Below are 143,257 nucleotides of genomic sequence, written 5' to 3'. Positions count from 1 at the left end.
GGGGGGGGTGCCATCATGCAGAGACCTTGCCCCCTCCCCATGCAACTGCACAAGCCCCTCCCCAGCTCAGGCTGGACCCAAACTCACCGGGTGCAGGGTCCCTCCTCTCCCAGCCTTTCCCCAGGGAGGGTACACACAGAGACTCCTTAATGGGGGGCAGTTTGCCTCTTGCCCACTTGTCTGCACCCAGGGTGGCAGGTGGTGCTGAGGGGAGATGAGGGCTGTGCATCAGGCTGGGTGGGACTGAGCACCACTGTAAAGATGGGGATCCCAGAGCCCGTGTGGGCTCCACCCTGCAAGGGAGCAGCAGTGTCATTGCCAGGGGGAAGACTACCAGGACAGCGGCATGGGCAGGGACTGCAGGGCCAGGACCTAGCCCAGAGTGAGGAGCTTTTGGGGGCTGGTCCCCTTCCCCAGGGAACTTCCTGCTGAAGAGCAGGGGTGACAGCTGGGTGGGGCATGGAGCTGGGGCTGTCCACATTGGACCTGGGACAGCATGGACTTGGCCTGCCAGAGAAGCCCTGCAGGGAGGGGAGGCCACGCAGTCCTGAAGCCTCTCATACTGCCCAGCCTTCATTCCTTCCATGGCGGGGCACGTGCCCACGTCTCACCCAGGGTGCTGGAGCACAGGCACACTGGGGACAGTTTCTCCCACTGCAGCAAACAAACACAGCCCGGAGCTGAGGGAGGGAAAGAGGAGACTGACTGCTGAGAGCAGGGATGAGGCATTGGGCCAAGTGCGGGGCCCTTGCACAACATGAGCCCCTGCTGGCAACCTGCCACAATTCCTAAAAGTCCCCGTGACAGGCCGTGCGGTGTCTCCAGGTCTGCCCCCAAGGCTGAATGAGAAAGGGCACTCACGTCTCCAGCCGGCGCACACTCCAGACACTCCAATAACTATCTTCTAACTAATAATCTAACAACCTAAATAACTAACTAACAAACAAACAATCTAATGAACTAACCAATGACCAAATTATCTAATGAAATAACAAATTAATGAACTAACTAATGAATTAATGAACAAACTAGCGAACTAAACTAACATACTAATGAATTAATTAACTAACTAAAAACTAAGCAACTAAATCTGGGGAACAGGAAAGACTAAAAACAGGAGCAACTACAAAGGGCAACTGGCTGTGGGGAAGGTCATGAGAGCACTGGGAGGATCCCGCGCCTGACACAGAGACTTTGGATTGTGATGTCACTGTGATGTCAATGTGGCCACAGCAACCAGGGGTCTCCCTCCCACCCAGGCAAGGAGCTGAGTGCTGGGGCTGTGGGTGCCTTTGGCCTGGCCTGGCCTGGGGGTCTTCCCAGCTTGGGACAACCTTAGACCCTGAACTCTGGGCATATTCTCTTTTATTCGCCATGTGGACCAAGCACAGTGACAGCCCTGGTCCAGGAGGCCCTTGTTAAACAGAGGCCCCTGCTGCCTGATCCTCAGCCCCTCTCTGATCTGATCACTGCCCTGTGTGGTCAGGACACATCCGGGCAGTGACTGGGGCGGGGAACACAATGCTCAGCTCGGCCTCAGCCCCTTTCTGTGCAGGGAGGAATGGCAGGTTCCTGGGAACAACAGGCTGGAGCAAGGGTCAGCATGGACCTGTCTCCTCCCCTGCCCGGCACTGCTGGGCCTGGTGCAGCATGTAGACAATACTTTCTGCTGCACATAGCAGTGACACATATAGATCCACACATACATGCACACACACACTCAGCCCCCCCACTCCCCGCAGTGACACTCGCGTTCACGCGCACCGAGCAGACACACACAGGTGCACACGCAAATACACACGTGCCCCTCCTCATCTGCAAGTCCAGAGTTACAAAGGCCTCCTAAAAGGCTCCATTTCCTCAGACTCCTACAGGAGCTCCCCACATGATCCCCAGTGGGGGTTTCCTTTTCCCCCTGCTCAAATACAACTCAGCTCCCCAGCACAGTGCAGTCACTAGGGGTAGACTTTCCTGATGATGCTCTTGCCCCTGCACCCACCCCTGCCCCCAGGAAGGGGATGGGATGAATACGTGCAGGTCAGGGTGGTACAAGGAATGTACCTGTAAGAGGCCAGCTGTGGGATGACCCAGTTTCTCCCCCTGATGCCCTGTGGAAGTAGTTTGTGGTGGTGGGTGGTGGTAGTTCTCCCTGCAAGCTGTGAGCATGTGAGGTGATGAATCCTGTTCCTAATAAAGATAAAGCTGTTTACCACCCCACCGGTCTCTGCTGAATAGTGACTCGAGGACAGAACCCCAGGGGTACAGTGGTCCAAGTGCCCCATCCCTGAACCCAATGGCATAAAGTTAATACTATATGGCAGGGGTTGGCAACATTTTTGGGCAGAGTGCCAAAAACAAAAACTTCAACTTGTAAGGTGTTGGTGTGCCAGGGGTGGATGACAGGGGATCCACGAGGGGCCCAATCCTTGCTGTTGCCATATAGCCCTGGCCCCTTCCCTGCATCCAACCAGAGGCATATATGCCAAGCAAAATGTCTTCGACTGCCACACTCTGGCACCCATGCTGGAGGGTTACCTACTCCTGCTGTATGGTGTCAGAAGTGACCTGTCTCTTGGTGGAGTCACCAGCAGCCTGATTAAGGGGGTTACAGTTTTCATTCAAAGAGAAAAAAATGGAGCATTTCAAACCTCCACCAGCATTATCCTTTACTGGAAATCTTGGGGAGAATTGGAGGAGATAGGAACCGAAGCTTCGATTACACCTTGCAGTCACAAAGACTGAGGAAGAGGCAGAGGATTATAAAATTGCAGTCATGCTTTACTGCATTGGGAATAAAGCCCTAGAGTTTTACACCAACATGCAAGGGGTGTTTGCAGACCTTAGTAAAAAAAAACCTTGCAGAGATGCTTGCAGCATTCAAGAACTACTGTGAACCCAGAAAAAAACCCTGTATTTGAAAGGTATCAGTTCTGGCAACTTAGATACAATGAGCCTGCAAGCATAGATGATTTTGTTACAGAGCTCAGAAGCATAGAGAATAACTATTCTCCAACCATTTGGGTTGGTCTAATAAAAGATATCAAATTCACCCAAGGAACCTTGTCTGCCTATGTCCTTAGACCAACATGGCTACAACCCAAACCCCTGAAGCAGAGCACAGCATTGTGAATGTGGACTTGCTGAGGATGTGATGTGGAGGGACAAAACTGTCTTCAGCGTAACTGACTGCAAACTCCAAGAAAGGCTTCTGGAAAATCCCTTCCTCACCCTAGCACAGGCTGTGGATACCTGCAGAGCAAAGGTTCTGACAAGTACTCAGGGCTCAGGCCCCAGTTATGTCTGCAGAAGCAAGCTTGCATACACTGGAGCAAAAGCAACACTGCCAGATGTTCTCTAATGGGTTGTGGAATAGAGAAAGATCCCACACTAGTTACTGATTTGTTTGATGCACTGGGCGGGGGGAGTATCCCGTTAATTGCCCGATTCCACAATGATTACAAACTTAATTCATACAACACAATTTTATTTTAAAATTCCTTACTATGCATATAACATTGCTTTGCCTGAAGAAACACCATAAACATCAAGAACACGATAACTATGTGATGTGTACTAGGAACAATACGCCAAATGCACTTCCCTCCCAAACAATGCTATAAGAATTGGTATTACAAGAACAATTACAACTAACTGTGAAATTTGAACTAAAAAAGATATTACTATTATTATTCATGTTATACTTACAATCCTAGGATTCCGAGAAGCCAAATACCCAGATATACTTTCATTCTTTAGCTGCAGTTTAATGGCCTGGTCTCAGTAGGGATAGGAATGAGTCCTCTTCCTTCGGTCCCACTCGGTTGCTCTGCAGCTTCAGCATGAACTGAGGGATTGTATTCACAGAGAGGGTGGTTCAGGTGATCAGTCTCATCCGGCCTACACTTGCGATTCTTCCTTCGGTGTTCTGCAAGTGAGGTTACCTCCAAACTGGGACCATAGATTGCAGTTTATATATTGGGTGAGTTGCCATCATGGGCCCCTCCTTCCCAAACTCGTCACTACTCCCAAATTTGGGCTCGGCTCTTATGTCATGGACATGTTGCACAAACGGCTAGTTTCGTGCCCCTGGAGGCTTTTCCAATATACCTCAAGGAGAGAGTCATACACACTCAGGCTGGATCCATCTCGAGTTTGTTTGCAAACAGATCGACAAGGGAGTTCAATGCTCAAAGCCGTGTCGACCCCTAGCCACGCCCGAAGATACATTTTTATACCTCTCATGAACAAGATCCCATTGTGGCAATCTGTGATTTGCTACAGTTTTCTGCAAAGTTTATGTGCAAAGCAGGCAGTAACTAATCTGTGTTCCCACAGGAATCAGCCTTATCGTGAACCAAGCATTGTTCGGACTGTTCTCTCCCCCTAACAGGACCCCCCCCCTCCTGGCCCCGCAGTGGTGGGGGAGAGAGGAGAAGAAACAATTTGCAGTTCTCAGCTGTGAAGCCTTTTGTGTAGTGAGATTACAGTTCTCAGCTGTGAAGCCTTTTGTGTAGTGAGATTACAGATCTCAGCTGTGAGGTCCTTTGTGTAGTGAGATCATGAGACATTTTCACTACAATTCCCCCCTCAAGATGCTTTCTAACTCTAATCTTAATAGGTTTCAGCCAGTGCTAATTTTTGATAATGCACAAGCATTTCTTGGTTGAAGACTGGATGAATTGTCCGTTTTATGAGGGCTATGAGACAGGGTAAAATACAGGGGAGCAAGCAAAGCATTGACATTAGCAGGCACAAGACGAGAAAAACTCCTTTTAACCATCCAAAATTGGGGAGCCAGGATGTAAACCAATCAAAATTCCACCCATTCCATGTTTGGACGGGGACATGTGCAACCTTTTCCATTTCATCTGCTAAGGCTTTGATTATCTCACCATTATCATCGATATTGACACAACAGTTTGACAAGTTCAGCTTTTTACATACCCCTCCTTCACTTGCAAGTAAATAATCAAGAGCTAAGTGATTTTGCAGTCATACTGAGCCTTACTGAGGGTTGCAAGCTCGTTTTGAGAACAAGTACAACAGGTGGACATAACCTTTGGGTTCGATATACCTAAAAGGGACAAGAGCCCCAACAAATAGACTAGGGCCCACATCTTTGCAAGCGTAACTTCAAACCTCCAGCAGGTTCACTTTTCCATTTGTTGGCTTTTTGTTCCCGGGTGTTATCAGCTTCCGGAGTGACCACACCCTGGGAGTTGGTGTCCTCCTGATGAAAAGGTTTCACCCTCGAGCAATGGGTCCACTTATCGCTGTTTGATAAGCGAACAGCTGTGTGTGTAGTCAGCAGCACCTGGTAGGGTCCCTCCCACCTTTCCGCAAGAGGATCCTTTCTCCACTTCTGTACCAGGACCTGGTCACCCGGTTTAAAATTGTGGATCGGTGCATCAAGCGGGAGACTCTGGAAAGGTGCAGCGAACCTGTGTAAGGAAGACAAAACAGACTGCAAGGCGATAACATGTTCCCAAATTTCAGATTTTCCCAAATCTACAGTAATCTGTTCCCTCCACCCTGCTGGCAAGACTCTGGGAGGCATACCAAACATTAATTCAAAAGGTGACAATTTAATCCCTCTACGTGGTGTGCTACGAATACGAGTTAAAGCCAGTGGGAGTGCCTGCAGCCATTTCAAATGAGTCTCAATACAGATTTTTGTTAACATCGCTTTCAGCGTTCTATTCATGCACTCCACCTGACCTGAACTCTGGGGTCTCCGTGGAGCATGGAGTTTCCACGTGATATCTAAAGCTTTGGACACTTCCTGTACTATCTTCCCCACAAAATGACTTCCTTGATCTGACTCAATAGACTCGGGCAACAGAAATCAGGGTATTATCTCGTGGAGTAGTACTCGTGTCACCGTGGATGCGGTAGCCATTCTTGTGGGGTACACTTCCACCCATCCAGTCAGTTGATCGACCAATACCAGCAGATAACAGTAACAACCAGACTTAGGAAGTTCAGCAAAGTCAATCTGCCAGGCTTGTCCAGGATAATGCGCCCACGGTCTTTCTCCCATGAGGGCGCTGGTGGTCTTGCGGATTTTGGGTTCACTTTTTGGCAGGTCGGGCACTGAGAGGCCACTCTCTGGGAGTCAAAATAGAGTCCTGGAGCCACTATCTGACGAACTAACAGATCTCCCATGGCAGTGCCCCCTATATGGGTGGAATAGTGTAACTGGTGAAGTACATCTCCTAAGATGCCTCGGGGTACTAATACCTTTCCTCCAGGTACGACCCACCATCCCTGAGGATTTTTGATGGCTTTGAGCTCTGCGGCTAGCTGATTTAATTTTGGGCCATATTGGATTTTACAGTCTTCTAAGCAAAAGGGCACCCCGTGGGCCAAACCCTGAAACACTATTTCTCCTCCCGTCTGTTCTGCCTCTTTGGCTGCCACGTCGGCCCTTGCGTTTCCCCTTTTCTGGCGCTCGTCTGCAGCCTTGCCGTGGGCTTTTACATGTACCACGGCCACTTCTTTTGGGAGCCGGAGGGCTTCCAATAGCATTACAATTTGTGGCCCATTTGCAATCTTTTGTCCAGAGGCCGTGATAAACCCACGTTCTTTCCACAACAATCCATGAGCATGTACAGTGGCAAAAGCATATCGCGAATCTGTAAAGATGTTCACTCTTTTATCTTTACCTAATTCCAACGTGCGTGTCACGGCAGTGAGCTCCGCTGCTTGTGCTGACCAATTTGCAGGGAGCTTTTCTTTCCACATAGTCTCAGTTAATGTTACCACAGCACACCCCATATGTCGCACGCCATGTATTACACTACTTGAACCGTCTACGAAGAATTCCTCCTCCGGGTTCTCAAGTGGGTCATCTGCCAAGTCAGGACGAATCAGTACTGTCTGAGTCAATACCTCTAGACAATCATGGCACGGGGGTCCTGGTTCTGGCATCAGGGTGGCTGGGTTCAAAGCAGTGGTGTGCTTGAAGGTAAGGCCTGGATTAGATAGGAGAAAGATTTCATATCTGGATTGTCTGGAGGGGTTTAAAATTTTTCCTCCCTCTCTTCCAAGGATTTGGGGAACTCCATGTGGGGTATGTATTTCCATATCAGCTCCCATAACAATCTTTTAAGCCTCCTCCACAAGAGTAGCTGTGGCAGCGACAGCCCTCAAACATGCAGGCCACCCCTTCGCCACCGGGTCTAGGACCTTGGAGTAGTACCCCACAGGCTTCCAAGTTGGGCCCGCTGGTTGAGTTAAGACCCCTGAGTTCACCCCCTTATTCTCATGCACATACAGTCTATAGGGCTTGCACCTATTTGGAATCATCAACGCTGGGGGTTGCAAGAGGGCAGCTTTTAACAACTCAAATGCATGTTGATTTTCCTTAGTCCATTTCCAATTTGTGAGACCCTCCTTTGTAATGGATTCATATATGGGTTTGGCTTTTCCCCCATAATCGGGAATCCACAGTCTACAAAACCCGGTTAGTCCCAGGAAAGCTCGCAGCTCTTTGGGGTTTCTGGGAGTGGGCATATCCTGTATTGCTTGAATTCGATCTCTACTCAGAGCCCGAACCCCCTCCTCAATCTCATAACCCAAAAAGGTGACCTTTGGCTGGCAAATTTGAGCCTTTTCCCGTGACACCTTATACCCTTTCTTTCCCAGGGTATTTAGCAAGGATTCTGTCGCTCTCTTTCCCATCTGCACATCGGGACTTGCTATTAATAAATCATCAACATACTGCAACAACGCCACCTCAGGGTGTCTCCCTTTCCAATGCTCCAGGTCTTTTTGCAATGCTGATTCAAAGATATGGGGGGATGAGACAAATCCCTGGGGTAACACTGTCCATAACAATTGAGTCTTATGATACATATCTGCGTCCTCCCATTCAAAGGCAAACAATTTCTGACTGTCTTCGTGTAGCGGAATAGAGAAGAAAGCATCTTTCAGATCTAATACTGAGAATACCTTGGCATCTGCTGGAACTAGGGTCAGAATGGTGTGGGGATTTGGAACCATAGGATGATCCACTAAAATCTTTTTGTTTACAGCTCTCAGGTCTTGCACCAACCTAAAGGAGGTGCCATCTGTCTTGGGCACCCCCAGAATTGGGGTGTTAAAGGGAGATGATCCCTCTATTAACCATCCATACTGCTTGAATTTTTCAATCAGCGGCTTCAAACCCGTGCGGGTGGCTTTCTTCAGAGAATACTGTCTCACACAAACAGGACCCTCTCCTTCCTTCAGAGGAATCTTGACTGGAATAATGCATTTTGCCCGGGCAGGAGTCCCATCCGCCCACACACATGGATCAACATTCTCTAAAATCTCAATTCCTTTGGCTTCTGGCACAGTTTCAGCTCCTCGGAGGGCCATTTGGTAATTCAAGCCCTGTTTTACCAGCAGCTGCACAACAATTTGATCCTCACGGAAGAAAATTTCAGCTTGTAGTTTTGTTAGTAAGTCCCGTCCCAGGAGAGCTACGGGACAAGCGGGGGAAACTACAAAAGCATGTTCCAACGTGTTATTTCCAATTTTTGTGAGGAGAGGCTTACACACAGGTAATTTAATTCGCCTTCCTTCAATGCCTTCTACAGTTACATGCTTTCTGCTTTCTGCTTTCTTTAGCCAAAGGGGGCTTTACAGGGATCATAGAAAAGGTGGCTCCAGTATCCACTAGAGCCTCATAGTTTCTGCTACCGACCCTTATTCTCACCAGGATCTTTCCGGGCACTAGCTCGCAGGGTGGTGGTTTCAGATCCCGGTCTCCTTCAGCTTGAATCTTCCCCCAAGGAGTCCGCCCGCATCTGGCAGCCCCCCCCCCCCCCCCCCCCCCCCGCTGACTTTCCTTCTGTTTGTCCTTCAGCTTAGGGCAATCCCTCTTCCAGTGTTCCTTCTCTCGACAATCTTAGGTCGGCCTTTTCCTTTCTTCTGCCCCCCCTCAGGTTTCTCCTTTCATCCCCCACCGGTATTTGTGCTTTTGCCTAAGGCAGCTGCCAGCATTGCTATCTGTTTTTGTCCACGTTTTTCCTCTCTCCTCTCTGCCACCTGATCACTATTCCCATAAACTTTATACGCAATCTCTACGAGTTCTAAAAGCGGTTTACCCGCTGCCCCCTCAGTCTTTTGCAGCTTTTTTTCTTATAACTGGGACCGCCTGCCCAATAAACATCAGATTCACCATGCGCTGATTTTCTATGGCTTCAGGGCTTAAATCACTAAACCTCTTAAAGGCATCAAACAAGCGCTCCAGGAAAACCGAGGGAGATTCATCCTTTCCCTGATGGACTTCATACAATTTGGAAAGATTGGTCACCCGTGGCACTGCCTTACCCAGGGCTTCCACTATAATTCCTAAATAAGTGTGGTTACGCTGTCTTCCAACCGCTGAATTATCCCAATCGGGACTCTCAATTGGGCATATGTCCCGCATATTTCCTCCCTCTCCCGCTGACAAACGCTCCTCAGCTATCCGGTCTGCCGTTCCCTGTACTAAACGCCTCTCTTCAGAGGTTAGAAGGGTGTGTAACATCATTTGAATATCAGCCCAGGTGGGGCGATGAGTCTGTCCAACCGACCGGAACAAATTTTGCATTTTCTCTGGATCCTCTCTGAATGAGGGATTCTAATTTTTCCACTTGAATAAATCTGAGGTGTTAAAGGGGACGTAAACAAAGGCAGTGTCCCCTCCACCCGTCATTATCTCCCGCAGTGGACACTGGTAGTTTGGATTCTGATTTCGAGTTGATCTTGGTTCTTGAAGGGGGGGCTGGTCAGACTGGAGAGCACTCCAATGGGTCTGGGGAGGATCGGGGGCAGTCGGGGATAAAGAGTCAGGTTCTGTCACATTCTTTCCCTCATACGGGGGAGGTGTTTTAGAGCGGCTTGTGCCGGCTGTTTTTTCCTGATCCATTTGGCCTGTGCCTGTCTTAGAGTAGCTAGTGCTGGCTATCTCTTCCTGATCCGTTTGGTCTATGCCCGGCTGCGTCCTAGCCTCTGCTCTGCGCCTTAGGTCCGGTGGTGGTCTAGCCTCATCCCTGCGCCTTAACCCTTGAGTCAGATCTACTTCACTACCAGAATCAGAGAGGACTCGGGGCTTTCTCCCAGCGTCTTTTGCCAATAACATCTTACACATTTTTCCTTTACACTTCTGTACCCATGGGGGACTGGGATTCATCACAGCACTCACCCAGCAATCTACATACGGATACTGATCCCAATGACCATCCTTTGTTATCACACTTAACACTTCATTAGCCAATTTCACATCAAAAGAACCGACATCCGGCCACCCCACTCCAAATGATGGCCACTCCTCCTGACAGAAAGTAATTAATCTATCTTTTGACATTTTTACCCCATAATCCCCTTTGAACTTACTGAAGTTTCTTAGCATGCATCCTAATGGGGTTGCAGAGTTTTCTTCTCGGGAGCTACCCGAACCCATTGCGTCAACCAATACACAAAATCACTCAAATACCTGTCCACTGGGTCACGAGGTTCCAGCTGAGCCCCCTTGCGTTCGACACTACCTTGTCAGGCAGAATCGGGGCGGCTAGACTCAGCCTTAGTCTCAGACCTGGTCAGCGGCTCATGTTGCTATACCTGTCCACTGGGTCACGAGGTTCCAGCTGAGCCCCCTTGCGTTCGATACTACCTTGTCAGGCAGAATCGGGGCGGCTAGACTCAGCCTTAGTCCCAGACCTGGTCAGCGGCTCATGTTTCTAAATGAACAAAGTCCCCGGGGCTAATGTTCAGACTTATATACTGAATGTTCCAAAATTCCAAATTCCCTGAGAGACCACTCAACAAAGTCCCCAAAAGACTTCTCAAATGACACAAGGCAAATGAATACTTACTCCATCAACACCCTGGCGCCGTCTCTTCGGATCCACTTAGCCTGGTTGACTCACTTAAGGGAGAGCCTTTAACTTCCCGGGTGTCCTGACTCATGGTTCCAGTGCCCGTGACAGACTCCAAAAGCGGTCTGGTGCACACTTCACAGACACCTTTTCCAGTCTTGTCATCCGACCCCGAGGTAGTCCAAGGACAACTCCTGCCTGGCTCGCCAAATTGTTGCACAAACGGCTAGTTTCATGCCCCTGGAGGCTTTTCCAATATACCTCAAGGAGAGAGTCATACACACTCAGGCTGGATCCATCTCGAGTTTATTTGTTTGCAAACAGATCGACAAGGGAGTTCAGTGCTCAAAGCCGTGTCAACCCCTAGCCACGCCCGAAGATACATTTTTATACCTCTCATGAACAAGATCCCATTGTGGCAATCTGTGATTTGCTACAGTTTTCTGCAAAGTTTATGTGCAAAGCAGGCAGTAACTAATCTGTGTTCCCACAGGAATCAGCCTTATCGTGAACCAAGCATTGTTCAGACTGTTCTCTCCCCCTAACAGGACCCCCCCCTCCTGGCCCCGCAGTGGTGGGGGAGAGAGGAGAAGAAACAATTTGCAGTTCTCAGCTGTGAAGCCTTTTGTGTAGTAAGATTACAGTTCTCAGCTGTGAAGCCTTTTGTGTAGTGAGAATACAGTTCTCAGCTGCGAGGTCCTTTGTGTAGTGAGATCGTGAGACATTTTCACTACAGACATTTTCTTGGCGGGAAAGTTTTGACCACCAAGTGGAATTTTCTCCTGCGGTGAACTTTTAGTGCCCTCTGTTTCTGAGACTTTCCATACCACTGTGGTGAACCTTTGGTGTCCTCAGTTTCTGACTAGTTGTCTAAAATCCTTTAGGCTTCAATTTCTCGGACTTCTAGTTAAGTTTTGATTCTGGCCTAAATTGACAAATGGGCATTTACTACATATATAAACTTATCATTATGGTGACACCAGAGCACTTTGCAAAAACAAAGCAAGCCATCAGTGAAGTTCGCTCCACAAGTGGGCAATCCAGCTAAGAAAGGCAGAGCTTGCAGAAAGTGTGGAAGCACACACAAGCCTCGCTCCTGCCCAGCTTTTGCAGAAACTTGTTACAGATGCTCAGGAGTGAAACACTTTGCAAAAATGTGCAAATCAAAGGAAGAGGCTCCAAAGCCTGCAAAAGGAGTCAGCACCCAATATGTCAGCACAATATCTGCAAGTTAGCATTCATACCCTTGCATTGGGACCTTTGATACCCAGAAGGCCTGGTATAGCACAGTCATGATTGTTGGCTTGCCAGTTGCTTTTAAGTTAGATACTGGAGCAAGAGCAAACACTATCCCAGCAGATGTAGCGTAGGCTTTGCAAGGCAAAGTACAGAAGACTCCAGGTCATGTTTGGTTGCATTTGGAGGTGCATGCATCAAACCACAAGGTGCAATCCTTGCACGATGCAAATCTGGTGCTAATGAATCTGATTGAACTTTTTATATAACAGACAATAGTGACCCACCAATACTTGGTAGGGTGGAATGTACCACCTTAAACCTTATCAGATGAGTCCATGGAATGGATATGACAGCACCTGCTATTGGCTTAGAAACAGTATTTAAAGGCCTGTTTTGGGAGGAATTGGCTTATAGGTATAGATATATGCATTATAAGGGGTCAAGATGGACAGCAGGGGTTAAATGGATTTCTAAAGAGCTTGGGAGGTACACACACAGCTTCTCGTGGCCCTGGAAGTAGAGGGGCTGTCTGGCACAACAAGGCCAATGGATGGACACAGCCTGAGAATGAAGGGGGGCATGCCATAACACAAGATCACAGCCTTCAAGGTAGACGCTTTGTCTAACACAACAAGGACACATAGTCTAGGAAACTGCCTGGGAACGAAAGGGAGTATGTACCATACTGTCCCATAACACAAGATAAGTGACACCAGCAACAAGGCCCCAGAGCAGAAGGGGGCCTGATTCCCAGTTTTGGGGGAACAGACCAGATTAGGAGAAGGCTACACAGACATGTGACCAGAGAGACAACCAACCAGAGATAGCCACGGATGAAGAGTCATCAAGGGGGAAGGATAATACAAAAGCAGAGACTTGAGATTAACAAAGGGTCCACAATCCCAGAACCCCTGCACTGATCTCCTTGACATCTGGCAGACTTTGTGGCCTCAGCAGGGGCTACCATCCCTGCAGCTTTCATCCTGCTGCACCGTAACACACACGGGGTCACCCATGTCACAAGTTTTGCTTGTCCTCAGCTTGAGGTACAGTTTCCCCCAAACCCCTGCACCTATCTCCTTGAAACTTGGCAGGCTTTGTGGCCTCAGCAGGGGATAGCACACCTTCAGTTTTGACCCCCTGTGGCTTAACACATGACATGAGTTATGCTTTTAAGAATTTGGGGTGCAGTTTCCCTGAACCCCCTTGCATCTATCTCCTTGAAACTTGGCAGGCTTTGTGGCCTCAGCAGGGACTAGCATGCCTGAAGTTTTGACCTCACTGTGGCTTAACACGTACATGTGACACAAGTTTTGCTTTCAAGACTTTGGAGTGCAGTTTCTACAAACTCCCCGCATCTATCTCCTTTAAACTCGGCAGGCTTCATGCCCTCAGAAAAGGCTACAAGTCTTGCAAGTTCCATCCAAATCAGGCCAGCAATGACAACGTTATAGGCTGTTTCCACCTTCCCCATTATAGCCTATGGGCGAAACATCGAAACAGTGTCGAAACGGCAAAACTGTTTCAACGGAACAGAACGGGCCAGCTGTTTCGACTCGAAACAAAATTTGAAACGGAACACTGTTCTGTCGAAATGTCGAAATGCAAGTCGAAACAGAACAGTGCCGTTTCGCAAAGCCCTAATAGACAGCCTGTGTGATGTACTTCACTTGAGTTAGGTTGTAGACTGGCATTTCTGCCCCTGAATCTGGTCCTCATGGGCAGTGCCCAGCTGGCAGACCTGCAGCCTAGTCTCTGACAGCCACAGCCTGAACACTGCAGAGGTGACACTAGTGTGGGCTTGCTGCTTATGTCTCAGCCCAGACTCAGGGACCATCTCGAAGTAAGCCTTCCTGCAGGGGCTGCCTGTAAGAGGATCTGGTCTTGGAGCCAGTCTGCCTGTGGCTAAGAGGACTAGACATGACATGCCCTCTGTCTGCCCAGTCCAGGTGAGTTTCCGTTACAGCAGCCACGTGCAGGGAATAGACCAGGAGCCCTTTGAGACACCTGCCTGCCCATTCCTCCTCTCCTTAGCTTGGTCCAGTTCCCCTCATGCACAGTAGAGGAAGGATGTGGGGTGCACAAGGGCAGGGAGAACAAGGGGTTGTGGGATTGTCACTGGAAGACTTCCTGTATCTTCAGCCTGCAGCACCTGGTGAGCTCTGAGCATGTGAGGGTGCAAGTGGGGTAGGCAGAGGGGGTTTCTATGTAGCTGTTCAGTGGGTTAGGGCAGGGGGCAGCTTGGGATGTAGGTCCAAGAAGCACATAGTCCTACCCTGAGAGGAGATCCCACCTCCAAGCAGGTTAGGGAGAAGGTGGCGTGTGCAGATGTGTGCACGTGGGGAGGGAGATGTTTAAAATCTTGTCAATAATACATTTAACAATACAGACAAGCAACAAGATTAAGCTGTCACTCCCCCAAGATACAGACACAACTCACAGTACTTGAAACCCCAAAGCTCTGGCTGCTATTAGAGCCATGTAGATCCCCAGTTATTGGCAGGTTTTTAAATATAGAATCCACCTGACCTAGTTTCTGGTTTCTATATTGAGAAAGTAGGCCATGTGACTGCACTTCAGAGCGGCGTCTTTGAATCCAGGTCACAGCATTTATCCTGCCTGCTGAGTGCTGTGTTCTTAAAGCAGGGCTGGAGGGACATTTTGCAGCAGAAACTATAGTCCTCTCCTCCCTTCCCTTAGTTGGGGAGGGGGATGGGGTTCCTTTGGATCCTACAGATGTGTGAAATAGATTTAAAATAATTTCTGAGAATACAGGCCCAGCAGCTTTGGACATATATGAATGCCAGATCCCGCACATTTGAGTTACTTCATCCAGTTTTACTATCCCTATTGAATTCACAAAGTTACTCGTGCATAAATATAAATTGGAGCACAGCGTTTATAATCCTCAGATGTGCTAATTCCTGGCTGAGAGCCTAAATTCAGGTACTGTTTGTGTCTGTTGCCACAATAAATGTAGCATCTGATTCTGTAAGCAATTTCTTAATTCACCCTCGTGACTGAGATGCTAGCTCCTCTATCAGAAAGGTCCAGGCTAGCTTTCTGTTGTAAACCTGATTTTAAATATACCTGGAGGCTGTGAATTTAAAGGGTACCTATAGGTGAGCAACAAGGCTGCTCTGACATGCTGAAATGACAGTGTGTCGGAGCAGGCTCAATTAACTGAGTCTGCAGGAGTGTGGTAATTACCACAGTCCAGCAGAATCCAGCGTCTTGTGTATCAGTGTTCCCGTGCTTAAAAATGGCGGTGCGGGCATTTTAACTAAAGCTCATCAAAAAAGATTTAGTTAAAGAGACCCTGCCGCCATTCTTAAGCGTGGGGATGCTGATGTATGAGATGCTCTGGGCATGTTAATTAGAGAGGCTCTTGGAGCTGCTCTAATTAAAGTCTCCTCCCTCCACCCCCCGCCCAATCCTGGAGCATATGTATAGTGCCCGAAGACTCTATTGGATTCTTGCTAAAATATCTTTGTCTCCCCATGCCATATGCAGGCCTTGCAGAAAGGAGGACAAGGACAGAGGCACTGTTGTCTTTATCACTCCATATGCACTCAAGTTTGGGGGTTTTGAATTTGAGTTGAAGTATGAATTTTAAGGCTTTTCAACTTTTGAGAAATTTACAGCATTCTCTCCTGGATTCATTTCTCTTTGTCTTGTATTAACTCCAAAATAACTGGCGGATACCTACAACTTTGCAAGGCAAACTCTGTTAATCAAGTACAAATAAATGAGGGAACTTCTCGGACTGTTGACTTTTCACAGTCATCTCTCTTAGGCATCTCATTGTGTTGTGAAATACTGGGAATGAAGTCCTCTGTTCTGAATCCTTTTTCCTCTTTGTGCAATGCTGTGGTTCTGTTTATAGGTCATCCTAGACTTCACTTCATCAACACTTCATAGGCCTCTCTGGGGGCATACTGATAAAATGGCTTGGTGGGCCACATGGCGGCCCGTGGGCCGTATGTTGGACAAGCCTGATTTAGCCAATCTGTGCCATGTAGACATGCAGATGGCTTCCATGTTCCTTCAAGCATGTGCAGTCTTTGTAGTTCAAAGAGTCGACATTCCTGTGCACAAGGTAGGGCTGCTGTGTGCGATCTGGATTTTGCTGCCTTTGCATCCACAGTGAGAAGGACTCGGGGAATATCAAGTCTCCCCAGTTTCTCCCACCACCGCATTAGGGGGCAGTTCCTCATTTGTGATAATCCCAGTTTGTACAAGTGGAGTTTTGTACCAGCGCTGCATCTGTGCCATGGTCTGTAATTCTCACACTCTCAGGGCTCTTTAGCTTAAATGTGTGCTTTCTTTTGCATTCTGTACTGTACAAGATGTTAATCTGTGGGCAGTGAGGACTTTAAAATAATACCTGTAAAGAAATGAAACTCTTCTGTTAGCGTCAAAAGAAAGCTAGACCCTGACTGCTTCTGTAATCAATGTGTTCAAAGTCTGAACCTTTTCCCTGTTTGCTCCCCACTTTCATCTCATCCTGCTTTGAATATTGGCTTACACCCTCATGTGGTACCAGCTGGGGGCAGCCCCACAATGTCAAGTGAAAGAATGAGTTTTGTTTTGTTCCCCCCTTCCCGAAACACAGCAAAAGCACTGTGAAAGCAGGCTTAAAGGGTTTCTTATGGACCAACTACACTTTACTGCCTGTGGTGGGCAAGTTTGTTATTACCCTGAAATAAAATAGTTTTCTGATAGCATATTGTTAGGTTAACAATAATTTATATTATTAAGAAGTATTAGCTTTACAGCTGAATACAAGGCATGACCTGTGGCCTAGCAATGACGCTGACCACAAAGCAGAATGATAGCTAAGCCTTTGCTTATGTTAAGTAATCATTTTAACTATGTTAACCATTTTCTAAGTGAAATGTAGCAAGTTTTTGCTATGTAAGTCTGTGTGCTATAAATCTGCTACAGCAAGGAACAAAATAAGACAAAGAAGCCATTGTTCTAAGTACAGTGATCGTGTCCTTAAGAAATATCTACTACTGTGCAAGTTTTTGCTAACATATCATAATGTTACTGTTACTTAACTTTAAGCTTTTAGAAAGTGCTAGTTGAGCTTAATAGAAATATGCTGTTATAAAGATTTGTAAAGCACCGCCCAAGTATTACTTTTTGTTATCCCTGTAGTCTTGCCTTATTGTAAAAAGTATAAAAGAATGTCCCACCCTTTAGGGGAGGCCATTTTGCCTCTTTACTGGCTTATGGTCATTGCTCGAGCAAATAAACTGCAGTAAAGCTTTTACCCGTGTTTTCTGGTTCCTATGCAGCTAGACAACGAACTCCAGGGAGTTTTCTCCCACCACAGTTTGGCACCCCAGATGGGACTCGTCTAACTTGGCGCCTTTGGAGGCCTCCATCCCCTGACACCCCAGCGCGCACCAGGTGAGTTCACCTATTGGGTTAGTCTCAGGAGGTGGACGGTCCCCTCAGGACCAATAAGGCGGGATCCTCAAATCGGGTAAAGGAATGGTACCAGCGAGTACCTCAGGTCAGGTATGTTTTTGGTTTCTATCTGGTTTCTGGTTTTCTGTTTTAACCTCTAGAGGTCTCTAGAAGCAGTCTTTGAGGATATCCATCTGCCACTTTAAAAGCTGTTAGAGCGGCAGCCTGGCCGAAAGGCGAAAGACATGGATATAAGGTAGAAATGCTGTGGGTCTTGGACTCAAGACGCCCCTCCTCACGGAGAAAGCCAGTGGGGTCCGAGAACACCAGTTGTTGTACGTAGACGAAACAGCTTCTAGGCAGTTAGAACTTAGGGAAATAAGACTGCTTGTGCTTGGATATAATCATGGGTTCCAGCCTAGGGAAAGGAAAAGCTATTCCCGATTCACCCCTTGATTATATGATCAGGAATTAGAAACATTTGGAGGGACGGGCAGAACTGTCCAAGTCTCGTATGGCAGAACTCTGTTTAACTAATTGGATGTCTTATACGTCCCAGTTAGATTTGGGAAGACAATGGCCAGAAAATGGATCATTTGACCTAAATCGCCTGGCTGCCTTACGAAAGATCTTGGAGGACCTCCGCCCGGCCAAATGAATTATTGGTATTTATGAAACAACGTTGCTAGCAAGCAATCAAAACTTTTAGCTACCCTGACCCCTGTACCTTCCCCAAATTTGTTAGCTCCCCTTCAATGTCCAAAACCTTCCGCACCACCTTCATATTCAGAAGATGATTATAAACCCATGCCCAGACCCCCTATCCCACCTGATCCGCTCATTCCCATGCCGGCAGGGGACTCGGGAAATCGTGGGGAGGCATCACCCCGACTGCCTCCCAGCGACCGCCCAAGTCCTGAGCCTGTAGATGGATCAAGGCATCCCTCTCCAGACTCAACCTCCCCAAACACTGATCCGACTCCCATAGCTAATTGTACCCAACAACGAGTACCTGCTCCTAGCTTTCTGGCTCCCCTGAGAGAATACCCTGTGCCTGGCGAGGGTAGAGACGTTATCAGTCACTGGACACACGCTCCGTTCTCCACCACTGACCTCTTAAACTGGCAAGAAAACACTTCCAGGCTCAAAGATGATCCCAAAGTAGTTCTAAGGCGCTTCAAAACCATTTTCATGACTCATAACCCCTCCTGGTCAGATGTCATGCAGCTTCTCGAAAACCTCTTAAATATGGACGAGAAGACCCAAGTACTGCGCCATGCTGACCAATTTCTAGCCGATCAGCCCTATCAAAACCACCCCATGCCTAATGGCGTGCCTAGGCAAAATCCAAATTAGAATTACAACCAGAAAGAGAGACAGAATGCAATACGTATGCTAAGAAGGACTAAAAAAAGCAGGAGATAAAACTACAAACTGGTCCAAAGTAACAGCTACTGTTCAGAGTCCTGAAGAACACCCTTCAGACTACTTTAAAAGACTCTGTAAAGTTATACGCCAGTATAAAAACATGGACCCTGAGACACCTGCCACTTTGCCTGTGTTAAGACTTGTATTCATAAGTCAGGCTAGTGAAGATATTAAAAAGAAGCTCCAACATAACACTGAGGGTGTTGAAGGTAAATCCATGGCAGAAATCTTTGCCATTACTACTAAAACTTTTAATGGAAGGGAAGAAAAAAAAAAGAAAGAAAAACAAAAGGAAGACCATTCCAACATTCGCATGTTGGCAGCAGTAATTCAGCTGCCAAATCCCTCATCCGAGACATCTACCCAGGACACCATCATCTTACTCACTGTACTAGCTGCCAAAGGCCACAAGGTGTCACCAAGCAAGCTTCAGTTTGTCGGGGCCGAGGGGCTGTGGCCAGCAGCCCGGGCACGTGGGCCAGGGAAAAGGTCGGCACGGCGAACTAGAATTAGGCACTGACGCGTAGAAGTTGATTAAAGATTGTTTTACTTACACTGTAGGTGGTCGCGGTGCAGGCAGGAAAAACTTTCTTGAGTTGCAGTTACAAAAAGACACACGTGGAGTTTGCTAGGCTCCACAAAACAAACACGAACAGCGCTCTGGATACACACTCACGGAGTTTGCTAGGCTCCGTGGAACGACCGAAATGAGAGTCCGAAAGGTGACTCTCCACGAGCGCGCAGGGTAGGGTACGTTGAGGGATCGTGCGGTGACGGGGAGAGAGTCTTGGTAGCTGATCAAACCACCGGTCGGCTCCGAGACACGCGCAGAGTTTGCTAGGCTCTACCACGTGGCCCAGAGTTCTCCACGAGATGGATGCGGAGTCCCCCTAAATGAGGTCCTCCCCGGAGATCTCAGACTTGGGCGGAAACTGCTCAAGCCTCTTATACGGCTAGCAAGCCAATCGCTAGCCGCCATGTGGGAATAATTTAGAAACAGCCAATAGTGGGGTACGAATTTACATGCAAGCGGCAGGAACTCCTTTGCACCGGGGTTTTCTCTCTGCAGCTGAGAATTGCACCGTGCAAAGAAAGCTCCATGTGGCGGGAAATAATTCTGCAGTGCCGAAGCACACACAAAATCATTGGGTCATGACACAGTTTTGTAAATCCACTGTTAAAAACTTAAGAAGAGTTAACTAAGCCACTTGTACAGCTTACCACAAAAAATGCAGAAGAGCCAGTCTTTTGGGATCATGAAGCCACCTGCAACTTCAGTAATATAAAATCCGCTTTAACTTCTGCCCCTGCTCTAGGGCTCCCAGATTATTGAAAACCTTTCACGCTCTTTGTCCATGAGCGACTAAGAGTAGCCTCTGGGGTACCTACCCAACCCTTAGGCACCACCCAACGCCCGGCAACTTACTTCTCTGCACAATTAAATCCAGTGACAAAGGGGGGAGTAGGCTGCCTTCGCACAGTGGCAGCAGCTGCAACAATAGTCAAGAAAGCCCAGGAATTAGTCCTCAGATACCCCCTTATCCTAAAGGCTCCACACGCAGTAGCCCTCCTCCTCCTCCAGAAAAACACTCAACATTTTTCTCATCAAAGAATAAACAAATAGGAAACCACACTTTTAATGACCACAAACCTGGTCATAGAGAGAAGCAATACCCTGAATCCGGCTACTCTATTACCTCTACCCAGCGACGGGAAACCAGACTCCCATGATTGCCTTCAAGTTGCAGCATTTTCAGACAAACCCAGGGCAAATCTCAGTAACTTACCCTTAGACAACCCTGACTTAATTTTTTTATGTAGATGGCTCTTCAAAAATAGTCAACGAAGTTAAAAGAACAGGTTATGCAGTAGTAACTCCATTTAAAGTACTTAAAGCTAAACCACTGCCTGGGCAGTTGAGCGCACAGGCAGCCAAACTTACTGCCCTTACACAAGCTTGTCAATTAGCATCGGGCCACTCTGTAAATATTTGGACTGATTCTAAATATGCCTTCGGAGTCTGTTATACCACTGGACAATTATGAAAACAGAGGAGATTTATGACAGCCTCTAGAACTAAAATATCAAATGCTAAACAAGTCCATGATCTCCTACACGCTATAATGTCGCCAAAAGCCATAGCTGTAATGCATTGCCCAGCCCATACCAAAAAAGGAGATCAAGTCTCGAAAAGCAATGCCCTGGCCGATACCGCGGCTCAGACAGCAGCCCTACAGCCACTATCCGCCCTAGCCTTCCAAACTCAAATCCCTCAGTCAAAGGCATATTTGGGAATATTGCTAAAGCCAAAAATGTACAAGTCTGCACCACCTTTAGAACAACAGAGATGAAAAGCGGCAGGAGCCACCTGTAAAAAAAATAGAATATGGCGATTGCCATATACAATGTTTATAAATTGACACCGTTTCAACTTTCTGATGTCAGTTTCAACTTTACAAAGCTTGATCCAATGCAGTGCCATGCCAACAAACAAGTTTGCTGCATTGCCTATCTCCCTGGAGAACATCTGTCTAAACTTCCTTGGACATTTTCTTAGAAAAAGCAGACAAACCTCAACCAAGACTCCAGAGAAGACTCCAGCCAAGAGCCCTTCAAAAAGTCCAACCAAGAGCCCTTCAAAAAGTCCAGCAAAGTTACCTCAAAGAAATCCTTCCAAATTAATATGATTGCTATTTACAATATAAACATATTAATGTAGCTATATTATTCATCTATATTTGATTGAGTACAAAATTCTGTTATTTTTGGTGTAAATAGGGTATCAGGCTTTGGTTCAGCAACCAATCCCCTATTTATAACATTGTTTCCTATAGGAAAATTGGTTCTGAGTTACAACGTTTCAACTTAAGACAAGGTTTTCAGGAAGTCTGAGGGCTAGCTGTATAGCATAAACTATAGACAAAATAAAACATTTGTGGTAAGCACAAAGCATCTGGCCTCAAGTAAATGCCTAGCAGAAGAATGGGCAGCAGAATATAGCACAACATCTCCACCGATCTGATCACTACATTTTATTAACTCTAAAGGCAGAAAAACAAAGACGGCAGATGTGCACTTCAAGAGGGTTGACTTTGAGAGAAAAAAATCTTATTGCTGGAGTGTGGGACTATACAAAACCCTTCGGCTGACAGAAGTGTGGTATAGGGCTTGATTCATTAATGTTTGTGAAACCCTTGGAGGTCTTTGAATGAAAGATGCTAGACTGCAACTTATTATCTTCCACAGCTCTCTGCATAAGAAGCAAAAGCATACTTTAAATCAGTAAATCATCATTTAACTGAAATGTTTGCCAACAACATTTGGTTTCTCAATTTGCATTCAAAGTGGAGGATATGTTGTTGTTACCCAGAACCCAGAGCAAGTATTAAGGTGGTGAGTAAGCAGAAAATGAACAGAGATCCCAAGAGCAGAATATTCCAAAACTCAGAAGTAACGTCAGAGGCCAGGCAGAAGCTGCTGGTCAGAGCAGGGGAAAAGTGGCCCCTCCATCTCACCACTGCTGGGCCCTTCTTCCTGCAGCTGCCCAGAGCTGGTGCCCAGGCTGCCCTGAGGCTCCTCTCTGCCTCTGTCACTGCTGCCTCCAGGCCATCCAGCGGGACAGAGGTAGCAGTGCAGAGTTGCTGCAGGGCAGCCCGGGTGCAGGGTCCAGGAAGCTGCAGCAAGAAGAGCCTGGCAGCAGTGAAGGGGAGGGGCTGATTTTCCCCCCACACTGAGCAACAGCTTCTGTCTGGCTGCTGCCACTGCTCAGCATGGGCTGCTAAGTCTGGAGCAGGAGCAGCCACAGGTGCAGGGCGGGCTGGGCAGGGGGCGGGCCAGAGTCGTGGCTGTGAACGTGGGGTCTGGCTGGTCTGGAGCTAGTCTGCTTCACCAAGTCAAGTCTGGAGCAGGCACGGGGAGGGCTGGGGTCAGGGCTGTGCGTGTAGGCTCCTGCCAGTACTAGAGGGCTGGGGCCAATGGCAACAGAGGCCAGAAGGAGTCACCAACACCTGGGCTGCCTAGAAAGGCAGTCCAGCTGTGGTGCCCCAGCCCTGCTGTGTGCCCAGGGGCAGCAGTATGTGCCATGGGCTGAATGATGCCTGGGGCAGGAGGGACTGAGGGACCCACCAGAGGCTGGACAAAGTCCCTCCATGGGCTGGATCTGGCCCACAGGCTGTACTTTGCCCACTTCTATTTTATGTGCACATGGATTGAACCTTGGCTGCAATTACAGCATCTCTAATACTTCACAGAGTCAGAGCAGCTGTAAAAAATAGAATCCTCTTGAGTTCTTATCCCTGCACTACATGAATAAAGTTCTACTCTCTCATTCACACAGATAGAGCTCCAATCAGCTCAAATGAGGTCATGAACACTATATGCCCCGAGAGGCTGAGGAGGCATGGCGAGCTCCTGCAGATGGCAGCGGTGCTGTTGGCAGCAGGAGGTTGGCGGCAGCAAGCGGGGAGCCGCTGCCGCAGTGCCAGCAGCGATCACGGACCGCTTACAGACACCACTAGTGGTGTCCACAGTGACCATCCGTAGGTGCCACCAGCAGTGTTGGTGGTGTCTTTTTGCAGGGGGGTATTGGCAAGTGGCAACCACCTGCAGGCACCACTAGGAGTGTCAGCAGCATCTTTTTGCAGGGGGTGCACCACCACGCTCAGGGGGTGCATGTGCACCCATGTGTACCTCCTACACGTTGCCAGTTAATGAGGTTGTAATCAGCAGGGTTACACTGGTATAACTGAGGGCAGAATTTAGCTCATGGGGTTAAGTCTTGGTGTCCCAACCACATTTTTATCTTGGAAAACATCCACCCACCTGGAGACCAAACATGAAATGTTTCAGCTTGAGGTGCAGTTTCCCAGAAACCCCTGCACCTGTTTCCTTGAAACTTGGCAGGCTTCATGCCCACATAAGGGGCTACCCTCCCTTCTGCTTCATTCAAATCAGGCAAGAAATGACACAGTTATAGGCAGTTTTGTGAATCCCCATTACAGCCTATGGGCGAAACGTTGAAACAGTTTCGACAAAACAAAGCGGAACAGTGCTTTGAAACAAATGAAACTCTGTCCCATCAAAATGGTGAAACTGAAGTTGAAATGAAACGTTGCTGTTTTGCACAGCCCTAATGCATACCATCTAATAATTATAGGCAGTAAAGAATCCAGAGAATAGATAAAAACATGAAGTAATGATGATCTAGCACCTGCAGAGATCCTGGCACCCATCTTTTACTTATACACTCATCTCCACAGATGTTAAAGTGTCCAAGGAAGGGACTTTTCTAGAAAAGTCTCACAAGAAGCTGCCTCACCCAGGCAATCATACTAAGTTGAAATGGGGCAGCCAGGAAATCTCTCTATCCTTCCTAAAGAGCAAAGACTGTACTGGTATTTGAATTTTAAATCTGGCTCCTTTTTCAGAATGGTAGCTGAGTTGTAGGCCCAGCAGGGACAATCGGAGGTTGAATTGAACACTTCTCGGTTCCTTCCGTTTCATAACAGGTTCTTCCACAATAGAAGAACCCTTCTCCCCCGCCCCCCACGCCCCTAGACTGTAGAGTGTCCCACACCTGGCCGGGCCCGGGCCCGATCCCACTTCTGTGCTGTGGCTGCACTGAGCCGCGCTCACTTGGCAGCCAGAGGAACATGGCATCGCACCCTGGCCCAGCCGGGTCTGGATGTCTCTGTGGTACAGGGGCACGGGGGGGATCCCACCATTGGACACAGCCTGGCGGAAGCCCCAGGGACCCATGCCCCCCAACCTGTGCTTGGGATGAGGGAGAATACATGTCCTGGAAGGGGCAATTTGTGGTGACCTTTACTAGAGGGGCCAACACCAAGGAGTGACTCTGAAGAGTCACACAACTCGCCTGAGTGAGGTTGGTGGGACCTGAGTGGCAGAGAGTCTGGCTGGAGTTCCATTGGACCTGAAAGACAAGAATAAACAAGAGAGTGGTAAGAAAACCCTGAGTGAAGAGCAGGAGTTGTGGCAGCTGCTTCTCCCATTTTCTCTATTGAGAGATTGCTTTGAGTTGGACTGTGTCTCGCAGTAGGACACATTATTCAAAGCAAAAGAACTTCTGGCATTGCCACAGTGGAATAGTGAAGGCCATAGAAGGCACCTTTAATGTTAAACATCCATGAACCAATGGGTTGGTCCTAGGCAGGGGAGGTGGAGCCCCATATTGACATGTCAAGAGCTGGGATGACCACATACCACTGAATTGGACATTAACATCCCTTAAAATATTGAGAGTCATCAAAGTCATGGCAGGCAAGAAATTTCAGTGGTCCTGGTAGTTCCACCTACGGACAAGCTGTCGGCCCATAAGACGGAAGACAGCCCTGCCCATGTCAGAAAACCTAGGCAAGGAGCTAAAGATAGACAAGGAAAGTTACACCCATCATGCCTTTACCTACATGTGTAAAGGAGATCTCTTGCTCAGAAAGTTCCTCCTGCTCTCCAACCTAAATTACATCTGCTGCAGCTTGAGGCTATTGTTGCTAGTCCTGTCCCCTGTGGCCACAAAAAAAAAAAAGTGCATCTCCATCCTCTCTATAACCACCTTTCAGGTATTTGAAGACATCACATCCTCCTCAGTCTTCTCTGCTCCAGATTAAAAAACTCAGTTCTTTCAGCCTCTGCTTCCCATGCCCCTAATCATTTTTGTCACTCTGCACTGGACTCTTTCCAACCTGTCCATATTCTTCTTGAAGTGTGGGGCTCGAAACAGGACAAAGCATTCCAGGTAAGGCCGCATGGTTGCTGAATAGAGTGGAAGAATCACTTCTCTTGATTTGCAAGTAACACTCCTGTTAATACAATCCAGTATACTTTTAGCCTTTTAGCAACAAGAGTGCACTGTTGGCTCATATTCAGTTTATGGTCTACTACAACCCCCAGATCCAGATTGTGGTCCTGGTAGTGGTCTACCAGACCCCAGATTGTCTGTATTACTGCAACCTAGCTTTTCATTCCTCACTCTGTATTCATGCATGCAATTATTCTGTCCCAAGCGCAGGGTTTTGCACTTGTCCCTGTTAAATCTCATCTGTTTGAATGAGGACCATTTTTGAGTCTATCGGGATCCTTTTGCTCTCTTTTAAAACAAGGAAATACCTCAAGGAAACTTCCCTTCTATATTATGTTAGCACTTTTCTTGACTCCTTGATGATGATAATATCTAAGACAGTGGGGCCCAACCTCTTTTGCAGGTGTGCCATGAATTAGCGCCACACCTCTGAGTTCCACTGTAATCACTCTGCTTCCTTTGTGCTCCCTGCCCAACTGCTCCTGTTTTCTGCATCCTGCTCTATGCTCTGTGATGGATCTCCTGCTCTGCCTTCTGCTTCTTGCCCCATCTGCTGCTACACTTCCTGTCCCCTCCTTCATCTGCCATGTGCCACATGCAGAGGCTACCTGTGCCACAAGGTGGCTACCACTGGTCCAAGATGACAAAACAGTTGGGTGCCTCATTCAGTTTCTGACTACCCCAAATTTGAAAATAAATAATCAACCTACACCAGCAACAGTTGTGACCTCAGCAGACTGCGCTGGGTGCCTTTTGGCACCTGCCACTTTAAGAGCTAGGGTAGGCAATTCATAGTTGCCCAATTACTAGAGTGGCCATTTTAGGAGCCAGCTTATATAGGCTGAGGCAGCAGTTTGCGGCTTACAGCCAGGGAATAACTTCACCCTGCTGTGCTGCTGCATGGAACATCTTGGGGGTAAGGGCAGGAGCTACTGGAGATGGTGTGGAGACTCCTGGTCCTAGGCATGATGTGAAATTGCACCCTGCCAGGGAAGGGTGGCCTGGTAGGGCTCCCTGTGGCAACGGAGAACCCAAGAAATGCCAGGCCACATTACCTCCCCAGTGAAAGGCAGGGAAGGGCACCTTATAAACCTAGCTCCCGCTCCTCAGTAGATTATGACAAGGATGGTGGCCAGAGCCATCTATCATGGCACCTGAGCCAAAGAGGCCCAGAAACAGGGCAGTGGAATTGAGGACCCAGGAAGCAGGCAGTGGTAGGATGGGACCAAACAGTGTAGGGTGCACTGAAGGACTGTGTGCTTGGGGGATGAGTAGGGCTGAAGCAACAGCCTGAAGGGCAGTCCCGGAGTGTGCTGAGTAGGGGTGCGAGGGCACACTGAAGGACAGCACATGGGCCAGCCCCAGAACAGGGAGAGTATACTGAAGGCCCTGGAAAAAGAGGCAGAGTTGCAAAGCCTGGTGTGTGTCTCCAGTGGGGGGCTGGGTGCTAAGCCATGTATGAGGCCTGGTGTGTGCCTCTAGAGGGGACACTGGGTGCTAGGCTAGGTGGGGCTCAGCCAAAGAGCTGGGGTGAGTCGTAACCCCAGTAAGCCCTCAGGTGTGGGGAGGCTGCATGGGTGTAAATCCTCTGACATCATGAGGCCAAATTGAAGTCAAAGGGTAAGTTTGGATGCCACCTGTGAGGCATGGGCCGCAAAGTAGGAGAGGTTTGGAGTTGTGGATAGTGCCCCCTGGCATGGGGCAGGGAATGGACAGACTCCTGCTGATAACAACCAATATTACACCAAGTCATGGTGGGTGAGACAGGGCAGACTGCCCTAGACAAGCAGGCAGGCCGGCTGGCGTACCAAACCTGGAGAGTGCCCCCTGTCACACAGACCAAATCAAACAACATTTTCATTATTCTGGTCAAGAAGAATGCACAAAGTAAAACTATAAAAATTAATTTTAATGTTATTTTAAAAAATAATTGAAAAATAAGTCCTATTTAACCTGGCTTCATCCTTTAGCTAACATTGTAAGACAATGTAGCCTGATTCATTGGACTGTGCTGCCATCTAGGGGTAGTTTTTATACATGAAACCTTTCAACAAACCTGCAAATCCCTTGTGTGTCAGAGAGGCTGATGCATCATTAGACACAAAACTAATAAGAAAGTCAAACCAGCAATTCCAGGACAGTTTCATCACGTGTTTCAAGTCCACATCACCTCTCTATGTGAATAGAGGCAAATACTGAACAAATAACTGTGAAATAACAAATAGGTTTTATTACAATCACATTTGCAAGTTATCATAACATTTTCTCCTTTAATATTCAAAACCTGAAAACTACACAATTTATTTTCTTATGACAAAGTAAAATATGCAGAGAAATTAACATTGCTTTGAAAAATAGCACATTTCCCATTGGTCTAAAAATTAATCATCTTAACACAATGAACCCTTCTTCTAAGGAATTATCTGTAAACTTTCCTTTAAAAATGAATATATGCAGCTTTGATCCCCATAGCCAAGTTCACTCTTCACAAGGTCTTTAGTAAGCAAGTGAATTATAAATAACAAAACAAAACAAGAATTAGAATATGTAAAAAAACCCACAATAAATAAACTAACAAGTAAAATAGCTTAATATTTCAAGTTACTAAGTGAACACATAAAATATTTAAGTAAGTTTTAAGAGACAGAAAACTTCACCTCAGGTTTTCATATAAACTGGACAAAAGTTGGCCATGATCCTGGAAGTAATTTTGCGCAGGTGAGCACCTGAGCATCTCTACTGAGTCACTTGCAGGACTGGGGACTTTAACATTAACCCGAAATAATCTTTCTTAATAAAACCTGCCCTTCAAGTGACTATTCCCTGATCAAACATAGTCCTTACAGTATGCAAACCTTAACTCCTCTTAGTGCAAGAAGGGCCTGAATGTGGCATGAATTCCCTTGTGGAGCATCCTTTATGCTATCCTAAGCACAAATTCCTATTTAAAGGACATGTTTGCTAGTAAGTGCTGAGGCATAAAAGAACTAAAAGCAATCAGTGGATTCAAATCATACTCTAAGTGATGTCAACTGCAAAAATACTCACTTCCATGGCAGCAGACTAGGGCTATTTCATTACAAACATTGAAGTATTATATGTATATCCTAATCTGAGATGAGAAAGAAGAACTGTTGCACAAATTACCAATTTGCTCAAATGATAAATGAGACCTTATGAGGGGGATAAGGCAAAATGCTGCATTTATTGACTATAATATTCAAAAGAGAGCTTATACATACATACATACATACACACACACACTCCCAATCACTCTGCGGATGTTATAGTTACCAAAGTCTGTTGCTCAGTACTGCACTAGGTGGCCTGCCTAGGAGTACGAGATAAGGAGCAGGGCATATAGACACATCTGTGCTCCAGTGAAGTTTGCAGAGTGTTACCCAACCTCTTGCTGCTAAGTCTCTCTCCTTTATAGGAGTTATCAAGTTGGTGTTGGGTGAATAGTCCGCCTTTTCTAATTCTGCGCCGCCTTTGTTTGAATCTCAATACTTTTCCATCCTGACAAGCGGTTAGGCTCGTATATCATTGTCCGAAGTGTTGCTCTTCAATTACTCTGTTTACAACATTCTTCCGTTATCACTGGTATAGGCTGTGTCAGGCACAAAGGGATTCTTTTAGTTTTGAGATGTTGCAGACTTTGTTTTTAATCTTGCCTTTTCTGCTTATCTTTATTCTTTGCCTTGTACAAATTTACCTCTTCAGCCTCTTCAGCATGATTCACCATTAGGTAAGTTGTTTGTTAACACATAGTTTACCCTGCTTTTACCAATCACTCTACATTTATTCATCCATACATCCAAGTATCATAAAAAAAAAATACAAAAAGATAGAATACTTGTTTTGCTATATAAAGATACAATAACAAGATATAAAAGTACAATAACGAGGTTATTCAGGCTTCTCAGAGGCCTCCACCCAGACGGAGCCCATGGTTCTGGGCTCCATGCAGACAGAGCCTCTGGCTCTTGGCTGTGGAGGCTGCCAGTCACTTTTTCTGGCTCTGGGGTCCGGGAGCATGGCCACCTCCCCTTGTGAGGTCTGTTCCCTACTGGGGTCTCTGGCACGCCAGCTGGAGGAGCTCCAGGCCACAGTCCAGAGACTGCGCGCTATAAGGGACTGTGAGCAGGAGATCGACTCCTGCTGCCAGGCCCTTCTCCCCCGGGATGCAGAGGGTAGACCACAGTCTCCCTCCAGGACAAGGGAGGACTCAGGGACCTCCCATTCTGTCCAGCCCAGGGGGTGGACCAAGGTGGCCAAGGGCCCCAAGGCCCGCCGCACCAAGGTCCTTGCCCCACTGGAGCTTTGCAACAGGTATGAACCTCTTGCAGCCCAGTAGAACCTGCGAAGTTGCTCCTGCAGGCAACACAGGTTCTACTGTAGCTACCACCCCCGCTCTCCCTAAGACAAAATGCAAAGTGTTTGTCATGGGAGACTCCATCCTGAGGGGGAGTGAGGGGACAACCTGCCACCCTGACCCCTTAACCCGGGAAGTCTGTTGCTTCCCAGGAGCCCGAATCCGAGATACTGCGGAGAAGATCCCTAAACCCCTCCAGCCCACTGACCACTACCCTATGCTCCTTATCCATGTGGGCACCAATGACACAGCTTGGAGCGCTCCCAGCCGGGTCATGAAGCGCTACAGGGATTTGGGAGTGGGGCTTAAGGGTCTGGGGGCACAGGTGGTGTTTTCTTCGATCCTCCCAGTCTCGGGTTATGAGCCGAGGAGGGAGAGGAGGATCCAAGTAGTGAACCAAAGACTGCAGTGCTGGTGTCATCGGGAAGGCTTTGGTTTCCATGACCACAGTCCGCTCTTTGGTGAGAGAGGCAGTGAGCTGCTGGGAAGGGACAGCCTCCACCTCTCTCCACTGGGAAGGAGGCTCTTCTCAGCCAGACTGGCTGACTTGCTCCACCGGGCTTTAAATTAAGCCCGACAGGGGATGGGGGGACTACCGCCACTGCTGGCCCGCTGAGCAACCCCTGCAAAGCCAGCAGACCAAGGCACTTAAGGGAGCCCACTCCTGCCCCAGCCCTGGAACAATCTGTAGGCAAGGCAAAGGCCCCCAAGGGGACACTTGCCTGCCTGTACACGAATGCCAGGAGCTTGGGGAATAAACAGGAGGAATTTGTTCTCTTGCTTAACGCAAAGAAATATGATGTCATAGAGATAACGGAGACCTGGTGGGACTCCACCCATGACTGGACCATGGGTATAGAAGGCTATACCCTGTACAGGAGGGATTGAGTGGACAAAAGGGGCAGGAGTGTAGCTCTCTATGTCAAGGACAGCTATGCATCCCTGCCAGACGATACTGGTGAGCAGGGTGGATGACTGGGGACCCTCTGAGTTAAAATCCGTGGGGAACAAGGCACAGGAGACACAATGGTGGGAGTCTACTACAGACCTCCCACCGCAAGTCAAGAGCTTGACCAGGAGTTCGCCAGGGAATTGGCTGAGGCCACATGCTCCTGGTCCATGGTTGTCATGGGAGACTTCAACTACCCAGACATCTCGTGGGAAAAGCGCTTGGCCAAATCCAAGCAGTTCGAAAGCTTCCTCTCATGCGTGGATAACCTCTATCTGACACAAGAAATCTACAGACCAATGACAGGTAAAGTGCTGCTCAACCTGGTACTGGCAACTGGGAATGACCTAATCAGTGACCTAATGATCGAAGGGGAATGATCACCTTTACCATCTGCTGTAAAGCTGGCAAGTCAGTCAGCAATATGGAAGTCCTCGACTTCAAGAAAGCTGACTTTGATAAGCTCAGGAGACTTGTCAGTGAGGCCCTAAGAGACCATGACCAAGGGGAGGGGAGTTCAGGAAGTGTGGTCGCTCAAGGGAGCGATCCTAGATGCACAAGCTGATGCCATTCCATCTTGGAGGAAAGGTAGCAAAAGGGCATTGCAGCCCCCTTGGCTCAGCAAGGAACTAGCGGACCTCCTGCGTCTAAAAAGAAAGACCTACAAAGGATGAAGGACGGGATCCACCTCCAAGGAGGAATATTCTGCACTGGTCCAGACCTGCAGGGAGTGAACCAGGAAAACCAAGGCTGTGATGGAACTCCAACTGGCTACTAGGATCAAGGATAATAAAAAGTCCTTTTTTAGATGCGGGGAGCCAGAGGAAAAGCAAGGACAACATTGGACCCCTGCTAAACCAGATGGGACAACTGACGACCGACGCCCAGGAAAAAGCCAACCTACTAAATGGGTACTTTATGTCAGTCTTTCACCAGTCCCATGGGACACTTCTGTCCATCACAGGACAGGGAGGCCCGAGTGAGGGAGATTCCTTGCCCTCCATCAATGCTGACCTTGTGAAGGAACACCTTGAGAGGCTGGACACCTTCAAGTCAGCCAGCCCTGACGGTTTACACCCCAGGGTACTCAAGGAGCTGGCTAGCATCATAGCTCAGCCCCTGGCATGAATCTTCGAGAACTCCTGGTGCTCTGGTGAAGTGCCCAAAGACTGGAAGAAGGCCAATGGGGTGCCTATCTTCAAGAAAGGGAGGAAAGTGGATCCGCCAAACTACAGGCCCATCAGCCTGACCTCTATCCTGGGGAAGGTCTTAGAAAAGATTATCAGAGGCCATTCTTAATGGACTGGCCAAAGGCAACATCCTGAGGGATAACCAGCATGGGTTTGTTGTGAGTAGGTCTTGTTTGACCAATCTTATTTCCTTTTATGACCAGGTGACCCATCACCTGGACAAGGGAAAGGAGATTGATACCTTGAATTTAAAAAAGCCTTCAATCTGGTATCCCATGATCACCTCTTGGCAAAACTGGCCAACTGTGGCCTTGGGTACACCATGATCCGCTGGCTGGGAAATTGGCTCCGTGGTCGGACGCAGAGGGTGGTGGTTTACAGAAGTCAATCGTCGTGGTGCGCTGTGACCAGTAGGGTCCCTCGTGGCTCTGTCCTTGGAACTGTATTGTTCAACATCTTCATTAATGATGTGGACACTGGAGTCAGAAGTGGACTGGCCAAGTTTACCAATGATACCAAACTTTGGGTAAAGCATCTGCATCTGAGGACAGGAGGCTCGAGCCAGGCTGACCTTGACAGGCTCAGGAAATGGGCAGATGAGAACCTGATGGTTTTTTTTTTTTTTAACACTGAAAAATGCCAGGTTCTCCACCTTCGGAGGAAAAACCTGCAGCATTCTTATAGGCTCGGCAGTGCTACGCTGGGTAGCGTTACAGATGAAAGGGACTTGGGGGTCATGATTGACCACAAGATGAACATGAGACTTCAATGTGATGCTGCGGCTAGTAAAGTGAGCAAAATGCTAGCTTGCATCCATAGATGCTTCTCAAGAAAATCCCAGGCCATCATTCTCCTGTTGTACTTGGCCTTGGTGAGGCCGCAGCTGGAGTACTGCATCCAGTTTTGGGCTCCACAATTCAAAAAGGACGTGGAGAAGCTTGAGAGAATCCAGAGAAGAGCCACACACACGATCAGAGGTCAGGAAAACAGACCTTATGACGACAGGCTGAGAGCTATGGAACTCTTCAGCCTGGAAAAAGCGCAGGCTCAGGGGTGATCTGATGGCCACCTATAAGTTTATAAGGGGTGTCCACCAGGATCTGGGGGAACGATTGTTCACTAGAGCACCCCAAGGGACAATGAAGTCTAAACAGTTATAAACTCCTGCAAGACCATTTCAGGCTGGACATAAGGAAGAATTTCTTTACTGTCTGAGCCCCCAAGGTCTGGAATAGCCTGCTGCCGGAGGTGGTTCAAGCACCTACTTTGAATGCCTTTGAGAAATTTGGATGTTTATCTTGCTGGGATCCTATGACCCCAGCTGACTTCCTGCCCCTGGGGCAGGGGGCTGGACTCGATGATCTTCCAAGGTCCCTTCCAGCCCTAATGTCTATGAAATCTATGAAATTTATGAAAATTAATTCATAATAACAAATTTAAAATCACTACAGAACTTGGGTGTAAATGACACAAAGTTACCACAATATTTAAAAATAAACAGCTTTTAGGTTTCTATGAGAGCAACTGTGTATGTATTCTCTTGGCTAAAGGAAAGATAATATCTTCCTTAATACCAAAATCTAAAACACAAAAAGGTTAGACATGCTGTGAGAACTGGGAATCATCTGGACACTGTACTAGTGTTCATCCTGAACAATTTGAGTGGCTGTGCAATATGTCAGCTGCCAGAACACATTGCCTGAAGGCATTATGGCATTCTACAAATTTGGAACATCTCCCTCTCCTTGAACTACAACTCTGAATGAAGAAAAGTATATGTGAGCTTCTGAATCAGTTTTTTCTTCAAGAAAGAACTGTTGAAACACAGTGTTTGCCAAAAAGGATGGTTGAATTTTGACTATCCAGCATGCAGCTAAAATTGGTCCACAAAGTATCCACTCATTTTTCCACACACATCTTCCCCCTGAAAGATATACAACAAAACCATTATGACCAAAGTTTTAAAATGTAAATGGCACTTTGGCACAATCACTAGGCATTTCAATGTCTCCTAGTCTATTAGTTAACATACTGATACTTATTTCTTCATCAAGGTCATTTCTCTTTTCTCCACTACTAACACTTCTGCTCAGGAAAGTCATTTCATGATATGAAAAATGAGACAGCTCACCTAGCTCTAGAGGCACAGAGGTCATCAGGTAATCTTCTGAAACTTCATCTACCAAATTAGAGGGGACCAACCCTCTTCTGCCTTCTATCAGCTCTCCTTTAAAAAAGCCATCCTCATCCATATCTCCAAAACTGTAAACATATCCTCCAGCTGTCAATGGAAGTTCTGCTTCAGGGTTCTTATTAGGACCTTCAAAAGGGTCCTATATTGAGCTAAGATGACTCAAAGTTTTGCAGAACCTTGTGTGTGCTTCTAAGATCAGGAAAAATGTATTTGTCTCTGTGAAGAGGCTGGTACTGGCTCTTCAGAAGAAGAGAGGTCAGCAGTGGGACTTACCTGAAAATATTGTCACAATGCTGAGGAGGGGACTCCTGGTGAGCCCAAAACCGATTTTAACAAGGCGTGGGGTAAGCCAGATTGGATCCTCCTCAGCTCCTCTGGCTATTTCCGGCCGGGGACCTCCCTGAGAATCAGAGAGCTGGATGGGACTTAGGTGATGGGAAAGGCCACAATACAGTAGGTACAGAAGTCTCATTAGGGGCTATGTTGGACATCTGACAACAGGGTCAATTAAGGCTTTTAGTGAATGAATATCAGGATGCTTTTAGTGAGACACTGGGCTGCGCAAGAGGAATAGAACACCAAATCATAACCCCTGAGGGTCAGGTAGTGTGTGAAAAATGGAGAAGGATCCCCTATCACAAGTCCATGAGATTCAGGCTGAAATTGCCAAAAAGCTGGAGCATGGGGTAATTCAAGAATCTGGGAGCCCTTGGCATAGTCTGATTGTGGCAGTTACTAAACCAGATGGGTCCTTAAGGTTATGTGTAGACTTCAGGAAGTTAAATACCATATCTCGCTTTGATGCCTTCCCCATGCCACAAATTAGCAAACTATTAGAGAGAGTGGGACAAGCTAAGTTTATTTCCACGCTTGATTTAGCCAAAGGCTATTAGCAGGTGCTGTTGCGAAAAGATTGGGCCAAAAAGGCCTTTGGCACCCCTTGAGGATTATATAAAATGTAGGCATATGCCTTTCAGGTCACATGGGGCAGCCACAACTTTTCAAAGATTGATTGATTGGGTATTGGCTCCACATCAAAAATATGCGGCAGCTTATATAGATGATATCATTATATATACTGATAGTTGAGAGGAACACCTAGAGGCCTTATAAGCTGTGTTGCAAGAATTATGACAAGCAGGGCTTGTGACCAATCCAAAAAATGTGTCTTAGGAAAATCTGAAACAAAATATCTAGGATTTATGGTGGGGCAGGGACGTATTTGCCCTTTAGCTGATAAGGTGGAGGCTTTGCACAACTATGTCCCTCCACAGACATGGAAACAACTGAGAGGCTTTTTAGGTCTCGCAGGGTATTATCAGCGGTTCATTCCCCGATTTGCAGAAATAATAGCCCCTTTGACTGATCTATTACAGGGGAAGGATAGAGTCCCCCTTAGGTAGGATCTTAGAAGTGAGCAGGCTTTACAGAACACGAAGTCTGCTTTGTGCTAAGAAGACGTGCTAGACACTCCTGATTTTGAACAGCCTTTTATCCTACAGACAGATGCTTCCAACAGGGCACTAGGGGTGGTGCTATCACAAGAAATTGATGGAGTCACACACCCAGTAGCATACACCAGCTGAAAGTTGTCCTCAAGAGCAAAGGTATGCTACTGTTGAATGCGAATGTCTAGCCATTAAATGAGGGATTAATTATTTTCATTATTATTTACTGGGTTGAGAATTCACCCGGATAACAGATCATGCACCCCTGCATTGACTTACAACAAAACAGACTGACAATGCGCGTATTACCCATTGAGCCCTGGCCCTACAACTTTTTAATTTTAAAACTGAGTATAAACCTGGAAGAACTAATGTTGTAGCTGATTTTTTTTTTCAAGATGTCACTCATAGGAGCAGATCTCAAGGGAAGAGGAACTACAGGGACAGAAGTGTTCTGTGCTTGAATCTGGATGGATACAAAACCAAACCAACCCGCCTAGCAACAAGTTAAAGGGGGAGATGTGTGAAGAGGCTGGTACCACCTCTTCAGAAGAAGAGAGAGGTCAGCAGTGGGACTTTTATCTGAAAACATCCTCATGATACTGTGGAGGGGACTCCCGGTGAGCCCTGAACCCAGTTTAACAAGGCGTCGGGTAAGCCGGATTGGATCTTCCCTGGCTACTTCTAGCCGGGAACCTCCCTGGGAATCAGAGAGTTGTGTGAGGGGGGAATGCCAGTGAGTCAGCAGCCTTCATTAAGACTTACAGATGCTAAGCCCCAGGAATGGGGTTTGAGACCAGGACTCGGTCTGTGGGCTCGAAGGAGTTTTGTGGAGCAGCTGTTCATTAAACCTGGCTGTCCCAAGGATCAGCAGCCCTGAAGTTTTTGAGGCATTGCTAAGGAGAACCTGGATACACAGGGAAGTTTTTTTTTCTCTTTTGTGTTTGGTATGCTTTGTGAATTGGAAGACTGGGTGCCCCTAGGGGATTGCTGACGTTAATTAGTTAAGTAAATGAGCGGAGTCCCTGAAGGAAGCTAAGCAGATGAGAGGATCTACAGCTTAAAGGGACCACACCTGTGAACTGCAGGAGTGAAAGCATTGTGATTGTTGTTGTTTTTTCCTCTTTCTTTCCTTGATCAAGGAAAGGAGGCCACAGTGAGGCAGCTGTGTGTCCAGCTTCAAGACAAAAAGAAGGGTAGGATAGGACAAAAATAACTAAAGGGGATAGTGTAATTTATCAGCCCGGGAACATAGACTCCAGGGCTTGAGCTCATCAGGCAGTCCAAAGATTGCTCTCTATATCTATGGTTGCTAGCCTGAAGGAAAAGACGAACACTCTGGAGTGATAGAAAGAGGTCAGCAAGACTATACATCTATGATCAGGACTGTACATGTTCTGAAGGTAACAACCAGGTAGTATACAGCTGGAATGGAAGGGGAGGTTAGATCCCCATTCTACATGTGCCTTGTGCCACAACTGGACTCACGCTACTAACATCTCCTCCCAATAGAAAATCACATCTAGTCATGGCAGGCAAGACATTGGGCTGAAGTGGGAGTCTGATCAGCTAGAGGTCAAGACATTTCTGATCATCACATACAGGTGCAAGTCATTGGGATGTTGCAGGCCACGCCCTTACACAGTGCACCCCTGACAGTCTCCAAATCTTCCATTTCATTTGCAGTATCTTCCTCTGGAGAAGGGCAGGAGTTGGGACTGCTCTGCCCCAACTCTGATTTTGAGAAGTTTGTCTGGGACTCCTGTTCCTTGACTTGACTTTTAGACTCAGAACAAGAATCTTCTGCAGAGATCTGCACTGTGGAAAAACATGTAATGCATAGCAACTTTGAAGTCACAATGTCAGATTTTTTTTATGTGGAACTGTTCAAGTTCCTGAGACAGAAGACTAAATTGTTCAGTTTGAATATGATACTGCTTCTCTAATTCTATCACCTGGGCTTCTAATAGTTGTATTACTTCTTCATGTTCCCTTTTTGCTTCTACCTGGACCTGCTGCAAATGTTTGACTTCCTTTTCTTTCTTCTAAAATGCTAACAGGATTTCCTTGTGTTCAATCTCCCGCTGTTGCTTTCTTTTGGCCATTTCTCTTATGCTCTTCAATATATGTTATATATCCTCCAGCTTGGTTTGAAGTCCTTCAGTCAACTAGATTGCTGAATTCCCCTCCTCTGTGATTTCCATTAGTTTCCTCTTCAGGTCAGCATTTTCAGATTCAGCTTTTTCCATCCACTCAGTTCTTCTGCCAAGTTGAGAGTTTTCCTCTGCCATTCTGATGTTCTCATTCAACACCTCCTTTAACTGCTTTTCCAACTCATTACATTTTTTCTGTTTCTTCTCTATTTCTTGCTCAAGATTTTCACATTGCTGGTATTTTTTACCCAGCTCTAGTTCCAAATACTCCATCTGCTGCTTGCTGTATGGGCCGGTCTTTAAAGGCATGTTTCATGTTTCTCGGACATATTTCCCAATGGTAATGCTACTGTCTCTATGCCCTTTGCCAAAGCAACTGATCCTGTTGGTGTCTCCTTTAGAAAATATGAGCCATCTAAACTTGAATCCATGTTTGGTCCAGGTGTTTCCTGAATTAGACACATGGCAGTAGTTGAAGAACTAGCTGAACCAAGTTGGGAGCACTGCAGAGACTCTTTCAGGTTCCTCAACATTAGCTGTCCCTATAACCGTTGTTGGAAAATATTTTGGAATATGCTATTATTGTTTAAAGTATGTTATACTTATATTATGATTTTGCTTATGCTAGGACTTTGCTTATGTTTTTGCTTATAAACGCTTATGCTAAGCAAGCCACTCGCCTATGCTAAGTAGCCATCTTAACTGTGTCAACCATTTTAAAAGCAGCAAGTGAGTCTGTGTAAGTTTGTGTGCTGTGAATGATGTGAGAGCAATGGTTGAAGGAAGGCTGGTACGAACCAGCTACAGTAACAAGATAAGATACAGGGGTCTTAGGAATGTAGAGATGGTATAAACTGGGACTGAAAAACAGACTGGAACACATGGACAAATTGGGCGCAAACAGACAACACATAACTGGTAACAGAATTCGAAATAAACAGATGTGAAAAGGGTGAATGGTGATTGGTAAAGAAGCCTCCACAAGTTTCCAGGCTTTGGTCGAAGTCTGCCCAAAAAGAGATAAAAAGGCAGTGAAAAACCAGCCTAATGAGTGCCGTGACCACCAACACCAACCTACCCGCATGTCAAGAGAGAGAGAGCCGGCGCCCCCTCTCGACTGGACATCACCTTGAAGAAGCCTGTGACTGACCATCACAGCGTGACTCCAAGAGCCATGGATAGGTGACTTAGTGTAAATGGTGTGCATGACAAGTGTATGATATGAGTGAGTGGTGTACTGGTAAATAGTCTGACTCAGTTGCCCATTACTAAGCAATAAACCCTGGTTTGCTAAACCCACGTGATGGTTTCATGTCCAACACCATAACACTTCTTTTTGAGTCTCTCACAACAAGTAATTCAAGTCACTGAAATTGAGCTTGCATGAGCCATCCTTGCCTGTAGCCAGTTCCCAACATTCCTTGTGCAGGACTTCTATCTGCTTATCCTTGGCCAGAAGGGTACTAGCTTGTTCACTCAGATCTTTGACTCTCTGCTGAGCAAATGCTTTCTTGCACAGTTCCACATCTGAGTCACTGATGGGTAGTAATACTGGGGCACCAGCTACTTGGAGGTTGGACTCTTGGAGTTTCCTGGCTTTTTACTCCAATCTCTTGACAATGATGGCCAGCTCAGCATTCTTCCTCTTGAGCCACTTCACCTTCTCCTGCATTTCAGGAATGCTGCTTCTCCTCAGAAGGCATTTCTCCTTCTTTAGGGCACTGTATCTCTGCTCCAGATCTTCCAGGGCACTCAGCAGGTCTGCATTTTGCTTCACCGGGTGTTCGTAACCACTGCCAGAGAGCCAGTCCTGCTGCTGCCCCATTGCCTGGACACCCTCTTGTCCTCCAGACCCCCAGGTAGCCACCTTTCCTTCAGGCAGAGTCCGACCACTCCAGAGCCAGGTCGTCACTGCTGGGCTCCAGGGGTAGCTCCCTCATGGCCATTTCCTCCTGGTGGTGGGCATCTTCCTCTTGGGCAGCCAGCTGCTCTGTGCCCTCCAGTAGGACAGGGTGGGCTGACTCCAGCTGGGACAGACTATTATCCAGGGAGCAGGCCCAATGGGCCTCACCTGCAGTGGAGCAGGCTGCCATGAGTCTCTCCAGGGACCAAGGGTGAGGGCCGCCCTGGTGCCTCCTGCCCAGCAGGCAGCGAGCGGCCTGGGGCAGGGGGCTGGCAGGCCTGGCGGATGGCTGCTTGGCCTCGAAGTGTTCCAGGATGTACTTGAGGAGGAGGCTGCACACTCCAGCTCCAGCTCAGCATGGAGGTGGTAGATGTGGGCAGCCTGCTTGCCATCCATATCCCAGCGCAGCTGGCCCAGCACCTCCTGCAGGCAGTCACGGCCCTCACCCCGGGTCCAACCATGGGCCTAGCCCACCAGCTTCGTGGCCAGCTGATGCTGCAGGTTGCGGGCCTGCAGCATGGCAGCATTGTGCTTGCCCTGCAGCAGTTTCTGTTCCTCGTGCAGCTCTGCCTCCTTCCAGCGCAGCAGCTGCTGGATCTCAGTCTTGCGCTACCACTGCTCCCACTCATGCAGCTCCCGGGCATGCTGCTGCACCCACTTGGAGTGGAGCTGGTCAGCCAAGAGCAGCTCTTGCAAGCGCAGCTGCTTGCCCTCCAGCTCAGCCTGCAACGCCTGCAGATCGTGCTTCGGCTTGTCCGGCGCTGCGGCTGGCATGGGGTGTTTGCGAGGAGTCACACAGCTCCCTCCCGAGAGCAGCCCCCGCCCAAGCTATCCCACAGCATGGCAGAGAGTGAGGTGGCTGGGCAGGAGGTGCAGTGGGGAACGGTCGTTAACTGCCACCCACAAGCTGTTGCCACCAGGCGCTGACTGGCACCTTCCCACCTTGGCCCATATGCAGGAAGCCCAATGCCCCGCCTCTCCCTCTTCCCTCACAGCCCAGCCTGCCTGAGGCAATGGGTGTCGTGCGCAGGGGCAGGGCTTCTCCCCAGCTTCACACAAGCAGGATGAGACACTGCTGCTGCCTGCCAGCCTGTCACAGGCACAGCAGCCCTGCTAGACAGAGCCACTGAGACTGCCACCACGTGCTCGGACCACGAGCGCTTCAGCAGCCCAGGCTCAGGGCAGCCTGTCAGCCCACTCCTGCCTGCCTCAATCAGCCTCTCTGCTTTAGGGTTGCTGGTTGTAGCCTGTTGGTCTAAGGACATGGGGGTTTTTATTCACTGCCTGCCCAACCCAAAACTGTTTTCCCAACATTTGCCAAGCGAGCACTGCAGAGAGGACAGCAGACCAGGTTCTTTGGGTAGCTGTGATAGCTTTTGTTTTTCCAACTATTCAGTTGGTCTAATAGTTCTTTGCAAGTTTTTGAGCACAAACCCCCTTCTTGAGGCATAGGGAGAGTGCTGGTGTTGTGTGTCCTGGGTAGAAGCCAAAAGGCAACATGCAGGTCTGTGCAAATGCAAATGAGTGGCAGTGAAGACCAGAGGGGATGGGGGACACTAGGTGTGAGACAGGCAGGTGGGGGAAGGGGAATGCTGAACTGGTAACAATGTAACTGGTAAAATGTAGACAGGTTACACAGACCTGCATGTTGCATATTGGCTTCTGTTCTACCCAGGAGAGCCTACATGACACCAGCAAATGCTCCCTATGCCTCAGAAAGGGGGTTTGTGCCCAAAAGCTTTCAAAAAAACAGTATTTCCAAGTATTTAGTTGGTCTGATAAAAGATACTACATCTACCCAAACAACCTTGTTTGCTAGCCTCTACAGTGCTTAAAGCCCGCTTGGTAAATATTGGGGAAACAGTTGTGGGTTGGGTGTCTTTATTCATTGCATGTGCCACCTTCATGCCCTGGACAGGGAACAGTGAGGAACTACTCCTGACTTTTGCCCTGAAGTGCCTGTAAGCTTGGCCAGGCAGGTGGATGATTTTACTAGCCTGCAAAAGCTCTGTGTAGCACCAGTGGCTAGAACAGCACAATTTGAAAATGGCTGGTTAGGAGCCCTCCATTCCCTGCTTCCCCCTTAGAAGGCAGGATACACTGCTTCCCAGGCTAGTGATTCCCAACCAGGTGCTGTGGCACCTTAGGGTCCCTCTAGATCCTTTCAAGGGTACCCCAGAGTGCCCCATGCTGTTGGGGGTATTAGGTGTGCAAACTTGATTCACAAGATCAACCCAGAGATTTCAAACAGGAATCCATAGTGTCACAAACATTCTCACCTGTTGTTATGTTTCTGAGTTCTTTGCCACAAAGGAATTGCTCTATTATTTTTGTTAAAGGCAAGGGATGCCCTGTTCCTGAAAGGACAGAAAGTTACTGACCTGGAGAGAGCCAGGGGGCCAGGAGCCAGGTCATAGACAGGGCAAGGGTAATTACTTATTTAACACAGTTGGGAAGACTCACACACCAGCACTTAAGCAGTGTTTGGCAGCAATAAAAGAATGCAGCAGAGGGCCGTTCAATGCCCCCGGAGGCACTACACGAGACGAGAGGATCGGAGATCATCCAGAGAAGAGAAAGCAGCTCCTCGGAGCCAAAGGAGCACCTCAAACCCAAGGATGGACTAACAGGATGATGGTATAATTGCGACGGGACCACATACAGAGAGGTGAGAGATGTGGGACCCTTATCTTTGTTGCCTTGGGACCCAGGATCGACCCTGGAGAGAGGGACATGGACGAGTGGAAGGAAGAGGAGGAAACAAAGTCAGACAACGAGCCCTTAGCTGACTTGCCGCAGGGTGGGGCAGGTGAAGGATCGGTTTAGGTACAAGCTGGCAGTTTTCTAGATTTCACGGGGAGCACTAAATAAAACAAATTCACTTTTATTTTCATAATCAGGTGGCTACTGACATCATTTCTCATTGGAGAAATAACTAATATTATCTTTACATCACACAAGGCATGGAAGGAGAGCCCCAAAGGGAAGTCATTCGTTGACCAACCGCGACCCGGCCACAATTTTATTGTACTAAAAAAAAAAAGGTGAAAACTAAAGAATTGGCATTTTCTAAGGGGCACCTTGAGTCTAGAAAGCTTGAGAATCACTGGTCCTAGTAATTCACATACACCATCCTTGCTTAAGATAAGGTAGTATAGTAGCAGCAACTACAACAACCCTATTTGCAGTAAAAAAATCATCACTGCTGGCAAGAGCTTTTATCAACAGGGCCTTCTGAAAATGGTTTAAGGGCTCGTGTAGAAAAGGCACTTGGTCTGCAGTCTTAGTTTTTGTGAAATTCATTGTAAAGCTGGTAGAAAGATTGTAAAGCTGTAAAGGACCTTGGAAGATCATTGAGTCCAGCCCCCTGCACCAAGCAGGAAAGACAACTGAGCTTCATCAACACTGGTTCATTGTGCTCAATGTAAATACAGGCAACCCCTGCTTAACACTGTTCCACTTAGCGCTATTTCACTATAATGCTTGTTTTACATTGGTACCCGATTCCACTTAGCATTCAGCAAGTTTCATTATAACGTTCACATGCATCATACAGCTGGCAGCAGAGAGCATATACCTGCCACAGCGCATCGGCAGCACATAGGCTCATTGTGCAATTTAGTGCCAGTTTGTTTGTGTTGCCATCTTGGGTCATCAAAAACTTTTTTGTGCTCTGTGTTTAGCAATTCATTTTGACCCTTGAAATGAGTAAAAAATGTGCAACCAACTCTGTAACTGCAAGTGCTGAGAAAAAACAGCACAAAAGCTTAATGCTGGACCTTAAATTGGATGTCCAGAAGTGAATTGAAGCAGGTAAATACCAGGATGAGTCTGTAGACTAGTACTAGTGAGGAGCCTCATTAGCAAATTGCATTTATTTACATTAATTCTTATGGGAACATTGGTTTCACTTAACGTTATTTCACTTAACGCTCAATTTATCAGGAACCAATTAAGAGCACTAGGCGAGGGTTGCCTGTACTCCAATTATAAAATTTAGACATGAATAAGGTTTTGCAAGATCAGAGTCTCATTAGTGATATGTCGATTTCCTGAAGCAGATAAAATTTTAAAGCAAAAAAAGCAAGTGCAGGGACAAAATAAAATGCATTACTTGTACCACTCCCACCAACACACAAAGTTGTAGAGATCAATTGACTACAGCCACATTTTAGGCTCCACCTGAGTGAGGAATCATGATGCTTGAACAAGTCAGACTGGCTCAGGCCAACTCAGTTTAAATATTGTCTGTCTTAGCTCCTCTGGACGGAAGCGAGACACTTTTAAATACAGAATTTACAGCTTGGATCAGCGGCTACACAGGAGGAACACACCAGACAGTTCAGGAAGGAAACGTACTAAGACAGCATGAAGCCACCTTTCTACTTGCTCATTCTTGGGATGTCATAAGTTCAGCCCAGTCCCTTGTCATAAATTGACAGGGGTTACTCCAGCAGGTATTGCAAAGAACCCAGCTGCAGGGGGGATAAACTACTGCTTCAGCCAGTTCTACACCACTCAGAGGCACCTTTTATTTCTTTTTGTTTGTTTGTTTTGAGGGTGGTACTTTATTTTTAACTCTACAGTTCCCATGCTGAGCCCCACACATAGCCAGAAAAGGCAGCGTATTACTTCTACCTGGCTCTGCAGCATTTGTAAAGACTGGGTGCCTTAGTACGGCTTTTTAGCACTTTTACCTAATAGCTGATTGAATCAGCTTTAGCTAAAAGTGCCAAAGCCCTGCTGAAGTGCCCAATCTTTAACCTGGCTCTGCAGCACCTGTAAAGTCATGCACGACTTCTTCTGGTAAAGTGCAGTTTGTTTTTTGTTTTATTTAACATCTGCAAGCTGCTCCATGGGTGCTGAGCAACTGCTCTTTTATTTTTTTTGGTGGGTGCTTGAACCCCAGAGCACCCACAGAGTCACCGCCTATGACACCACTAGAACATAGACTTGCACTGAGATGATCCTTCTAGGGCACATCCAGACAAGTGCACACACGTGGTTTGTGGCACCACAGACTCCTCTGCAGTGCCACAAACCACATGTGCTGCATATGCAGGTGTTTAATGCTCTGCTAATTTGTACTGTGGTGGGTTTTTGACACTGGGAGATCCTAGTAGCAAAAAAACTGGCACAAGAAAAAACTGAGGTGGTGCACATGGCAGCAGTGTGCACCACCTGAAAACGGAACCTGGACAGTCAGAGCCATGCTCTGGCTTCTGGTCAGGCTCCGCACACCCAGATTGCCGCTGCTGGAGCCCCAAGAGGCCCCCAGGAGCCCAGGTAAGACTTCTGGGGCCAGCCAAAGTGCTGGCCCCAGTCTTACCTACCCCAGCCGGGGCAACTTGCCACACTCCAGGGTGCATATGCAGAGGCATTCCCCAGAGACAACTAGCAGAAGCACAACTATGTACCACTGCTATTTGTCCCCAGGAATGCATGTTCCTACTTGTGTGGACATGCTGCTACAGTCTGCTGTACAAAGCAACCTAAGAACAGGAGAGAATGTGGATCTTAAGACCACATGTATGTTTGTTATATCATATTTTCAGAGACAGTTTTAGCACAGTTTATCCCTTTCCATGCTAGCAGCTAAACCATATTAAAATATTTAAATGCAATTTCCTAACTTAAAAGACAAGTGTAGATGGGACCAAATGGATGCCAAATCTCATGCCATCTTAACAAGTGAAAGAACACAGAGTAGAAGAACCTAAACAGGTTAATATTAGTCAAAGCAAAAATTCTTTTGGATTGACTGATAAAGGGGAAAAATGTACCTCGGAGATCCATTGAGTTTGCCGCAATTTATGATTACTATATTTCTCATTGGTTGACTTCATAATTATACATTATATTCACCTCATTTTATTATAGCAGCATATTATATTTTTTATTGTTTTATTATTTTATCCCAGACAAAGTTCAGATTTAGAATATGCTGCTGATGTTAGAATATGCTCCGTTATTTTGTATAAATAGTGTTTTGGAAAAATAAAATATATCTTCCAGTAGAGGGCAGTGGTATACATGATCACAAACCAATACACCACAGATACTACAGTGCACTTAGAATATGCACAAATTGGGCCTCATCTTGAGAACAAGATTCTAATTCAGTTCGTTAATTTATGTATGCACCTTTTTCTGTATACAGCATTCACGTTTTAGAACCCATTACAGTGTAACCAAATTTGCATCAGAAAGAAATAAAAACTAAACAATATGTACAAAGTATAGAGAATAAAACTAACCATAAAATTATCCATTTTAAGATGCAATTATAAGAAATGTCACACTATTAGAGCTGCTTAGCCCCATGGTTCAGGCTCTTCACCGTTTCCTGTTGCTAAAGTACATTAGATTATATATATACAAATACACACACACACACACACACACTAATCTTACCTTCCATGTATGCAATTACTGCATCTGGAAATTGGGTGTTATGCAATCACAGATGTAACGGGAGGCAATCCACAGCATTCTGAATGGAAAGAATAGTGATCCATGGGTCAGTCTCTCTATTAGAAGGTAATATATCTCCAATCTCTCACCACTGGGCCTTTGATCTGTGCCCCACCATGCCACTTCCCTCACAAGAGACTTACCAGCTGGACCTGACTGCTCTGCTGCCAGGCTGCGCTCCTGGCTGCCTGCATGCTCTGCTGGGGCCGCACGCATGCATGGGGCATTTATCAGCGACATTATCAAGTTTGAGAAACTCTAGCTGCTCATACTAGATCCTATGACTTACACACACAAAAAGGGGTGCACCAATAGAGATTTCTTGGGCTGATACCGAAGGCTGATTTTTAATGAGCCATATCAGCCGATACCAATCTGGCTGCCGATATACAACCAGGCAGCTTGGAGAGCCGCGTCCGGCTGGTAAGTCTGTTGTGGGGGAAAAAGCAAGGAGGGAGAAGGGACATAGATTCATAGATGTTAGGGTCGGAAGGGACCTCAATAGATCATTGAGTCTGACCCCCTGCATAGGCAGAAAAGGGTGCTGGGTTCAGATGAACCCAGCCAGATGCCTATCTAACCTCCTCTTGAAGACTCCCAGGGTAGGGGAGAGCACCGCCTCCCTTGGGAGCCGATTCCAGATTTTGGCCACTCTAACTGTGAAGAAGTTCTTCCTAATGTCCAGTCTAAATCTGCTCTCTGCTAGCTTATGGCCATTATTTCTTGTGACCCCCAGGGGCGCTTTGGTGACTAGAGCCTCACCAATTCCCTTCTGCGCCCCCCTGATGAATTTATAGGCAGCCACAAGGTCGCCTCTCAACCTTCTCTTGCAGAGGCTGAAGAGGTCCAGGTACCCTAGTCTCTCCTTGTAGGGCTTGGCCTGCAAGCCCTTAACCATATGAGTGGCCCTTCTCTGGACCCTCTCCAGGTTTATCCACATCCCTCTTGAAGTGCAGGACCCAAAACTGCACACAGTACTCCAACTGTGGTCTGACCAGTGCCCGATAGAGAAGTATCACCTCCTTGGTTTTGTTTGTCGTGCATCTGCTGATGCATGATAAAGTGCAGTTAGCTTTTCTGATGACTTCATCACACTGACGACACATGTTCATCTTGGAGTCCACTAGGACTCCGAGATCCCTTTCCGCTTCCGTGCTAACGAGTAAGTCATTTCCTAGGCAGTAGGTGTGCTGGACATTTTTCTTCCCTAGGTGCAGCACTCTGCATTTCTCCTTGTTAAATTGCATTCTATTGTTTTCTGCCCATTTGTCCAACCTGTCCAAGTCTGCCTGTAGTTGTTCCTTGCCCTCCGGTGTGTCCACTTCTCCCCACAGTTTTGTATCATCTGCAAACTTGGACAGAGTACACTTCACTCCCTCATCCAAATCACTGATGAAGACATTGAAGAGTATCGGTCCAAGGACCGAGCCCTGTGGGACCCCACTGCCCACACCCTTCCAAGTCGATACCAACCCATCCACCACCACTCTCTGGGTACAACCCTCTAGCCAATTTGCCACCCACCGGACTGTGTAATCCTCCAAGTCACAGCCTCTTAATTTGTTCACCAGCATGGGGTGGGATACCGTATCGAAGGCCTTCCTGAAGTCTAAGTAAACGATATCTACCCCTACTCCTGCATCCAGGTGTTTTGTAATCTGGCCATAAAAAGACTAGATAATCAGGCACGATCTACCTGCTACGAACCCATGCTGGTTTCCCCTCAGCATAATTTTTCCTGCTGGGCTCTCACATATATGAGCCTTAATAATCTGCTGGGGCTGCGCACGTGCACAGGGCATTTATCAACAACATGGTGGGGCAGATCAAGGTGCCGCAGTGAGCTAGGGAGTGGGGCTGGGGCTGCACAGACGGGGCAGAGCATGGGGCAGAGCCACAAGTGGCTCATCCGGGTGGCACAGGGAGGCGGTGGCAGCTCCCACCACTGCACACACCCCGGGAGGTATGAGGGAGCGTGTGCTCCCGGATCTGCATGAGGGATGATTGCGGGCTGCCACTGCAGGCTGTGGCCGAGGCAGCACCAAGTTCTTCCCAGCAAGGGCCTGGGCTGGGCTATGCTGGGGGCAGGTGACAGTGGTGCTGGGAGGGGGCTACAGCCCCCCCAAATTTGCTGTAGCCCCCCTCCCAGTGCCACTGCCACCCACTCTGAATGCAGCACCGGCCCAACCCCTCCGCTGGGAAGAGCCTGGCACTGCCCCTGGCCCAAGCTCGCGGAGGCACCCCGCCCTCATCCCATGTGCAGATCCGGAGGCACACACCCCTCATGCCTGCCCAGGGTGTGTGCACCAGTGGGAGTTCCCCCCCCCCGGACAAGCCACTCATGGTTCTGTCCTGAGCTCCACCCCGGCTGTGCAGTGCCTTCCCCTGCCCCTGCCCCTGTCCCTGCCTCTGCCTCAGCTCCACTCCCTCCCTCACCGCTGGGTTTTGGATCTGCCCCTCCACCCCACGCCACTTCCCTCACAAGAGACTTACCAGCCGGACATGGCTGCTCTTCCTGTTGCCAGGTTGCGCTCCTGGCTGCCTATGTGCTTTGCTGCGCCCCGTGCATGCACGGGGCATTTATCAGCTACATTAAATCAGCCACATCAGCCAAAAAAGTTGATTACCGATACTGTCAATTTTCTTTATATCGGTACTGATTTCATAGACATTAGGGCTGGAAGGGACCTCATAAGATCATTGGGTCCAGCCTCCTTCCAAGGGGCAGGAAGTCAGCTAAGGTCAAAGGATCCCAGTAAGATAAGCGTTCAAATATTTCTTGAAAGTGTCCAGAGTAGGTGCTTGCACCACCTCTGAGGGTAGTCTTCCACCTTTGGGGGGAGCCTTGGAGGCTCAGACAGTAAAGAACTTTTTCCTTATGTCCAACCTAAAAACAGTCTTGCAGGAGTTTGACTGTTGGACCTTGTGCCTGTCTCTTTGGGGTGCTCTGGTGAACAGGCGTTCCCCCAGATCCTGATGCACACCCTTTATGTACTTATAGGCTGCCACCAAGTCACCCCTGGGCCTTCGCTTCTCCAAGCTGAAGAGTCTCAAAGGTCACAGCCTCTCTTCATAATGCTTGTTCTCTTGCTCTCTGATCATGTGCATGGCTCTCCTCTGGACTCTTTCAAGCTTCTCTACATCCGTCCTGAATTGGGGAACCCAGAATTGGACGCAGTACTCCAGCTGCAGCCTCACCAAGGCTGAGTACAATGGGAGGATGACATCCTGGGTCTTGCTTGAGATGCATCAGTAGATGCAAGACAGAGTTTTGTTCGCTTTGCCAGCTACGCTGTCTCATTGGTGGCTCATGTTCATTTTGTGGTCTATCATGACCCCCAAGTCTCTTTCGGTCGTAATGCTAGCAAGCATAGTACTGCCGAGCCTATAAGTGTGATGTGGGTTCCTCCCCTAGGTGGAGCACCTTGCATTTCTCCATGTTGAATGCCATCAGATTTTTATCTGCCCACCTTGCAAGCCTATCAAGGTTGGCCTGGATCACCAACCTATCCTCAAGTGTGGATACTCCTCCCTAAAGTTTGGTGTCATCAAACTTAGCCAGTCCACTTCTGACATGAGTGTCCAGATCGTTGAATGTATTTTTATGAAGAGTACAGGTCTGAGAACAGAGCCTTGGGGGACACCACTGGTAACTGAGTGCCATGTTGTTTCAGTTCTGTCAACTACCACTTTCTGGATCCGACCTCGGAGCCAGTTCCCCATTCATCGGACTGTGGAACAGTTGAGACGGCAGTTGCCCAATTTTTCCGTGAGGACATCATGGGACACCAAGTCAAAAGTTTTTTTTAAAGTCCAAATATATGATATCAACCTCTTCCCTTTTGTCCAGGAGATACATCGCCTGGTCACAGAAGGAAATTAGATTGGTCAGGCAAGACCTACCCACAACAAACCCATGTTGGCTATCCCTCAGAATGTTTCCTTCTATTAGCCTGTCAAGAATGGTTTCTTTAATAATTTTTTCCAGGACCTTCCCAGGGATTGAGGTCAGACTGATTGGCCCATAGTTCCCTGGGCCTACTTTCCTCCCCTTCTTGAAGATAGGCACCACACTGGCTGTCTTCCAATCTTCAGGTACTTTGCCCAAGCACAACGAGTTCTCGAATATCCTTACCAGTGGCTGTGCTATGATGTCTGCTCTTTACAGCTCCGGACCAGTGCAGAATACTCCTCCTTAGTGGTGTTTCCTGTCTTCCATCCTTTATAAGCCTCTCTTTTTAGATGTAGGAGGTCCATGAGTTCCCTGTTGAGCCAAGGGGGTTGTTGAGGCCTTTTGCCACCTTTCCTATGGGTTGGGGTGGACTTCCCTTGTGCTTCTAGGATCACTTCCTTAAGGAGTAAGCGCTCATCATTAACTCCCCTCCCTGTCAAATGATGGCCTCACAGTGCCTCAAGAACAAGCCTCTGAGCTTATGAAAGTCAGCTTTCCTAAAGTTGAGAACTGCTACACATTGCTGGCTGACTTGCCAGCTTTGCAATGGATAGTGAAAGTGATCAGCTCATGGTCACTGTCATCCAGCTTCCCTTCAGTTCTTAGGTCACTGATTAGAACATCCCCTTTGGCCAGTACCAGGTCCAACAGTGCCTTACCACTTGTCCGCCCATAAACTTCTTGAGAGAGGTACAGCTCATCCACGCATGTGAGGAAGCTTTGAGACTGATCGGATTTGACTAGTGCCACCTTAGTCGGAGGGGCACGTGCCCCTCCAGCAACCAGTCAATGGCCGGGGGGCCCTGCAGCCAATTGCGGCGCTCCCAGAAGTAGCCATGGTACTTCATCCGGCACTCCCACTCCCCGGCTGGCGCTCACGGGGGAGGCACTGGCACTCCCGCCTGCCCCCCCTGCCCATCACCTAAGCAGGGAGTGCAGCCTGTCAGGGGATGCACCAGCACTCTCAGGAGGTGCATGTGCACCCCCGTGCACCTCTTATGCATCATCACTGGATTTGGCCGAGTGCTCTTCTCATGAGATGTCTGGGTAGTTGAAGTCTCCCATGACAACCATGCACCGCGAGCATGCAGTTTCAGCCAGTTCCCTGACGAATTCTTGGTCAAGCTCTTGTTCCTGATTTGGATGTCTGTAGTAGACTCCTACCGTTGTATCCCCTTTGCCACATTCCCCTCATATTCTAACCCAAAGGATCTCCAGTTGTTCTCCTTGGATGCCAATCTCAGCTTGTAGGGACGTGTAGCTCTCCTTCCCATAGCAAACTACATCCCTGCCCCTTTTATCAGCACGATCTCTTCTATACGGGGTATAGACATTTATAACCATAGTCCAGTCATAAGAGGAGTCCCACCAGGTCTCCATTATCCCTATGAGATCATAGTCTTTTTTGTTTAGCAGAAGGACCAGTTCCTCCTGTTTATTCCCCAAAAGCCTAGCATTAGTGTACAGGCAAGTAAGTATACCATTGGAGGCCCTAGGCTTCCTTGCACTCATGGAGCAGCTCTGTTCCTGGGCTGGGGTAGGTGTGGGTTCCCTCGAGCATCCTAACCTGATTTTGTGGTTGATGCTTGGTGAGCTTACTCTGGTGGTTATCCACCCACTGACCAGACAGCTTAGTTTAAAGCCCGGTAAAGCAAGTCAGCCATTCTGGCTGAGAAGAACTTCCTCCCCAGTGGAGTGAGGTGGAGGCCGTCTCTTCCCAACAGGCCACTGCCTGTCTCTCCAAACTATGGACTGTGGTCATAGAAGCTGAAGCCTTCACAATGGCACTAGCACCACAGTCTTTCGTTTACTACCTCAATTCGTCTCTCCCTCCTCAGCCCCGTGACCCATAACCAGAAGGATTGAGGAAAAATCCACCTGTGCCCTGAACTCCCTGAGCCCTGCTCCTAGAGCCCTGTAACCGTTCATGACCCAGCTGGGATTGCTCCAAGCCATGTCATTTGTCCCCACATGGATAAGGAGCATGGGGTAGTGGTCAGAGGGCCAGATAAGTTTTGGGATCCTCTCAGCCACATCCTGGATATGGGCTGTCGGGAGGTAGCAGACCTCCTGGGCTAAGGTGACAGATTGCTCCCTCTGGCCCCCTCAGGAGGGAGTCTCCCACAACAACCACTCTGAATTTCATGTTAGGGATGGTAGCTGGTCGTGTTTCTTCCTCACTTGCAGGAGCTGGCAGCTCTGCAGGCTCTACTGGTGCTGCAAGGGGTTCATACCGGTTGCAGAGATCCAGGAGGGTGGTGACCCTGGTGCAGTGATCCTTGGGGCCAGAGACAGCCTATGCCCAACCCCCCGGCTGGACAATATGGGAGTGCAGCTTAGCTTCCCTTGTCCTGGCAGGAGATCTAGCTCTTCCCTCTTCTTTCTTGGGGTGAAGGGCCTGGCAGTAGGAGTCAATCTCCTACTTGCCATTCCAGATGGCACGCAGCCTCTGCACAATGGTCTGGAGCTCCACTGTCTGGCATTCCAGAGACTGCAAAACGGAGCAAACCTTACAAAGGAAGGTTGCAATGCTCTTGATCCAATGTGCCTGGAGTTGTGCCAGGCAGCCCCCACAGCTGAGAGCCAGGGCTTCATCTGAATGGAGGCCAGAACCATGGCTTCCATCTGGGTGGAGGCCTCGGAAGTACCCGGGGGGGGGGGGGGTAGTAATTTGGCTACTACTGTGCCAACTGTTCCCTTGAGGCTTGTCACCTAGGGCCTCATGACCCTCCTGCCCACCTTCCTGCACGAACTCCCATGCTAACTCACGCACCGGGCCAAGAGCATGCCTGTTTGCACATTCTGCTCGCAAGGGAGGAAAAAAGAAGAAAAAAACATGTTTATAAACCTGTATGATATACTTAAATAAGATAGAATAAAGGTTACAATAACTACCCTCAGCAGAGAACTCATTGTTTAAAACAACTCCAAAGACAAGAAAACCTAGATTTAAAACAGTATTTATAAGCAAATTATGGGGATGTAGATTAAAAGTTATATATTAAAAAATTAAACAAAGTATTTCTTTGCTATTTTACATATTTTACTCTATTCATAGTTGCAACTGAAAAGCATGCAAGTGATATGGGATGTAAATAATTTTTTATAAATAATTTGTTCTAGTACAAGCAGTACTCAGATGCAAGCTTAACTTGATAGGATTAGAGTCTATAACCAAGTTTCTATCTGGGCATTTATATTACCCTCATCACTTTGATATCTGAATTCTTTAAAATTCTACAAAGAAAGCACAATAAAAGGTATATGTCTTTCTCTTACCTTTTCCCCTCTTATCTGCACAGGTGTTTGTATTGTTTTTCACTGCAACCAGGCTTGGCCAAAGAAATGGGCTTTTCCTTTCTGTTTGACAACATGGAGATTTGTCTAGGGTCTTCCAGGATTGATTTGCTGTTCAGGGTCAGTTGAACGAAAGCTGAGTTTCCTCATGCACCTCTTTTTTGAGGTTGAGAGTTATATTCCCAGGAGCAACACAACTGCCATTAAGGATCATTATTGCCCAGAGTGAGGCAGCTGTTCCAGTCCACTGTGCCAGTCCATTGAAGAATTTGGAGGGTAAGGACTGAAACCTGTGTTCTGGACATGCTATTTCTGAGTCAATACCTGATGCATATTACATTTCTTGGAGGTGTTTTTTAAGTAATCAGTTTTCTTTCTAGTATCATATTTTGCTGTAACTAAGCCTGGAGATCAAAAAAGCATGGTCCAGATTACCCACATGTAGAACCTTCTGCAAAGTTCAGCACAGGTGAAAGCACTGGTCCCATTACAACTGGGGAAGTAGAGAGGCAAGCTGTGGAGGGAGAGGAGTAACTGACTCCGAGTTCCATCTCAAAGGAAACTTTTGCCACTTCTATAAAACAGTACATGAATAATATTAACCAGTCACAGAGAGACTTAAAAGCATGAATATTATTACATGGCCTCTGTCCAGGAATAAGAGATGATTCATCGGCATGATCATCACTGTATCAATTTTGTGTTCAATCTGACCTGAAACCAGGATGAGGATGCTAGGAGCCAGGAGATGGGATGTACACAGTTCTTCCCAAGCTTCTCTATCACCGTGATAGGAAAAATTATTTAGGTAATAGGAAGCAATTTGTGAAGCCAATTGTTTAAGAAATGGTTGGACAGTTGTTGACCGTAGGGTGGGCGGGAGTTTTATTTTCTCAAAGGACGCACCAGTTATTTGTTAGCAATTTTCATTGGAACTTCTGACTTTCTCTTACAAACCATAAATATTTCATAGATTTCATAGACATTAGGGCTGGAAGGGACCTCGGAAGATCATCGAGTCCAGCCCCCTGCCCAAAGGGCAGGAAGTCAGCTGGGGTCATAGGATCCCAGCAAGATAAGCATCCAGTTTCATCTTGAAGGTGTTCAATGAAGGCGCTTGAACGACCTCCGGTGGCAGGCTGTTCCAGACCTTGGGGGCTCGGACAGTAAAGAAATTCTTCCTTATGTCCAGCCTGAAACGATCTTGAAGTAGTTTGTGACCATTCGACCTCGTCATCCCTTGGGGCGCTCTGGTGAACAAACGTTCCCCCAGATACTGGTGGTCACCCCTGATAAACTTGTAGGTGGCCATCAGATCACCCCTGAGCCTGCGCTTTTCCAGGCTAAAGAGCCCCAGGGCTCTCAGCCTGTCACCGTAGGGTCTGCTTCCCTGACCTCTGATCATGCACGTGGCTCTTCTCTGGACTCTCTCAAGCTTCTCCACATCCTTTTTGAATTGTGGAGCCCAAAACTGGATGCAGTACTCCAGCTGCAGCCTCACTAAGGCCGAGTACAGGGGGAGAATGACGTCCCGGGATTTGCTCGAGAAGCATCTATGGATGCAAGCCAGCGTTTGTCGCTTTACTAGCCGCGGCAACGCATTGCAGGCTTATGTTCATCTTGTGGTCAATGATGACCCCCAAGTCTCTTTCTTGCATAGTGCTAGCCAACATAGCACTGCCGAGCCTATAAGGATGCTGCGGGTTTTTCTTCCCAAGGTGGAGAACCTTGCATTTATCGGCGTTGAACACCATCAGATTCTCGTCCGCCCACTTGCTAAGCCTGTCCAGGTCAGCCTGGATCACCCGCCTGTCTTCTAATATCATGGATTAGAATTACCTTCACCTCCAATATCCCCACTTTAGTTGAAGCCAAGGAAAATTATGAGACTACTGAAATGCGGCTCCAGTTCAATAAACTTTGGTAGACGGAAGGGGACAAGAGTGGCCCATGCTGACTCAGCCTTCACTGAGTTAGGCGGCTTGGCCTGGCCATAGGAATTGACACACAGGGATGCCAAAATTAAAGTGAAACGAATATAACGGTTAATTAATAAGACAATAACTATATACACTGATCACACACAACACACCAACACAAAGAACAGGAGGGGACTCAAGTACATACAAGGCAATATATTACCAACAAGTATCAAGAAGATTGGAGATCAGCAGACTGCCCCAGTAATGGCAAGCAGTAATCCAACCAATGAACCACAAAGAACAACAGGAACTGACCACGAACCCACAACCAGGGACAGGGCCAGGGCCCAAAGACGAAAAGCAAAAGACCCCAATCTCCCTCAGCAACAACTTTCTGTATCTCAGATGCACCCAGCCCTCTCAACGCGTCACTCAGCACTAAACTGTGCACCTGGCACGTAACTTCCCTCCAAACCATGGTCTGTCACTCAAAATGTTATGCACACGTTAGTAGAATCTGCACATGAGGCGCTGAAATCTTCACATGTCCCTCTGCGTGGGAGTGAGAGGTGAAAAGGTCAGTCCTTCTGAAATGATTCCCCTACCCAGTACAGTGCCCGAGTGTAATGTAACATTCAGAATGAATAGACCCGTTTTAACTATAGGCATGTGATCGGTCATTTGAACAATAAGAACAAGCTTCCAGGTCAACATGGTCACACATCAGGAACTCTTACCAGAGAGCAGTGTTTTTGTCTTGTCTGCCTCCTCTCTTTTCACTCCTGAATAATAACAACCTTTCTTCCACTGGTGCTTGTCAGGCACAGCTGAAATTCCTTGCTTCAGCTGGGCAGCACAGCTGCAGGTACCAGCAGCTTCTCCAAGTTGGCCTGTTCCTTTCACTTAACTTCTCCATATTTCACTTTCATAATCAGTTGAATGGATATCCCACTCCTTACCTACCTAATAATAGAATAAAATAACTATCACGTTTAGCACTTAAATATCACCTTTCCTCTTCAGAGTATCTTGCAAACTTATTATTTCACCGAACAACTAATGAGGTGGGGAAGAATTAAATTAGTTCTCCAGGGTGTTGTACAGTTTAATTCATTAACCAGTGTTAGTAAAGTTCTTGGAATTAAAAGCACCATAATGGTGCAAGAAATTTTATTGTTAAGTAATAATTATTATTTGGGGAATTAATTTTCAGTTAATTTATTCTAACCTCTCTTTATGATTACACAATGTTATGCTGTATTTTTAGTGACACGCTTCAAAATCTCTCAGAATCAGAAATGTCACTCTTTCAAACTGCTGAGTTTGAGAAGAGGAAGAGCTCTTCCTCCTGTAGTCAAGTCTGCCAGGTCTCAGTGAGTTGAAGTCGTGCCCAGTACTGGAGGGCGCTGCAGGGCACAAGGAGTTGGTTAGCACTTCCAGAAAAAAATGTCAGCTTTGGGGACAAACCGCTGGAAACAGCTGTCAGGCACAGGTGGAGGGTGTGGAGCTAGGAAACAGCTACACTGGCTGCTCTAGGAAGGGGCTGTAAAGCACATGGCAAACAGTGGCATGAGTTAATGCTGACTGTGCCACCTGTACCTCCTACTCCACAGATGTAGTTCTTCCTGGGCGATGTAGGAATGCCCTGCTGCAAAGAGGAAGCCAGCAGTAGCTTGGCATTTGAGCTGCCTGCACTGCCAGCATGCCAGATGATGGGCTTTGCCAGCAGGTCGAGTCAGAGATCAGTGGGGCACCACACCCCACCACACACACATACATGGGTCTTCATCTTCAGCCTCTGCTGGAAGTCCCCACATGCCTTACACAGCAGCATTTCGAACAGGGACCAAGGTGGAATAGCTGCAGCTCACAAAATGCTTGGATTCAGTCCATAACATTTCCCTTTCCCACAGATGTTGCAAGGAAGAGAAGAGTATGAGACCTGGGGAGGACTCAAAATGATGAACGTTAAATAAAATGTAGCAGCAGCAGTGTCGCATTTAAACCAGCAATAGTCAATACACGGGTCGGAGAATGCCAGACAGCAGCACGAATGGGGACCACTGCCCGAGCTGTTATGAACATCCACGAGATTGCTTTTGAAAGGAAATGTAGAAAGGTTTTTCCCCGCCCCCGCCCCCCGCCCAGTGATCACACACACCAACAGATCTAACAAAAAAGGAGCAATTAATACACTGATTCTCAACCAAGACGCTGCTGCAAGGTGCCACACAACGAGGTGTACAACACCCTTCCCAGATACACCCCGAGGTTTCCAATAGGGCTCCCTTGTGTCACAACGTCCTACCTATGGGGAATTTCTACCACCTTTATTTTTCCCCGAGCCCGAGGAAGGGCACGTGAGCCCGAAAGCTTTCAGGAAAAAAGATACTGTTGTTTTTGTTTTTTTTTTAATGGGTCTAATCAACGGTATCATGTCTGAAGCAAGAGTTGTCGAGTTCTGCATTTCCGCCCTGTCGAGGGCTTCCCCAGTCTTTTTCCACAGGTTTGTTCTCTGGTTTTTCCCCGATCAAACGAGCCAAACGCCGGAGCCGGCGGGCCCGGGGCGGCTGCACGACCGGTCCCGCCGGAGGGAGGAAACGGCGCTGCACAGACGTGGGGCAGCGCGCGGCGGCTCGGCGGGAGGCCGATGGCACAACCCCAACCCCGCAGCCGCTTGCGGAACAGCCCCAGCTCCAGCTCAAGGAAGCGCGCGCGACCCGGCCCGGCCAGACACCCCAACCCCCGCCTCCGCCCCTGCCCCTGCCCCTGCCAGCAGCATCCGAGGGGCCTCCCGGCACGGCACGGCACGGCACGAGGCGGGGGAAGGGCCGGGGACTCCCTCACAAAGGACCCGCTGCAGGGAGAAAGGGAGGCGGGCGGGGGAGGCGCTTGTCGCGGTCCCTGCTGCCCCAGGGCTGAGGCGCGGCGCGGCGCGGCGAAGAGAGGCGAGGAGAGGCGCGGCGCGGCGAAGGGGCCGGACCGGGCCGGGCTGCAGGAAGCGGCGCGCTTTAGCCGCCCTGCCCTGCCCGCGGCGCTATGCATTGTGGGGCGGCAGGAGCATATCCAAGATGGCGGCCAGCAGGAGGCTGATGAAGGTAACATCCCGCCTCGCGCCGGCCGGGCCCGGGCCGGTACCGGGGGGTCGCGGGCGGGCGGCCGCGCGGGCGGGGGGTGCGGGCTGCCCGGCGCCGCGGCCTCTCATCGCGCGGGAGCGGCCCGGCTCCCGGCCTGGCCCGGCGCCGCCCGCGGGCTGAGGCGAGCGAGCGGGAGCAGCCGGCACCTAGGCCGCGCCGGCCGGGGCCTTCGCCCGCCCTGCCGAGTTGGGCCGCCCGCGGGAGGCGCCCGGGGCCTGCGCCGGGGCGGGGCGCGGCGGCGCCCGGGGAGGCCGCGGGGAGCGGCTGGGGCCGCCCGCCGCCGCCGCCCCTCCCTCGGGGGCTCCCGCCGTGACTAAGCAAAGAGGAAGGGCTGGCGGGGAAGGAAGAGGCGCTGCCCGGCGCGGGGCTTTCCCTCCTGGGGCTCGGAAGGCCGCCGCACCCGTGCGATCAGCAGCCCCGGTCCTTCGGATGAGAGGGAGGGAGGGAAGACAGCTCCTCCGCCGCCGCCTCCTCCTCCTCCCCACTCCGCTGCCGCCGGGCCGGCAGCGCCGCTTGATCCAGAGGGAGCCAGACTCTACTCTTCGCTGATTTCCCCCCATGAGGTGAAACTCCTTTAAAGTAAAAACTTTGAGTTGCTGCCTCCCCCACCCCCAGCCCTGGGACGTGAGAGCACGCTGGCAACTTTCATGGCACTGAAACGTGGCCCTGGGTTCAAAAGTGACTTGGTTTCACTTGTGCCTGTGGTGACCAGACTTCCCTGCCTGCCCACGCCTGGGACATGGGAAGAGTGGGCCCAGCCCCCGAGTGTGGACGGCACTTCACAGCGTTTTACCAGAACTGGTCTCAGCCCCGGGGTCTTTGTTGAGAGCTCTTATGATCAGGCCGGATGCATCCCTTGCCTGATGATCAACCTCCCTCTAAAAAAGTGTAGTCTTATTTCACATCCTGGGTGTCATCCTCCCTTCAGGCTCTTCAGGGTACTGTTTTCGTGCAAAGCACCTTACTGGATTGTGTAAACTAGCACACTATGCTTTGCGCTACATTTGATGTCATTTTTCATCTAGGTGCTTGCAGCCTGAATCAGACCAATGCTACCGTTTCATTGCATGGTGCACAGATGGAAGGAGCAAGTTAAATGTGCTCTTTTTCTTCTGCCCTTCCCCACCCCCCCCACACACACACATGCGTGCACATCCTATGCTACTTAGCAGTGCATCAGGATTGAAGTTTACACATGACTCGGTATTGGCGCTACTTTAAATTTAATTAATTATTTTTTAAGATCTTAGTCCTGTACCTGGTTTCTTGCACTCATTAGATATTTTCGAGCCCTACTGAAGACAGTAGGACCTAGCGGAGGGTTCTGTCCTTTGTGTGGCCAGTTTAGGTTTAAATGTAGTATTTGGGTTCATAATTTGTAAGATGACAGGTACTGGGAATTTCAGTGGTTAAGAGAATTGTAACAGTTTAGTGTTGATTTTTACCAGAGGCTAGCTTTACTATTTTTTTTTTCAGTCTAAATTATAATTTTACCAGTGGCATACCTTGCATACAGATTCATACATACAAAATAGTATTATTAACACGATCAATGGACATTAACTGTCCTTGAGCCGCTTGATGAGACTGCACAAATTTGGATTTGATTGGCTTATTTTTTGACAGACTATAACTGTTTAAAAATGAGTACTTTTGCTGCCACCACTGAAACTGTCAATGCAAAGTATACCTAAATGAGAGCCCTCAGTTTCTGAAGGCAAAAAAGAGTAGTTATTTTATATTTTAATAAGCTTAGATTTCCCACTTTGTTCTCAGATCAAATTTCCTTTTCAAAGCCTTGTATCTTTTGGGGGCAGGGGTAAAATAAAAATTTTTACATAAATACTCCTAGTGCAACTGTGAACAAGAAGAAAAAATTAAAACATGGGAAGGGCCTAAGAAACCCATTAATAATGCTAAGAGTTCTCTAAAGATTAGCTTTCATTTTTCTCTATTTCTATAACAAGTGTCCTGCTGCACTTCTACTGAGACAAAAGAGAGATATTTAGTTTTTAAGATATTTTCTCTTTTCTCTCGTCGCTTATTACATACCGCTATTCTAGGAGAGCGTGGCCAAATATTTGCTATTTGAAGAGTGGTGTAAGGAGGCATTAATAACAAAAATGAAAGTGAAAATTGAAAAGTAAAGTTTCATCTCATGCCCACAATTGACGGTAATCAGAATGTTTTTACTGTCAGATATCATTAGCACTATAGTAGGGGTGCACTGCTAAAGATTTTCTTGTCCAATACCGATGGCAGATTATTAACCAGCCATATCGGTCAATACCAATCTGATAGTCAATTTAAAGGGACGCAGCCGGGCAGCTTAGAGAGCAGTGTCCAGCTGGTAAGAATGTGGAGGGGAAAGGGAAGGGGGGTGCAGATTGAGGCCCTCATGATGTGGAAGGGGCTGGGGCAGGGTCAGGCACTGACCAGCCAGGGGGGTGAGTGGATGCCGGAAGTGGGGTAGAGACATAGGTGGCTTGTCTGGGGGGCAGAGAGTAGGCCACTGCGTGAACCCCCAGGAGAGGTGGGGGGCACATGCTCCCTGGATTTGTGTGTGGGGTGAGGATGGGCTGCCTGCTGTGGGCTTGGGGCCAGGGGCTGTGCCGGCCTGGGGCAGGTGGGGGGGACGGGGCAGGAGAAGGCGCTGAGAGGGAGGGCTACGAGGTGGGCTCTAGCCACTCCAATTCCCCATAGCCACTGCTCCAAGCACTGCCACCACCAGCCCGGAGCCCAGCCTCCCTGCCTGGAAGAGGCCAGTGCAGCCCCAGGCCCCGAGCCTGCAGTGAGCAGCCCGCCCTTGCCCCATGCACAAATCTGGGAGGCACATACTCCCAGGGAGGCATGGGGGGTGCGTGCAGCGGCAGGGAGTTGCCCCCACTTTCCCCCTGTGCCCCCCGAATGAGCCACCCATGGCTCCACCCTTCCCCCAGGGTCTGTTCACTGCCCTGGCTGGGTAGTGCCTACCTCTGCCCCAGTCCCTCCCTCACTGTGAGGGGCTCAATCTGCACTCCCTTCATGCGCCTTCCTTCCCCCATGCCCCACCCCCTCCAAACGTACCAGCCAGATGCTGCTCTCCAAGCTTCAGGGCTGCACTCCTGGCCCCATGAATGGCAGCTGCATGCGTGCATGTGGCATTTATCACTGACATAGTCTATACTACCCAAAAAAAGCCAGTTGCTGATAATGTTAATTGTCCTTGTATTAGTGCTGATCCGATACGCAACTGATGTATCATTGCACCTCTACACTATACTAATTGTCATGAATAACAAAGTAGTTTTTTTTAAAGTTATTAAGCACCCTATTACAGTGGTATCTGCCTCTGCAGTAGGGTCCGATCCAGCTTTTTCTGATTTTTGCAGTTACCCCACTGGGCCCATTTTTCTAAAAACTAAGGTCTGCATCCTTGCAGACATAGAAAGCCCCACTGAAATCTGTATAGACTTGATCATGATTTTGGTTTAAAACTTAATTCTGCACTACTGAGAGTGGTATCCAGTGGTGTTCTATTGATTAACTTTTTATGACTTGTGATAATTGGACTATTTACCATCTATTTAAATTGTGCATTTCAAAAAGACTTGGGGTCAGAAAATATAATGGTAGACATCTAAAAAAAACCTCTTTATTTTCACATGTAGAATTGTTAAACTAATCTCCTGTAACTTGCAGATCAGCAACTGAAATTGTTTAAACCAGGACTTTCATGCAAGCAAGGACTTACCTAATTGAAATGTTTTGGTGTGTCATGGTTTTTATATGGTTATTTATATTGTTATTAGTTATTTATATTAGAGGAGCACTAGGAGATCAGGGCTTTAGGTTTTAGCAGATGATGTACAAATACATAGTAAGAGAGTGCCTGCCCTAAAGGGCTTATAATATAGTTAGATACTCATGTTTCCCATTCTTTTTTATCATCTTCACCTTATAGATGGAAAGCAATCTTGTTTTTAATTGAGAGAGCTGTCTATATTTTTAGTTAACATACAAATCTCAGTTTGAAGGAAATAGTGAAATTCAGCATGAATATAATTGTTTAGTTACAGTTTATTTTAAACATGCAGATCAGGGGTTACAGAAGGTTAAGGTCACTGCTACTGGAACTTGCCCTTGTTAGAAATATAGGCACTAGGTTTATCTTCGGAGAATTCTTTGCAGCATCATACACGCGTAGTACTTCATATACAAATGTTCCGGAAAAGTGTTAAAAGCCTGGGCCATATTGTATAATACTCTGTATAAAGAGTGAGTAGACCTAAGTTTTGTGGGGCAGAGACCATATTAAATAGCCTGTGTTTGAAAACCTTCATTGCAAGAAGCAAGGAGCCTGAGGCAGTGGAACCCCAGCCCCTCCCCCACCGTGCACTGGATGTGCATGCAGCCAGTGTTGGGGTTCCAGAGCCCAGGGCAGGTTTTTGCACCCTCCCGGCTGCCTGCTACAGCCAATCTGGGATCTGGGCAGCTATAGCAGGCAGCCGGCAGGTTGTACATACACCTCTGGGTGGACAGTGGGGGAGGCGCTAGGGTTGTGCTGCCCCAGGCACCTACCCCACCATCTGCCCAGAGGCATACGTACACCCACCACCGAGTTGGTGCTCTGGAGACCAGTGCAGCTGTTGGCAACCTCCTGGTTGCAGCTAGCCTGAGGTCTGCACAGCTGCTGCCAGTCACAGAGCCCTAGCTCCTTGCAGCAGGGTTTGCATCCTCCTGGTCACCTGCTGTGAGCAGCCTGGACTCAGCACTAGGTGGCAGCTGCCCAGAAGCTGGGCTGTCTGTGGCGTGCCCAGCAAAATGGCCTCATGTACCATGCTTTGGCACATGTTCCAGGGGATTGCTGACCCTGGGATAAAGTATTATAAAATCATAGAGAAGTAGGCCTGGAAGGGACCTCAGGAGGTCATCTGGTCTGGCCCTCTGCTTAATTCAGGATCAGTCTTGACTAAACCATCCTGGTTAAGTGTTTGTCAGATCTGCCCTTGATAATTTCCAGGGATGGAGATTCCACCACTACTATAGATAGCCTGTTCCAATGCTTAACCGCCTTCATAATTTGAAAATTCTTCCTAATCTTTAACCTAAATTTCCTCTGATGTAGTTTGAAACCATTGTTCCATCCTCTTTAAAACTGTCCTTTAGATCAGGGGTTGTCAACCAGGGGCACGCGTTCCCATGGGGGTACTTGGAACAGTCCTAGTGGGTACGCGCGGGCTGGCGGGGACAGAGCGCTGCTGCCTCCCAGGAGCACGGCTGGGGTAGGGTAAGGGCAGTGTGCAAGCTTCCCTTCCCTGCAGAGGGGTGCCACTCCCTTGGCCCTGCCTCACCCCAGCCCTGCTCCTGGGAGTGTGGCAGCACTCTGTCCCTGCACACCATCCCTGCCTTCCCACACTGCATCCAGCTGCCAGGGGTACTTAGACTAAAAAAGGTTGAAAACCCGTACTTCAGACAAGTGGTTCTCAGTCTGTTTCTGTACCAAGACCCATTCATAAACATCAATGGCCAGTCCCAACCCACTAAATAGTTTAAGTAGAAAACAGTCCCCTGGCTCTGCCTCTCAGTCTCAACACCCAGCCCTGTACCCCCCCCCCCACCCCTACTTGTGTCCCTCACTCCTGTGTGGGGCAGGGGGGTTGCATGAAGGGGCATGTATCCCCCCCCTTCCCCCCTCTCCCCGATTTGTGCACCTACAGCAGGCATGGGGCTGCAGCCTGGCTGGACTGGCATGGGCAGGAGCTGCCTCTCTGGCCCAGCTGGCAGGACTTGATGCAGGAGGGCAGAGCAGGGTGATGAGACTCATTGCTGCCACTGCTGCCAGAACTTTAGCAGTGCGAGGAATAATGGACATCAGGGGCATGCAGGCTGCCCTCACCTTCTCCTGCCGCCAGTCGCTCATGCTTCAGGCTGTAGCTCTACACACCACCATGACTCGGCCACTGCTGCCACTTATCTTGGGCCACAGCTGTACACTGGAGAGGAGGCGGGGTGGCAGGCAATGTCACCTCTGCTCCTCAACATGTCATCTATGCCCCCCTGCTCCCCCCCATAGATTTACCTGCAAGGAGCTGCAGGAGCTGCTCTCCACACTGCCTGACTGGCATGTGCATGTGTGCACACGCACGTGCACATGGCTTACGGACCCTGCCTGATCGCCCTCCTCCTGCTCCCCCTAGCCCCAAGCACCCCCTTGCAGGCTGGAACTCTGCCAGTCTGGAAGGGGAAGCCAGTTGTTTCCCAAATTTTTTCTCCTTTAGAGAAGAATCCATTTTTAAAGTTGATCCATTTTTTAAACTTTGTTTGCGCCCCACGGGTTGAGAAATGCTGCTTTAGATATTATCTAGCAAAGAGATCCAGTTGTCCAGAGACATTCAGGATGGAAATCTGACCAGCTGTAAAAAAATATTGAAAGCCTTCCCATTTCGAGAAATTCTTGACCATAATTGACAGAATATTTCAAATTCTTGAAATAATTGACACTCAGAATTTGAACGGCCCTTTCATTTTAACCATTCCTTCCCCTCCAGAAAAAATCCCACCCTAACCTAGGAAGAGTTTAAAATCCAAAAAGGAGAGAAACCTCTTAAGGATTTCATAGTTACTATTGATTTTATATGAAAGTGCTGCATGCTGTGTTAGTGGGTGGCTGTATAAAGTCCTAAGAATGATAAGTAGAGGAGAGGAATCAGGTGCCAAGCCAAGTAGAGGAGAGGAACCAGGAAGGGAGATTTATTTGTTATAAAGTGTGAAGTTGTTTTTACATGTATCCATAGTATTCGTATAAAAGACCATATGCAGACTTCATACACCTGTTTTAATAAATTAGTTTGGGACTATGGTATATTGAAAACATAACTGGTAATTGGGGAAAATACTGGGACTCTGCTCAGATAGACCTTCCATGTGAAGTCCATGTATAACATAGTCAAATTACAGTGTCTGTAAGATCTTTGCTTCTATTTTCTGACTCTTTAATGTTAAAGTACATATTATAATATAAGGGATAACAGTTTGTGTTTACTTCTTTTTTTAAAGAAACCGTGTTTGGGGAAGTATGGGAAACAGGGAGATGGTCTTATACAGTCTTTCACTATGGACTTTCACAGTTGCATAGTCAAACATTTACGCAAGGATTGAACAACAGGGAAATAAAAGCATAAAACCACACCCATGTACCTAACATTGATGGTATGTATTTATGTTATGCAGTAGTCTTGTAAACAGCATAACAACTCCAAATGCATTCAGAATTTTGTATTTCTCATTGGATTTTTCAGTTGCTTTTAACTTTGATATTTTGTGCTTTTCTTACTCGGAGCTCTAGTCTTCAGTGACAACTGGCCACATGGGAAATGTAAATTTCAGCTGTTTTAGGTTCCACGTGTAAAAATTCTTACATGATTTATAGCAGAAATAAAAATAGTGATTTTATTTTCCCTTTTGTAACTTAAAATGGGTTAAAGTATTTTTACTCAAGACGTTAAACAATCACATTAGAGATCAACCTGAAAAGTTCTCTGCCAAAAAGTAGTAATGTTTAGAAAATAAGTGTGTGGACACACAAGATTGTAATTTATCTTTCAGCCCTTGTAATAGTTTTTATGAAAACTGTAATCTGTACGTTATGTTTTTTGTTTTTTAATTTTGAAAAAAAATCCATATAGTTTGAGTTTCAGAAGTGACATTGAGCATTGTACCAGTGACTTGGGAACAAATTTAACTTAAACACCTCACTGCTTTTTGGACATTGTTTGTCTGCTATTTATAAATAGGTTACAGAATATTTTTTCTGCATTAAATTTGTTTAACTAGTGCATTTAACTGTACTTGAGGCTTGGTGCAAAGCCTTTTGAAATCAATGCGAGAAACTGTCTGTGGACTTTGGTGAGCTTTGGGTTAAGCTTGCTGAGCATGGGCACTTCCATTGCTTTCCCTTGTGGTGTCAGAGGCAGGTCACAGAGGGTATAAGAATACTGCATTGGCACCAAACTCAACTCTGGCTTATGTAGCTTTTTCAGAGAGCAGTGGGGGAAGAGGGCAGGAGGTTTAAAAAAAATTACAAACTAACATGGACTCAAAAATGAATGTACTTTAATTTTTTTTTTAATCATTAGGATTTCAAGGTGATGCATTTCTTTTATGCTTTCAAAAAGCATAAATGATGTATTGAAAATGAAAAATTTATTTTTTATGTAACAGTTATCAATAACGTACAAAAGGAAGGTATTAAATGCTCTTGCAATCATGTCTCTTTAGTTGTATATATTTCAAGATTAAATATCACCTCTGAAGCAATGTATGTGTTCTCCATTTTATGTACTATATGTAGTTTTTTATCTTAACATGTCAAAAAGCAAGAAGCAGTAAGTCCCAAGAGATTCCTGTGAGACAAGCAGACATCTCCATTTTATAAATGGGGAAACTGTGATGCAGCAAGGTCATATACACAAGGTCAGTAGCAGAGTTGGGAATGGAACAGAGATTCCTAAATTCTCATTTCTGTGTTTTGACTGTATACTACATAGTCACTAGTCAGGTCACCTAAAACAGAATGGAAGAGGTGGCAGGAGGGAATTGAGAAATCATCTATTCATCATGTATTGAAGATCATAGGGTTTCTTTTAAAATGAAAACAATACATGTTTGGACTCATTGTTTTGCTTCCAGAAGTTATTTTTGTCCTTAAAGCCTTACAGTCACTTTTCTGACTTGCATGTTATGCCAACTCTTTATCTGTGTACTGCCCATGGGCATTCAGTGTCATTTGCTTGCTTATTTGAGAAAACCCATTGTTACTCCTCCCCTAGCTATCTTGCCTTTCTAGTGCCACGGTAGAGGGACCTAATTTTCATTATGGGCTGTGTATTGCCAACAAAATAACTTCACTCCTATTATAGAATTTGTATTACTGATGCTGGTTTTCTCCGATTTAAAAAACAAAGACAAAAAACAATTCCCGGTTTTAAAAAAAAGTAACCCCAAATCCACATTTTTCCATGATTAAAATGAAACACCACTAATATATATTTCCATATATATGTGGAAAAATATGGATTTGGGGATTTTTTTTCAAATCAGAGAAAACCAGGATCCCTGATGATGATGCACTAGCCAGGAAGAATACAGCTTAAGTTGCAGCTCCTACATTGCATTAGCAAGGGAGGTAATTAGAAAAAGGCCAATTATAAACTAAACAAGTTTTATTGCAAACTAATACTATCCATATTAATATGGAACCTTAAAACACTGTTTTCAGAAAGGTTTTACTTCATAGGGAAAAATGGCTGCCTTAAGCAACTATTAAGGGAACAACAAAAAAGGTTTCTCTTTAATTAAAGTAACCCACTAAAAAAAGTAGAGTAGATCTGTAACCTTGATTCTTGCACCTCATGTAGTCATGCCATTAAAAAGCATTTAAAAAGGTCACCAGTCTGAGTTGGCAGTGTCTTAGGTTGGTATTCACTTTGTATAAATGACTGCAGGATGTGAAAGTGGTAGAAGCTCAAGTCACTGATGATGTTTTGGGCTGATCATTTGGAAGGATGATGAAGAATGGCTTCCTAGGCTGACTTCATTGTATTATATGTAGTTTCAAGTAATGAAAGTACAGAACCAGCTTCTCTGGGCATCTTTACATATGCTCCATGGTGGGGGTGGAGCTTTAATTAGTATGGCTCCAACAGCCGCTCTAATTAAAATGCCCACAGTGTCGCATGTATTTGGCATCTCATGCTTCAAAATGGGGGCAGGGGCACTTTAATAACTAAAGGTCGTTGAACAAGCTTTAGTTAAAGCACCCCCATCGCCATTTTGAAGCACAGGCTTGCTGAATACAGGTTTTGCGGAGGCTTCTGGAGCCTGCTAATTGGCACACATCAGAGCAGGTGTCCGGCATGCGTATAAGTGTCCTCTGTGTTTAGTTGGAAAGACCTTTTTAATGCTCGAAAATTGAAGTGGGGGATCCTGATGGAATAAGGGAGAGGCTTGTAGGTTCATTAAAAACTTTCTTTGGCTACATAGAAACTACAGTAACTTGGTGGTCAAGAGTAACTTCTGCGCTGCTTAGTACATCTCTTAAACTAGCTGCCTTTCAGACTCTTCCATTTTCATTCATCCAAGGGCTGCCATATTTAAATACTTAGTTTGAAGGAGATAAAGAGGTGAATTATTTTATTTTTTTTTTAATATTCCTTAGTATTATGAAACTGTTGCCCATCCTTCTTCTATTTTAAGTGCATTGGGTGAAAGCTGTTGGGATATGGATCAGGGGTGGACAGTTATTTCAGCTAGCGGGCCACGAAATGAATTTTGGTAAGCTCTCGAGGGCTGCGCGCACACAGTTTTTCAGAAGATATTATTTTAACAAATTATAGATAAACATATCATGTACTAAAAAATCAAACATCTACTATAACATATTTTAATTTAAAAAAAAATAACGTGCTGATTTATGGTTTTTGAGTAAGTATAGAGATAATTGCTAGGGACCTACCAAATTCACAGTTTTCACGGAAACCAGTCATTTTGGTCTCTGCAAAAAAGTACAGGGACCACAAAAAGACACAAAATAAGGGGGGGCTGCAAAAACAGAAAAGGGCAGGAAGCCCTGGCATCCTGAAGCATGGGGGGGGGGATTTTTGCAGTGGAACAGGGCAAGGAGCGGGGCATGCCTCTGACTGGCCAAGAGGCCCAGGAAGTCTGGTGAATCTCTGTCAGTCTCCAGGGAGGGGCAGGACTGTTGGAGCCTGATGGCCAATTGCAGAGGGGAGTGGTGTGCCATGTTCCACCACAAAATTACACCCAGCACTGCACTTGAACCACAACATTTGGGGGCAGCCACCCCAAATTCAGTAGGTCCCTAGTGATTGCATAATAGCTCAAAATAAAGTCTTACTCTTGTATATTGGGCATGTGGGGGGTGCATGTGTGTAAGGGGCTGCATGCGTACTGGGTCTTGGGAACCAGCTGGGGATGGGAGCAGGGGGAGGGATGGAGGGGGCCAGGGGGTGTGTGCAGCTGAGTTCGCCCAGGAGGTATGTAGCAGGTGTGGTCTCCTCTTCCCCAGCCCATGGTGCTCTGCATTCCTGCTCACTCCTGCCCAGGGTACTCTTTACCACACTCCCACCTGCATTGGCCCCATGCCCACTAATGGTGCTGCCCTGACCCCAGTCAGCACACATGCCTGCAGGTGGCCAAGTAGATGGAAAACACCTGGGAGCTGGAGCTGGACCCCCATGTGCTGCGGTAGGAGCCATGCAGGTGCAGCTTACCCCTGCCCGGTTGGGTGTGTAGTGCCCAGCATGCGCCCCTGTGGCTATTGCCTCTTCCTTATGCTACCTGCTGCCCAGAATGGAAGCAGGGGGAACTGAGCAGTACCTGGACAGCAGCAGCAGGAGCAGCCCTGCCAGGAAGCTGGTTGGGGCTGGAGCCAGGGCTATGGCAGTGCAGTCAGCGGGCGCAGAGCAGATGTGGCCAAGAGCATGGTTCGGGCTGCCGCGGGCAGGGCTTGACCCTATGCGGAGTGTGCCATGGGGGCAGCTGCGGGCTGGATCCAGCCTGCGGGCCATATTTTGCCCACCCTTAATATGGATCATGTATTTCTCTGTTTGTGTACAACACTACATTCAGTTGGAAATGGGGGATGCTGTAACATGAATTTTATATAATTACATGCCACAACCAGACAGCATCTAAAATAAAGTATTTCCCCATTCATGTTTTTTTGGGAGAAAGGTCCTGGTCACTCTTAATTAGAATTTGGTTAAATGTGTGCTGGGTAATCTCTCTCTGTAATTTTTCCTGCTTATGATGCCCAAAAGTTGTTTTTGGTTCAGAATAAGATTTATTGTTAAATTTGTGGTTATGAAAAAGGGTAGCTTTGTGTTCTGTATACCCAGTGGTGTGACAGCTGAAAGCACTAAGCTGAATTAATTACATACCGTCCTGAGCCCCTCAGAAAAACATCAGTTTTCTGTACTTGAAAGCAAAAGCTACATTCAGCATACAAATATACCAAACCAAGTGTCAGACTTTGTACTAGACTCCTAGTTTCACTGAACATAAGCTAGTAAGGGTTATCTTCTACCGAGTATCTTGGTCTATAGCGTATCTATAAATGTGACTCAGGACTTCTGTATGGCTCCATGCTCTAAAGGAGGGCTGCACATAGCCCGTGAGTGATTAAACTCTAGCCTGCGGGGCTTATCAGTGCAGCTTAGAAAACCAAGAGTGTAAATACTGCTGCCACTTGTCCTCTTGCCTGTTCTGAATTTGGGGTCTTTGGTTGCCATTGGTTACAAGTATCAGAAGCAGGAGAAAGGGGTGGGGGTGAGGAGGAGTGGAATTCACCCCCGGGGTTCTGGAGCTGTATTGTGTCTGATGCTAGAGGTGTGGGTTGTCCAGCCTCTGAGAAGCCCTGTGGTCTGAATCTGGTCAATAGGACCAAATTAAACTGTTTCTGTAATGATCAAATTGGGATATAACTAGTGGCAGTAGAACATCAAGAATCACTGCACCAGTTCTCCAGTCATTTCTGGAGATAATATCAAGTGTAAACCCTGAGTCAAGGACAGCACAACTGAACCACATGTTCCAGGCATGCCCCTTAGCTGTGCCTCTTGTTCCTTTTGGTCGTCTTAACAGTTCTAGTGTACATGTTACATATGATTTTTCTTACGCATGTCACTCAAGGTGGGAGGAGGTGTGATTCCCTAACTAGCATAACTGGGATGGCAGAAGACCCTACTATAGAAGCTGCTCTTACTGTGCTCTTACTGTTTTCCTTGTGGTCAGTGATCTTACTGTAATGGTACAAAGTCTAGATTTGTCAGTATAGTTGTCACCACTAGCAGTGTTTGTCACAGTAATATGCCTGTATTCCTGTGTTGTTAAGAAGCCCTTAGAATAGATGCAGCCTTTTTCATGCATCAGCTTTGAGAGAATGAGTAGCCTTTGGTTTCACGGGGATTACCTTCTGAGTCAATGTTTAGAAGATCATTTTTGTTCTAGTTGTTCAAAAAAAGGAATCTGTTAATGTTCTTAAGGGTAAAATAATTTATTAATAAGAAAATAGGCATTTTTGTATTTTTTCCTAGATCTAAAATAACATACTATGGAGCTGTCCTTAAATAACATATAAATATGCCATTGGCTGCTTTTTCACTGAAAAATAAACAAAACCCTAATTTATTCAGATTGCTTTTCGAGTAGAAAATATTGTTTTTTTAGTTAACACATCTTCAATAATTATAATATTGTTAAAATCTGTGTAGTTGTGTTTTTACTAAATCTGAATTAAGGCTGGAGATGAAAAATAAAGCCTTGCTTATACGAATTTTTCCCTGATTTAGCAGATGTTGGATTTTAAACTGACTTAGTTCAACTAGTGCAAATTTGGATGGGAATTTAATTTAGCTTAACTGATTTAAGTTGCACTGAAATCTGCCCATCTTTGACTGAAATCATTGTGTTTTTACCAGTTTAAATAGGTTTAAAACCAAACACCTTTAGTTAACCAGTGTGCATCTTGCCAGTGTTAACAAATCCCAAGACTTGCTTTACTTCCATAAATTGACAAAGGATTCCCTGTTCCAGAATCATTGTAGGAGAATGAGCTTTCTTGATATCAGACATGCAGATCAGTCTAAATAAAATAATAACATAAAGTAGCTGTTTAGCTGACTTTTCTTGTATCTTCTTTTGTATCCTCATGGAATGTCATTTATTTCCATAAGTAAAGAATTTGCTTGCTTGGCTTAGATAACCGATTCTTTATAGGTGCAGAAGTCCCATTTGGTTTTATTATGTGGGTTGCCACTTCTGAAACCACAAACTTATTTAGTATTAAAGGAACTCGCTTTGACCTCCAAGTTTCTTGAAAAATAAATATGCCATTGGTTACAGTTATTAATGTACACTTATGCTTTGTTGCTTTTCAGGAGCTTGAAGAAATCCGCAAATGTGGGATGAAAAACTTCCGTAATATCCAGGTTGATGAAGCTAATTTATTGACTTGGCAAGGGCTTATTGTTCCTGTGAGTATAAAATGCTTTATATATGATATCCTGCTGGACCTTGTGCATCTGGGGATGACTTGCATCGGAAAAGACCTCTTACAAATCTGTGCTTTACGTGGCCCTTATGTAATAGTTGCAGCTTGACAAACAGGCTGTGATTGCTTTGATGAATTAGAAATTTCACACTGTGGTTATATCTCTTGCAGTGGAAGAAAAGAAGACCCAAACCATGGCTGCGCAGACAACAGCTGCCAGTTGTTTACTCTATAAATATAACATAGATTTTATATGGAAATTTTAAAAGCCTCTAAAAAGGAAGCCTGGTCTGGTCCCTCACTTCCTGCAGTAGAATGCGGAGATTCTGGATTTAGTAATAGCTGTATCGCAAACTTTCTCGGTACTCTTGAGCACATTGTTTAGTCTTTCTTGTATTTTATTTTTGCCATACTCTTTTTAAATATAGTACTACTCTCCCTCCTCAGATCTATGATGTGAAAGTAAATCAAAAGATACATGAGAGGTGATTTCAGTACTGCTGTGAGGGCTGCCATGTAATTTTTCAAGGTTTTCTCTAGCAACTTTTTCAGTCTGGCCTTTCTACTGACTACACAGACAGGATTGCAGCCTTAATACATTATTATGTTCAGCATTTTTTCTAATGTATTGAGGCTTTGCATCTTGAATAAATTACCCTGCTTTTTTAAATTTAGTTATTAAATCATTTATCTAAACGTTACAGTAACCAAATACTGGTGTTTTGTTGTCTCAGTGTTACAGTGGGTTTTTAAACAAGAATTTTCTCTAAACACAAATGAAAGTGTATAGCTAATATGCTATCCTACTACTAAAAAATATGTTATGGATCCTTTGTTTTGGTATTCCTACTTACAGGTACATTTCTCTAATTAAATTTAGAAGACAATTTGGATGTATAGATTCTGCAGTTGGGGCCGGAGGGAGTTAAAGGGTAATACTTTAAAAAAAGCTGACATCCCTTTCATTTTTTTTTCCAGAGAGGCATGAGTGCTTTTGTAAATATTACTCAACCCTGTCACTTGTTTTCAGAGGCATAAAATGTTTTAAATGAGGGTTGTTGGGTTTTTTTCCTTTTAAAGCTGTATGGACAGTAAAACAAATGCAAAGTGATTTGTAGCAGTTAAATTGCTTAATACTCACTTGGCTTGTACCTACAGATAAAAACATCTTATTTTTCCACTTTATCCCACCTTAAAGATTGCCATCGTGTAAGTAGTTTTAGTTCCTGGGCCACATAGTAACAGAAAAAGACGGAAGTGTTTTTAAAATGGCTATACTATGCAAGATACAAGAGCTCTAAGGTAGTGTCCTATCTAACAACTTGGTTATGTTATTGAATCCATTAAAGAGTTAATAATAATGCTATGTTGATTTAGACCTGTTTTCTCTGGCCATTGTTACTTTGTAATGAGTGTATTAAGTTGGTAGCCAGACAGTTGTATAAACCATATTAACAGGAACTGTTTTAAAACTGTGCTTTTAATAATGACTTTGCTAGTCTAGGTCTGATGCTATTCTAAGATAGGCACAAATTCACACGTCTTAAGAATGGGGTGAGTTGTAGTAATATAATAGTAATTTGAGTCCCTGGTGAGGAAATTATACCTTTTGGAAGCACTAAAGCATGACGCAGTACAGGCAATGCATGCTTAGATTTCCCTGTTATGTCACCCTAATGGCACATTATAAACGGGGGGCAAACTGCTATGACAAGGTAGCAGGTGATCATGTATAGACCCATGTGATCGTCGTCACTGTAGCGCACCGTACGGTGACATAGCGCATCATTATGTCACCATAGGGTAACGTGTAGATGTGCCCACTGCACATTAGCACAGATGAATGGTCTTTTAGGATGCTGCTGCGCATTAGACTAAATCTACTGTACACGAGCGCATTAGCATGGGCTTTGCTCACTGCACTAATGCAGAGTAAAATGAGTCTTCTGCACATTAAGCATCTCATGTAGATGTGCCCAGTAACAAGGAAATAAAAGAATAGAAATATCTGGAGTGTATGTGGGAAACAAAACTGCTGTTTGAACTGCTTTTTAAAATCTCTTCTCACTCTTGGTCTGTTTAGAGGAATTATTTAAAATTAAACAAAAAATGAAGGGCAGGATTTTTTAGAATTGGGTTCTTTAAAATTAAGCTCTACAGACTTTTAGAAAACCTCAGTACTTCTGAAAGTTAAACCACATTTTTACCTACAGGTATAAGGATTTAGGTGCCGAACTTTAACGCTCAGTTTAAGAATTTTGGGTCCTAACTTTCTTTTCTTTTCTTAGAGAAATGTTAATAGGCAGCTCTAAAGTAAGCTACTACTGTATTGGTCAAATAAAGGGGGACTTATTAGGAAGGGTAAGGGAGGAGTTGAGTTTATAAGCTTATCTGGTTAAAGTAATTTGGATTTTCACCTTTATATTGGGTATTTTCATTTGCCATGTCTTGTATTGAATTCCTCCATGAACAACAAGTTGCATCTGAGTCTGAGGCAACAAAGGAGGTCAATGCTCTCTTTGCTGGCCGCTACAGAAAACTAGAGAGCAATATAATCTGCATTTTTATATTGGAGACTTTGAACCTCAGCTCTAGTGCTTCTGTGTTGCTAATTGAAGGCCACTCTTTAACTGAGATCATTCATGCAACATCAAAATACTTGCTGATCCTTTGGATTTTAAGTACTGTGGAACAAAAGATTTACAGTTAACTCTCTCTCCACCCCTTACTCATCGAAGCAAACTTTTAGACTTAAGACTTCTCTCATGAATGAAGTGAGTAGCCTGTTACACTGGAATTTAAGAAAAGAGATTTTTACTTGGCGACATATTTTATAAACCACTGGAATTCATGGTTCTTGTTTATAGCAGTTTACTGTAATATTCCAAACCAGTGAAAATGTCAATAAAATGCTTTTCTTTTTAAAGAAAATATTTTTGGTGATCAACTTCCTGACAAAACAGGAAAAACCCAAACTGTTTATGCTCTTAAATATTACCTGTATTGCCTTAACACACTATATTTTGTTATCTGTGTTAAGCATGGTGTTTGCTCCTTAATTCTTAAGTTTTATGTTCATTCCTCATGCAAGGTCCCATCATAAGCACCAAAACCATCACTGCACTGAGTGATACATGATTTTCAATGGCTTTTGCAGAAAAAGCACACCCTAGAAATTATATGTTGGCTTGGTTAAGAGGAAGTGATTTTAAAATCAGTGTTTTGTCCCTAAATCTGCCCTTGTCTCTAAATCTGCCTACATCTAGCTATTAAAGATCTAAAGGGGGTTTTTTACGCATGTAAAAAAAAATTGGGTCATTAATTTGAAGGTGAACATAATTGATAACATTTTCCTTAACTGATATAGAATTGTCTAAAATACAGTTATCATGCTGATTTTAGGTTTTTTTTGGGGGGGGGGGGTTGTTTTTTGTTTTTTTAAAGATACAAGTTGGTGGACATAAGCTGGCTACAGATGGAAGGGGTTTTTGTTTTTGAAATATTGGGGGTATTTGTATACAATAAGTCTTTTGTTTCAGGATATTTCTAAACAGGAAATTACTAGTGTATTGACTAGGCTTAGTTAACTAGTGATTGTCAGTTTTTGCAATTAATCTTTATTGGCCAACCCCTCCCCCAAAGATTTTAAAACTACGATGGTTGATGTAAAATTGTATGTTAGGCGGGCATGTGGAGTAGGCAGCTTACTAAGTGAGATTGTGTGATGCTCGTAGAAGGTTTTTGTGGAGGATGTGGTTCCAAAAGTGGCTCAGCCTTCTGCGTATAAAGGGTGTTTTGTCCATTAAAAGAATGTTGTTACAAGAATAAACTATCACTGAGCTGAGAAGCAAGTCAGAGACAGCTTCTTATCTTTGAAGTATCTGCCTGTACATAGATTTGTCATCTTTTTTTTTTTTCTTAATTGCTGTCTGGTTATAACTTACTGGAATAAGATGATTTCATATACTGTACCTAAAGAAATGTATGGATGTCACTGAACCTACAATGTATGTATTTTCATTGACTGCCATGTAAGAGCAACTATCCTATGTTCCATGTGCCCTTGTAAAAGTAATTTATTGGTATGCAATACATTGAATCTGCCTTATTCTTTTGAATTACATATGCTGTAAGTAACAGGAATGACTGAAACTAAGGGGTGTTTACACAGATCCTTTTCAAATCGTGAGCAGCCCTTAACGTGCAACCTTTAGTTGAGCTTCATAAGTAAAAACCTTATCCCACCTTCTGGTTCCTTCATGTTCCATAAAGCGGATAGAGTGGTTCTAAAACCCTGAATCTGGCCAAGGGCCAGTATCCTGCACATGAATACTGTGAAACAGCTGTGGCATTACCTTGGAAGCCCTGCTTGCAGATTTTACCAGAGCCAAGACGGGGACACAAGAGGCAGGGCAGAGATTCCAACTATTCTACAAGCCTGTAAGGCAGTTTGTGGAGGTTGCTGAAACACAGGTTTCCACAGCTAGCTAAATTATGCCAGGTCACTGTAAGATCTGGTACCATCATAACCATCCCTCTCCTGGATTGTAACTACTGTGCTGTCTCTTAGAGGTGCAGTATGGAATCTTTCCTGATTATGCTTAATGCCATCTTCATCTACCTACAGAACGTTGTTCTCTTCCTAAAGTTACTAATATCAGAGAACTTGTTTTTAGCTCATAAAATGGGTTTAGTTGAAAGAAATGGGCTGACTGGCTGTTAGGCAAGGGAGTTAAATTATACTTGGAAATTTGCTTTTAGCAATTGTTTCTCCCCATCCTCAACCTGCTGAGCAGTCATCATGCCATAATTATTGCTTGCAGTCCAAAAGTTAAATTTTGCTAAATGTTGAAAGTATGAAATAGCTGATTTTATTCAGGATTTCTTATAAAATAAATGAAAAACATTTTAAACTAGGGGTACGGGGTCTTTAGCAGCACTTGTTATCAGAGTCTGACCATGCTGAAACTGAACAGGGCAATGAAGAATCATCCTGCATACTTCATAGCCCTCTTGCCATACTCCTTCAAAAATGATCTGATAAGAGGTACCCAAAACTACATACAAATTTAGTGTGTTCTCATCTGCAGATGCAGTGAATATCTATCTTTAGTACAAGTGAGCGCTCAGCAAATTTTTATGCAGTCAGCTAAAGCAAAAAGGCTCTCTCAGAACATATAGGGAAATCTGACAAGTCAAATTGCTCTTCCCTTTGTTCCACCATACTGAGACACATGAAATAAATAGGATTAGAGGGAGAAACAAGAGGACAAGGAAGAAAATAGGTAGCTCAGAAAAAACTTTAAAAACTTTTTTTGAAATAAGGTGTAAACATATTTTACAAGGTAGGATTTGAAAAATCTGGAGTACCATGGAGTAGAAGGCCTCCTCCACCACTCAAATAGTGTCAGAACTCTATTGCACCCTCTGCAAAAGAATATTGTGATTTCGATGACATCTAGCACATAAATGAACTAGATTAAACCAAAAGTAAGTGTGTCTTAAGTAGGGACCATTTGAAAGATGGAAGTCTGTAGCACATGGTCTCTTAAACTGTATCTCTTCTGATGTGTCTGATCCTTACATTCCACATTCTCATTGCAGGACAATCCTCCATATGATAAGGGAGCCTTCAGAATTGAAATCAACTTTCCAGCAGAGTATCCATTCAAACCTCCTAAGATTACATTTAAAACAAAGATCTATCACCCGAACATTGATGAAAAGGGGCAGGTTTGTCTGCCAGTAATTAGTGCTGAAAACTGGAAGCCAGCAACCAAAACTGACCAAGGTAAGTCTCAGTGTGTACAAGGAACTTAAGAAACTGTGTTCATATTATAGATCAAGAAAAGATTGACTTTATCATATAAGTGCTACTGTTCCTGTGTAGGTTTGCTTTTGCTCAATGGACTACTCTCTCACACTCTTGTGAAAGAGTTTTTCTGGATCTTCAGTTATATATACATCAGGACATAAGTTAATGGTCATTGCTTTCAGCATCTTTTCATGTGGAAGTCTGTCACTTCAGAATATCAAAACAGTTCCGTTGAACTCATTAACTTAGGCCAGTGTCCTTGGTAGACAGAAATTACATTTATTTTACTACACTGGTACAGTTCTGAGGTTTTCAGTATAATTTTTAAAAGAAAAGGTCTGCACAGATAACAGCAGGCCTTGAGGCTATGTGTAGTGTAATGCTTTCATCCTGGAGGCTTGATTTAGTGATCAGAACATCGGATTTGAAATGCCTAGACATCAGAGAACTTACTACTTCTCATTCTAGCAAAGATTACTTGGTTCTTAATCCTTAAAAGATGGATAAATGGAGCACTATTGGGCTTCCCATGTGGAGGTCTCTTAGATAAAACTCAAAACATTTTAAGGAGTAGTATTTGATAATGTTCTTAGAGGAGCAAGTTAGGGTTGAAGGCCTTTGTTTCCATGAATTATTAAGCTGAGAATATATCTCTGTTTGATAATGTTGACTGTTACTTCATGTTGCTAGATGGCTGTTGTAGTGTAATTATTGTTAGGGCACTTTGTTTTTTGTGTGGTATGCTTTTAATATTGAAAATTCAAATTTGTAAAGGTCTTTCTACCCTAAAAGTATTTGTAACTGAAGACATTTTTTCTGTAGGAGACAGAGCTTGCATGTGTCTGTGACCATAAATTTACTTTTTTCCAGCCCTCTACTTTCATTTTTCTGTGAACTGTGTCCTGGCGGTAACACATACTATTATTAAGATTGCATATGGATTTCAACTTCCCCTTTCCACTTCTGTGTTCCTAACCTACAGAAAGTGTGTTTGAACTTAGCCCAGAGAGCGATTTAGGGAAATGTCTTCACCTGTTCAAGAGGTATATAATTATTGGATCATTTTATGATCCAACTCCACCAATTTAAAAAAAACTGAAGGTTTTTTAATACCCAAGTCTCAGAAGCTGTGCTGTAAATTTTTTGTTCAGCTATTTATTAAAAGGGTACATAGCTACAACAGCATTCTGTTCTTAAAAATGTGCTTTGTGGCCATGTATTTTGTCTGCATTAGCATTGTGATGAGAATCTTTCTTTTAGTGCCAAACTCACACACCAAATTATCTTACTAATACTTCTTTTCAGTCATTCATTTTGCACGTTTTATTGTGTGTGAGGAGGCCTGCAGAGCAGTGTTGATGTTGGCTGAGTATGCAAGCATTAACATGACGACAGCTCCCAGAAGTGCTAGACTCAAGTCAATTGGGAAGTCGGCCAATGTCAACACTGCATTCCTTTGGTAGTTTGTTTAAGCAACTCTAGTTTAAGGTAAGAAAATGAGGTCAGCCTTCAGCCTAACTGTAGACTGACAGGTTATCTTCTTGGCATGTGTTGGTCTTGAGCTTTTGTTCCTCACTCCCTTTTGATGAGCATGGGGAATAACGTGGATGCAGTATGCTGTTCTGTCTAGAAGAAGCACCTGACATTGTTCTAGCAATCCTCTGGTCCAGTGTGAAATGACATAGATGATTCTGGAGTCAACAGACCCCAGTACTCGTCTGCAGAGAGCCTGTTTCAGAGCCAAAGGGAGTAAGAATAAGAAGCAGGGGGAAATACTGAGCAAGTTTAAAGCTGGGCTATGCAAAGAATGTAGAAAGGCAACATTCTTGCATGAGAGTATTATTTTGTAGCCTGATTTGGAGCCAATTTTAACACCTGAAAACCTAGTTACAAGCACCTTATCTTCCCACAGGGTTACAAGATCATCTTTGTGGTGGTGACAGTTCTGTGCCTGGTTTAATCAAGTTCTTTGAACCATGCTCCAGCCATGTTAGGAATCTGTAGCATATTTGGGAGATGTGGTTAAAATGCAGGACTTGTCTTTACTACAAAAGCAAGCTGTATTGTTATCATAGCAGCAACAGTTGTGATGTAACAGTTGTTCCTGCAGCGCAGTTGAGACTTCAGCATCAGATTTACCATGGGAGATGACCTATTGCAGTCATTTGAATGTCCGAAACTGATTTCAGTAGTTTAAATAATAGCACAGAACTTAGCAAAATCATTTTTGTAAGACAGTTTATCATACTCATTTTGTTTGACACTTTACACACAAACAAACAAGAAGACTTGGCCCCTAATCCTAGAAACTTGCACTTAATTCACTCTTGTATTTACATTCCCTTTTGGTAGTGATTGTTTTAAAAAAATAGAGTGATCTTAGTCTGCTGTTGGTGGTCCTACTTCATGTATTCTCTTGCAAGTATCTGACACTCGGACGGTCTGAAACCAAAGGTCAAACCACTTGCTTCTTTATCTTAGTCCTATTTATGAAAGCTCCTACACACTTTTGTCCTTACCTAATTCTGAATTAAAATATCAGCTGTTTAAATATTAATGTTTTGCACTTTTGAAGAGATAATTATAGGAAATGTAGCATAACCAATCACTTAAAATCATATCACACACATCTGATATTTTCACTTTTATTTTTGATTGTGATATCTGATATTTTTTCATAAACTAGAATTCAGGATAGTTATGTCACGTATCAAAAAATCCTGTAACCAAAATGCAGTTGTCTACAGCACTGGGCTCTTACCTAAAGTATTTTAGCATCCCGGACTTTGAAATTCTGCTTCTGCAAAATTGATTTCTGTCCATTTTCTACAGAGCAGTAGCAGGATTAGATTAGCATTGGCACTATCAGGGTCTCCTTACTCCCACTTTTTCCACAGGTTTTCTTTGTTTATCAGCCAACTGCTGTATGGAGGGAAGGAAACTTTCTTTAAATCATTTTTATAAATATTGTAGTGAGCCCCTCCATTTTGTGTATGGCAGCTGGCTTTGAGGGGGGCATGGAATGTGAACTTAAGAAAGTTTTGGAATAGTTCCCTTAAAGGTGTGAGAGCTATGCTGTTCATTATTTGAGGTACACAAATTTGGCTTAAATAGGGAATTAGAAAGCATGATCTACTTTTCTTTCTGTTGATCATCACAGATACACACACAGCCAGAAAAAGGGTATCTTTTAATAATGTACTTAATGTAGTACAGGAAAAGAATTTTGCCTTGGTCACTAACCCAGCTTCTAATGACCAGAGATGTAAAGAAAAACATAACATTAGATTTTGTTGTTCTAAGCCAGGTCTACTTCTTGAATGTCAAATACAGTTTCATTTTAATGTGATTTTAAGATGAACATTTCCAGTGAAAGACCCTGACTAGGATTTTTTTTTTTTAATCTTCTGTAAAAGACCTAAGCTTAGTCACAAACATTGGGATGAGAACCACTCTGAAGCTGTTTGCTCAATATATCTTCTTTAGCAGAAGTATTCGACGCTGAATACCAGAATAACGGGGAGTGTTGGCAATTTATAAAGGATGCAAGAAGGTATCCAGGATACTCAATTCATTTCAGACCAGCATGTTTGTAATAATTTAGTTTTTTCTATCAGTGGGTACAGGATCTCTCTTCAATGGTGTTACCAGTTACAGAGGCAGAAAACTGGTAGCGCTGTTTGATGTGCATTAAACTTGACTATTCATTTCCTAATGTAAATCTTCAGTTTTTCTTTCCTGGGATGAATCGTTAGTTCACTACCAGACTAAAACTTTGAGCTGTGTGCAGTGCCAAAGATGGTTTTCACTGTGTCTTAAGAAAGAGCACAGATTTACATTCTTAAACACAATTGAAACTCTTACTTTTGGTGTGTTGCTGTCTCACTTTGCCTTTTTAAAACTTAAATGTCCAAGTCATTGACACCATTGTACTTCTTTTGACAGTAATCCAGTCCCTCATAGCACTGGTGAATGACCCACAGCCCGAGCATCCTCTTCGGGCTGACCTAGCTGAAGAATACTCTAAGGACCGTAAAAAATTCTGTAAGAATGCTGAAGAGTTTACAAAGAAATATGGTGAGAAGCGACCAGTGGACTAAAATCTGACAGTTGATGTCAGCAACGTATGATAGAAGATCCAGAGCAGTGCATTTCAGACCCTGTAAAGCAGGACTCTATGGAAAATTGACAAGTGCCACCTTTCGGTGTTAACTTGTGGCTGTTACTAACTTTCTACAGTTTTCTTAATCAAAAGTGGTGTAGGTAACCTGTAAAGAAAGGATTAAAAATTTAAGATGTTCTAGTTCTGCTTTCTTTGTTTAAAAATCACTGCTTCAATATACTTTAAAGTATGCTGTTTCTTTTCCTTGTCAGAATTTATCAAAAATATCTTAGACTTATATCCTGCCCTTAAGGTTGTGGCTGTCGTCTCTTACTTTTCCTTGCAGTTCCCATTATCTTGAGTTCATTTACTTCTTCATTTGGTTTTCTTTCCCAACACTGATGTCTTAGAAAAAATCCCTGTCCTGGCAGAAAATGGTTGAATGTTTGGCAGTTCTGTTTACTTTTCTGTTTAAATGTTGCACTGTGCTTTGTGGAACTTGGTTGCAAGTTCCCCTTAACTTCAGTTTGTAACATAATAAACACAACACAAACCAGCCCCCAGAAAACAATCAAAACTATAGCCCAGGTATTATGTAAATCTGGCTGATGTTACCACAATAATGTCTATTAAACGGGGAAACCCAAGTTTTTGTGTGCGTGATTGAATTAAAATATGGCTTATGTCCTGCTTTTGGAAAACTTTGACAAAGAAAGTACCTGTAGCAAACGAATAGTGGAATGTGATTATGAAGTTCTTTCACTTTTCTTCTTAATATCTATGCAGACTAGCTAGGAAAAAAACAATTGCACAGAACAACATTGCAACCAGTTTAGAAGAGTTTCAGAACTTGGGGACCAAGAGGTACCAAATAAACTGTTTTTGAGTTAAAAATAAATACTTTTTGGAATTGTTAATTTTGAAATTAAAAGTTAAATCTGACACCATTGCTAGTCATTTGAGTACATTTTTCCATCAAAATGTATTAAGAACATAAGTGCCATATTGGGTCAGACCAATGGTCCATCTAGCCCTGTATCCTGTCTCCTGTAGCAGGAGTGGATGCTTTAGAGGGAGAGGATATGAACAGGGTATATCTGGAGTGATCTGTCCTCTGTCATACCCTCCTTGACATCCACCATCATTGGCTTAGAGATGCCACAGGATACATCTCTGAACCATTTGTATTTTATAGAATGACATCCCCTCCCCCAATTACTGTATGATTCTTTTTATTAAAAATGGTATGAGAATAGCATTAAGCAATAAACTGTAATAAGCAGAATACATTTCACTAGTACTGTCCATGAATATCTGTAAGAAATAATATACCACACTTGAGTTAGATGATTTAATGAGTATTTAAAATATCCCATCATCCTAATTTATTTGGACAAAAATACTTTTCTTTTGAAGGCATGGAACCTTTCCCAGTGCAAAAGGCAGCTCTTGCTGTTCAGGACTGTTCTTAATACTATTTCCAATTGTTTTTCTTTTAACTGCCTTTTCCCCCTAGATCTAAAATGTGATCGTAGCTGTACAGTCAAACTGCCATACAATCAAACTGCCTTCTCTTCCCAACCATGAGAATTGTTCTGTTGTTGAACAAGCAGATTTATCTGCAGAAATCCTTAGGCACTTAGGAGTACATACCATTTTGATGTGCAGGAAGTTGCATTAGTAAATCCTTTCACACCTGGATAGTTGGTACTCCTACAATCAGCAGTAGTATAGCCTCTGCCTTTGCAACGTTTCAGGGCGCGTGTGTGTTAAGGGAGCAGTTTTGTTTCTTGTATATTTCCTTTTCTTCTACCCACCCTATTTTGCTCTGCTTTAAGGTTTAGCATAAAGAATGACAGCCCAGGGCCTCTGATAAACTTTTTTTTTATAAGTTAGGGAGCTACGTTTAAGTGTTCTTAGACAGATTCTTTGGCAGGTAAATAAAGTTAAACCATGTTCACCTTATTTACAGAAACTTGCATTTCCTGAGTGTTTTCAGGCTTGGTGAGAGCACTATTACCAAATTTTTCACATCTTTGTGTCTTCATTTGCAGATAGTTGCTACTGATTTTGTTTCATTCACGCTCACTCACATTCATAATAAAAAAATTGCCAAATTATCTGTCAAACTGAAGTGTGTGTAACTTCTGCATCAGATACCTAAATGAGCCACTGTTCTGTTTCTCCTATTGAACACATCTGTTGGCATGGAAAATTGCCATTCCCTAACTTTTCCTTTTATATTTATAAAAACTATAGCACTTGTTTGTCACCCTTGTTTGTACATGGTAGTGAATATACCTTCTGATTGTAAACCTCTCAGGTTAAATGCTGCATTTATGTGAATCAGTGCCACTTAGATATCACTGAAAGGGAACTGAGGAGTTTGGGGAATTCCAGGAGCTGCAGTTCAAAGTTACATCAGCCTACAGCAATGTCATGCCATTCATTTTAATCTAATGTCTAGGGGTCAAGTGGAAGAAAAATATCAACCTCAATTCTCTTCTTGCTATCTTCATAGTCCAGTGTCTAAACTGTAAGATGTGTGACACTAATGGTAGCTTTTACTTATAGATGACCCTCTTCAGAAAAGATGCAGACCAAATACCAATGTACTGTATGGGAAGTATGAATAGAAAAATGAAAAGTACTAGGACTTTCCTGTGTTAACTCAGGAATTCAAACTGTTGTTCTGTCTGGTTCCCAAAGCCAAGTTGCATTCTAAACGTGCAGTTTAAGACCCAAAATTACAACATGCTAGTGAAGCTATTTGCCCAAGAGTATTGGTACAGGCTTTCTGCAATTCCATTCTGCTACCCTTAATAAAAATGCTCTCAAAGGCTTTGTGGCATGGTTTATTTTCAGAGACTGAGTTTGTAAAGAAACTTTCTAAAGGTGAAGTTCATAGTTGGTGGTTTTGCATGTGTCTTTACTATCAAATTATATTGCTCTTAAGTGTTCACTTTATTTCCTTAGTACATAAATGTAGTTCAGCTAAGGTAGTTCCTGTACTTAAATTATCTCAAAGTAGTTCTTTACTTATGTTTCCAAACCAGGGGTGGGCAATTACTTGGGCTGGAGAGCCACTTAGGGAGCTTTGGTGAGCTGCTGAGAGCTGCACATGCACATACATGTGCACCCTCCCCAGTCAACCTGCCCCCTCCCCCTCCTCCAGCACCCAGAGCTAGCACCTGCCAACCACATTTGCAGCTAGAGGGGTGGAGAATGGAGCCTGGCTATGGGTCTCCACATTGTCCTGCCCCACCATCAGGGCTCCTGGCACACATGCACACCCAACCCCTAACCCTATGGCTTCCACTGATGGCGGCACAGGCTGTGCCAGCGTGAAGAACCACAGCCAGACTCCATCGCCTGTGGGCAGGGAATGGACAAGTCATGCTCAGGCCCTGACAGCTCCTGGGAAAAAGCAGCCCTGCCCATCCACCCAATGGCCAGAGTCACCAGAACTGGAGCACAGCACATGGTGCCAGGTGGGCAGGGCTGCTTCTGTCTAGCATCCCTTGGGAGTTGCAGTTTGGCCCTGCAGGCCCTGGGCACCACCTGCCAGCAGAGGCCAGGGATTGATGGTGGCTCACCCAAGGTCTGAGGGGCCAGACTGCTTCTTCCAGCCACCATGAGGGATGCTGGACAGAAGTAGTCCCACACACCCAAATGGCACCATGGGGCAGGCCCTGGGCAAGCCATGCTTGAGCCCCTGCATCTGGTAGTGGGTGGCAGCTCTAGCTCTGGCCTTTGGTGCTAGGCAGGCAGGCTGCTTCTGCCCAGCATCCCCTGTGGCACCAGCAGAGGCTAGAGCCAGAGCTCCTGCAGAGGTGGAGGCTTGAGTACGGCTTGCCCAGGGCTTGGACAGTGCTGCCACCTGTGCTGCCTACCTGCAGGTTGGATAAATTCAACTGGCAGGCTGGATCCAGCCCATGGGCAGTATTTTACCCACCTCTGCTTTAAACTCTCATCTGGTTTTTAAAAGCCTGGGCTTTGTCCTGTTTATTAAAAAGATATGGACACTAATGTTCACAGTTTAAAACTGAATTACTGTAAGGCCACAGTCACGCAGATTTCACAGTGCTCAGTCATAGTGTGAAGGAAGCAGCAAATGAACACAGATAAAAGTACAATACATGAAAAAGTAATGGAAGTCCTGATAATTGTGATCAAGCAACTTCACAGCTTTGAATACAAGTGCTCATTTAAACAGAACAAAAGCGATATTTAGCAAAACAAGCTCATGTTATATAAAATTGGAGAGTCTTAGATAATCTGCATTGCCTTCAGGGGTATTACTGCATGTGAAAAATATCACCACCCTTAGGTGGTGCTCAAACTTCTAACAGTGCTTTACCACCTGGCCTGCACTTATTGACAGCTGCAGTGCTCCAATCCTATTCTTTTATGCAGCTTTATTGCAGTGAACACCCTGTAAACTTTACTGCCCAAAGGAAAGCCTAGTCTTACCATAAAGTTAAGTTTGAGAAATTATATGCTACAAATCAGTTCCTTCTGTTAATTTGTGTCAACCATTGTGGAAATCCTTGCTGTATTGGAAACTAATTAGAATCAGGGGCAGAAAACTCTACACCTGTGGACTTGGCAGAGAGTTGGTAAAAAATATCATGAAACAATCTGAGAATTGCTTAATATATAAAAGTTAGTATTCCGTATTTTTCCATAGTTATTAGACGTTTCCAGTGTGTTAGCAGAAGCCAAAGTTTGCCTTTTCAGAGCCAAATGTGTGCAGCCGTAGTCTGAGCAAACACTTGTAAACTTTGTTTTTTCTACAGATTATTTTCCAAATGGTTACAATTTCCTGATATATCAAAGCCTTGTTGGAATGTTTGAGTAATTACAAAGGAAAGAAAAGATGGTCAGACTTGAAAATAGTGCATTTTTTGATAAGTCATAGAACAATTGAGTAAAACAGGCTTGAATTAAACTATTTAACTCTGTCAGAAACTAACCATAGAAAATCTAAAACCTGAAGGAGAATTGTTCAGGTCACAGACCAGTAATTTGTTACATTTTTAAAAATCCCTATGCAACTTTGACTGTAGTACATGCTGTTGAAATTCAAATGCTTGTATAGCTGTCACAAATTTTTCTTTCATTTTGGTTTTTACTTCTCCCTTCTCTAAACCTCAGACTCCCCTCCTGTTTGGCAAGTGGACATCCTGGCAAATTGCTCATGAAAACTCAATGGGGACTGCTGCAGAGAACAAGTACTGTGGAACAGCAGATGAGTCAACAGTTGCTGTTCGTGTAAAGTTATCCAGTGCTATCCCTGAAGTTACTTTTGAAGGCTTAATGCCAAGAGACAACTTAAATAGAAGCAACAGTAACTCTACCTATATTTGGTACAAGTGAGGGTATCAATAATCTAATAAAACAATCTAATTACTCTGATGGAAGAAATAGTCTGAAAAAAAGCTTTTCTCTAATCACGTAGGCATTGGAAAGGGTCAGGCAGTGTCAGTAAAAGAATGAAAGGAGCATGCAGAGAGGTGCTTAGCCCTGTCAGTCTAAAATCAGAAACTATCTGGTTCAGAGATGCATGAGCTTTCACAGGCAACAACCTATTTCATCAGATGCTATGAGAAGAGAGAATGGGGCAATCTGTATATATGTGAGTACTTTACAAACTGGAATTGTCAAAGTTACCAGGCCTTTACTCCAGGCCAGCAGTGTCATGCACAGGTTTTTGCTTTCCAGGCTTGTTGTTTATTGCAACCAATCCCTGTTTGTTCACTGAAGCTTTCAGGAAATATAGACATGGTGCTTGTGCTATTTGTCACAATAGCTGCAGAAATTTGGTTTCCAGGTCAGATCTTGGTATAGAATGAACTGGTTGCACAAAAGAAATCCGCTGCTTTCAAACTGGCTGCAGTAGCTTGAAAAGCTGACAGGGATATCTGCTCTGTGATATTGCTAGAAGGTGCCTTGGAGAGTCCAGGCATTCCTGATCTCACTGAATTATGCTGCAGCCAGTCCATTTGCAGCCCCCATCATCCTTCAAGGGTGGTACACGCAAACAGTGGTAACTGGCCTAGCTTCCTAATACACTGTCAGCTACAAGTTTGCAAAGTACAAACATATCTGTATGTTCTCATTTGCTTAAAGATCTTTAAATGCACAAAGCTCAATGTTTCTTGTTTTGTAATAGCTTTGTAACTCAGGATTCATTAAAGTCTGGAGTTCGTGCAAGCGTTCCCATGACTGTGAAAAATCATCTGGTCCTTCTCCACAACCTCCAACAGGAGGGATGCTGGGGTACCCTGGATGTACCATCAGCTCAATGGTTACTGTTCTGCTTTGTTCCTCTTGATGTGAAAATGGCCTGGCATCAGCAGATGGGCTTTCCTTGGCAGTGAAAGCTGCTAGGACAGTACTGATGGCACTCTGAATGTTATTGACAGACATGTTCTTGCCCATGGTACTCAAACCAATGTAAATGTCAGGCCATCTGCAAGGGAAAAAATACAAAAGTTAGTGCAAATAAACAGAACTCAGGAAGGTGTCACAATGTCCCAGGATCAGGACTGAAATGTTTCATGAAACTCAGCTGTGGTATTAGACATTAAAAAACACAAAGTCTTTATCTCAAATTCTCTCTTTGATTATAAACATTGAAATAAACATTTAATCAAAACTAAAGCTCTACACTGAATGAGATAACTTCTTTGATGCATTTTATTAATATCCACAGAGTAACATCATTTAGCGCAGCAGTTTGCAGTCCTGCAGACAGCCCTGATTAAGTCAACTTCTGTACCGCTGCTTTGAATTTCAAACATATAAATGTGGTATGGTACAACTGTAGCTTAGGAACCATAGGCTACAGACCCACTTAATAATTGGGGAAGGAGGAATGAAGATAATTTGGGAACCTCTATGGTATCTCATATATCAAAATAATAGAACTTCCAGTAAAAATATACTAAAACTGAATCAATCAACAAAACGGGTGATGGTTATTTCTAAGATCAATGTTAGTGCTAATGGTTTTACTCCAAAAAGTGATTATGTAAAATGGAAACTTTCCCAGAAATAGAACTGCTTCCCTATAAACATCCTATTGATCATGTCTCTTGGCACAGAAATTTGCCATTCCTTAAGCTAATAGGGATTCAGAATTGCTTCCCCAAAGGACAAAACAACTGGCTTTTGCTGTTGAAGAGCCAACACAGCAAAGGAACTGAGTTAGAGATCATTCCTTCTCATACATCTTCAGTAGAATTGCTTGCTAAGTTCCAACAGCAGGGCCAAATTCTCCCATGAAGTGTCCCTGTGTAAACCAGGGGGCGAGACAGATGTAAGTGAGGGCAGAAGTGGAACAACGCTTATGTATGACAGAGCAGGGACCTTGTTGCTCAGCATCTCTTTTCCTGCTGATGGTGAAGAAGCAGGGAAAAACCAAAGCGTTTCCAGGACAGAAATAATCAATGTGTGTTTAACTGGGAACTGATTAAATTGACAATGCAGTGTTACTTCCCCACAAACATAGAATCTCCCCAGTTATCAAGTCATATCCAGGGCAGACCTGCACTAAGGGAACTCTGCTCTGAAGAGCCGGCCCTACTATAGGTCTACTTCACAAACCTCTGGTTTGGCTTCACCTACTCACTCTCCATCCAATTTTCTGTAACTGTTTTCTTCTGTGTGTATTTGTTCTATAACCATTTGCCCCATTCAGCCTTCTCTGGGCAGCTGAGGAAAAAAAGAGGCAGTGGAGGTAGCGCGGTTTCCCACTGATCTCAGTGGGAGGCTACAGTGCTGCATGCCACCACCATGCGGTGCTGTGGAGGTTGTAAGTCAGCAGTGACAAGCTAGTGCTGCATTCAAGATAGTGTCTTCAGCAAGTAAACCAGTGCCTCTGGTTCTGCCTGTGCCCCTGAATCCAGAGAAGATGAAAATTGTTAGCAAAAGTCTCCTCCGGAGGTAGGAAAATGCCAGCTGTCGTCTTCTGCAATATAGTGGAGGGCGAATGGAGGAGGGCAGGGATTCTCCCTCTTTAGCTTTCCCTTCAATCTCTACCTGATGTCTATTATGAGAGACATTTATTTTAGGATACTTTCTGGGTAAACCCCAAAGTGATTTCCCTACCTCCCTAGTCCTCTGCCTGAGGGGTAGGTTGCTCCAGTACAATCTGCAAGTTTCTGCTTCGCTTTGGTGATGACAAAATGCAGCTCGGAGGGAAGAGTTTTCAACAAAACTGGTGTCCGAGATGTGGTAAATTAGTAAAAAAAAAACCCCACAGGATACAAATTAAAGCAGACTTTAAGAATGATAAAAGTTCATGCGTCACAGTGCATGAAGATTGCCTGCAAGGGTCAAGAAGGAAACATTTCTTCTTGGAAAAACACTGCATATTTAAGTGCTTTATTAGGGTGAGGGGGATGCCCTTGTCTCTGAAGGGCCTGGTATTAGTAATTGCCAGAGATAGGATGCTAATCAGATTGTCTGATTAGTTGACTATCATTTGCTTTGATGTACAAACTTATCATCTTCCTCCTCTAGTAACAATGCAGACTTGTCTCTTAACAAGTCTCTCAAGTGGTACTTAGAGCCTTTCTGGAATCCTTCAATAAGTAAAAGGATTATTTCTGTAACATAAATCATCTATTTAAAACCTTCACATTGGTGAAGAATCTAGCATCCTGTGCTGTGCTAAATACAAGAAACCAATGCAACTTCATTATAAAGGCCCTCTAAGAAACAGACTCTGGTGCTCTGAAAGGAGCGAACTCTCAGATAAGAACTGTTACCCTTTTTCAAACAAAACTACAAACTAAAACTACTGGTGCAGTAGCCATCCTGAATCTCTTTGGAAAGGCACAACCAGGAACCAGTTTGTAGGAGAGGGGTGCATTTGCCTTACCTTATTCCATGCCTTGTAAACACATTGACCGTGTTAAAGGAATCCTGTTCTACTCCCAGATAAAAATCCATCAGTGGTGGCTCTATCCAGTCACAGCTGTGAAGGCCTGGTTCTATCGGAACACGTGTGTACTTGATGCCGTATTCTTCTAATACCTGAGCGAACACGTGCCTGACCTCTACATGAAAAAGCAGAGAGAGAGAGCATTTGCCATTAGAAATATGGTGACTAGAGGATTGGTTCTCCTTTAAGTAAGTAACTTGTAGGGGTCTTTTCCTTCCCACTCAAAAATACCATCCCATGTGGCTTCTTTCCCCTGAACCTGCTTTCCTCATGTGTGAAGGAGTCTCAATAATTTCATTTTACAGCCCCTTCCATCAAGATGTGGTGTCCAGGGAACCTGATCTATTACTCCCTCAAAGTCTGCAGAAGTCACTGCCCCTTGAGAAAAAAATCACATGATGTCTGTGGCTCAACCAAGGCCTTCTGGACCAAGGGCTGAGAGACTAATTAATCTCAGAGCTGAGCCTCTAGTGTTGTTCAGAGCATGGTGTGTTTTTCTAGCCAGCAGAGTCCATACTCTTTTAAAAAGAAATCCCCAAACACAGTAGGTCAAGGGGCTGCTGTGGTCTTGATGAAGCAAGTCCAGGCCCAGATACCTGGGGTCTGCCACTGCCCAACTGTGTGATATTGGCCAAGTCACTTCACACCTCTGCTTCAATGACCCCATTTGTCAATGACTTCCCCACTGAGACAGAGGGAGGGAAAGTGCTAGGGACGTGGAAGGCAGGGGTGGTTTAGTTAAAAAAACTTCACCAGATTTCCTGTGATCTTGCACAGGCTCCACTGCAGAGGTTCTTTGCGTCGGATGCAGCTCATGATGTTGTTCCTCACATACTCCATGGCCTCGCTGGCACAAGCTGGCCCTTGCTGCACTTTTCCATATCAGTCCCACCTATTTGCTTTAAAAAGGTGTCCACCCCACTGAGGCATGCTGAAGCTGCAGGGAGCTGATCTGTCCAGAATGCAGCACGCGCTCTCCTGCAATCTCTGCTGGCCTGGATGAAAGATGACCCCTGCTTGGCCTTGCGACTCTCCGCCTTGCTGGGAGGCCCAAGGCTGGGCTCTGAATTCCACACCCTAGAAATAGCAGCTCTGTGGCCCCTTGCCAGGTGGGCCCATGTGTGTCGTTCAGTGAGATACAGCTGATCCATTACTGTTGCCACGGGAAACTAGCAGGCATGGAAACCTCTTCTCAGCTGCTGTCCTCCATTTCCTGCTCACTTGCAGTAACCAGCCCATGGCCGGGGTGGATGAACAGGTCAGACCAAAGCATCGGAAGTGCATGTGAGCACATGGGAGTATCTCCATGCTGAGCTCTGGGGCGTTAGCACTTCCCAGGGTTTGACACTTACTGTCTGCTGAACTCTAGCAGTAGATAACCTGCCTCCAGTCATCTTGGCCATGCAGGGGTGGGAGAAAGAGGGGCATAGTAACATCTTTTCTAAACATAACTTGGTAAGCTATTCCTGTTCTAATGAAATCTGATATTAATGGTGGTGTCTGATTAGAAGCAGGCATTATTAGGCAGGTCTGTGGTCATTCTGTAGGGAGGGGACCAGTAAATCTCCCCCACCCTGCTTCAAGCCGTATTATTAATCTCTATTACACTGGCCTATCTGGGAAATATGCAGCAGAAAATATCTTCCCACCTCCTTCCACACTTCTGCTTCATGGACCCCTGACCTCCCGCGGCCTGGCTTTGACAGAGAGTGGAAGATGAGATGCTGTAACCTCCGTCCCAGACACACATCTACCCATACCCCTTTTTCACATTTACTCCTCTGTGGGCCAAATGGACAGAATGCATGCTGAATACCATCCCTGTGACTTGACTGTAGAAAAGCTGCTGCAGGAAGCTGCAGAATGACCTATGGCTTGAGTCTAACTGATACAAGGGATTTAAGGCTGAAAAGGGGCCATTTTGGTCATCTAATCTAAACTCCCACATAACCCACAAAATGAGGTCTCTACAGAGACACTGGAAATAGTGGAGGAATGGGATTTTCAAATACCCAAATGGAAATTAGACACCCTGCTGCCAGTCACACCTATAAAGATCCATCTAAAAGCTTGAAGGGACTCCTCTACACATGACACCACTGAGCACAGTCATCCTAGATGCCTGATGCTATTAATGTGGGTGAAACAAATGCCCCATTTTTATATAACTTTTTTTAAAAAAGGAAAAAAACCTAATACCACTGTGACCGCCCCCGTTTCAATGTGGTCAATCAGATGCCTGAACTCCCACTGCAGCTCAGGCAGGGAAGAGCAGGGGGAGACTGACAATTCACATTGCAGCCCAAACGAGGGTATGTCTCACTCTAGGAATCAGACACTGGAAAATGCTGAACCAACAGCCGCTGATTCTGGCACAGGAAGGATAATTTCCCATTGGGCGGGATGGAAACATCTGATGCTGTATTACTGAACCAAACAGCTTTGTGTAGCTTTTCATTCACAAAGCTTTGAGCTGGGGGGAGGGAAGAGGGTGTCTTTACTCAGAGCAGAATTATCTTTGATCAGTTGGGGCTGGGAGGAACATGGGCCCCATCCTACCTGGAAGAACATGGACATGCTGGTGTCCATCCATGTGGTGTGGTATGTGACCCGTCAGTTCACGGAACAGGTCAAGCTGTGCCATTAGCTCCTGTTTCACCTACATGATGGAGATGGGAGTGGGGGCAGAAAGAGAGAGTGGTCAGTACAGCAGAAAGAACAGGACAGCTCTGGTAAGAGGTCTGTTTGGGAGACCCTTGTCTTGTACTGCTCATACAGGACCTAGTCCTGGGAGGTTCCCTCAACTGCCATTGAAGGCAATGGTCCTGACCCTATAATCTGTCCTACAACCAACTGAAGGCCCTCAGCTCCCATTAGCTTCCCGGGATTAGGACAGAAATGGGCCTAGCACTGTAAATGGAGACTAATATTATCAAAGATGCCTTGGGGTTTGGGATATAAAGTAAAAAGAATGGGAAACGGGCGTCCAAATCCTGAAGGCAACTTTGAGGTTCTCAGCCCAGCAGCCCTTGTAAGGTAGGAGCAACCTCCCTTTCTGTCTGTGCACCTCTTCACGTGAGAGCACCATGGTAGGGGTGCGCCGATAAAGATTTTTGGGCCAATACCAAAGGCCGATTGTTGACCAGCCATATCAGTCAACACCAATCCAATTGCTGATATGCACACCAGCAGCATGGAGAGCAGTCTGGCTGGTAAGTCCGTTGTGGAAAAGGGGTGGGGGAGGGAAGGGGTGTGGCGGGGTGCAGATCAAGGCCCCCATGGTGAGGGAGGGAGCAGGGCTGGGGCTGCCCAGCCGGGGCAGGGCATGGGCCAGAGCCATGGCTCATCTGTGGGGCGTAGGGATGGCTCCCACTGCTGCATACACCCATGGGAGAGGCATGGGGGACTTGTGTCCCCTAGATCTGTTCGCAGGGCAAGGGTGGGCTGCTCACCGCAGGCTGGGGCCAGAGGCTGTGCCTGGCTCTACCCAGCAGGGGGGTGGAGGGTGAGGTTGGACCGGGGCTGCGCTCAGGTCAGGCAAGTCAGGGTGGGTGGTGGCAGTGGCACTGGGGGTGGGGGGCTACAGCCACCCCTAAATTCACTTTAGCCACCCCTCCTAGGACAGCCACCACCACCCAATCCACCCTGCCTGACCCAAACACAAAGCACAGCCTGGTTCACCCCCTGCCCCCGGGAAGAGCCTGGCATAGCCTCTGGCCCCAGCCTGCAGCGACCAACCCACCCTCAGCCTGCGCACAGATCAGGGAAGTACGCGCACCCCGTGCCTCCCCCAGGGCTGCGTGCAGTGGTGGACCACCCCCTCCCCTGACCCCACCATGACCCCCAGACAAGCTGTAGTTCCATCCTGCATCCTGCCCTAGCTGGGCAACGCCTGCCCCTGCCTCTGCCCCACTCCCTCCTTCACTACAGGGGCCTCAATCTGCCTCCTGCACCACCCCTTCCCCCCCCCCACAGACTTAGTGGCTGGACACTGCTCTCCTCACTGCTGGGCTACATTCCTGGCCGCATGTATGCTGTGGCTGTGCACATGCACACGGCATTTATCAGCGACATTACTGGCCACATCAGCCAAAAAAAGCTGATTGCCAATTATGTCAATTTTCCTTTTATTGGTGCCAATACAATATGGACAGATGTAATGGTGCACCTCTAGGCCCTGGTCCTGACAGAAGTCTCCAAAACCAACTTTATCTTCAGGCTCGCTCTGCAGCCTCTTCTCAAATGTTGTTCCTGTAGCCTTTCCTAAACATCATACAAGGATGTTGCTTTTGGCAGTGACCCCACCTTCCCTTTCCACATACATCATGACCAAGGCACAGCAGTGGCTTAATAAATACAGTCTTGTGCCTCTCGCTGAGCATAGCTGGGTGCATCTTCTGTGTAGCGATTCTGTGATCCAAAATGATCACTGAGGGCTGGATTAGAGATAACACGTTCTTTCACTTGCCACCAAAATCCTGCCTGGATTGGATGATAAGCTTGGGCACTCAGCCACCAACCCCCAGTGTTTAAAATACTCTGAAGGTTCAAACTGACAGCTATCAGATGCAGAGTTTCTCATCAAGTAAATGAAAGCAAAGCCTAACGAATCCCAATATGGACCTCTACAGCATTTGCCTAGAATGATCTCCAGGTACCTGCAGAAGTTAGTTCTCAGAAATCCTCCCTATCCCAAGGGAAGTGATTATAACGTATCAAAATATGGGGAAACCGAGACAAGGAGAGGGGAAATGATTTGCCCAAGGTCATGCAGGACGTCAGTGGCAGAACTAGGGATACAGCTCAGAATGCCTGCCACTTGGGGTGCATTGATATATTGGTCCATATCTTATCGGCACCGATAAAAGGAAAATTGACATTATCAGCAATAGGCTTTTTGGGGCTGATAATGTTGCCGATAAATGCCACATGCACGCACAGGGCCAGGAATGCAGCCGAGCAGTTGGAGACCAGCATCCAGCTGGAAAGTCTGCTGGGGAGAAGGGGCAGGGGGAGGGAAGGGGCATGGGAGGGGGCAGATCGAGGCCCCTGCACTGGGGCTGCACCGAGCTCTTCCTGGTGGGAGGCTGGGCCAGGGCTGCGCTCAGGGCAGGTGATAGCAGCATTGGGGGTGGGAACAATAGTCATCCCAAACATTTGCCATAGCCTCCCCTGACCCTGCCAGTGCTGCTGCTGTCCACCCCGAGCGCAGCCATGGCCCAACTCCCCGACCTGGAAGAGCCCTGCACCACCTGACCCCAGCCCACAGCAGCACCCCACCCACACACACATCTTCATAGTTTCATAGTTTCATAGTAGTTAGGGGTCAGAAGGGACCTGAAAAGATCATCTAGTCTGACCCCCAGCCACTGGCAGGAGCACACGGTGGGATCACACGACCCCAGACAGGTGTTCATCTAACTTCTTTTTGAATTTACCCAAGGTAGGAGTGAGGACCACTTCCCTAGGAAGTTGGTTCCAGATCCTAGCCACCCTAACAGTGAAATAGTGCCTTCTAATCTCTAACCCGAACCTATTCTCCAGCAGCTTCTGGCCATTGTTCCTCGTCACCCCAGGTGCTGCTGGGGGGAATAGAGCCCTTCCTATTTGCTGCTGATCTCCCCTACCGAGTATGTAGGCAGCCACCAGGTCCCCCCTCAGCCTCCGCTTGCTAAGGCTGAACAGGTTCAGGTCCCTCAGACTCTCCTCATAGGGCCTGCCCTGTTGCCCTCCAAACAAATGGGTGGCCCTCCTCTGAACCCTCTCAAGGCAGGCCACATCCTTTTTAAAGTGCAGTGCCCAGAACTGGACACAGTACTCCAATTGTGTCCTGACCAATGTCACGTAGAGGGGGAGTATCACCTCTCTGAAACGGCTTGAAATGCATCTTTGGATGCACGACAAGGTGCGGTTGGCTTTGCTGGCTGCAGTCTGGCATTGGCGGCTCATGTTCATCTTGGAGTCAGTAATGACTCCAAGATCCCTTTCTGCCTCTGTGCTCACAAGGAGGAGCTCCCCAGCTTGTATGTGCACTGTGAATTCCTTCTCCCCAGGTGCAGCACCCTCCATTTATCTACACTGAACTCCATCCTATTACCATCCGCCCACTTCTGTAGTCTGTCTAAGTCTAATTGCAGCCTCTCTCTCGCTTCGAGCGTGCCTACCTCTCCCCACATCTTGGTGTCACCGGCAAACTTGGACAACGTGTTTTCCACCCCCTCATCCAAGTCGCTGATGAAGATGTTGAACAGTGTAGGCCCCAGGACCGAGCCCTGGGGAACCCCACTAATCATATCCCGCCAGGTCGAGTACGACTCATCCACCACCACTCTCTGGGTGCGCCCCATCAGCCAATTTTTGACCCATCCAACTGTGTAGGCATCAGCGCCACAGTCGCTTAATTTATTAATGAGAATGGGGTAAGAAACAGTGTCAAAGGCCTTCTTAAAGTCCAGAAAGACTGCGTCCATGGCAACACCATCATCCAGGGATGTAGTTACCTGGTCATAAAAGGCCATCAGGTTGGTCTGGCAGGACCTGCCTTTGATGAACCCATGTTGATTTCCCCTGGGCATGATCTCCCCAGCTGGCCCCTCACAGATGTGATCCTTGATAATTATTTCAAGGATTTTCCCCAAGACCGATGTGAGGCTTATGGGCCTATAGTTTCCTGGGTCCTCCTTTCTCCCTTTCTTATAGATGGGGACCACATTAGCTAGTTTCCAATCTCCGGGCACCTGGCCCACGGACCACGATCACTCATACAGCTGGGCCAAGGGCACAGCAATGACCCCCGCCAGCTCCCTCAACACCCATGGTTGGAGGGCATCAGGGCCCACAGATTTAAAAACATCCAGCCCTTCCAGAAGATCCCTAACTACTTCTGCGCAGACCTGAGACCTGGCAGTGCTATCCCCAAGATTACCCCTACCTGTGGTGGGAGGGCTGTCCTGGTCCCTGTCCAAGAAGACAGAGACAAAGAACTTGTTAAAAATTTCGGCTTTCTCATCTGGCGTAGCCACAAGATTACCATTTGAGTCTAGCAGGGGCCCTACATTACTCTACATTACCTGGTGCCCTCTTCTTACTCCCAATGTATTTGAAGGAGGACTTTTTGTTGTCCTTAATCCTGGTCGCTAGCCTGAGCTCCACCCCCACCGTGGTCTTCCTAATGGGCCAAAGGGGAGTATTCCTCCTTGGTGACAGCCTCTCCCTTTCACCGGGTGTACGCCTCCCTTTTGGCCCTCATGCATTCTCGAATGCCTTTGCTAAGCCATGGGGGTTTCAGAGCACTCTTACCCCGCTTCTTTCTCTTGGGGACTGTCACACTCTGAGCCTGGAGAATCATCCCCTTAAGGTACGACCATCCCTCATGGACTCCCATATCCTCTACCTTTTGGGCCCTCAGTGCCTCCCCCACTAATCTCCTAAGTTCATTGAAGTTGGCCATTCTGAAGTCAGGGGCTTTAGTCTTGGTGTAAGCCCTCAACACCCTGCGCTGGACGGTGAATTCCAGCAGGCAATGATCACTGTCACCCAGGTGGTCAAGGACCTGCAGCCCCCTCACCAGATTGTCCCCAGTGGCCAAGACCTGATTGAAGACAACCTTGTGATAGCAGCACTGGAGAGAGGCACTGCATTCATCCTTCATTTCCCCTCACCCTTCCTGTGTCTGGGGAGCACAAAGCCCCCATACCTCCCTCGGGGGTGCGCGCAACAGTGGGACTCGCACCCCCATGTCTCCGGCCCCCCAGGTGAGCCGCTTACATCCCTGTCCCATGCTCCGCCTCACCCTGGCTGTGCAGGACCTGCCCCTGCCCCAGCCCCACTCCCTCCCTCACTGCAGCGGCATCAATCTGCCCTCCAATTCCCCTTTCCTACCCTCTGCCCTGCACACAGATCCAGGGGGCACACACCCCCATGCTTCCCCCAGGGCTGTGCGCAGCGGTGGGATCTGACCCCCTTCTCACTGCGACCCCTGGACGAGCCACCTGTGGCTCTGTCCCATGCCCCACCCCACCCTGGCTGGGCAGTGCCTGCCCCTGCCCCAGCCTCACTCCCTCCCTCACCATGATGGCCTTGATCTGTGCCCCCACACTCCTTCCCTCCCCCCACCCGTTCCTCCCCAACAGATTTACCAACTGGACACTGCTCTCCAAGCCGCTGGGCCATCGGTATCAGCCCAAAAAATCTTTATCAGTGCACCCCTACCTGCCATGCTTCCGCTCAACTACAAACCAATAGTCCACAATATGGACTTTGTTTGGCTTGAGGCTCAGCCTGACCTGAGACCTGGAATAAATTATTGTGTGTGACATGAATGAAAAGGCAAAAAACAATTTCAGGGAGTGGGGTGCCCAAGAAAATTGTGGGTAGCTCCCATTCCTTGTTCTCTTACCTCTGACATCTTCAGGAGGCCTTTTGCTAGAGCCATCCGGAACCCCATCTTTCCGTGGAAGAACCCGTCCTCATTAAGCAGAGAGGAGTTGTTCTTGAGCACTTCGCAGACTGGGGAGCCCTCAGAGAGGTTGGCATGCAGGCCAATTGGGATGTTATGCCTACAACGTGAAAAACATGCCAGGTGAGCTTTGCCTGCTCTGCAGTCAGTGAGGCACCATTCAAGGAGCTGAACTGATTGACGGAGAGGGGCTTCATTCTTTCCATCCATTGTCACTGCTCCCCTAGAAAAACACTAAGCAAAGTAGCTGATTTCCTAGGGGGAACAATCCTGTGCTGAGGTGCTTTGCATCTCGCACACCTGGGATCCCATGAAACAGAAGAGCAGGAACAATAGCCATAAAGCACCTCAGTCAAAGTCAGCGCTACTGTAACTCTACCAGCTCTATTTGCACAGACAACAGCCAGGCTTCCAGAGTGGGTAGCTCCTATGTTAAGGATGGGTGTTTCTGAGGTACTTCAGTTTTGCCTGACAGCTTATGTTTAAGCTGCCCTTAGGCAGTATCCAATTATAGGCCGTGCATGCCACATGTGGCTGCTACAGTAACAGCACAAGCTACAGCTGCGCGGTAAATAATGACAGATTTAAGGGTGATGCAGTTCAACAGGCTGGCCTGGGAACTGCAGCCAGGTGCTCAGCTCCCCTGTTGATGTACAGGAAGGACGGGTGACTGGTCAGCAAAGACAGAGCTGTACAAAATAGCACATCCCTAAATTACAGCAGCAGGTTACAGCAAGTGCTGGCAGAACATAAGTGCAAAGCCTGGAGTTAAATAACCCCAAAGGTCTGACTCAGCAACTGTGGTTTAAAAAAAAACCCAACAAGAGCCAGTGGATCAGACTCCTCTTAAAGCTTTTTATGGAGATACTTCATATTAACCACTGCATTTCCTTGCTCAGTGTTTATGGCTTCCCTGACAATGCACAATGGGAACTGCAGGTGCTGACAACCTTGGTTATTTTCTTTATGCCTAAGGAGTTGGCTGAAAGGCTGCCTTGGTGTTTCTTCCAAACAGATTCCTGAATGGAGGTTCCCCTTGGCCTCTGGCAGACACAGGAAAGGTGAGGGGAAATGAAGGATGAATGCAGTGCCTCTCTCCACTGCTGCTGTCACAAGGTTGTCTTCGATCAGGGCACAAGCCCTCTCACGGTTGCACCTTCCTAACCTCAAGCTGCCGGATGGACAGCAGCTTAAAGCTAACTGTGTCAGTCACAACGTGGAAAAGTCACATTAAATGGGAATGGCATCCCTTTGTCAGAGGACATTAAGCAGCAAGGAGGCCTGCATAGCCAAGCATATTTAACGCCTACCAGTGCCCCAGCTCTGGGCTCCCTGGTGCTTCCTGCCAAGAACTGGCCAGGATTTTTTCCATTGTTGTTGGAAAATGTTGAAATCAAAGTTGTAGAAACCGAAACTGTTCACAGACACACAGCAGCTCTGATGAAAGAGTTGTTGAGAAATGGTTTTTGGGGTTTGGGGGTAATGCTTTTTCACTCTCTCTCCTTCCCTTTTGTTGAGGCTGTTTTACTTCGTGATCCAACGGGTACATAATTTATTCAGAGAGAGAGAGACGAAGTCAGGAGCCTTGTGGTGCCAGTTCTTGCCTGAAACATGGGAGACCCAGTTTCAAGTCTTTGAGACAGTAAATATAAATTATAGTGTGGAACAGTCCCAACAGGAGGGCTGCAGAGAAACCCGTTGGAAAACCCAGTAGCCTGGTGGACAGAGCACTGGTTGGTGGAAGAATGGTAGACCCAGGACTAGACCCTGGGGTTTGCAAGTGCCCTACCCCCCAGGGCTATTCTAGGGAGGCTGCCTTTCTCATGCCAATACAGAACAGAGAGCTCCAAAAAAATGTATGGGCCAGTTCTGAGCCTGCAAGTTATTTTGCTAGTGTGGACACAGCACTGGATGCCTTAGTGTAGACAGCTTTCTGGCTCCAGCAGCTGTTACAGCCACCTGCTCTGAACAGGCTTAACTGATCTGGCACTAAAAATATCTCCTGGAATAGGCAGCTTCTACAACAGGAAACTCAGCACAGCTAACCCCAGTGCAGCTGAATCAGCAGAGGAGCTGTACGCAGACATTCACTGGGGCAGGGAAGGCAACAGGGTTTGATTTCTGAACCTCCCAACCCCTGCACTCCTCCCACCTGGAATATTAATAGTGGCAATTTGGTAAGGTTTGCCAGATGGGCGTTTCCTAGTTGTGAGGAAAGAGATGTCAAAGCCTGCAGAACAGCCTGAGGAGGGGAGTGGGGAATGCTGGGGTCAGTCCATGCATCTTGGGCCTCCCTGGGCACGTCTACGCCATATGTTTACTGTGGAGCGGCCTAATTAGCTCCACAGTAAAGTCTCCACATTCATACATGTGGTCCTATTAGGTTGCAGTTAACTAATAAATGCTGTCATAGATTAGCACTTGTAAATACAAGTACTATCCCACGACAGTGTTATTTACTGCACAGCAATGCACATGTAGACACTGTCAGGGCTGGCTGGGGCAGGAGGGTGCGTCATTGCAGGGGCTGCCTGCTGGTTAGCCCTGCCCTGAAGCACCCTCCTGCCCCAGCCAGCCCCTCCACAGCATGGGTCGGAGCAGCCCTAGGCTGGGGGCTGACCCCCTGGATTCCCTGTAAGCTGGGGCGGCTCCAACCCAGCTCAACATACTGTGGTCTTAGGCACTTGTATAAATGTGGCACCTGGGAGCAATGAACTCCAGCACAATATGTACTGAAGTGGATTGCTTTGCATTAACTGCGCGTGTAGATGCGCCCACTGAGTAAAACCTCTCACCCCCCTCATGCTGCTCCTTGGCTTCTGGCAGTTTTGCCTTGCCTCCAAGGCAGAAATGATAGTGCCACTAATTCCCACTATGAAAGCTGTGCTCTTTTCATTCCTTCTGCACCACGCAACGCAGGGACTGCTGGGGCTCCAGATCAGCAGCCACTTATAGCAGAAAGAAATATCATAGATCCAGTTACATTGATCACTCTGTGAAATGCAATTCATCACTCTGCAATTCAATTCACTCTGTGAAATACAATTCATCACTTAGGGTCATAGGAAAGTAGGACTGGAAGGGACCTCCCAAAGTCATCTAGTCCAGCCCCCTCAACATCCCTAAGTAACCCATCCCAGCCAAGCATCTGTCTAACCTGCTCTTGAAACATTTCCAGGCATGGAGATCCCACAGTTTGTCTAGGTAGCCTGTTCTAGCATTTATAGTTGGAAAGTTCCTCCTAATCTCCAAACTAAATTGCTCTGTTGTAGCTTGAGGCCATTGCTCCTAGTCCTGTCCCCTATGACCACAGAGAATAGTCTATCTCCATCCCCTCTATAATTGTCCTTCAGGTCTTTGAAGACTGTTATTAAACCTCCCCTCAGGTTTCTCTTCTCCAGACTACTGGTAAATAACCCTAGCTCTTCAGCCTTTCCTCAAGTCATGCTTCCCAGGCTTCTACTAAGTTGATGCTGCTCTCTGCTGGAGCTTTCCCAATCTGTCCGCGTCTTTCTTAAACTGTGCAGCTCAAAACTGGACACAGTACTCCTTGGCCCACTTTGTGATTATGAATTTCTAGACGTTTGCTAAATGTAGCAAAACAGCTCAGGAAAAATTGGTTTAATTTTGTTTGTTTTTTTTAAACTCTAATCTCTGCCTTTTGGCTTTAGTTGTTTTACTGCAATCAAGCTGGGTTCAATTTACTTGCTCAATACATTTTATGGGGTTTTTCACCAAAGGAACCTGAATGATTTGAGCATGTCTCAATTCTAACCCAGTGGGCCTTCTCTTTTAATGCAAGGCTTGCCTAATTGTCAAGTGCTGATACCAAAGTGTTTTATTAAGCATTTTACCATACTCCTAATTTCTCAGGTAAACAGGATTGTCAGTGTTAGTGCAGGGACTCTCTAAGTCTCTGGAGTGCTTGAACCAAGCAAAATTTATTCTGCAAAGACTCAAAGGGAGCTGATTTTTACTGAGTCACTCGGCAGCTCTGACTATAAGCTGATGGCATTGCTTGCACTATGGTTGCTAATGTTTGACAGGAAATGATTCAGCTATCAGCAGGAATTGGTAGATGGAAATATTTGACTATGAACCCACTTTCCTGTATGTTATCTGGTGGGGAGTAGAGGAAAAACAGTTGAGGCCATGCATCCTGCTTCAATGGGACACTGAATGAGTGTCTAGGTGGTGCCACAAACAGTATTATGGAAGCTGTTTCAAGGAGAACACAAACTACTGAAATACATTCCCAGACAGGTGTTGGGCACCATGAAGTCTGAAAACTACATGGTTGTAACATTAGCCTGGGAGAAGGAATGGCTCAGAAGCCAACCGAACCAGCACAAGGGTTCAAGAATGTCAAGTATGAGAAAACATTAAGAGAGCTCGCCTTGTTTTCATTGTAAAAGGAGACTCTTGTTGTAATTTTATAATGTGTTTCAAGGCTTTGGCTAACATCATTTGAATATCTGATATGTCTTCTATCAAGCAGATAAATTCTGCCCTTTCTGATCGAATAGATTTCTAACTCTTCAGCCTCCCAAGAGCAATGGATCAAGTGTAACAGTGACCAACTTTTACAGAATTCAAAACTGTGGAACAAAATGCAATGCTTAGGAAAGTGCCTGTACAGAAGCATTTCATTCGAAGTACAAGGCTCACAGGGAACAGACATGCAGCAAAGGCTGTGGAGCAGGAATGCAGGAATTAGGTCTGCAGCGCACAGGTAGGTGTTCCCCAGCTGACTATTACCTTCCTTAATCTGCGTCCATTTTCTCTGGGACATAACGAGCCACTTAGTGCTGGTTCCTGCATATGCTCAGCAACAAATGCTCTGCAGGACGTTGTGTTATGAAAAATGAGTTCCTGACACTCCCTGCATGATGGACACAGGTTCTCAGACACTAACTAAAATAGACAGAAAACGTAAGCAGCCACCATGGCATTTTGGCAGTGATCTACACTGCCCCATGGGAGATGGGCTACTCTTCCTGATCCCTGTCACACATTATTCAGCAAGTTCAAGAACCACACGCTGATAAGAAGATGCTGTGTGAGGGTGGAGCCACCTTGCCTACTGGTGGGTGCAAAATGAGCGCACACAGCCATATCTGATCACTAGCTCAAATTGAAACCAGTGTCATTCAGAATTGCCAGTCATTCTAATAGTTCGAGCAAAGCAGAACAGCAATGTCTACAGTGAATGCTTTGCTGTGATGGCTATCACTGGCCAGGGCTTTGAATATAGAAACGTGAAAAAGGTATTAAATGCAGTCTCCCAAGGGAACTGGGGAGTCCCTCGGTCTCTGTTTTGCCCAGTGTTAAGCAGTAAGCACTATGACATGATCAGCACATGAAGGCTCACGTGAATGTGTTTGGCTTTGTTCTCTGGACCTGCGCAGAGAAACAGCAGGTAGGCAACATCAGGTTTCAACCAACTTCCGATAGGCAAAGCCAAAGTCACCAGTTCCAAAAATGTGGGCACATATTCAGCAGTTCTGCGGTAAAGAGCTTTGGCTCTTTGAACACATCTGCCATGCGTTCTGCACCCACCAAGCAGATTGTCAATATTCAGCAATGAAACAGGGTCCAGCAGCTTCTCCTAAGCAAGCTGTCAGAGCAGCCACCAGCCTCCAAACCATCTTCTCATTACAAGTGAAGAGACTGGGAAGAGAAAATGCCTTACAGCAAGTGTGAACGAGAGGAATAACCTCAACTTGGGTCCTTAGTGCAAATGTTTTTGCTGAAATATTACCCCTAGATGCAGTTACTATACTGCAACACACCTACAAAGATGATGGTTTGTGAAATAATACAGGGGGAGACTCACAACCACAGCAAACATCTGGACAAGACGTCTGTCAAGCTCCAGGCAGAAAGAGGCACCTTCGGAAGCAAGAGAAGCTCCTTAATTCAGCAACCTGCTGCAGGTTGTGAACCACCAGCTATGAATGGTCCAGTTCTACTGTACATGCACTATCCAAAATACACTTGGTTGCTGTATTCTCGTTCCTGGGAGCTTTGTGCATAATTCTACTGACATCAATCAGTTTATCGGAATAGGTCCGTGTTGCATTTGCAATGGACACCTAACCAGCCACATGCCAGCCAGCCCACCGTGACACCTGGTTTTTATTCCTTTAGGAATGCTTTCTTCAGTTGTTTGGTTTCTACCAAGGAATTTGAAGGGTAAGCTACTGAGCCCTTCCACAGAGAACCTGCCCCTATTTCCATATCAGAAAATAATGGCACTGTATGAGTTCTTTCCTTTTCCTTTGCAAGTGAGAGCAGACCCACCCTCAGCATCTCCTGTGTATCATTATCTTTGGAACCACCACCTGGCTAGGCTCCTTGGCTTGGATCCCAAGTAAGGATGTAATAACCAGCTCCCTGACTTCAATATCAATAACCTCACACAACTACCAAGCCTTTGTAAACAGCAAAATGTCCAAGGTGGGGAAAGGTGCTGTGCTGTGCTTTAAAGAAGTGATGCAAGCAGAGCACCTCTGGGTTTCTCCATGATGGGCAACATCAGCAAGTTTGCATAAATGAGCAAATCAGAGTTAAGTAAGTGTTAGAGCTGCTGCTATCCTGGGGCAAACTGTAAAATCTGATTATCTTTTATCAACCACCACATCTAACTGTCATGCATCTGTCCTTGCTTCATGTCCTGTTACTGCTGATTACAGAGCTATTTCTGCAGAGAGCAGCACTCTTAGGCCTAGCTTCCACTAAGAACTTTTGCCAGTATAGTGATGTTGCTTAGGATGTGAGGGGGCTTTTATAATGTTTATATATTAGAAGAATGTAGATGTAGCCTACCCCAGAAAAGGGGTATTTTTACAGGCTTATTTCATCAGGGGAAATGAAGCACTGCATTGTTGGTTTAAGTTGTCTCCATTAGGAGGTATAATTGGTGCAATTTGTTATGGAGACAAGACCCTATGCCATTCACTCAAACCCTGAGAGGTCCAAGTGCACTGAGGAAGAGACTGCCAAGTGATTTAACAGTCAGTGTGGCAAGAGTATCAGAAAGGCCTCTAGATTAGTCAGAGTGAAGCAAGAACGTCAGAAGGAAGTCACTGTTTGCATACTTGCTTTACAATTAGCACTGATGGGAAAGGAAGCAAAAACACAGCTGGCAACTAAGTGTGGCCTGGTTAGAACTCTTCTTTGAAGTGTTCCCAGTTGTGGCAAGGGCTTTGGACTCTATATAACTGCCGTGCGGCACCTGAGCTCCTCAGAAAAATGAAGAGCAGGAATGAGTCTGAACTTCTACTCTCGAAGGGGTGTCAGTGGTTCATCACAGTCAAGCTTTCTAACAAAAAGATGAGGAAAGCACTTTGAAAAACACATAGGGGGAGAGCTGGATATTTCCATTAAAGATAGGATGTCTGGATTCCCTTTTCTCATGAACTATAGGACTCACAGGCTGATACTCCACTCAAGGTGGTGCTGAGGATTTTTTTTCAGAACACAGAACTGAAAGGAGCTTCTAGGGGCAACAAGTCCACGCCCCTGCTCTGGCAGGCAGGCACAACCTTCCAATTTCCTGTCTACATTTACTCCTGGCCACTCCTCTCCCTCCGTACTGATTGCCTCTGACACATTTATTTCTGTAAATCATATATCTAGCTCTGTTCTGATCACTTGCTCTTTCCTGCTCTGATGCAAGCGCTGTCCCAGCAGCCACACAGCATGGTGCTGACGCAAACCTAGCAAAGGAACTTCCTTTAACACTATGATATACCTCTGTTTCTCAAATGTATTTCAGAGTGTAAGTTGACCCCGTGTATACGTTGAAAGCAATTGTTACGGTTCATTGTGGAAGGGAAAGGAAAAGACTTGTAATCAGAACAATACAGTACTTGCTCACCCCCGACCGGTTATAGAATGAAAACTACTAAACACCACGTTGACTACGGAAGCTTTCTCTTCAGTGACATCTTTAGAGCATCTCCAAGGCCAGTTCATTTGACCTTCATTGAAAGGTAATATTAGGCAGCAAAGTGTAGTTGATTCATCAGGGACCCTTTAACCCTGCTTTCATAGTGCTTTTGAAGTGTTTCAGGGACAAAAAACAAAATAAAACTCATTCTTCCACTTGAGATTGTGGGGCTGCCCCCAGCTGGTACCACGTGAGAGTGTAAGCCAATATTCAAAGCAGGATGAGATGAAAGTGGGGAGCAAACAGGGAAAAGGTTCAGACTTTGAACACATTGATTGCAGAAGCAGTCAGGGTCTAGCTTTCTTTTGACGCTAACAGAACAGTTTCATTTCTTCACAGGTATCTTTTTAAAGTCCTCACTTGTGCCTACAGATTACCATTTTGTACAGTACAGAATGCAAAAGAGAGCACACATTTAAGCTAAAGAGCCCTGAGAGCATGAGAATTACAGACCATGGCACAGACGCAGCGCTGGTACAAAACTCCACTTGTACAAACTGGGATTATCACAAATGAGGAACTGTCCTCTAATGCGGTGGTGGGAGAAACTGGGGAGACTTGATATTCCCCCGAGTCCTTCTCACTGTGGATGCAAAGGCAGCAAAATCCAGATCACACACAGCAGCCCTACCTTGTGCACAGGAATGTCGACTCTTTGATCTACAAAGACTGCACATGCTTGAAGGAACATGGAAGCCATCTGCATGTCTACATGGTACAGATTGTCTAAATACGTCCACACATCCTGAGCTACTAGTTTGAGGCAGGTCTGCCACTTAGTACAAACTTAAGCCATCCCCTTGAGTCACCATTTAAAGCTTTTGACTTTGCAGCAGTCTTGATCATGCAGTTCTAAAGGATACGTGCAGATTCAGCGGCATCTTAGAGCAACTCTTTATTGTAGCCTTGCACTTCCTGGATACCTTCATGCATATATCCAAAGTAGGGTGCAGGGCAATGCCAGCTCCCAGGCAACTCTAATATCCTTGACTGGGTGCTCAGGGAAGGCATTATACAGATGGCTGTTGTGGTAGTGTCTGCAAGAAGGCAAAGATCCACACCCAGGTGGTGAAAGCTGGGGAAGGTTTATGATGTGCTTTATATATATTTTGCTTTATTGGCTGTTATAAAAATCTGCTTACTGCTGCCTTGTTTCTGCTGAGTCACCCAACCAGATCATAGAGCAACATGCAATGCCCCCAGAGAGGCCTATGAAGTCTTGATGGAGTGAAGTCTAGGATGACCTATAAACAAAACCACAGCATTGCACAAAGAGGAATAAAGATTGAGAATAAAGGACTTCATTCCCAGTATGTCACAACACAATGAGATGCCTAAGAGAGATGACTGTGAAAAGTCAACAGTCCGAGAAGTACCCTCATTTATTTGTACCTGATTAACAGAGTTTGCCTTGCAAAGTTGTAGGTATCCGCTAGTTATTTTGGAGTGAATACAAGACAAAGAGAAATGAATCCAGGAGAGAATGCTGTAGATGTCTCAAAAGTTGAAAAGCCTTAAAATTCATACTTCAACTCAAATTCAAAACCCCCAAACTTGAGTGAATATGGAATGATAAAGACAACAGTGTCTCTGTCCTTGTCCTCCTTTCTGCAAGGCCTGCATATGGCATGGGGTGACAAAAGATATTTTAGCAGGAATCCAATAGAGTCTTCGGGCACTATACATATGCTCCAGGATTGGGCGGGGAGTGGAGGGAAGAGACTTTAATTAGAGCAGCTCCAAGAACTGCTCTAATTAACATGCCCAGAGCATCTCATACATCAGCATCCCCACGCTTAAGAATGGCGGCAGGGTCTCTTTAACTAAAGCTTGTTTGATGAGCTTTAGTTAAAATGCCCCCACCGCCATTTTTAAGCACGGGAACACTGATACACAAGACGCTGGATTCTGCTGGACTGTGGTAATTACCACACTCCCGCAGACTCGATTAACTGAGCCTGCTCCAACACTGTCATTTCAACATTTCAGAGCAGCCTCGTTTCTTGTCTATAAGTACCCTTTAAGTCCACAGCCTCCAGGTATATTTAAAATCAGGTTTACAACAGAAAGCTAGCCTGGACCTTTCTGATAGAGGAGCTAGCATCTCAGTCACGACGGTGAATTAAGAGATTGCTTACAGAATCAGATGCTACATTTATTGTGGCAACAGACACAAACAGTACCTGAATTTAGGCTCTCAGCCAGGAATTAGCACATCTGAGGATTATAAACACTGTGCTCCAATTTATATTTATGCACGAGTAACTTTGTGAATTCAATAGGGATAGTAAAACTGGATGAAGTAACTCAAATGTGCAGGATCTGGCATTCATATATGTCCAAAGCTGCTGGGCCTGTATTCTCAGAAATTATTTTAAATCTATTTCACACATCTGTAGGATCCAAAGGAACCCCATCCCCCTCCCCAACTAAGGGAAGGGAGGAGAGGACTATAGTTTCTGCTGCAAAATGTCCCTCCAGCCCTGCTTTGAGAACACGGCACTCAGCACGCAGGATAAATGCTGTGACCTGGATTCAAAGACGCCGCTCTGAAGTGCAGTCACATGGCCTACTTTCTCAATATAGAAACCAGAAACTAGGCCAGGTGGATTCTATATTTAAAAACCTGCCAATGACTGGGGATCTACATGGCTCTAATAGCAGCCAGAGCTTTGGGGTTTCAAGTGCTGTGAGTTGTGTCTGTATCTTGGGGGAGTGACAGCTTAATCTTGTTGCTTGTCTGTATTGTTAAATGTATTTTTGACAAGATTTTAAACATCTCCCTCCCCACGTGCACACATCCGCACACGCCAACTTCTCCCTAACCTGCTTGGAGGTGGGATCTCCTCTCAGGGTAGGACTATGTGCTTCTTGGACCTACATCCCAAGCTGCCCCCTGCCCTAACCCACTGAACTGCTACATAGAAACCCCCTCTGCCTACCCCACTTGCACCCTCACATGCTCAGAGCTCACCAGGTGCTGCAGGCTGAAGATACAGGAAGTCTTCCAGTGACAATCCCACAACCCCTTGTTCTCCCTGCCCTTGTGCACCCCACATCCTTCCTCTACTGTGCATGAGGAGAACTGGACCAAGCTAAGGAGAGGAGGAATGGGCAGGCAGGTGTCTCAAAGGGCTCCTGGTCTATTCCCTGCACGTGGCTGCTGTAACGGAAACTCACCTGGACTGGGCAGACAGAGGGCATGTCATGTCTAGTCCTCTTAGCCACAGGCAGACTGGCTCCAAGACCAGATCCTCTTACAGGCAGCCCCTGCAGGAAGGCCCTCTTCGAGATGGTCCCCAAGTCTGGGCTGAGACATGAGCAGCAAGCCCACACTAGTGTCACCTCTGCAGTGTTCAGGCTGTGGCTGTCAGAGACTAGGCTGCAGGTCTGCCAGCTGGGCACTGCCCATGAGGACCAGATCCAGGGGGGGAAATGCCAGTCTACAACCTAACTCAAGTGAAGTACATCACACAGACTGTCTACACCCTCATAAGCAGACACACACAGAGGACTAGCATGAAGCAGCTGGTATAAAGGCACCCTTCATGAACAACTGGACTTGGGGGAGTGGGATGCCAGGTCTGAACAACCACAGACCCAGCACTGCTCTCTTGTTCATAAAGAGCTGCTTCTGATGCACTAAATAATTTCATCTTCCAGGTTTCAGAGCTGCTTTCTCAAGAAAGTTCACCTGTTGCAGGCTGGAGCTGAGGTAGAAGCTTGGTTTTACCTTCTACACAAGTTACAAGCAATGCTTCACGTTAAATGATTTGCTGGGTTAGTTCAGGAAGCCATGTGATATGCTGCAAAGCAGCTCCCTTAAAAAGCCCCTTCAGGAGTCAAGAATATGTGCATAAAATAAGTCAGGTAGCTGAAGCCCCCAGCTCCTTTTAGCACCTGTGTTTTTGATGAGTGGTTCTATAAAGCCTTTTGTGGACAGGAATATTTTCAATACTTTTTGGGAGGGAAAAAATTAAGTAGGAGAGATTGAAATTTCCCATGTGTAAGTTTGCAGTTTAGGCACTGCAGGGGTTGTGTTAGCTCCTGAAAACAAAAGGCCGGAACAAGGCTAGTTTCCATTCTACAACTAATCCAAACAACATGCAAACAATAAGCAAACAACACAAATAGCAAAAGGAGGGACATTGTTAGCATTTAAGGTATTTAAAAATCTTGAGTGTATGCAATTCAGTAGGTAAGGGACTTTTCACAGCATGGACTTTTATTCTCATTGTGTCTCTTTAAAGCAGCCTGAAAAGAGAAAGACCGACTAACCCACATTGCAGCCACCAAAAGAATAACGTTTTGGTTAGGTGGCCTTCTACCTTCTGGGCCTGGGAGGAAAACAAGTGCAGAGCAGGGACTACCATGGGAAGAAGAACCGTATACAGCAACATTTGCAGAACAATGTTTTTTGAACATGCTGTCAGTAAAGGTGCATTAGAGCCTGTTTCCCGTGCATAAGCCTGGGAAACTTTTTAGTTTTCCCATTTGGGTTAGAAATGTTAGGTGTTCCCTGAATCTTACAGGCTTAGCTTTGCTCATATGGCCTGGCAACAGACAAACAAAGAGGACTAAAGTAAGTAGCTCACCTCCTTGCCAGCTGTGCTGCATCTGTTGCAGCACTGCCATTGACTAGAAGAGAAACGTTGGAAACTGCTCCAGCTAGAAAACACTCCACGATGCCTTGGTTCCTCCATGGGCAATAGCCAAAGTCATCTCCAGTTACTATTAGCTTCACTCTGCCCTGGAGCATCCTTATGGGTCAGCCCTGACAACAGCAAAGCAAAGAAGAAAAATAAAAAACAAAGCTGTGACTAATCTGCAGATTAAGAGGAACCAGGAAACAACAGGCTCAGGTGTTGGATGAATCAAAAAGTAAATCAGTCTCTGACTACATCTGCTGCTCCACCTTAGCTGTTTACAACTATGCATATATTCATCAGTATGTATTACTTCTATTTTTTACCATAACTGCTGCTCTTGCAAATAATATTCTGCCCCTCCTCCAGTGCAACATGGCCCTAGTTCACTTTTCTTTGCAGAGAGGGAAGGATTGTCCTTAATCTGTGGCACGTATCCGGATTAAATGTAGTTTGTCCAGTTTGAAAGGTTAGTTTCTTACATGTCGATTTAAAAGGCTGGTAGCTCAGGGGTTCAAAATCCCTTTACTGCCGTGGTCCAGCAGTTCGCTTTACAGGATCTAACGAGGAGCGACCACCACAAATGCAGCCGGCAGACAATCCTCCTAGAAGCAACTCAAGACATGCTTCGGGTTCAGTGACTGACTTTGGATAGCTGGCTCGCAGTGGCAGTCCAGCCTGGCGAGGTCCCCTGCGCGCTGAGGTCTGAAGTCGCATCACAGAAACAACCAGAGCCTTTCCCACATCCAGACTTTGCCAGACGCAACACTTGGGAAGGTTTCATATTCAAAAATGGGAGAAAGGAGACAGCGTGGACCCCCACGGTGCTCACCGACCCTCTCCCCCACTGGGGTCCAAGCCCCGGGAGCAAGAGCGGGCGCAGGGGGCTGTGCCAGGCTCCTCAGCACTTGCCTGTCGCTGCACTTCAGCTGCCCAAGGCGGCGTGAGGTTTGTTCAGCGTTTTGCACGCAGGAAGACGGGTTTTCTGCTTGGCTCGGGCAGCGCCAAAGCCCGGCTCAGCCCCCAGCGAGGGTGCTAGGCCTCCTCCTCTCGGCTCCACAGCAGCTGAGCATCTGCTCCGGCTCGGGGCCGGCGGAGCAGGCTGCCCGGCGGTGCCAGCGCAAGGAGGAAGTGTCTAGCGGCGCAGCCCCGGGGAGCGGCAGCCCTGCGGCGGGGGGAGCGGGGCCGCCGGGGGCCGGGGCCGAGGCCGGGGCTGCACGGGGCGGGGCGGGCACCTTCCAGCCGGCGGCCCCGCTCCCCGCCGCCTCCCCCCGCCGCCGCCGCCACTCACCCATGGCGCAGCGCCGGCCGCCGCGTCCAGGAGCCGCCGCAGGGCCGAGCGGGCCGGTGGGCGCCTCCGCTCCGGGGCCCGGGCTCCGAGCCCGGGAAGCAGCCGGCGGGGGGGATAGCAGGCCTGGCCTCCGCGGGCCGGGCGGCAAGAGCCGGCTCTGCCAGGACGCGGCCGCTGCGGGCGGGGCCGTAACGCGGGCGGGAATCGGGCGCGACGGAAGCACACGGGGCTCGCCCTCCCTCCCTCCCTCCCTCCCTGGGCTGCGGCTGGACGAGCCCAGGTCCCTGCCAGCTCGGTGTAGATCATTGCTGTGGTGAAAGGCCGGGGGTAGGTGGGCCGCGGACACCTCGTGCAGCCCCAGGGGGCAAGAGCGGGTGGATCAGGTTCCGTATCGGGGGTACACGTGTTTCCTGACACGTTATAAACCCCCGGCAGAGGTGGGGGGGATAGCAGCCTGGTCCAGCACGTAGTAGTTCCTCATGGGGGGGGGGGGAAAAATCTTGCAACTTCCCTTGAAATACTTCCCTTGGAGTTCACAGAGATGTCCTAGGATGCTACTCGTCTGCAGGGACTTCCGGCCCGTTTTTGTCCCGACAGCTGCTTGCAGCGCTGATCCATGGTTTCGCACCTGTTAGCAGCGTTGCACAGCGTTGTCCTGACACCAGGTGAAACGCTCCGGTTTGGGCTCAGCTTTGCTCTGAATTCTTCGGGCAGCGAGACCCCGAGCCCCTGAAGCTGGAAGTGCTTGTCGCCCAGGACGAGCAGAGACCCCTTGGGCTCGACACCGTTGGGCAGCACAGAGCTAGCTATCCGTGGTAAGTCTAATTGTCGAACTCTGTAACTGTTCAGCATTTGTGCCCAAAGGCTCCTCTGACTGTTGCTGTCTGCTCCCCTCCACTGAGCTCTACAGATCCCCCATGATGTGGAGGACTGAAACACAGATTGGGTGGACCAGCCAGCCTGTAATTGAGGCAATATCAAGTATTTGAACGCTCAAATTTTACAAGACTTTGGGCGTCCCCTGAGACATTCTGAAAACCAAGGCTTTGCTATACATAACATCTTCTAGGTTGGCCTCTCCCCTAATGCCTCCCACATACCCTGACAGGATTTGAAAAGAAAGCTACTTCCAAAGAGACCCTTGCCTGCAGATTTAAGATACTGGGGACACGCTTGAATGCTTCAAAACAGAAAACCTTAAGATCCATAGGCAGACAGTAAAGCCCTCTCTCCCAGACTACCTGCCCACACCTCTAATGCTTATTATACAAGGAAGTAAAAGGAGCAGACTTTTCTTTCACAGACATACTGGGGAAGTGAGATTTGTACCTGTAAGTAGTATGCTCAGTCCAGTCACACTAGATGCTTTCTTTGGTTTGCCCCAATTTTAAAAGAATCCGTTTTGTTTTTTTCCCATTGGAAACATTTAATACTTGAACACCTCCGGTGGCCTCTGGGTTCTGCTTTTTACTCACCTTGCCTTGTCTGCAGCTGTGACCTCAGTGTTGATCTAGAGATGAAATTCAATAGACCTTGACCAGGAAGTGCCTAAGGCTTCTTAGGCTGAGCTAGGGAGGAACAATTGTTGGTACAGATGAGTGTGCTAGGAAAGCACAACTTGGATCACAGACTGCCATTCACTTGGATCCAGGCCAATCCTATATTGGGCTGCATGTAAGATCCTATTTCTTTAGGCCTTTAACTACTTCTTTTCTTCATTTCAGAGGGAAAAAGCACATTTCCTTGATTGTAACTGAAAGGAGTATGCAGATAGCCTCTGATCATGTTGAGAAGAACCCATCAGCAGCATGTGTTCTCAGCCGTGAAAGCAGATCAAGTCTTGACACACTGAGCCACATCTGAGCTGTTAACGTCGTAAATTTTCAGACTGTTGCTTCACTTTCCCTTTCCAAGGCCTCCATACCTATGTCAGAAGTAGTGAGTCCAAGAGTTTCTGGTGCTTAGACTTGATTTTTTTTTGTCGCAGGCCAAATTAGTCAAATGAGTTCCAAATTCCATCTGTTGAGCAGAGCTCACTTGTTCAGGTCCATGTGGTTTTGCCACCAGCAAGTATCTTTCCTCCCAGACTCTTCAGCCTGGGGCTTCAGATACTCTCAAATCCATGGCAAGTATTTTACATGCAAGCCCCAAGCCTGGAGGTCTTGGGGTTCAGATGCTCCCAAATCTCACTTGCCCCTAGCCAAAAGGTCAAAGGAGCAAGAACACAATGGAGGTATTCTACTGTTGGTTATAGGACCTCACTAAAACTTGGCTGCATTTAAACAAACCCCATTTGGCAGGTTTACCCTGAAACCACAACTCTTTCTGGGAGAATTCCTGGATAAAGAAACCCAGCTGTCTGTGAGTTCCTGCAAATGCTGATGTTTTGAGTCATTAAATCCACAAAAGAGACTTAATGCATATGCAAACCTCAGAGGGCCGGAGATGAGGCATGGATACACCCAGAAAACAGTCATGCATAATCGGGGAGGAAGAAACACCAGTCACTGGAAAGTGGCTTCTGAAAGGAATGCATCTTGTGAGCAAGCTTCCCACAAAGGAAATGACTATCTTGTTCTGAGGATGAAACTCCAAATGCTCTAGAAACCTCAGCTGCCAACATCAAAAGGGCAGTATCCACAGAGTCTCCAATTTCAGGGAGGCCCCGCCTGGCTTAGGAAATTACTCCATTGGCAAACACAGTCAATAGCAATGGGTCCTTCAGAATCAATCTTGAAATGTGTGTGTCTGCTAATGTAAAAGTGATACAGTCCCACCTTTCTCCTGTAAGTACCCCAGCACTTTACATAAGCGTGCAGACATTACCACCCCATTTATGGATAGGAACACGGATGGGACAAGGTGAGCAGGAATAGTTCTGCTACAGATAATGGACATCTGATTTGCTTAAAATTAAGCATGTGTTCAAGAGATGTGCTGAACTGGTGCCTGAGCTTGTAAACTTCTATAATCAGGGATCCTGTATTTTATGTGTATTGGGAAGCACCTAATGCTCCATTGGGCACTGTACTTATTTGTGTATCCACACGCGCATGCACGCACGCACGCACACACACACACACACAAATATACACACATAAATATAAGTACAAATAAATATTGCAACATAGCTATAATTAAAAAAATAACTATTTCAGCTGAGCAGTGAACTGTAGAATCAATGGCTCTGAGTTTCATGTGGAAGGCACTCGGTACAGTTTAGGGCAGTACAGTAATCAAACTTTGCAAGCAGAAATAGACAGAATGACAGGTCTACCTGTTAAAGTGGGAAAGAAGTTGGAGCAATTATCAGCTAAGCATGTGACACAGCTAAAATACACTGTGTCTATGCTAAGATTCCTGTAAAAAAGCACCTGTGTGTTCTTTATAGTTTAATTCCCTGGACTGTTCATTACATTTGGTGTGTTGTTTGTCAACACACAATTAAATACTGATAGAAATGATCAACAGAGTGGTCATTAGCCGCTAATAAGTTGTGAGATTTTTAATACTTTTTTGTTATGATCTTGAAAAGTTACACTCCTGAATCTCATGCTGCAGGGTCTAGAAGTTATTGGTTTGCACAAGATAGAAATGTATGATTCCAGGTCTGATCAAGCTTTTAATTACAAGCAATTCCACAAAGGGCTGCAATTAGTAGCAGGACTTGCTTTGTGACAGTGATGCTGCCTCTGATTTTCAGAGTAGAACCAGGACACTCATTTTCTGAGTGGGATGCACCAGGCAGTGCTCAAACAACTGGGAAGGTGAAAATAAATAGGGTTTTGATGAAAGTACAGGGCAGGGAGCCGGGAGACCTCAGTTCTATTCCCAGCTGTCAGAAGCGTGGAAGAAATCTTAGGGAGGACACTGAGTTTTCCTGTTGCTTACTGCCTCCATCTACAGCATGAAGATGATAATCACCTCACAACACAGTGGGAACATTTCCTTCAGTACTACTGGTGCAGTGTTTGAGACCCTCAGGTTAAAGGTGCAGTGGGAGAATGCAAATGCCTAGAAGCAGAGCTGTGCGCCCTATCATAGCTATTCTGCATGCAGAATGAACGTCTCTGGGACCTTATTTCAATCACGGTCACCTTGAGTGTATAAAGTCTTAGGTTGGGAGGCACCAAGTTATCCATCAGACTGATCATGTCTGAGTTAGTTTTATTACCCGGCTTCTGCGGTGTGCCTCTGTTAAGTCCTTACCTGGCTTTGTCTGCTTCTGTGTGGCAGTATGATTGTTCACAGCTTGCAAGTTCTATCCAGCCCATTTATTTGCTGTTTCCACTTGAGTTTCCAAGGTAATAAGTTTTGAAGAAATCCCCCCCCCCACCCCCCCAATCCCCTTACTGTGGTATTCAAAAAGGATCCAGTTTGACTAAATCCTGTTTTGTGAGTTAGGTCCCTTGAAGGTTTCTTGCCTGGGAAGATAATGACAGTGGCCGGCTGTTTCCTCTGCTCATGTGCACTTTGTGTTTGATGAGGTGAATAATTTCTGAAGCATGAATGTGCTCTTGCCAGCTCTTTCAGTGGGCCAGAGAGGCCTATGTCTCCTCCTCTCTGTCAAGTAGTATCATTTACAGACCTCCTTTCACTCACACAGGCTCCGTTCCATCACTGCCTTGGTGTAAAGGACTTAACTCAATGAATTTATATGCTAAGGAGGCCAAAGAAAGTCTAAGCTCTCATAACCTCATTGCAGAGCCACTGGCGCTCATTGCAGAGCCACTGGCGGGAATATTTGAACGCTTGTGGCGCACGGGCCAAGTCCCGGAGGACTGGAAAAGGGGTAACATGGTCCCCATTTTCAAAAAGGGGAGGAAGGAGGACCCGGGCAACTATAGGCCGGTCAGTCTCACCTCCATCCTTGGTAAAGTCTTTGAAAAAATTATCAAGGCTCACATTTGTGAGAGCCCGGCAGGGCAAATTATGCTGAGGGGAAACCAGCATGGGTTTGTGGCAGGCAGATCGTGCCTGACCAATCTAGTCTCTTTTTATGACCAGGTTACGAAACACCTGGACACAGGAGGAGGGGTGGATGTCGTATACTTAGACTTCAGGAAGGCCTTCGATACGGTATCCCACCCCATACTGGTGAACAAGTTAAGAGGCTGTGATGTGGATGACTGCACAGTCCGGTGGGTGGCGAATTGGCTAGAGGGTCGCACCCAAAGAGTCGTGGTAGATGGGTCGGTCTCGACCTGGAAGGGTGTGGGCAGTGGGGTCCCGCAGGGCTCGGTCCTGGGACCGATACTCTTTAATGTCTTCATCAGCGACTTGGACGAGGGAGTGAAGTGTACTCTGTCCAAGTTTGCAGATGACACAAAGCTATGGGGAGAAGTGGACACACCGGAGGGCAGGGAACAGCTGCAGGCAGACCTGGATAGGTTGGACAAGTGGGCAGAAAACAACAGGATGCAGTTCAACAAGGAGAAATGCAAAGTGCTGCACCTAGGGAGGAAAAATGTCCAGCACACCTACAGCCTAGGGAATGACCTGCTGGGTGGCACGGAGGTGGAAAGGGATCTTGGAGTCCTAGTGGACTCCAAGATGAACATGAGCCGGCAGTGTGACGAAGCCATCAGAAAAGCCAATGGCACTTTATCGTGCATCAGCAGATGCGTGACGAATAGGTCCAGGGAGGTGATACTTCCCCTCTATAGGGCGTTGGTCAGACCGCAGTTGGAGTACTGCGTGCAATTCTGGGCGCCGCACTTCAAGAGGGATGCGGATAACCTGGAGAGGGTACAGAGAAGGGCAACTCGTATGGTCAAGGGCCTGCAGACCAAGCCCTACGAGGAGAGACTAGAGAAACTGGACCTTTTCAGCCTCCGCGAGAGAAGGTTGAGAGGCGACCTTGTGGCTGCCTATAAGTTCATCACGGGGGCACAGAAGGGAATTGGTGAGGATTTATTCACCAAGGCGCCCCCGGGGGTTACAAGAAACAATGGCCGCAAGGTAGCAGAGAGCAGATTTAGATTGGACATTAGGAAGAACTTTTTCACAGTTCGAGTGGCCAAGGTCTGGAACGGGCTCCCAAGGGAGGTGGTGCTCTCCCCTACCCTGGGGGTCTTCAAGAGGAGGTTGGACGAGTATCTAGCTGGGGTCATCTAGACCCAGCACTCTTTCCTGCTTATGCAGGGGGTCGGACTTGATGATCTATTGAGGTCCCTTCCGACCCTAACATCTATGAATCTATGAAAACCTCTTTAAAGTATGGCTTCTACCAGCTTCTTGGCACGTTAACAACACTGGAGATGTGGGCAGATGCACAACTATATCGTTTTAAAGGGGACGACTTACCACACAGGATCACAGGTAAGCTGATTCGTGGCAACTGTTTCGTGTGTCCACTCGTATACTATAGCAAGTGAAACTATGCTGTGGTAAATTAACCTTGTTTAAATCAGGGGTTGGCTGCTTTGTTTTATAGTTTCATAGTCTCATAGTTGTTAGGGGCCGGGGGGGACCTTACAGATCATCGGGTCCAGCCCCCCTGCATGTGGGGGCAGGAAAGACCGCTGGGATCAGAGGACCCCAGCAAAATGGGCATTGACGCTTTTTGAAGATCGCCAAGGTGGGTGACTGGACCAGCTAAGGGGGGAGCCTGTTCCAAACCCTTGGTACTCAATTTGTAAAGAAGTTTTTCCTTATGTCTAGCCTGAAGCGATCCTCAGTCAGCTTGTGCCCATTCTGTCTTGTCCTCCCCTAGGGGGACTTGGTGAGCTGATGCTCCCCCAGGCCCTGAATCTTCCACTTACTGAGAGATGGATACAGCAGACTCAGCTGACCTTTGGTAAATGGGTAGAACTGTTTGTCTATCCCAGCAAGTTTCAGCCAGGGTGCCGTGACAGACTGGGGGGCCTTGACATCCTTTCAGGGGTGCCACACATTGTATGCATTGTATGGTGTCAAAACATGAATACAAGATCCACCCAGAGATTTCAAATAGGAATCCACGGTCTTAAAAACACTCTAACCTGTTATGCTCTTTGAGTTATTTGCAACAGAAGAATTGCTCTATTGTTTTTCCATAGCCAAAAACCAAATGAAAACTGAGAGCTGGCATTTTCTGATGGGTGCCTCAAGTCTACAGAGTTTGGGACCATTAGTCTATCCACTCTTTTCTTACACATTGATAGAATAGAAATAAAATGTAAGAATAAGTGTTTCACTTCTGAATTTGGTCCCCTGTAAAAGCACCTCCTGATAAAGGGTTAGAAATTCCTTCCTCTTCCCAGCCAACCTGAGAAACTGCTGTAAAAAGAACTGTTTTTCCTTGGAGCTAAATCTTTTCTTCCAAAACATGGATCTGTCTAATTTGGGATTAGGACAAGCAAAGGGTTATCAGAGGCAGAAAGCAACAGGGAGTAATCTGTAGTTTACACAGAAGGATGGACGATCTAGTGGTTAGTGTACTAACCTAAGATTTGGGAGATCTGAATTCAAGACTGCTCTGTTCCCAGTTGATTGTCATCACCTCTGCCTATAGCCAGCTCATCTGCTTTCAATAATTGAACATTATTTAGCAACAGGGGAATAGTCTGGCAATTTGCAAGTCTGCTGAAGAAATGTTTGATTAAATGTGAACAACCACTATATCTAAGAATTCAGAGATGTTTTTGGGAAATTCACAGACAGAAAAAGAGGTGCAGTGCATTGCAGAAATAATTCTCTGTAAATGTATTGCCCCTGTCTATGGATGAGATGCAGTTAAGCAGTTTTGATTTCTTCCAAAAGATGGCAGTGTTGCACAAAAGTGCTAGCCAGTTTACTACTACACTGTCTGACAAGGCATAACGCAAAAGATAGTCACTCCAGAGTTCAACTTTCAGGTAACTTTCAGGTATCATAGGTAATTCTCCTATGATATGCAGACAGGGTTCTTTGGGTGAATCTGATACCTTTTATTAGATCAACTTAAATAGTTGGAAACATTTTTCTTAGCAAGCTTTTGGGTTTAAAAACCCTTTGTCGCGCTGAGGAAGCATCTGCAGTTGGTGTGTGCTCTTCCCGGATGGAAAGATACCCCCGTGATATTATGACACTAGTGGAAATCCAGCCTTTTTGGCATCATCACAGACCAAACAGAGCTATTTTCATGCATAAATTTCCTTTGGTTTTCAACATCCTGCTTGCCACCAAACAACTTCAAGGGAAACAGACTATTCCAACTTTTCTTTGAGCCTAATCTGCATATAAAATGAACTGTTCCAAACAGGAGATTTTACCCCACTTTCAACTCTCCTATAAAATATGAGCTTTCATTTCTAACCAGGAGAACTTTTACAACCTTTTCTCCTATGCCTAAAGAAGGGTGCTTGTGCCCAAAAGCTTGCAATTAAAGACATTTTTTTGCATAAATCTAGTTGGTCTAATAAAAGATATAATCTCTACCGTGAGTTCAGATTCCTTTTTCCTCTAGACCCATACAGCTACAACCTGGATACCTGACCTATGATATTATGACACTAGTGGAAATCCAGCCTTTTTGTCATAATCATAGACCAAGCAGAACTATGTTCATACATACATTTCCTTAGTTTTCTAACACTTCTTTCTTTTAAACTGAATTCTGCTTCACAACAATTTAGTACCCATGATTCTGTCTTTTATAAGTAGTGATAATTAAATATTGAAAAATTGTCATGAACCAGCCAAAATGCAGTAGATTTTTCTTTTTTTTTTTTTTTTTTTGTTTTCTCATGTGGTTGAACCACGTTCTTTCTATATTTATTAAATACGAGTGAGGTTCATTGCACAGGCAAGAATTTCAGGTTTGCATGGCTTCCTATTGGCAGCCCAAAGGATGACGAATATAACTTTGTGTGCCTCTGAATATTTGTGTAGTGGGACAAAGTTCCTTCCACAAAGGATTTACTGGGTGACAGTTGATAGCTTATATAGAAATGCTGAGCTATAAGATGCAGAGATCATCAGTCTTAGCCCTGCAGGGAAGTCAAACTGGTTGATTACAGTAAGTGTCCTTCAGCCATAAAATCTGTAAATCTGTGAATGGAGATGAATCAAAGTAAAACTGCTGTCTCTGTGTCGCAAAGGTGGATGCTGTTTAGTAGGGGGGAAAAGGATTTAATTCTACACGTAGGAACAAGCCCTGAGTCCAGAGCAGAGCTATAGTAAATGGGCTTTGCATGACAGAATGACTGTATTCAAGGGTTAACAAAGGGTATACTCCCCTTCTCCTGCTAAAGATGGAAAATGAGCGCTTGTGGCCCACACAGCCACAAGCACTGCTGTAACCCAGGGCCTCTTTACTTCCTCATGAGGAATTTTGGGCTTGTGAATCAAGGCAGTAAGCAACTCCATCACTCATATTCCTGCCAGCCTCTTCCATAATCCCTTGTCCATGGTCTCATATGGAAAGTCACTACAGAACTTTGCTGTATAGAAGTCAGTACTGTGGACCTCCCTTGTGCAGGGTTTGTACCCACACCCCATACAGCAGAAAAGCATGTTTCTCCTGCATTATATGATGCACGTGCTGGAAAGGGTGGCTTAGACTTGGCTTCCAGGTTTCAAAATGTTTTGAGATCCTTGGAGAGGGACATTGCTAATAAACTCTGATTGCAATGATGGTGGGTGCTTCTACATGTATGCTGTAATGCACAGTAGCCTATTTTACTGTGCATTAGAGAGTCACGGCAAAAACTGTGCTAATATGCTAATGTGTAGTAAAATTAGGCTACTACACATTAACCATGCACGCTAAAAAACTGTACGCTTCTGCTACTGCGCATTAGGGCAGTGTGGCAGGGCACTGTTTAGGCCTGCCATTTTAAGGGCCAGAAGACAGCAGCTGGCAGGTGTCTGATGAGGACAGCCATTTTAGATTCAGGATTACCCATATAAACAGGGCATTTTGCTGCTGGGAGGCCAAGCAACAACATTGCCTGGTTGCAGCATTGCTGATATCATCTGGAGGTAAGGGAGGAGCTGTAGGGGATGGTCAGGAGGCTTCTGGTCCTGGGCATGACCTAAAACTGCACCTGACGGGAGTGGGTGGCCTGGTGGAGCTCTCAGTGGTACGGGAGCCCCCAGGAAATACCAGGCCAGTTACCACCCTTGTGAAAGGCAGATCAGGGCGCCTTAAACCCTAGCCCCCACAACCAGGTGGGTTACCCCCTTTGTAGGGTGTAGAAGGTGGACCCCAGGGAGAGAGAGAGTCAGGCCATAGACTCTTAACCTGTCTTGACATTCCCCGACTGATCCAAACTGGGGCCAGGACCGGAAGGGTCAAAGGGCCGGGGGCCCACCATGAGGAATGCCCAAGAGACCTGGAGGTGGGCCAGGGCTAGTAGCCAAAGGTCCCAGGTGGGACCACACCCAAAAGGGGGAGCAGCTCAGGGAGGTATGCAGCCGGGAATGAAGGCAGAATGGGCTGCCTGAATGGAGGGATCTAAGTGGGGTCCAACTAATAGGATTCTGGGCCCCAGTGCAAGGCCAGTGATGTAGATAACATCTGGATGCCATCTGCGAGGCTTGGGCTTCAGTGTACGGGAGGAATGGGGCCATAGATAGTATCCCCTGGCATTGGGGCAAGAAATGGGCAGCCTCCCGGTTTATTAACATCAACTAAATAATTAACGACAAGGCATGGCAGGCGAGAAGGCGGGCGGTTAGCCCAGAAACAGGTGGGCGGGCCACTGGGAAATTGGCCCCGAGAAGGCCCCTGTTACAGGCAGTCTAATGTGCATTTAGTTAGAGGTACAAAATTTAATGCACAGTAGAAAAAGCATATTAATGAATGTGTAGATGCACTCAGTAAGTGGTCAGTAGGGTTTTCCTTCCAGCTGCAGAGATGGCCTCTAGTGCCTGCCACTACATGGACTCCACTTGGATAGATTTCCCACCCCCCACCCCACCCCACCCCATTTTTTTCCCTTGCTTACATACTATTTTTAAGTACAGTTTTACTTCGAAAATTGACTCTGTAAAATGGCCCCTTCATGCCTCACCCCAGAGGAAAACCACATAATTTTGCTAATCGCTTTCCCTTGACATCTCAACCTGGGAGCTGAAAATGAAGCTGGGCTTCCGAGCATTGCATAGTCTAATAAAGACACTGAAAATTAAACATTACCCAATGCTTCTCTAGAGACTGAATGAGCTAGAAGAAAATGTAGCTCACCCCCTTCAGCTGGGCTGGCTCTGCAGGTGTAAGAAGAACATCAGAAGCACTTAGCTTTTTTCTAGTCACTAAAAGTTGGTGGAGCTGACCTACAGAGACAAAATATGCCATTTCCATACGCTCTTTCCTTATGCCAAAACCACACATTAAACTGATTTTAAATTTTGTACTTTCATACAGGATGTCATAGAGCTTGGCCCTAGCACATAAATACTGTACACCTCAGTGGGAGTAGGATGTGGAAGAAGGCTTGAACCATTAATGCAGACCATAATTGGTGCTAATCCAGAAAAGCAAGGAGGTCCTGAACCAAAAGACCAAAGATGACAGAAGTCAAGTGATTCCTATTGACTGTCATGGTTTTTGGGTCAAGTCCTTAAATCTCTGTATAACATTAAGCATGTGATTATTCCTATTAAGGCATTAGTAGGAAGACAAGGGCTACCTGCAGACTTGAAGTCATGTGCATGTGTAAGTGCTTTGTTGGATCAGGGCCCGAGTCACTTTTTCCAAAGTTCAGTTATGCTCCCAATTATTCAGTAGCATTTCCAGAGGCTTCCAGCATTGCAAAGAACGGCTTTTGCTAATAATGAATGCTGCCAGCAGCTGGGAGACCCACTTGTCTGAACATGCCAACATTAAAATGCATTTTGTTTTTCTGTTCCTTCAGCTTTGGGGAGTTAATCTTTACTTGAGATCACGGTAGTAGGTAAACAAGACTTGCTTTACTTTTCCCTAGCATAAAATTTACTTTAAATTACTGTAATAAAATAGAAAAAAACAACCCTTTAATGAGACAAAGCAGAAGCTGCTTCTAAAATGATAGGCAATAACATTTTCTTCTCTTACCTAGCTTCATACATTTACAAAACATTAAATGAAGTTTAAATCTTCTAGAAGAAGGTTAGCTTGAAAAGTTCTTCCTCTCTTTTATTTTTAATTCCAGTGACTTTGCATGTAGAGTCCCTTCCCAGGGTGTCACCTTCAAGTGCTCAGGTTCCCCAATGATGAGCTGCAGGAGGACTGAGGGCTGGGTGGGTGGTGATCGTGTTCCATAGAATTTGCCATGAAAGGGACTTCCCAGGTGAGATGGAAGTTTCCCAATCCCTTGAGAGAGCTCCTTGGAACAACTGCATAAAGCAATTGCATCAGAGAGAGCAAAGAAAAATAGCCACCCTTCTGGACCAGTACACATGGGAGGGTGACTGACTGAGCCCGAGCTCTGCGGATGCAGCTTTGATTGCACTAACATACATGAGTCTGAGCTCCAGAGTCACTTTCCAGAATTTCTGCATGCCCCTGATGGAGATAAAGGTAATTTTGAATCATCCTTCTCCACATTCAGATGCATCTTAAAGGGAATGGAAAAAGAAGGGCTCTAGGACTTGTCCTGCTCCCATTAAAGAGCAAATAAGAGGAAGATTGGATGTTAATACTGGACCAGGGAAAAGGTTTTAGAATCATCATTCATTCTTAGCTAACAAGTAAAGGGGAAGACCCCCCCTCTGGTGGTGTGGTCATTAGGGTAAGTGGCCAGAGGTTGAGAGTTCAAGGCCATAACAGATCTGACACCACCTTCAGCTCTCCTGTGACACATGAATTTTCATTTCCACCAAGGAGAACTTTTACAATCTTTGCATTCTCCTATGCCTGAGGAAAAGGGTGAGTATGCCCAAAAGCTTGCAAAAAAACAAATTTTTTTGCAAATATCTGGTTGGTCTAATAAAAGTTATCACCTCAGGCCATAACAGAAGCACTCATGGCATGGCCACATCAGATTCCAATGAATCTGTGACTTCTACTAAATGCCTTGTCACATGAACATGAGAAAGAAAAGGGCTGGGGAAGGATGTTTGAAAAGGACAGTGGGGTTGCAATGTGCTTTGCTCTCCAGCTTAAACAATCCAGGTGATAGCCAGAGGAGGGAATATCATCCACCTGCACTTGGTATTCTAGGGAGGCATCCTGCCATCTCGGTGCACAATGGGAGGTGGGGGTGCATTCTGGGACCGCAATCTCATTCTGTAAATAACATCCCAGAGATCCTTGGTGTGGTATAAAAGTCAGGGACAGGAAAGGAAAGCACAGAGATAAAGGGCACAGGTTTTTTCCCCCAGCTTTGCTGTTCCCACAACATAAGTTCTGGGATGAATTATTACATTCTTGTCTTCTATAGTTTCCTCCTTCGCAGAACAGACATGATAAAACTCGCCTGTCTCCTGGGGTGCGGTGAGGTTAAATCACTAATGCTTTTAACATGTCAAAACCTAAGATCTGCAGATGGAAGGTACCAAAAAAAGTATACAATGTCTTTATTTTTAATATTATTAGTGATTGAGATAGTAAATCAGGTTCTTGCCTCTGCAAGAGCAGGGGTATTCTATACCATGGAGTCACAGCTGTCAGTGAATGACACTCTTTTCTTTGTTTGGTTACAGACAACCGCGTTCTCAACCAAACCAATGAACTGGAAAGATTTCCTCTTTAGCCTATTTCTGAGTAATGGAAAAGGGAACCAGGATGATCCTTTCTCCTCTTCATGTTAGGCTGCACAGGAGCTCTCCAACTTTGTTGATTTCTTTATTGACATGGGTGTATGAGACAGCCTCCAACATATCATGGAAGATGCAGTCCAGAAAATAAAGGAGGTAATGTTGGAGGTGAGGGCTGTTGGCCTGATTTCTGTGAAACTGAGCATAATCATTTTATCTCGGGGCATTATCCTTCCACACCCAGCTAAGAAGGAGACTGGACAGAAAACTTAAAAACCAGGGTCATTTGTGTGTGTGATTTTGAGGCTCAAGATTGTAACTATGCATGACACAAATCTCACACACAACTCCCACCATCTCGAAAGGTGAGCCTGGTGGATGGAGGCAGAAGGAAGTCTTCACCTGTTCTGTTGGATGGAGAAGGAATGTCTCCAGAGCTTGCACAGCAAGCCCCATTATCGTGAAGGGCTATGGCATCAGCAAGGTGCCATGAAGACCTCACCCATTCTTCCCAAAATGTGAAGTTGTATCTGCTTAAAATAGAACAAATAGATTTCTACTTTTTTTCAAAAATGTATTTTATTTCTTTTTTTATTATTATTTCTACACATTCATCACTACTATAAACCCCTAAACTAGACATGAACTATCTGTTAGGTCCTAAATATTTTAAAAACTTCTCTGCAAACTAACCCCCTCTTTCATACTTCCTGGCTGTGCTTGGGTGACTAAGCTCCCTGGCACACATTACATTTCCGGCACAATTAATGTGTGAATTGCACCATAAATAGCAACAAGTCAAATGTTCATCAAACTTATGGTGCCATAAAATGGCAAATCAGCCGTAAAGATATTCCCCATCTTTATGGTTGGTTTATAGTGCACCATAAACTGACTATATGGCATGTCCCAATGCCTTGATGCAGGCCTTCAGGTAACTGTCAGTATCAGGACTAGAGTAGCCCTGGGTCTGAAATTTGGCTGGGGGCTGTCCTGGTCCCAGTGCTGACAATAATTGATTGTCAGCACTGGGATGTGGGCTTGCCAGGACTTGGTGCCTTAAAGAACCTTGCCCTGCAGTCCCCGTTCTTTAAGCCTCTTTAAGGTGTTGGGTCCTGGTGTGCCTCAGGGCATGGGACAGCTCCAGGGTCCGGGATACAGCTCTTCCGTGCCTGATCTTCAGGATCAAATGGGACAGTCCTTGGTCTGAACCAGGACCAAGGATGCCTGTTGCCTGGTGCTCAACTGAACATTGGGATCCAGCAATAGACCACTCTGGGGTCTGGGACAAAGCCACCTCCACCCCAATTGCCAGGATCAGGCTGGAGGCAGATCCAAATCCTGAACCCCAAGGGATGCTAAATGTTTCTTTAAAAGCAGGTGCACAGCTGGGCATGAATAAGCTTCTGTCATCCCTACCTGCATGTACCCCTTTAAAAAGGCACCCAACACAAATAGCTAGGGATGTGTGAGCATCTCATCCTCCTCTGCTCATGCTGGGGGCACCTCTTTAAATGAGTGCATGCAGCAGAGGATGGGGAGCTCCTCCATCCCCAGTTGTACTGGGGTGCACTGTGAGCCCAACATTAAAGAGCATCTCCCCAGTGTTGGGCTTATGGCACCCACAGAACATAAAAAAGCAGGGTGGGCATTCAACTGGGGCTTCCAGCTGCGCTGCTGCGTATTACAGGTACAGAGCATCTTGAGCTCCATGTCAGGGAAAGTCTCCTTAATTTCAGGTTCATGGGACCCTGGAGTCTCAGGTGCACACCTATTTCTTGATGCTCCCAGGTGCCTATGGAAGCAGCATCTGGGGGGTGGGGAGCTCCCAGCACCGCAGCTGCCACTTCCATGTATATGTGGGGTCCAGTTGGGGAGTAGGAAGCTTCCCACTCCCCAGCTGCAGGTGCCCCCATAGGCTAGCAGCTGGTGGTTGACCAATTGGGGTTTAAATAGCATAGTTTCCCCTGCCTCCCTTTTGAACCCAAGATTTCATGAATGAGGTATTCTTCCAGTTCCTAGATTGTCGCAGGAGGTGGTGGAGGCTGGGTCCGGTGTAGGAAGACATTCTTTTCATACTGGTATGTCTTGAGGAGGGGTACATGGAATAGTGGGTGGATTTTAAGGGCTTAAGCTAGTTGTAATTCATGCCATGGGGTTGATCTGTCAGTTAATACAGTAAGGGCACAGACACAGTGGTCCAGTTTTTGTGAGGGTTGGGTTAGTCACCCATACTTTCTGGCCCACAGAGTAAGTGAGCCCTGGCTGGTGGTGCAGGCCTGCCTGTGGCATATAATCTTCCTTAGCCTCTTCAAGATGTTGTTACGGTTCCTCTTTAACCTGGTGGATAGGCTGTACCAATTCTGTAGCTGCCAGGCTCATGGTTTCTGTGGGTAACGATGGGGGAAAGTGGGAGTGGGACCCATAGGTCAGGACAAAAGGGCTTTGCGCAGTGGAGGAATGTTCAGAGCTGTTCTATGCACATTCTGTGAGTGTCAGGAGCAGTTGTCCTGCTAGAAGTTCAGGTACCAGCACAGGGACTGCTCCACATCAACCTGGCAGCTACAGAACTGGCACGACACATCCACCAGGTTCAGGAAAAACTGAAACAGTAAACTGACAGTAAGGGTCTGAGCTAAAGCCTAGTAAGGTCAAAGAAAGATTGCCATTGACCACAGTAGGCTTTGAATCGAGCCCTCAGTGAGATCAGACGTGGGCCCTACATTGAGTGAGATCAGACGTGGGCCCTACATTGAGTGAGATCAGACGTGGGCCCTACATTCAGTGAGATCAGACGTGGGCCCTACATTCCTTGCTGAAGGCTAGTAGCAGTCTAACGAGTGGAACCCGGGAAGTCTGATGGCTGGGGTGTTCTCTGTAAGCAAGGGCTTGTCTACACACTGAGTTGTACTGGTTCAGCTAAAACAGATTGACTTGGGGCACTGCTGCCTTGCCTCTGCACCCTGTCTGCAGTGCACTACCATGAAACACAGCCCTCCTTCTGGTCGTCACACTAAATCCCCCAAATGGAGTGAAGTAGCCTTCTTAGAGAGGCTTGAGCATGTGCCAACAAACAGGCCAGGACAAAAAGCCTAAGAGCTGTGCTGGACACATGCTCTGGCACCCTCTAAGGAAGCTATGTTGCCTCAGTTTTGGGATATGATACATATGGGGTGGCAATGAGTGGCTGGGACCTGCCTCACTGTGGTGCTTGCAGGCGCAGCATGGAAGCAGTGTAAAAACACCCTTTGTGTGTAAACCAAGCCTGAGAGCTGCCTGCTAGGCTGACCGAGTTGTCAGTCAGTGCTTTTGTCCTGCACACTAACCAGATGGCTCAAAGCTTGCTTCACAAAGACCACAATAATAGAAAGGAAAATCCTCTTGTACAATACGATGCTTTGGGCCAGAATCCCCATTTCAAGATAGTCTTGTACCTTATAGCTCCCTGTTCCTGCATTTCCAATGCAAAACAAATTGCTACTGCCATGCCAATGCAGGGTTGTTTTTCAGGGGTCTGATGTATCCCCAAGTACAACTGAATGGACACTGTGGGTGCTCAGTATCTCTAAAAATTAAACCCACAGCTTTTTGCATGAGTGAGGACTGCAGGATTAAGTGAGTAAAGGCCTAAGGCACACTAGATGTGGACTAACTTCTCAGTTAGACTGATGTAGCCTCATACATTTTTTTTGTTTCATTTGCATCAAGGAAAATTATGATGGTGCTCCAAACCAAGAAGCTGATGTCTTCATCCAACTCTCCATCATATAATTTCAGGGGAGAGTTACCTGCAGCTTGCAGCAGCTTACTAAAAACAATAGCAGCCCCTGTAGCAATAATGTGGCTGTTAATTGCCATGGTTGTTTGGCGCTTATGGGGTTCTTTGTTGGCAACCGTTCTAACCCAATTATGTTTCTAAAGTACAACTGAAAAGCATTGTAGGGAGCACCATGTAAACTGTACTAAATGCACAGGGAGTTAGTGACCTCCCAGAAAGACAAAACAGGTGCCAGCTAAAGCCCCAAACGATTGATTTTCCACGGCTAAAACAGCAACCACAGACATCTGTTTTGCCCTGTTTAAAAACAGCAACAAAAGTGAGTTGTTGTCTTAGAAGAAGAGGGAAGCCTCCAAGAATGGAGTATAACTATGGCATTTGAGAGTCAAACAATACACCAGCCTCATTTGTTTTCTTTAGGATCAGACACTTATGCATCTAGCAAAAAAAAAAAAAAATTTATTACTAGAAAGACACAGTGTGGGGGTGGGGAAAGACAATTGTAACAGAGATTTAGGATAGAAGCTTGATTTAATACAGGCAATTTAAACAGTCATGAGCCAAAAGTCAGAGATGCTTCTCTACATATGTAGTCAGTCAAGGCCAACAAAACAAATAATAAACATCTGAGTGACTCAGTGAGTGACATCATGTGGGAAGCAAAAGGCTTTGCAGATCCAGCACTGGTGGAAGAGATGAAGTCAGCTGAATATTTTCTGATGCTCACGCTTGCTTGCAGTGTGGATGTACTGTCCAAACCAACTAATTAGAGTAAAAGTAATGTTGCAATTCTGTAAATTTGCACACATGCACTACCCCAGCCTAGAAGACTTGCCTCCTGAGCTGAAAGTCCTCTTTGCTCCCTCTGTTGGGGGCTCTTTTGCTGTACCCCAGTCAAGTTACATTGCGTTCAGAGAGGCATTCAGCTGGTAGCAAGACTTTCTCACACCACCATTGTGACAGTGGGATATACCAGACAGGCTGTCTCCTGTTGATAAAGTGATGAGAAATATTGTCCTCTTCTTTCCAGTACCACAGACAAAAAGAATGGTTTTGTTTTAGCTGCAGAACTGCACGAGGATTAAGAAGCAATCCATAAATTATTCCAGATACATTTTATACATCTACTTTTCTGTTATACATATTATATATAGTTTAATAATTGCTTTATGTTCTAGGCTTTTCCCAGGAGCAGTTGGGATAAAAAAGTGATCCTTCTCCTCCAAAAGTGCCCTCATATATCATTTAAGATCCATGAAAATCACTCCCAACTATTACCAGTGTAGTGCCTATGCCAGATGGTCCAGAAGCTCTGATTCCTTTCAGCTGGGACCAACGATGCATATGCATACGAGCCAGTCCATTCCTGGCTTTGCTTTTCTACCCTTTGTTAAATGTGGCATTGTGAGTGGTGAGCGCTGTGCTGCTGACAGGGTCACTACACTCCTTGGACTGTGGGATATGCTGAGTACTATAGTGACTGCATTGTTGTACAGGCACTTGTACCTGAACTAAATTAATACTAACTGGCTTGAGAATGGAGGAGCCTAGCCACAGCAACACAGAGACTGCTGAGGGCTACTTTACCCAGCTGTTTGGGTGGGTTTTCCAGAATGCAGAGAGCTTCACGCTGCCATGGATAAGACTCCTGGACCAGCTGGTTGAACATTAACTCAGCTCTGTCTACACTATACTGTTGCGTAGATATACACATTGTTTCCAGGATCTCTTGCAAACTAAGCAGCTAGCGTTCCTCGCAGACGGATATGCACCAGCGTAACTTCCCTGACCCCTTCAGCCTTGTCATCAGGACCATCTAAAACTTTCCTACATGTATTTTTTTTTGCTGAAACCTAAACAAACATGTTAGTAGACATTGTCTGCTTGCCTCAAGAAATGGTTTTGTTTTCTTCATTTCCTGAAGAGTTAAAATGTTCTGGTGTCATATTTTCCACCCCTTTGACAGAAAGTGCACGTTTTCAGTGAAAAAAAATGACTCAGGCTGCTGTTCTGATGTCACGTAACACTGGTCCAGCAGCGTGGGATTGTGTTGAAGCCTGATACTTCCCTTGGAGTTTGCTTGAACAGCTGCAGGCACCTGGCTCTTGCACAGGGATGCTGACGGTTTGGTGTGGGTTGGTCACAGGGCGTCACGCATGGGCGGGGGGGGTCGCACCCCTCAGTTGCTGTGTAGCTCACATGCCAGGCAGGGCTGCTAACCCTCCTGGATTGGCCGGGAGTCTACGAGAATCGGCATCCATCTCCCAGTGACTACTGAAAGCAATCCAAATTTTAATAGGATATTTTCAGAAAATGAAATGATGTCATGGAGGGGGGAAAAAGTCCTCTGGAATAGCTCCAGACAGGTGACAGCCCTAATGCCCGGCAGGAGGCCCGAGCAGGAGCGGAGCGGAGCGGAGCTCACCACACACACACACACACACACCCCCCAGAAGCAAACGAGGACCTGCAAGCTCTCACACACACACACACACACACACACCAGAAGCAAACGAGGACCTGCAAGCTCTTACACACACACCAGAAGCAAACGAGGACCTGCAAGCTCTCACACACACACACACACACACACACACACACACCAGAAGCAAACGAGGACCTGCAAGCTCTTACACACACACCAGAAGCAAACGAGGACCTGCAAGCTCACACACACACGCACACACACACACACACACACCAGAAGCAAACGAGGACCTGCAAGCTCACACACACACGCACACACACACACACACACACACACACACACACACACACAGCAGAAGCAAACGAGGACCTGCAAGCTCTGGGATGCCACGCCACCTGCTCTCATTGGTTGTGCCGGCCTCAGCGCCGGGCCAATGAGCTCCTCCCTCGTGTGCGGAGACAGCCCAATGCGGAAACCACTTCCGCACCGAAGTGGGCAGGGATTGGCCAACCACGGTGCTGGCAGCGCGTGATTGGCCAGGTCGCCGGCTGCGGAAGTGGGGGTCCTCGAGGCAAGTAGAGGGCTGGGGCTGAGGAGCGATGCGGTGCGTCGGCCTCCCGCTCCTGCTCCCGCTCGTGCTGCTCGCGGCGCTGCTGGGCGGGGAGGCCGCGGCGGACGCCGTCACCTGCGGGTCGGTGCTGAAGCTGCTCAACACCCGGCACAGCGTGCGGCTGCACTCGCACGAGGTCAAGTACGGATCCGGTGAGCGCCCGGCGGCCGGGGGGGGGAAGGAGGGAGTGGGGTCGAGCCTTGTGAGGGGCTGGGGGCCCTGGCAAAGCCGTCCCGCTCCACGAATCTGCCCCCCAGATTCGTGGGCGGGCGGGCGGGCTCGAGCTCCGGCGCCGCCACCCCTCCCTCGCCATAGCGCGGGGCTACCGCTGACTCTGGCCGGGCTCCTCCGAACAGGCAGCGGGCAGCAGTCGGTGACCGGCGTCGACGCGCCCGACGATGCCAACAGCTACTGGCGCATTCGAGGGAAAAGCGATGGCAGCTGCCAGCGAGGCGCGGCGGTGAAGTGCGGGCAGGCCATACGCCTGACCCACGTCAACACGGGGAAGAACTTGCACACGCATCACTTCGCCTCGCCACTGTCCAACAACCAGGTGAGGGGCGCTGCAGGCTGGCACGGGTAGGTCACGGGGCTCTCGCCTTGTTTCCCAAATCGAGGCAGATGTTTTGAGGTGCTTTTCTGCAGCCCCGAATTAATTGATCAGACCCAAATTGGTGAAATTGAAGCCTTACCACTATTGTCGATGTTTACTGTTGGCTAGTGTAAGGTGTTCCTTTCCCCCTGTGCTGAATCCCGCTCCGGGGCATCGCGCCAGGTGTCCCCAGGTGTCGCGTAGGGAGAGCAGAGCGGTGGTGAGTTCTGCGTTGGGGTCTGGGTACCTAGAGGTGAAGTGCTGTGATGCTGAGCATGGCAGCACGTGTCAATTTGCAGTTCTAGCGCTTGGTCTCGATCTCTGTCCTCGCTTTTACTTTTCTCCCCCCAGCCGTCCAAAAAAACCTTTGCATGCAAAGTTATGTTTATTCTTCGTGTTTGTGCGCCAATAAAGCAATCTCTTCTTTCATTGCCCTGCCAGCTTCTATCGTTGCCCGTCAGCAAGTACTTGTTTGACATTTGATGATCCTTTATAGAATAAACATCCTAAATCTGTTGGAAGTTTTTATGATCATCTCTGGACTCTCTCTCTGAGGGAGAGAGCACGATACAGTAGGTAGATCACTAGACTAAGAATCAGAAGACCTGACTCCTTTTTGGCTTGGCAACTGATATACCGTGCAAGCGTGGCAAATCGTATGCCCTCTTCCTGTCTCGCCCTTGAATTTATACATTTAGATTTGAAGGTCCTTGATAAGTTTTATATTATCTATATGGTGCCTAGAAAAACAAGGTCCAGATCTTGTTTGGGCATCTAGATAGTACTGCCATATGAACAGTAATGAGATAAAGGACTGAAATGAAATGTTTTTTAAGAATGATTGAAAGAGTGGAAGAATCTAATAAAAACTGGTATAAAATTACACATCATTCATTCTACAGTAGCATTTCATGTAGAAATGGCCAATGACATACCTTTTATTCTGTGATGATTTTCTCATGATGAGCTCTTTCTAAGAAAAGAAGATTAACTGTGAAGTTATTTGTAGTTGTTTTGTTCTCCGAAGGATAAATATATTGCTGAGTTTGTTTGTTTTTTTGTGGGTTTTTTAATTCCAAATTTTAAAAAATTGGAATAGCTGGATGCTTTTCTTAAAAAGATTATGCATTATCTGGAATAAATCCTGTACAGCATTTTAGCAAGAAAAGGCTTCAGATGCTTTCCCAGTGATTGATGGGACCTGGAACTAGGTTATCAGGCTTAATCGGAAGCCAGGCAGTTTTGAACTCTGATTTCAGTTCAACAAAAAATTTATTTCACGTTGCTGACAAACAGTATCCATGTTTCATAAAATATGTCATTTTTCACCTCTTTGGCCACATCCAGATAAGCATAGACATGCAGTTTGTAGCACCACAGACCCATCTGCAGCACCACACACTACACTTGCAGGTGTTTCCTGTGCTGCTACTTCGCAGTGGCGGGGAAGGGTTTACACCAGGAGATCCCAGGGTCAAAAAAAAACAAAAAAAAAAAACACACCAAAAAATGGGGCAGCACTCACGGTGGCAGCACACGCCATCCAAAACCAGAGCCTGGTCAGCTAGAGCCACACTAGCTGCCAGCCAGGCTCCCAGCTACAGGAGCACTGCAGCTACAACTCCCCAGGACCCCAGGTAAGCCTGCTGGGGCCAGCATAGTTGCTGGAGCCAGCCTCCCTGCCCCACCTGGGGTAGACTGCCACGTGCCAGCGCACATGTGGCACGGGCATTTGCTGGGGACAAGTGGCAGTAGAACAAGGTGTGCTGCTGCTGCTTGTCCCCAGAGTAGAAAACTTCTGCTCTTGTCTGGACATGGCCTTTGAGTGCAAGTTCAACAAAAGAGGAATGGAACTTGGGGTAAAAGGCTGCAGGTAACTCAGGTAGAATACTTTCAGTTGTCTTCATTTTTCAGTGAATGATCTTTCATATTTAGCAATAAGTCTTTAAGAATATCTTGAAGGACAAATGCTTGTGAATCTGATATAACTTTAAATCATTTTTGGGGGATGGGGTAAGGGGTTAATTTGTACCACACGTTTCTTCTACAAAACTGTGCTAAATTTAGTGCATGATTACATTTATTCCCAGATATTTTTTTTGTCTTTAGTGGGTGCATCTACATGTTCATTAATGCACTGTAGTTACTGCGCATTAAGTTTAGTACTTGGATAACCAAGTACTAAATCAATGTTCAGTAATTTGCGCTACCGCACAGTAGCACCGGCTAATACTACTGCGAAATAGTGTATTAGCACAGCTTTTGCCTGGCACACTACTGCGCAGTGTTACTAGGCTACTATGCAGTTAGCGTCTCATGTAGACGTGCCCAGTGAAAATTCATTTACGTTAGCCAGAAGACTTTTTTATTTATTTTAGAATAATTCAGTCAACTGTTTTAAGTAGGAATTTATCTAAGATGAATATCCCTGTAGAAGTCTTAAGTAAAATGGAAATTTGACTCCTTAGGAAAATTTAAGCTAAGTCTGTGACTTTTCAACAAAAACTATGTTGAAGAAATTGTTACTAAGAGTAACTGAAGTGAGTCATACTGCAAAGCAACTTTCTATAATAAGTAAACCTACTGGAGTAGGAAGGAGAGTTCTACATCTCACGAGTATTTTATGTTGAACTACTTTATGCTGATAGTTTCTCTCCTGTGTAATTCATTTGGTTTTTGTTTCTTTGTTTTTGACATTTTACCTCAGTTATAAAGGAAGTAGGTTACTGCATTTGAATTGGATCAGGTGCCACAAAGACAGTACAATGGTACTTCTTGTTTTCTACCCTTCCTTACTGCTTACATCTTTGCTAAGTGCTCAGTTTCTTTGAAATGCACTGATAGTGTTTCTTTAAGTTCTTACTTCAAGAAGTTTGTATTTCTAACAGGAAGTGAGTGCCTTTGGTGATGATGGTGAAGGAGATGACCTGGATATATGGACTGTGCAATGCAGTGGGACCTACTGGGAGCGGGACGATGCAGTGCGCTTCAAGCACATGGGAACTGAGGTGTTTCTCTCAATAACAGGGGAACAGTATGGCCACCCAATCAGAGGCCAACGGGAAGTTCATGGCATGTCTACTCCTAATCATCACAACTACTGGAAAGCAATGGAAGGAGTTTTCATCAAACCCAGTGTGGAGTCTGCAAAACATGATGAGCTCTGAATTGGTTTGAAGACTTACTTAACCATGCTTGTTTAACCCCAGCTGATGAGCTGCTGCTCCTTGGTCTCTTGCAAATACTGTGTTGTCTAAGTCACTGACTCTGTACAACTGAAAGGCATTAGGAGGTTTCAGGAATCCATTGCTTCTGTGGGGGACTGCATTTTCCTGGATTTTTGCATTGAAACTTGAGTTTTATAGTTGAATTGGTAAAGCAGCTTGTGCTTCTATTTGTTTTCACTGCAATTTTCTTAGTTCATTGCTTTCTTCTCTTTTCCTTAGTCCAGAAGGAAGTGGCAAACAAAAGTAAAATCTCTCAATCCCAAACACAGTACAGATTTGCATTTACTTTTTTGTAAACCCTGTGCAGTTATAATTATATTTTTGGAAACTAGTGTGTGTAGTGTTCAGTGAAAGAAAGTACTAAGTGCAAAGATGAAGTAAATTCAAAATGGGGAACATTTCTCTTACCAAACATGGGGGCTTGTGGAGAAGATGGAACTGCCAATCCAGTTTTTTCTGAAAAATATCTGTGGTTCACTTGAAAGGTACTTCTTACATTTTATTATGAGTGGCAGTGTGCGCTTCATCTGCATTCAGAATCTTCTCTTTCGAGAGAGAGAACACATTTCATTTACATGTTGTGGCAAGAGCACTTATTTTTTCACTTATTACTTTTTAAGAATTTGCATTTTGGTAGTGGTTGTACTGCTACTATTTTAAATGATAAAATTGTTCTGTTCTGAGAACTACTCTAGAAAACTAATATTTATAGAAAGCTGAGGTTCATTAAATTATTTCATATAGTCTGAAAGAGCAATTCTGTTGAACCTTGCCTTTTTTTTTTTACTCTTGCAAATAACCTGATATGATTCAATATTAGAACCCAGATAAAAGAAAAGGATCGATATATAGCTAGGTTTGCTCAGATTAGGAAAAAGGACAGATTCTTGTTTCATGTATAGGTCCTGAACTTCTGAGAAAGGGACTGTGCTGTGAATACTACTAGTCAGAAACTTTGTTCTTGAACAAATCATTGAATTTCTCTATGCCTCTCCTCATCTCTAAAAAAGAAATAATAATTATTAGAGTAGGGTGTAATGAGGGTTAACTAATGTGTGTGTGAAGCCTCATTTAACATGAAAAGTGCTATATGAATTCTTGTTCTATTGCTTTGAATAATGAGGCCACATCCGTGGCTGTGTGGTATGGGGTGCCACAGACCCATCTGTGGTACCCCACACTGCACGTTCAGGCATTTCCCGCGCTGCTACCTTGCAACATGGGGATTTTTTTCCTGGGGGTCAAAAAAACCCCATGCACAAAAAAAAGTGGGAAAGTGCATCTGGCTGCAGCATATACCAACCTAAACAGCAGCCGTGTCCATCAGAGCCTTGCTTCAGCTGCTGGCCAGGCTCCCAGCTTCAAGGGCACTATGGCTGTGGCTTCCCTGGCCCCTTGGACCTCAGGTAAGGCTGCTGGGGCCAAACTAGCTGCTGGTCCCAGCTTCCCCTATTCCTCTCAGGGTAACCTGCCACATGCCAGAGGGTGTGTGGCACAGGCATTCCTCAAGGACAAGTAGCAGCAACACAAGGTGTGTGGCTGCTTCTCATCCCCGATGAACCAAACATCCATGCTTGTCTGGACAGTCTTATTTTTTTCAGCAGAGCAGAGACAAAGGTTGCAAAATCAGGGGCACCTGTTGCCATGGAGTGTTGACTTGCCATTCTAACTTCTGAACTTTCAGTTACTGAAGCAGGAGGCTGCTTTGCTCCTTATACTGTGACTGTCACGATACTGATTTTCAGTTTGAGCATGCGTTGTTGCCATTAGTCACAAAAGTTGTAATTAATTTTTTCTTACTTGTTGATGTGCTTAACACCTTGTATTTGTTCTTGCTGTTGAACTGCACAGGCTGGCTTTGATTTCTCTTATGCTAAAGCTGTTTGCATTTTTAGTGTAACCATTGCAAGAATCCTTATTTAACAGTCTTGCAACACTCAACTATTTTCCTTACTGAAAAAAAAGGCAAGACTTGTTTCCTGTTGCTGTTGTGGATAATTTCTCTGAACATTGTCAGAAGTATTTTCATCAGGGACTATGGATGGATGTGTGGCAAGATGCCTCTCCAGGGAACAAAGAGGATGGGGTGGCCATGAAGCAGGCAGAAGGAGTCCCTGCAGCCCTCATTTTCTGGGCAAACCCCTTCCAGGTGTCTGCCATGCCTTTGATGTTTGTTATTTCAATGAGTGAGGCTGCCCCAGGGCTTCCAAAATTGTTCTTTCAAATGACTACCAGGTGCCCGTGGTCACTGCCTTATGGGTGAATTGCGTGTCTCTGTCCATCCCCTACAGCACCATGCCTCGCAAATGGCATCCGCATTGAGATGTCTTCTTTCACTTAAGCTCCCTTCTGGGGTTCCTAGCCCTTTGCTGATCCCACACTCAGCCTCTCACTGAGTCCCTAGGAACCTCCTCCTCCCCATAGTTCCTCTCCAAACCTCCAGACTGCTTTAGGTGTTATCTCCAAGCTGGCCTTCTGGAGCTGCAGACATCTTGCTTAGGTGATATTCTCTTAGCAGGCTCCCAGATGTTACTGCCAGCTTTTCTTGGGCTTGTAATTACACCTGCCACTCCCTGGGTCACCTGGCTCTCCAATTAGCTCTGGCCCACTCCCGCCAACAGCTTTGCAGGGTGTCTGGCCTCTTAAAATGGCAGGCATCCCAAATGCCCTGCCACAGAATGGTCTTTGTACTGTTTTAATTTTTAGGAGTAACCATCTAAGCAGCAGTCAAAGGCTTCAGTAAAACTGGCCAAGTGCTTCTGCATAGAGAAAGTATGGAAACAAGCTCTAAAATTGCCATTTACACAATTCATTAATAATTCATCTGAGTTCATTTGATTAGTCAGCCTATTAAAGTGAAGATTAATAAAGATAATAATAACTGAAAAAAACCTTCTTTTCCTGTGTGCTGAGAAACAAACTGCTTCTCCCCTCCTTTCTTGTTCTAGGAAGAAAGGCTATTCCCTGAACCCAGCATCGTAAGTAACTGCAGAAGGAAGGGTGGTAGCACTTGTGGGAAAGAAGGGGTCACATCAAGCACATGTTCTGCATTTCCATGGGCCAAGCTTCTATACAGCCAGGTCTCATGGGTCAGGTCCAGTATCAGCACTCCTCCGCTAACTCAGTCTTCCTACAAGAAGGATGGGCCCAGCACTACATCCCTAGAGATGCACTTGCTCTTCATTTGACCCATACTCAGTGAACTAATTAACTGTTCATCTCCTTGTATGCCTGTTCCCAGACACTGAGAATGCTAAATCATAGCTACTGAGGAAGGAACTTGTTGGGCTTGCCCTTTTTAAGTAACAGTGGGTGATAAGGCAGAGAGAGAGAATTAAGAGTAGGGTCATAAGTATTCAGTTGGTTTTGCTTCCACTCATGTAGGCTAAAAATCTGTCACTGTTCCTCTGTTTAACTGCACAGGTCTTTATTCCGTGCTACATGCAAATTTTTTTTTACTCAGTGTCAATGGGTGAAATGTCCTGCAGCAAATTGATCTTTTATTTAAAGTACAGCTTGACTTTTGCAAGAAGTGCAGCCTTCCCCATTGCTGAGATGACTTTTCACAGCTGGAAAGAAAAAGGGAGAGATTCTCTTTTGATTAAAGAGATCAAACACTAAGATGTCCTCTCTTGGTTCAGCCTGTAACAACAGGTTTACACAGACCTTTAGTTTTAAAACAGCTCAAGTCCTGCAAACATCTGACTAATCCAACTAACTGGCATATATCTAAAGTTGAAGAATAGTTAAATGATTGCAGAATTGAAGCTATTAGAATACATTGATACCTGTTTATCTTAGAAATGCAGTGAATCGCATTTGTTGGCAGTAAATGGGCATCTCTATCAAGTTGTCTGGTCTGTCTTTTTGCTAATGTATCCCTTTTCTGTTGCCTTTTCATTTCTGTGTTCCAGACACAAAATACGCTAACTGTGCTTTAAAAGGAAATTTGTGTTGGTATGTATTGAAACAGTTTGCTTGTTGTGCTTTGTGGGTTTGACAGAACCTTTTAAGAAATTTGTTTTAAAAAAGTTCTGATTGCCATGTGTGCGGCTGTAATTTTTCATGTGGATGAGACAAAAAATCCACCCTGCAAGCAAAACCGGCATCCATGCAGAAGACTTTCTTTTCTATTTTATTGTTTATTTTTAAGTAAAATACAGGAGAGAGACAAATTTATACTGCAAAAATGAAATCTCAATTTTGATTAAATTAATTCAGACAGACAACCATTGCTCACCCTTCACTACCATACTTGTAGGAGACATCTTTCGTTCTAATGTGACCTAGTGTTGACATTTCTGTGAGCTCCTTCATCTATTTTTAATGTTAATGAGCACATCCTCTTTCTTTCCAGATACCTTATTTCTTAAGAAAAGTCTTCTGTCAGGGCATCTGGAAAATTGAACTGATGCATTTCTTGAGTTGATGAAGTTGCTTTAATGCTTCAGCAGTTGTTGATGAAAGAGTATTTGCGTCCTGTGAATTTATCCTTCAGCTCTCGCATCAGCAAGCATATCGTCAAAGGCTTTATAAACTGGCATCCGAAGGCTGGCACCTTTACTGTTAGGTCAGTGTACTGTGTGACCCCCCCCTCCCCCCCCCCCCCCATGTCATTGAACTGAATGAACAGAGGCCACAAAAATCATGAGTACAGGTGTGGAAAAAATGATGAGTATGGCTTGTGGTAGCTCTTTCTTTCATGTTTGGAACTCCTGGACTTGCAACTATTTTGGAAATATTTGCTTCCCAGCACGCGCACACATTGCTGGAGTTTAAGAATGAATGAATTTGGAATGGTGCTATTCAGTATTCACCTTCTGTTGCTGGAACCCCTTACAATTCACAGTGCAATTCTTGGACTTCAAGGAAAACTTCCAACAGTACTGAGCTGTTATGACCATCACAAGAGTTAGGACTTTGAACAGGGAGTTCATCCCTGGGTTTTTTGTTTTTATTTTAG

General features: G+C 46.1%; 3 protein-coding genes and 1 long non-coding RNA gene across 10 annotated transcripts; 3 read left to right on the top strand and 1 right to left on the bottom strand.

The window, feature by feature from the left end:
• Positions 1-58,598: 58,598 nt before the first annotated feature.
• On the top strand, positions 58,599-85,555 carry UBE2L3 (ubiquitin conjugating enzyme E2 L3). Of its 3 annotated transcripts, none has more exons than XM_059713481.1 (4): positions 58,599-58,704; positions 72,684-72,779; positions 78,401-78,587; positions 82,557-85,555. In XM_059713481.1, the coding sequence occupies exons 1-4, from the start codon at positions 58,678-58,680 to the stop codon at positions 82,709-82,711; spliced, it is 465 nt and encodes a 154-aa protein (XP_059569464.1). In that variant the 5' UTR covers positions 58,599-58,677; the 3' UTR covers positions 82,712-85,555. The 3 variants fall into 3 exon arrangements, with proteins under 3 accessions (XP_059569464.1, XP_019334462.1, XP_014456414.2); XM_019478917.2 differs by lacking the exon at positions 58,599-58,704 and adding an exon at positions 65,801-65,934; XM_014600928.3 differs by lacking the exon at positions 58,599-58,704 and adding an exon at positions 67,139-67,197.
• Positions 85,556-86,688: 1,133 nt separating this feature from the next.
• Positions 86,689-114,103, bottom strand: YDJC (YdjC chitooligosaccharide deacetylase homolog). 4 transcript variants are annotated; one of them, XM_059713480.1, is made up of 6 exons: positions 114,016-114,103; positions 112,674-112,852; positions 100,065-100,224; positions 94,226-94,325; positions 91,604-91,781; positions 86,689-89,188 (listed from the first exon to the last, which is right to left on the bottom strand). In XM_059713480.1, exons 2-6 carry the CDS (start codon positions 112,835-112,837, stop codon positions 88,840-88,842), a joined length of 951 nt encoding a protein of 316 aa, XP_059569463.1. In that variant the 5' UTR covers positions 112,838-112,852; positions 114,016-114,103; the 3' UTR covers positions 86,689-88,839. The 4 variants fall into 4 exon arrangements, with proteins under 4 accessions (XP_059569463.1, XP_019334458.1, XP_019334460.1 ...); XM_019478913.2 differs by lacking the exon at positions 114,016-114,103 and adding an exon at positions 113,051-113,994; XM_019478915.2 differs by lacking the exon at positions 114,016-114,103 and adding an exon at positions 113,207-113,994.
• Positions 114,104-114,252: 149 nt separating this feature from the next.
• LOC109281023 (uncharacterized) lies at positions 114,253-117,479 on the top strand. 2 transcript variants are annotated; one of them, XR_002087535.2, is made up of 3 exons: positions 114,253-114,342; positions 114,555-114,830; positions 115,740-117,479. It is a non-coding gene; the product is annotated as an uncharacterized LOC109281023 (long non-coding RNA). The 2 variants fall into 2 exon arrangements; XR_002087534.2 differs by lacking the exon at positions 114,253-114,342 and having other exon boundaries at positions 114,503-114,830.
• A 16,936-nt stretch (positions 117,480-134,415) lies between these two features.
• On the top strand, positions 134,416-142,334 carry SDF2L1 (stromal cell derived factor 2 like 1). The gene is made up of 3 exons (XM_006274743.4): positions 134,416-134,627; positions 134,832-135,028; positions 137,956-142,334. Exons 1-3 carry the CDS (start codon positions 134,465-134,467, stop codon positions 138,232-138,234), a joined length of 639 nt encoding a protein of 212 aa, XP_006274805.1. The 5' UTR covers positions 134,416-134,464; the 3' UTR covers positions 138,235-142,334.
• The last annotated feature ends 923 nt before the right edge of the window (positions 142,335-143,257 follow it).

Source organism: Alligator mississippiensis, chromosome 10, assembly GCF_030867095.1.
Source record: "Alligator mississippiensis isolate rAllMis1 chromosome 10, rAllMis1, whole genome shotgun sequence".
Taxonomy (NCBI): Eukaryota; Metazoa; Chordata; order Crocodylia; family Alligatoridae; genus Alligator; species Alligator mississippiensis.
Note: the sequence above shows the minus strand (reverse complement) of the source record. Positions and strands in the feature narration are given on the sequence as shown.

Bases quoted from the DNA above. Each gene is read 5' to 3' on its own strand.
- YDJC (XM_059713480.1), bottom strand. From the start codon at position 112,837: ATGCTCCAGGGCAGAGTGAAGCTAATAGTAACTGGAGATGACTTTGGC. The intron at 100,225-112,673 runs GTGAGCTACTTA...TTCACGTTGTAG, and splicing joins GCAGCACAGCTGGCAAGGAG to GCATAACATCCCAATTGGCC. The intron at 89,189-91,603 runs GTAAGGCAAATG...TTTCCCTTGCAG, and splicing joins TTTACAAGGCATGGAATAAG to ATGGCCTGACATTTACATTG.
- UBE2L3 (XM_059713481.1), top strand. From the start codon at position 58,678: ATGGCGGCCAGCAGGAGGCTGATGAAG. The intron at 58,705-72,683 runs GTAACATCCCGC...GTTGCTTTTCAG, and splicing joins CCAGCAGGAGGCTGATGAAG to GAGCTTGAAGAAATCCGCAA. The intron at 72,780-78,400 runs GTGAGTATAAAA...TTCTCATTGCAG, and splicing joins GGCAAGGGCTTATTGTTCCT to GACAATCCTCCATATGATAA.
- SDF2L1 (XM_006274743.4), top strand. From the start codon at position 134,465: ATGCGGTGCGTCGGCCTCCCGCTCCTGCTCCCGCTCGTGCTGCTCGCG. The intron at 134,628-134,831 runs GTGAGCGCCCGG...TCCTCCGAACAG, and splicing joins CGAGGTCAAGTACGGATCCG to GCAGCGGGCAGCAGTCGGTG. The intron at 135,029-137,955 runs GTGAGGGGCGCT...TATTTCTAACAG, and splicing joins CGCCACTGTCCAACAACCAG to GAAGTGAGTGCCTTTGGTGA.